This window comes from Callorhinus ursinus, unplaced genomic scaffold (genome assembly GCF_003265705.2).
Source record: "Callorhinus ursinus isolate GAN/ISIS: 27379988/994484 unplaced genomic scaffold, GSC_fseal_2.0 scaffold75, whole genome shotgun sequence".
Lineage (NCBI taxonomy): Eukaryota > Metazoa > Chordata > Mammalia > Carnivora > Otariidae > Callorhinus > Callorhinus ursinus.
Window position 1 is genome coordinate 4200547 of NW_027397137.1, and position 102212 is coordinate 4302758.

Below are 102212 nucleotides of genomic sequence, written 5' to 3' on the forward strand. Positions count from 1 at the left end.
AGGGCGGCGGGGGCGCGCTCGGAGCCGCGGCCGCCAGGGTGCGGGGTGGGGCCGGCTGGCCGGGAGCGGCGCCGGGAGCGGGGCCGGGGTTGGGGGGCGGGGGCACGGGGTCGCCTGGAGCCCCATGGAGGCGGACCTCGGGTGGGGGTGGGGTCCCGGGGAGGCTGCCCTCCTGCCCGAGGGCAGGGTGCCCCGGTTCCTGGAATTACTTTAGCGCAGATGTGCGGCCTATAGTGACCGGCCGGGGGGTGGGGTGGGGGGAGTAGATGCCTGGAGGTGCGGGGCAGGGGCTGGCCGCTCGCTGGCATCTCACATTCCTGCAGAAGAAATCGTGAGTCACTTGACAGGAATTAGGAAAAGTTGAGTGTGCTTTGCTTCGTCCCGGCGGCCGTGGAAATGCTCAGTTGTGCCTGTGGTGCCGAGGCTTGGCCAGTTGGGCTGGGCCGGGCCATGTGCTGACTGGCCTGCCGGGGCGGGGGTCCCGAGCGGGGTTCGGGGAGGACGGCCCGGGCAGCCAGCTGGGGTGTAGTCGGCAAACGCAAGGGCAGCGCACTTGGATTCTAAGAAGTAGTTTTCCGTAAGACCTTCTGGTTTGTTTGTTTTTTCCTTAGGAAGTTAGTACCTCCCACATTAGGGTAAATGACAGCCTTAGCTTTAGTTGGGCGTGAGTTTATACTTTTTTCTGACAGATTCTGAAAAAAGAAATACTTACTGTGTTTATATAATACAACATAGTTGATACATTATATAATGCTTCAGGTGGTGTATTCGGAATATTCGAAGGGAGAATTCGAGGCGAAATGGAAACGTTTGCCAGTACGGTTGTCGGTGATGCACTCAAATGCACTTGTGCGCACGGTGATCTGGAAGGTGGCCGACTGACTCAGGTCTGCCTTTCGTTTCCGTAGTGTACTGAGCGTGGAGAGCGACACGTGGATCGTGAAGGTAGAATGAGTGAATCCACATAATAGGAGTTAACGCAGCACTTTCGTAGGCAGAAGAAATAGAGGATGCTTCTTCGTACGCTGGAGACTTAAAAGTGGGAATTAGAATTGGTGAAATATGTGGATGAAACAGGACTTGAAAGATTGACCTTCAGTGCTGAGGATTTAAGTGTCTACAGGTTGGGGGGTTAAATGATAAAGGGGTGCAAACACATTTTGTTGGCTTCTTGTCCACTGGTTTACATACGTTTACAGTTCTGTGTCAGTGTATTACAACTTTAGAGAGGTACTACGTATGAATGAAAGGTACTGGTGTGAACAGCAACATTCTAAGCTGTAACTTTCAGTTTTGCAAATTGTTAAAGTATTTGAAGCTGTTCGGGAGAAAGCCTGAAACGGCTGGAGTGATGTAAATCCTATGCCTCTGGGGAGCTTTTTGTGGTTCACCTGGCCTCTGGGCTCCTCATCAAAACAGAGCGAGAGAGGGAACACAAGCAGGGGGAGTGGGAGAGGGAGAAGCAGGCTTCCCGCTGAGCAGGGAGCCTGATGGAGGGCTCGATCCCAGGACCCTGGGATCATGCCCTGAGCCGACGCTCAACGACTGAGCCACCCAGGTGCCCTTCACCAAAATGTTTTAGAGAAAATAGGATGGAGGAGAGAGCGCATATATTATATTGAAATACAGTTACCAAAATACTGAACCAAAGTGATGCTCAAGCTGCTTACTTGCCCTTTGTTAGATCAGTTAGTAACAGGTCAAGTTTGGGCTTTAGTGATTCCTTTTGGAGCAGTGACCAGCATAATTGACAGTTTGAAATTTCTGTAGTAACTCTAGTGCTTTGTGAAAATATCTGTAGTTTCTCTTGGTGAAAAAGTCACAGGTACTGCTGAGACTCCAGGATTTCATGTCTTCCTTCATGATTGAATGAGTGCTAAATTTCAGCTAGAGATTATTGCAAATAAAGATGTGTTTTTTCTCATTCAGCTTCACGGAGGCTGGGGTCAGAATCTGTGCACTAGGAGCCCGTGTACTCTCCACCATCCATTAGTAGGCATGTGTACGTGCCCTTGTTTTCCTTCCTCAGGTGGCTGTCATGGTGGCTAAGGGGGTGAGGGAATAAAAAAGTGCAGACGAGGGAACTCACATATATATATTATAGCGGTCTGGGGTCATTGTCAGGGCTGAGGGAGCTGTAGCAGCCAACTGGGGAGTGCCATCTTATGCCACAGTCTTATGCCACAACCGGATCAGTTACTATTTTGTCCTGGACGTGGAAATACAGTAGAAAAAGTTCAGTCTGGAAATTGTTAGAATCAACATTTAAGAGCCGGGAAGCCTAGTCACTTGGTCAAGGCCTGGCTGCAGAGCCTGTCAAATGAGGCTACACCTGCCATACCACCAGCCATCCTTTGTTTTGGGGTGTCAGCCCCGCCGCTTTAGTTACTGTTTCTGGAAAGTTCATTCACAGAAGGCTGTGTGATACCACAGCAAACGTGTTGTCTGACAAGGTAGTTTGGAAACCCGTGGCTTGGAAGTGCTGTGGTTCTGAGGGGACCTGGGGGCAGGGTGGGGGTAGTGAGGGAGGTGGCGAGGGGACAGAGCGGCTTCTTCATTCTATCTCGATTCCTTAGGGAATCTAGGATTCCTTAGGGAAAAGTTTCTACAATGTTTTCAAAATCTTCAACTGACCTACCAGGTTGCAAGACTAAGGGTTTATGAGTAAAATTTCGGATTCATTTTCTTGTCTTGAGTCTTCCTTTAAATGATCGGACACAGTCAGCCCGCTACCAGGTGCTGTCTCCTGATGTCACAGGTGGCCGAGCCGCTCGGCGCGGATTGTTCATGCTCCTATCTGGGGAGACCATTTAGCTTGAGGGGATCCCCACCACCCAAAAGGCATGTGCTATTCTGTGCAGTCTCTAGCTGAATGCAGCCGTCCATGTGCTGGTGAGGCTGTGGGGCACATTCCCTGGAAATGCTTTTATCGTTTGCCATCTGTGACTGACACGTACAGAATGATTAGCTTGTTTCGTCAGGTCTCAAGGTGGCCGGGAGCAGGCTGACTTCAAGTCCAGGGGTTGAGGGTTACCGAGGAATAAGGAAAATAGGAATCTAGTTGTATCCCAGGGACCACTAGTGCTGGGCTTTGGGGCCCACAGAACTGGTTTGAACTCTGGCAGAAGTCTGGCCTTCCTGGTTCAGCTGGACTGTTGCTCTCTACCGTCTACTTGCTCTGCACGCTGTTGATTACAAGTTCTCTCCTCCCTGCAGCTTGGGGCCCAGCACTACCCGCCTCACCCTCTTCCTGTTTCCCAGGGTCCACCCCAGACAGAGTGACTGAGCTCTTTCCCTCCACCCACCTTCCAGGCGCTGACCCCTGGGCTAGGTGCTGCCCTCAGGGAGGGCTGGGCTCCTGCCTTCCACACGACCACCCTTTTGCAGCAGGGTCTACGGTAGGGTTGGGTCACTTAGAAGGGACTATGGATTGGGAGTACTGTGATGCAGGTTCCAGCCAGAATCGTCTGATCGGACTTTTGTAAAAATAATGCTTAATGAGAGCTTGGTAAGCTCTCAGTATATGTTGTTTCATGTTGTCTGAGATATTTTATCAAGGTTTATAATTTTTTGCATTAAAAAGTTTAGGAATTTAACTTTGCATTCTTTTAAATTGTGTGTTTGTGTGTACCCCCCCTCCCTCCCAGGATGTACTTTAGCAGAATTCTTTGCAGCATAAACGCAAACACTTCTGTGATTCTGTAGGGCAGGGGTTCTCAACTGTGAGACTGTTGACATTTGGGGCCAGATAGTTCTGTGTTGTGGAGGCCATCCTGTGTATTGTGGGATGTCAGCAGCATTCCTGGTCGCTATCCACCAGATGCCACTGGGACCCCCACTTCCAGTTGTGACAACCAAAAATGTCTTCAGATATTGCCAAATGTCCCCTGGGGGACAAAAGTCACCCCTGGTTGAGAACTGATCTAAAACAGCATTTCCCAAAATGTACTGTGTGGAACCTGAGTTTAATGGGATATGCATCCATATTTACATATTAGTTATTTTGTGTTGTATTTTTAGTCAGTGTTATTATGTATGTTTCCATGTACTTATATAACGCACATGTTTCTCATTTAAAAAAAATGTATCAAAGATCACGAATTTTGTGATTTTTTTTTTTTCTGTATCGCTTTACGGCTGTGTCTGATGTTGCAGAGCCTTTTGAGCATTTAGGTTTTGATATTCCCTATGTTTTTTTCATCATTCTCTGGCCTACCAAGCTTAGTGCTAGTCAGATCACAGGGGCTGTGGGCAGAGGGATAGTGCTCCTGGGTCCATTTCTATGGTGCTCTGTCCCTGAGCACACAGTGCCCTGGGAAGAAAGATTGTCCGTGTGAAAGGGCTCTTGCTTTGAAGAGTTGGGGTTCTTATTTTTTCCTAAAACCATTCTTTAACTCTCAACAAGTCCATCGTGAAAGTTTTGAGTGTCAGTTTTTAGTAATGCCGATAATAGTCACCGTCTGAAAAGCAAGGGTGTGATGTAATTTTAAATTCTACCAGCAGTCTACTAAGACCATCCAGCTCAGAATTTACTAAAACAGATGCTCATACCATTAAATCACCTTTGTTATTGGAATTTTGCTGTGACTTTAATGGATATTTGGACCTTTGGCTTGGAAATGCTTTTTTTTTTTTTTTAAATACAGAGTTTGTCTTAACAGGATTTAGTATCTGATTTTATTTGAATATTAAACTTCAAGAGGCACCTCCTCAAACCTTGTTTGAAAAATAGAGTGATTTCTTGACGAATGTTTGCCTCAGTATGAGTTGTTGACTGAACACGTCCCGGGGATGGGGGCTGTGAAGCCAGGATGGAAGCCGGCCGACAGGTGGCTTGAGCTTCTGAGCCGTAGGCACTGAAGACTTCCCGCACTCAAAATGAAAACTCCTTGGGCCGCAGTGACAGTTTCCTGAAAGGTATCTGGGAAAAGATCCCTCTCTCTCTCTCTCTCTTTTTTAATATGGAATTTTGACAATTTTCTTGGATTCCTTGATATCTTTCTTAGCTTTCTTAATAAACAGGTTTTGTTTGAAAAAGGGTCTTCGGTTAAATGTTTTTGGGAAATACCGGTAACCAAAACGAAAAAACAGAAAGAGGGAGAGTTGTAGTTTGCCAGTGTCTCAACGACTGTTGCTGCTGTCAGTAGTCCAGTTCTGGCTGTGTAACCGGCTCTCAGAGAGACAATAAACCTGAATTCCCCTAGAATTTCTGGCATTTCTCTGTCAGTGGAATTGATCGTTCATTAGTTAAATAAAGCAGCCTTTGAGAGCAGCTGTGAAGTTGCCCCGCTGGGAAAGCAAACCCTTTGCTAAGTCTGGCAGCCAGGGAGGGATGGAGCATCGGGCTTGTTTGTAGATTCGCTGAAAAATGTAGATTCGTAAACGACTTGATGTCACCAAAACTGAGTTAGCAAATTCTAGATGGGTTAAAAATAGTGTAGTTCAATTTTTAAAGTATCACATGTCTCTTTGGACAGCTATGCCTTTAGGCCAGGGGTTGGCAAAGGATCCCGCTGAGGGCTCTTCTTGTTTGGCCCTGGGGCCATACGTTCTACATTTGAAAGGGTCATAAAAGCAGGAAAGAAGAATATGTAATGAAGACAGTTATGTGGGCTGCAAAGCCTAAAGTTTACTGTCTGGCCCTTTACAGAAAAAGTTTGCTGACTTCCACTCAGTTCTCACCTGAAACACTGGAAGTCAGTCTGGGTCGAAATGGATAAAATTGCGTACGTCTGTTGGGGAAATACGAATAAGAAAAGGGAAGAAGTAGGGTGATTTCCCTTGGTGGACTGCACCCTGCTGGGACCGGTCTGTGATATCATCAGTGTAAAAACATGGCCTATGTAAATAGCTCCTAAACCAGAATTAAGAATCACGAAGGTCTCCATGTGACTACGTGCTGGAAGCTAAATCTAGAAGTCGGCTGTAGTGACTAGTTCCTGTTGCTTCTGTGCTCAATTGTTCTTCTCTTCTTGGCATCTGAACACTGGGAAACCTTCCTTTGCTGGTGAAGTCAGTATATAGGGTCGAATTCTCATGGGTGCCACCGCCCGGCCCAGAGCAGTCTGGGACCCTCGATGCTGCTGGGAAAGCAAGGAGGGTTCCATGGTCAGGGGCCTCGCCTCTGGGCAGCAGTCCCAGCATTGGCCGGGCTCTGGGCTCAGGAGCGCTGGGTGTGAGGGCCAGTGGGCCCCGCGGGCTTAGGAGCACGGAGCCGGGGACCCGGGAGCGGCCGGCCGGGCTCCTGAGGGGCTGGGCTGGGGTGGTCTTTAGTTTGTCAGAGCTTCTTTTTTCTTTCTAGAATTTCTGCCCCCCACCCCCTTTTTGTTTGCTTGTTTTCAAATCTCTTTCTGCATTTCTTTTGTAAAAGGTATAAAAAAGGGGACTAATAATCTTCAGCTCTTTTATGACCGCTGTTTTCTCCTGGATGGTCAGAATAATGTGAAGTTAACTGGCCTGAGGATGCACTTTACCTATTGTTTATTTAAGTGTTTCTCTGTTTCAATTTTAATGCCAGTCCAGTATATTCTAAGAATGTAACCTGTACCTATTTTAAATTTTAAAAATCTCTCTATCATTATGTCTGTTCTTTTCCCTGTTTTTTAAAAAAATTATTGTATGTGAATTGACCTCCAAGTGGATAATTTAGTTAATTGGATGTTCATGGAGTAGAAAACATTATCCCAGTATCTCTGCCCTCAAAGCTTAAAAGAATGTTTTTCTAATGTAATTTTTTCATGTAATAAATAATACTGAAAATGATTGTAGTGCAAATAAAACATTTAAATATTTTCTCTTTTTAGTTCTTGATAGGGCATCATTAAAGTTATCTGAAATCTGTCTAGACTAGTCAGAATAATCAGATGTTCAGAATAATTGTTATAATATGTGTTACTGTGTCTGATGTGGTTCCTCATTAAAAGGAGGCATCCTATACTGTACTGTGAGTATACAGAACACTGAATGTGTCTGTGTGTACAGTTTATACAGGTCACATGGCATTAATTGGGAATGAAGCATTACAGCTAAGAGAAACCCACAGATATAAAGTTTAACCTTTAAGTGCCCCAAAATTCATTTTAAGGGGTTAAAAAATGTTGTAAAATGATCCTAGATGTGTTTGCCTTTCCAGACTTGTGTATGCACATGACTTGTATATGAGCCTATGAGGACAAAATGTCACAGTCCCTACTGCTAAGGAGGACAAATTCAGGTGTGGAAGTACAGTGAACGTAAGTTTACACCTCACGGGCGCAGAGAGGAGTGCTGGAGACCTGGACTGGGATGTTGGCGCTGGTGTTGGTTTGAGGTAGTGTGAGAGCAAGCGATAGAAGAGCAAAGGTAGGCTGTGGAGTTCCCGAAGTACTAGAGGGAAACAGAGCAAAGAAGACTTCACTTCAACAAAAGGGTGTGTGAAGAAGAGAGAAGAGGGGCGCCTGGCTGGCGGCCCAGTTGGTGGAGCATGTGACTCTTGATCTCCGAGTCGTAAGTTCGAGCCCCATGTTGGGTGTAGGGATTACTTAAAAATAAAAACTTAGAAAAGGAGAAGAAGAAAACAAGGAGGTTTACTTGGTGTATTAAAAGCAAACAACTGGGACGCCTGGGTGGCTCAGTTGGTTAAGCGACTGCCTTCGGCTCAGGTCATGATCCTGGGGTCCCGGGATCGAGTCCCGCGTCGGGCTCCCTGCTTGGCGGGGAGTCTGCTTCTCCCTCTGACCCTCCCCCCTCTCATGTGTGCGCGCTCTCTCTCTCTCTGTCATTCTCTCTCTCTCAAATAAATAAATAAAATCTTTAAAAAAAATATTAAAAAAAATAAAAGCAAACAACTAATATAAGATGGCATGAATAAGCCCCAAAATATCGGTAACTACAGTTAACATAAAAGGGTTTAAATCTCCCAGGTGATAATAACTCCAGATTTAGGAGAAAAGTGAAATCTAGTTAAATGCTGTATATAAGTGATACATCTAGAACACAAGGAGGTAGGAAACTAAGGGATGGGAATCACTATCAGTCCTAACAAAAAGAAAGCAGGTCTAGTAACATTAGGCTGGACACAGCTAGACTCAAGTTACAGAGCACTAGGGGAATACGTCATATTACTCAAAGGTGTGATTAATAATCATAAACTAATGTAACAGTAAAACTTCCCAAAATAGAAGTTGACAGTTGTATATGTAAAAGGGAGGACTCTAACGTGACTCTTTGCGAGCTGCAAACCAGGTATACCCAAAAGAAGAAAGGATGTGGATGGGGAGTTCTTAGCCTTCCCCTGTTGACATTTGGGGCCAGACCATTCTTTGTCAGGAAGCCATCCTATGCGCTGCAGGTTACTGAATAGTACCCCTGGTCTCTGCTCACTAGATACCAGTAGCTACCCGGCTCCCTACTTGCGATGGCCAGAAATGTTTCTGTTTCTAGACATTGCCAGATGTCCTCGGGGAGCCAGATTGCCTCCAGTTGAGAGCCACCCATAGAGAGGATTTAAATAATGTGGCCAATAGATATGTATAGGAATTTGCACTCAACAAACATAAAGTATAGATTCTCTTCGTTTACATGGAACATTTAACAAAACTGGCCACATACAGGCCACAAAGAAAAACCCCAAGTTTCAAAAAGTAAGTCCCTATGGGCCAGGTTCTCAGACCATAATACACCCTAGTTAGAACCTAAGACTGAAAGGGTAGCTAAGAATTACTCCCTGAAAATGTTGGGACCCCCTTCATTGTATCTCTTAGATTAAAGAAGAGATCAAAAACTATTTTCAGACTGTATAAATAAATGGCAGAGGGCTACATACCACAATCATAGGGTCAGGCAGAAACAGCTATCAGGAGAAAGAAAATGCATTCAGCTTTCAACTCAAGAAACCAGGAAGATAAGTCAAAGAAAATAGAAGCAAATCTATTTCTGCTTTTTGCAAATCTGATTAAGAAGACATGAGAGCACAATATTTACAAAAGGGATATGACTGCACACGTGAAGATTTTTAAATAGGAATACGCCATGTACAATTTGATGGCAACAAATTTGAAGAGTTGTGGATGGTTTATGAGGAAGACCTAAAATGACCAGAATTGACCTTGGAGGTGGAAAACCTGTACAGACCAGCAACTTTAGATGAAATTGAGAAAGCAGTCAAAGATTTATCTGTTTAAAAAGACACTAGGAACCATTGTGTTAGGTCAGACTTTGTGTTTGTATAAATTGTAGTGACCATTAACTAAATAAAAATTTGTATGTCATTATGTTACATGGTCAAGGTTTTCAGGGTAAAGAAAAGATACACAAGTATGAAATCAAAGTAGTTAGGTAAATACCCTGTAATCCCAAATTTGCATTGTAGGTATTAGTGTTAATTCGTTTTGAAAGAATTTTAATGAGAAAACATTTCCTGTGTCCCCTGAAAAGCCTAGAAACAGTGGCCAGCCAGTAGCAGTGAGCACCTGTGGCACCTAGATTGTGGTCTCTACATGTCATTTCCCACTGAAAGGAATCAGAGTTTGGATAAATGGCAAAGTCAGAGTTTGGTGCAGAAAATGAACAAGATGAGCGTGGAGTAGCTTGTTTTACCTGAAAGCAAGGAAGCTATTGAGAATTAGTAGGGTGTGTTAAAGGCTCTAGCAGGGAACTAAAGGGGCTTGCATTGGCCAAAGATGGGATAATTTGGAACATCAAAAAATATATACATTTATATAAAACCTTATCTATTTTTTAAATGTTCAAACCCACAAGATATAATGTACTAAAAACAGCCTCACTGATCACTATTGGAGAATGCTGGGGAACCAGCACATTATTCTGAAAATTGATAACCAGAGGGAAAGAAGCAAGCCTTAAGGAGCCCCATCACTGGGGCTGCAGTGTAGGGGATGGACTTCAGGATGGGGTGGGGTTTGGGAAGAGTGGCCATGGGAAGTCAGGAAATGGAGATGTGAGGGGGCTGCTTCACCCCCTCATCAGTGGGGTGATTGTTTCTGTAAACTTGTTGAATCAAAGTTAGATGACTCTTCTCCAAAGTGAAATGCTGGAAAATAATCTTCACAGTTGCAGTTAGAGTCTTTGTCACCCAGCATTTTAACCCTTATATGCTTATGAGTAGTATCAAGAATCCTTCACATGCCATCAATATACGTTTGCTACATCGTATATTTCTTACAGGTGTTGATGAGGCATGAACAATGAGTTCTTTTCTTTTCAGTAATTTGTGTTATGGTATTTTGGAGATGCCTGACTTCTAAACCTTGACTGTGGGAGGTGCCACTTAAGCACCACGCTGTCACTGTCTTTTGACTCTCGTTAATGCGGAGCAGTTAGGCGTGTGGGCAGCCTCAAGCGTTAACATCCTTGCTCTGGTTGAAAGTCATTCCTGTTTGCCCATGGATCACTGCCTTCATCCAAGCTCAGTGTTTCCCATTTTGAATGACACCATAATTCATAGATTGGATTCATGAAATTAACATGTAGGCATCAAAGTTGTTACCACATACCGTACTGATTTCCCTGTAAGTTCTACACTTATGTTAGAATCAAGGTTATTGTATTCTCAGAGATAATGCATCAAAGATACAACAGGGCCTCAAAGCCAGACAGACCTCACAAAGGTGTTTAACCTCTGAGGACCCTGTTACCAATTATCGACCAGAGTGTTCTGGTTAACTACTAGTGTGAATCCAATCGCCCCATAAAACAACCATTTCATTATGCTCAAGGCTGCATGGGTCAGGAACTTGGGAAGGGATATAGTGGAAGTGGCCCATCTTTGCTCCACAGTGTTTGGGTCCTGAGCTAGGAAGACTCAGGCTGGCGGTGGATTGATGGCTGAGGGCTGGAGTCTTGGGGAGGACTTTTCTCAAATCATTTCCACTGCCTTCTCGTTCCAAGTGAGTCACTAAGATCAGCCGAGATTCAAGAGCAGGGGACAAAGACCGCCCATCTCAACGGGAAGAGTCAGTGAATTAGGGGATATGTTTTAAAAGTGCCTCACATAGTTCTTGACATACGGAGTAGACATTTAGGTGATATTTCTTCTCTCATTTTCCCCTCTCTACCCTTCGTACAAAACAAAGAGTGAGCCTCTTAGAACAAATTTTCCATGCATCCGTGCATTAGCATGGGCTACATAAATAGGATTATAACACAGATTTGAGACAGTGTTCTTCCAAATCTGTAGAGATTTTATCTTTTGAGTGCTTCTGCCTTCGCCAGCTCAGTCGTCAAGAGTCACCGTGCCCATATAGCTGACCGAGAGAGCGCGTGGTTGGCAGGTACAGTGTGCTTGGAGAGTAGCGCCAAAACCCAGTTTCACCAGCACTTTGCAGGAATAGATCAAGTTCAGAGAATTTTTGTAAAAGCCTCAAAATTGCAAAGTTTTGTGCATTTTTGGTACTTCAGGCGCTGGCAAGTCTAATGTCTTATTTCTTCTGTTCCATTGGCCTGTTTATTTGTTCTCGTGCCATTACCCATGTTTGGTTGTTACTGTGGCCTCGTAGGATATTTTGGAAGTTGGTATTTCTTAAGCCTTTCAAGAGTAATTGAGCTATTCATGGACCTTTATTCTCCCATATGCATTTTAGAATAGGCCGCTTGAGTTTCTCAAAAACGATAGGAATCTTGATTGGGATTGCAGTGCCATGACTTACAAATAATGACATGTGCCAAGAACAACGGTAGGCTGTCCGTGAACTAGCAGAAGGAGAGGCAGCCCAGGAAGGTTGGCGGGGACGAGGTTAGTCTGCACAAACTGGGGGCATTTCTTATCCAGCAGTCCAGCAGAAAGTACAGTAGCGAGAAAACCCCTAAGATATTTAGGAATACATCTGACCAGGAATACAGTGGGCCTCCACGGAGACCATCAGACTTCATAGGGGATGCGGGAGGGGGCCCCATGCTCTTAGATGGGGTGACCTGGTACTAGAGAGATGTCTCCCATCCAAGTACTAACCAGGCCCGACCCTGCTTAGTAGAGAGATGTCTCATTTCCCGAGATGAATCCACAAATACATTTCTGACGTTGTTGTAAAGTCTCGTCTGGACAGCAGGGACCTTGTTTTGTTTGCATCTCCATGCCCAGCATTTAGAACACAGAGACGACCTGCGGTAAATATTGGTGGATTGAACGGATGCACAGCAAATGTGTGCCCTCCCTTTCCACTGGACAGTTGCTGGGAGCCCTTTCCAGGCCGCTCTTGGATGTAACCATCCTGTTAATGACTGATGACGGGTGACTATAATGACTTCACCATTCCCCTGTGGATGACATATAGGTTCTGTTCCCATTTTTTATTAAGGTGGCTAAAAAACATTGTTAGCATCCAGCTTTTCTTGCTGTGAGTTTTTAATGCCCTTTGAAGTGAGGCTTTTGAGCATAGGAAAGATGATTTGAGATTATTTTATTTTACTTTAGTTTTAGATTTTATATATTTATTTGAGAGAGAGAGAGCAAGCAGGGGCAGGGGGAGAAGCAGACTCCCCACTGAGTGGAGAGCCCAGTGCGGGGCTCGATCCCAGACCCTGAGATCATGACCTGAGCCGAAGGCAGCCGCTCAACTGACTGAGCCACCCAGGCGCCCTTGAGATTATTTTAAATCGACATTTTTCAGGCCACAAAGTTATGGGCCTGTTCTTTTCTTACAGTTTTATGTGGACTTTACAAATTTTATTATTCTCTGTGTAACTTGGTAAATTTTAACCTTCACTTTAAGGTAACCTTTGATTAACTCAAGATGATCAGACTGTATCATTTTTTAAAAATTTTTATTTTTTAAAAGATATTTATTTGACAGAGAGAGAACAAGCAAGGGGAGCAGCAGAGGGAGAAGCAGGCTCCCCGCTGAGCAAGGAGCCCAATGTGGGGCTCGATCCCAGGACCTTGGGATCATGACCCGAGCCAAAGGCAGACGCTTAACTGACTGAGCCACCAGGCGCCCCAGACTGTATCATTTTTAGTTATTAGACCCATTTGCAACTTAAATTCCCTTACACGTCCTAAGCCATAGTTTTAATACTTTTTTAAAAAGAGATGTATTTATTTTGGAGAGAGAGAAGCACAAGCGGGGGTGGGGAAGGGACAGCAGAGGGGGGAGAGAGAGAGAGAGAATCTCAGCAGACTCCCCACTGAGTGTGGAGCCCCACATGGGGCTCAGTCTCACGGCCCTGAGATCATGACCTGAGCTGAATCCAAGAGTTGGATGCTGAACCGACTGAGCCACCAGAGGCCCTCCTAGTTTTTATTCTTAAGTGTATTAAATTTAATTGTCATTTCAAACACCTGGAATATCTGACCAAACAAGTAAAACCTTTCCAGTTAGATCTAATAATTTAAAATTACATACGTAATGAATCTCAAGTTCTTTCCAAACCTGTCTACCAGGAAGTGTGCTTTGCAGAGTTAAGAACTTGGTTTTGCTCACTGCTGTATTCCCAGTACCTAAAAGAGTGCCTAGCAATCGATAAACTTGCATAGATGAAGAATGTTTACAGTCTGTAAATTTCTCTCTTATACCTTTTCACTAAAATAAAAAAATATCATGTCTAAAATCAGAAGCTTAATTATACATTTTATTTATTTTTTAAAGATTTATTTATTTATTTGAGAGGGAGAGAGAGAGAATGGGGGGAGCAGTAGAGGGAGAGAATCTTCAAACAGACTCTCCGCTGAGCGGGGAGCCCAATGTGGGGTTTGATCCCAGGACCCTGAGATCATGACCTGAGCCAAAACCAAGAGTCAGATAATGAACCAACTGAGCCATCCAGGTGCCCTAATTATACATTTTAAATTTAGAGTCAAGGCTAAAATGTAAGATTAATTTGCTAAATTTTCTTAAATAGTACAGACACTTTAAAGGTCAAATACATAGTTTATTCTGAAGCTTAACATAAAAATACTAAAATCTAAATCTTCCCCAGGGCTTAATGCCACCCCTAAGGCAATCATTAAATCCTCTAAGACAGGTGCGCCTGGGTTGCTCGGTTGGTTAAGTGTCTGCCTTTGGCTCAGGTCATGATCCTGGGGTCCGGGGATCGAGCCCCCACGTCGGGTTCCCTGCTCAGCCAGGAGCCTGCTTCTCCCTCTCCCTCTGCTGCTCTCCCTGCTTGTGCGTGCACTCTCTCTCTCAAATAAATAAATCAAATCTTTTAAAAAAAAAATAAACCGCCTCAGAGAAGCAAGAGTTTCCTTGTGGGGGACCCACATTGGCTGGGGGGGTCGTGGCGGGGATGATGAGAGACAGGCCCTGCCCTGTTAGGGCCTCTGCCTGCCCTCTGCCCCCCATGCAAGGTTTCCCAGCCCATGGGAGCCTTCCTTGATTCATCCACCTGCTCTGAGCACAAGAGACTTCACCAGTCAGTGGGATTCAACCAGTCCGTTAATACTGTTCTTTTCTGAAAAACTAAACTTCTTCTTCCCATCTGCCTGGACAGGAATGCATAAAAACATTAAAATGCCTGCCTATTGGATTTGGGCCACATTTCGTATTTTGATCTGCCTTTAAGGTCACAACACCTACATTATAGTCTTAGGTTGATTTTGACAAGAGTGTTAACATTTTTTTAATGGCAAATTGTACATGTGGTCAAATTGCTCTTCAGACTAGTCACACGGTTCCTGAGTCTCAGGACTCCTTCAGGGTTCCAGGTTTCACTTCATCTCTGCCAGCTAAGTGTGAGACTCTTTGTTTTATTTTATTTTAATTTATTTTTAGATTTTATTCATTTATTTGACAGAGAGAGTGAGACACAGCGAGAGAGGAAACACAAGCAGGGGGAGTGGGAGAGGGAGAAGCAGGCCTCCCGCGGAGCAGGGAGCCCGATGTGGGGCTCAATCCCAGGACCCAGGGATCGTGACCTGAGCCGAAGGCAGACGCCCAACGACTGAGCCACCCAGGTGCCTGAGACTCTTGTTTAAATTTAATATTTAAAATTTTATATTTCTTTGATTACTGGTGAGTTTTAATATTTCTGTACGTGAAGATGAGAAAACTGTGTTTTCTTCATCTGTATTAGTCTGGCTAGAACTCTTGAAAAGGTGCCAAAGTGACAACTTCAGTACATGATGTACCCTTTTTTTATTGGATGCAACTTGTAGAAATAAAACAGACAAAAACTACATCCAACCCTTCAACACCACGGTATTATAAGTACGTTGGGTTGACAATTCTTCGAGTTAGATTTTAGAGCTCCGTGTGATGTTAAAAAGTTAAGTTAGCCCTGTTGTTTGAGTTTGAACACAATGGGAACTTATTTTTCTGTGTAATGGAGGGGAGAAATAGGGATTAATTGATTCCAAATCTCAAATTAGCCTTGGTTTTTACATGATGCCTAACAAAACAGTTTTTGATAAAGATGAGCTTGCTGACCGTTCATCCTTGGATTGGATGCTTTTAGTTTATTTCCCAGTTAATGCTAGATTTCCCTTAGGTGCTCAGACTGTGGCTCGTGCCTGGCTTGGCTGGCAGCCTGAAGGGCTTGCATCTGAACAGGTGGATGGAGGCATCCTCCTGAGCCCAAGAAGTCGTGCAGGGTGAACCCAGTGAATGCTGCTGGGAGCTGTTTGCCTGCCTGCTTGCAGGTAGCAGTCAGCGCTCCTACCTAGAAGTGGTGGAGCATTGTGTTGGGGAGTGGAATTTGGAGAGGGGCTCCTCAAGTTAGGAGCAACACATTTGCAGATGGCCCCTCCATGGGCTGGTGCCGCCTGTGGGGCTTTGCCGCCCCTTTCAGCCTCACGAGCCAACGGCGCCACCTGCTGGCACTTTCCTCCAGCTCTTTGGTGTCCTGTCCTGTAGGAATGTTGGTCACCTTCCTACTCTGCCCCTGTTTTTACACAACAGCATGTGTTAGTTATAGAGTTACCTCCACCCCCCCCCCGGCCCTTTTTAAAAAATTCCTTGCATGGTATTCTATTGTAGAGGAAGCACATGTTTTCAAAGCATTTGGCACAAATGTCAAATTTTCCATTTATGATGGTTGTAGTAATTATGTGGCTTTAACCAGTTTTATTGAGAGAAGGACTGCAAATCCATATTTTTTGGGGGGGCGCCTGGGTGGCTCAGTTGATTAAGTGTCTGCTTTCGGCTCAGGTCATGATCCCAGGGTCCTGGGATGGAGCCCCACATCTGGCTCCCCCTGCTCAGCGGGGGGCCTGCTTCTCCCTCTGCCCCTGCCGCTCCTTCTGCTTGTGTGCTCCCCCTGTCAAATAAATAGAATCTTAAAAAAAAAAAAATCTGTATGTTTTTGAACAAAATTCTGAATTTTCCCCAATATTTATTAACATTTTGAGACAAAAAGTTTGAAAGAGTAGAACGGAGATCCCCTGCCACATAGATTCCAACAGTTGTTGACTCTGGCCACACTTTGTTTAGCTGTGTCTGTGTGCCTATTGACCATTTGAAGTAAGTTCTGGGTATTGCAACCACACCCCAAAACATCGCAGCCCTTGCTCCTCAAAACAGAGGTGTTCTGTACAAGTGAGTAGCACTGCCGTGTGGGTAGCAACCCTCAGTCTCTCAAACCGCTCCCGTCCACTCCATGTGGCACCCCTAGAGCCCCTACGCCTCTTGCAGCTTGTAATGTGCTCATTTGGTTGTTCCTTCTTTACTCTCTTTGAACCCAGAAGAGACCCTCATCTTTTTTTATAACCCTGGAAGTGTTAAACTTTAAAAAACTTCTTGCTTTGAATTTCAGTCTTATAGAGACGTTGCAAAAATTATACAAAGATTTCCCATATACCTTCCCCAGAGTTAACATTTTACCAAATATATGCCCCCCCATTTCACCATGTGTGTGCGCGCGCGTGTGCACATGCATATCCACGTATGTGTGCATGTGGACTTGAGAGTAAGTTACAGACATGACGCCCCTCTTAGGCTAAATACTTCAGTATGCATTTCAAAGCGAGGATACTGTCTTAATTAACCATAGCACAGTTATCAAAATTAGGAAGGTAACTGATAAAATACTCTTATCCACTCTGACTTTATGTAAATTTTGCCAGTTGTCTCACTAATGAGCTTTAAAGCAAAGAGGAAATAACATTTTTGGGGCTCAGGACCCAGTTCAGGATCACACATATTTACCTGTCACTTCCCTTTCTGGAGAGGTCCATCAGCCTCTCTCCTGTAGACACTTTGGAAGCTTGCTGGCCAGTTACTTCGTAGATTGCCCCTCAATTTTGGTTTGTGAGCATAGCCTCAGGATTGGGCAGGACTGCTCGGAAGTTTTATCTGTCCTTTCCGGGAGGGCTGTGATGTTCTTTATCTCATTACCGATTATGTGAATTTTCACCATTTGGTTAGGATGTTTTCTGCCAGGTCACTTCATTGTGAAGCTACTGTTTTCCCTTGTAATTAGTAGTATCTTGTGGCAGGTATTGGGAGACCATGTGCATTTCCAATTTCTCACACTTAGTATTGGCCTCCATGATGGTTCTTTCATGAAGGAGCGATTACTGTCCCCGGTCCTCGTTGCCAGTGATCGAATTGCATCTGCCTCTATACATTGGTTGGAACTCTACTATAATTTAGAGCTTTCCCTTTCCCCCAATATTTATTCATGTATGTATGTATATCAATATGGACTAATGATTCCTTTTTTGCTTTTATTTTCAGTCACCCAGTGCTTATCACGACGGGTACGCGCCCTAATGTCCATCCCTGTTTCCCCCATCCCCTCCCCGACGTCCCTCTGATGACCATTGGTTTGTTCTCTATAGTTAAGAGTCTGTTTCTTGGTTTGCCTCCCTCTCTCTTCTTGTCTTTGCTTGTTTGTGTCTCAGGTTTCACATATGAGTGAAATCATTAGGTATTTGTCTTTTTCTGACTGTTATTTCACTTAGCATAATACTCTCTAGCTCCATCCACGTTGTTGCAAATGGCAAGATTTCATTCTTTTTTATGGCTGAGTAATAGTCCATCACACACACGCACGCACGCGCGTGCGCACACACCACCTCTTCTTTACCCATTCATCAGCCAATGCACACGTGGGCTGCTTCCATATCTTGGCTGTTGTAGATAATGCTGCTGTAAACAGAGGGGTACATGTATCCCTTCAAATTAGTGGGTTTTTAAAAATTTTTTGTTTTACTTTTTTTTTAATTTAACTTCAATTAATACATAGTGTATTATTAGTTTCAGAGGTAGAGTTTACTGATTCATCAGTTGTATATAACACCCAGTGCTCATCACATCACGTGCCCTCCTTAATGCCCATCCCCCACTTACCCCATCCCCCTCCCCCTTCCCCTCCAGCAACCCTCAGTTTGTTTCCTATGATTAAGAGTGTCTTATGGTTTGTCTCCCTCTCTGATTTCATCTTGTTTTATTTTCCCCTCCCTTCCTCTATGCTCCTCTGTTTTGTTTCTTAAATTCCACATGAGTGACATTGTATGATAATTGTCTTTCTCTGACTTATTTCGCTTAGCATAATGCCCTCTAGTTCCATCCACATAGTTGCCGATGCAAGATTTCATATTTTTGTTGGCTGAGTAGTATTTCCTTGTGTCTATGAACCACATCTTCTTTATCCAGTTGTGTTGATGGACATCTGGGCTCTTTCCATAGTGTGCCTATTGTGGACATTGCTGCTATAAACATTGGGGTGCAGGTGCCCCTTTGGATCACTACATTTGTATCTTTGGGGTAAATACCGACCAATTGCTGGGTCATAAGGTAGCTCTATTTTCAATTTTTTGAGGACCCTCCATACTGTTTTCCAGAGTTGCCGCACCAGCTTGCATTCCCACCAACAGTGTGAGAGGGTTCCCCTTTCTCCACATCCCCGCCAACATCTGTTGTTTCTTGACTTGTTTTAGCCATTCTGACTGGTGTGAAGCGGTATCTCATTGTGGTTTTGATTTGGATTTCCCTGATGCCAAATGATGTGGAGCATTTTTTCATGTGTCTGTTGGCCATTTGTATGTCTTCTTTGGAGAAATGTCTGTTCATGTCTTCTGCCCAATTCTTGACTGGATTATTTGTTTTGGGTGTTGAGTTTGATAAGTTCTTTATAGATTTTGGAAACTAGCCTTTTATCTGATAAGACATTTGTAGATATCTTCTCCCATTCTGTAGGTTGTCTTTTGGTTTTGTTGACTGTTTCCTTTTGCTGTGCAAAAGCTTTTTATCTTGATTAAGTCCCAATAGTTCATTTTTGCTTTTGTTTCCCTTGCCTTTGAAGGCGTGAGGGGGGGTGGGGAAGATGGGGTAACTGGGTGATGGACGTAGGGGAGGGTATATGTTGTAATGAGCACTGGATATCATATAAGACTGATGATTCACAGACCTGCACCCCGGAAATAAATAATACATTATATGTTAATTAATTGAATTTAAATTAAAAAAAGTTGTGGCTGTGGCTGAGGTCAAAGAGGTTGCTGCCTGTGTTCTCTAGGATATTGATGGTTTCCTATCTCACATTTAGGTCTTTCATCCATTTTGAGTTTATTTTTGTGTATGGTGTAAGGAAATGGTCCAGTTTCATTCTTCTGCATGTGGCTGTCCAATTTTCCCAATACCATTTATTGAAGAGACTGTCTTCTTTCCATTGGATGTTCTTTTCTGCTTTGTCAAAAATTAGTTGACCATAGAGGTGAGGGTCCATTTCTGGGTTTTCTATTCTGTTCCATTGATCTATGTGTCTGTATTTTGTGCCAGTACCATACTGTCTTGATGATTACAGCTTTGTAATAGAGCTTGAAGTCTGGAATTGTGATGCCACCAGCATTGGTTTTCTTTTTCAATGTTCCTTTGACTATTCAGGGTCTTTTTGGTTCCATACAAATTTTAGGATTATTTGGTTCCAGCTCTGAAAATGTTGATGGTAGTTTGATAGGGATTGCATTGAATGTATAGATTGCTCTGGGTAGCATAGACTTTTAACAGTATTTCTCCTTCCAATCCATGAGCATGGAACATTTTTCTTTTCTTTTTTTTTTTTAAAGATTTTATTTATTTATTTATTTATTTAAATTTATTTTTATTTTTTTAAAGATTTTATTTATTTGAGAGAGAGAGAATGAGAGATAGAGAGCACGAGAGGGAAGAGGGTCAGAGGGAGAAGCAGACTCCCTGCCAAGTAGGGAGCCCGATGTGGGACTCAATCCTGGAACTCCAGGATCGTGACCTGAGCCGAAGGCAGTCGCTTAACCAACTGAGCCACCCAGGCGCCCTAAAGATTTTATTTATTTAACAGAGAGAGACACAGCAAGAGAGGGAACACAAGCAGGGGGAGTGGGAGAGGGAGAAGCAGGCCTCCCGCGGAGCAGGAAACCCGATGCAGGGCTCGATCCCAGAACCCTGGGATCACGACCCGAGCCGAAGGCAGACATTTAACCGACTGAGCCGCCCAGGCGCCCCGAGCATGGAACGTTTTTCCATCTCCTTCTGTCTTCCTCAACTTCTTTCATAAGTGTTTTATAGTTTTCAGAGTAGAGATCCTTCCTTTACCTTTTTGGTTAGGTTTATTCCTAGGGATCTTACGGTTTTTGTTGCAATTATAGATGGGATTGATAATTTCTCTTTCTTCTGTCTCATTGTTAGTGTATCTATAGTGTATAGAAATGCACCTGATTTCTGTGCATTGAGTCAGTATCCTGCCCTTTGCTGAATTCCTCTGAGTTCTAGCAGTTTTGTGGTGGAGTCTTTTGGGTTTTCCACATAGAGTATCATGTTATCTGCAAAGAGTGAGAGTTTGACTTCTTTTCTGATTCAGATGTTGAACTACACTTGCAGCCCAGGAATAAATCCCACTTGGTCTTGGTGAATAATCCTTTTAATGTACTGTTGGATCCTATTAGTTAGTATTTTGGTGAGAATTTTTGCATCCATGTTTATCAGGGATATTGGTCTGTAATTCTCCTTTTTGGTGGGTTCTTTGTCTGGTTTTGGGGTAGGCAACGCTGGCCTCATAGTATGAGTTTGGAAGTTTTCTTTCCATTTCTGTTTTTTTGAAAGAGCTTCAGAAGAATAGGTATTAATTCTTCTTTAAATGTTCGGTAGAATTCCCTTGGGAAGCCATCTGGCCCTGGGTCTTCTGCTTAGATGATCTGTCCACTGCTGTGAGTGGGGTGCTGAAGTCCCCTTATTATTGTATTATTATCAATGTGTTTCTTTAATTTTGTTATTAATTGGTTTATATAATTGGCTGCTCCCATGTTAGGGGCATAAATATTTACAATTGTTAGATCTTCTTGTTGGATAGACCCTTTTATTATGATGTAATATCCTTCCTCATCTCTTATTAGTCTTTGGTTTAAAATCTCATTTCTCTCATATAAGGATTGCTACCCCAGCTTTCTTTTGATGTCCATTAGCATGATAAATGGTTTTCCACCCCCTCACTTTCAATCTGGAGGCATCTTTGCAGACAGCATATCAATGGGTCTTTTTTTTTTTTTTTTTTTATCCAAACTGATATCCTGTGTCCTTTGATTGGAGCATTTAGTCCACTTACATTCAGAGTAATTATTGAAAGATATGAACTTATTGCCATTGTATTACCTGTGAAGTCACTGTTTCTGTATATAGTCTCTGTTCCTTTCTGGTCTTTGTTACTTTTGGGCTCTCTCTTTGCTCAAAGGATCCCCTTTAATATTTCTTGCAGATCTGGTTTAGTGATCACAAATTCTTTTAGTTTCTGTTTGTCCTGGAAGCTCTCTATCTCTCCTTTTTTTTTTTTTTTATTAAAGATTTTATTTATTTATTCATGAGAGACAGAGAGAGAGAGAGAGAGAGAGAGAGAGAGGCAGAGAGAGAAGCAGGCTCCCAAGGAGCAGGCAGCCCGATGTGGGACTCAATCCCAGGACCCTGAGATCATGACATTAGTCGAAGGCAGATGCTTAACCATCTGAGCCACACAGGCGCCCTCTATCTCTCCTTCTATTCTGAATGTCATCCTAGCTGGATAAAGTATTCTTGGCTGCATATTTTTCTCATTTATCACCCTAAATATATCATGCCAGTCCTTCTGTCCTGCCAGGTCTCTGTGGACCGGTCTGCTGCCAACCTTATGTTTCTAGCCATGTAGGTTAAGGACCTCTTGTCCTGAGCTGCTTTCAGGATTTTCTCTTTATCTCTGAAATTTGCAAGCTTCACTATTATGGCAAGCTTCACTATTATATGTGGAGGTGTTGACTTGTTTTTATTGATTTTTGAGGGGGGAGGTGGTTCTCTGTGCCTCCTGGATTTGAATGTGTGTTTCCTTTGCCAGATTAGGGAAGTTCTCAGCTATAATTTGTTCAAATAATCTTTCTGCCCCATCTTTCTTTCCTCTTCCTCTGGGACCCCAATTATTCTACTGTTGTTTCACTTTATGGAATCACTGATCTTTCAAAACCTTCCCTTGTGATCCAGTAGTTGTTTATCTTTTTCTCAGCTTCCTTATTCTCCATCATTTTGTCTTCTATATCATTAACTCTTTTCTGCCTCATTTATCCTAGCAGAGCCTCCATTTTTTATTGCATCTCAGTAAAAGCCTTTTTTATTTTTACCTGATTAGATTTTAGTTCTTTTATTTCTCCAAAGAGATTCTCTAGTGCCTTCTTTGCTTTTTTCAAGCCCAGCTGGTATCTTTATAATTGTTATTCTGAATTCTAGCTCTGATATTTTACTAATATCCATATTGACTAAATCCTTGGCAGTGAGTACTGCCTCTTGTTCTCTCTTTTGGGGTGAGTTCTTTGGTCTTGTCATTATGTCCAGAAATGAATAGATGAAAGAGAGAGAAAATACAGAAATAGCAACTATGACAGCAGAAAAATACACACTAAACAAATCAGAAGAGAACAGAAACAAACGAAAAAAAGAATCAAACAAGGAGTTAAACAGAACAATAAACTAGATCCCAAAATAGGAAAGGAAACCTTATATATATACAAAAATAAAATTGAATACAATGAAAGGAAGCCAGAAATGAAAAATACATATGGAATGTAAATGTAAAAATGAAAATCAAAAAGACCTAAAAAAAAGAATTGATAATATAAGAAAATAGCTAAAAAGAAAATAAAATATAAAACTGAAAGACTAAAGAAACATAAGAAAAAAACCACGAATGCTATATACTGTTTTCTCCAAGAGTTGGAGTCTTGCAGTTCGGTATGATCGGTAAACTTGGTATTAGCCTGAAGTTCTGCTGATCTGGGAGAGGGGCCTGTTACACTGATTGTCAGGTGTCTTTGCTCTGGCAGAGTTGTACCCCGCTTACAGGAGGCCTGGCTCGTATAAGCAGCTCCAGAGCCATGTGGGTGAAAATGGTGGCACCCCGAACTCCAGCCCTGGAGCTGAAATTCACACCCCCCACTCTTCACGAGCCCCCACAGAAAAGCAGTCAATCATTCTCCTGTGTTTACCCAGCCTGTGACCGAGAGTTTTTATCTCAGGTACACGACCCGTCTGGAGTCTCCAAACTGCACACTCCTGTGGTGCGCACCCACACCACTCCTCTTGGGGCAGGAAGGGGGTGTCTCACCCTGGTTCTGCTGCTTGCTGGGTCCCTGCTTGGAAAGTGGTTACCCGACCCTGCAGCGGTTCTCAGTTTATGGCAACACTGAGCAGAAAGCTGGCGCCTGGGCTCGCTGATCGCACTCGATTTCTGCTTCGATGCCTGGGAACTCTGCCACCCTTGGGCACGCCCATTCTTTTTGTGACCCCAGGGACCCTGAGACCACGCCGTCCCACCTGGAATTCCGCCCTGCTTGGCCCCGTGAGTGCCTTTCAGGCAGATTTCTAAAAGTTATGATTTTGTGTTCCACTGCTTACACTTTCCCATAGCTGCTTACAGAGGCTCCTTCCTCCTGCAGTTTATCTTCCAACATATCGCCTTGGATTCATGTCTCTGCACTTCCTACCTTGCAAAAAGTGGTCGCTTTCCTATTCGTAAAATTGCAGCAATTCTTTTCTCAGATCTCCGGTTGATTTTGCAGGTGTTCAGAATGATTTGATGACTATCTAGCTGAATTCCAGGGACAAGACAAAATTAGGGTCCCCTACTCCCCTACCCCTCCATCTTGACTACTCTTGAATTAGTGTTTTTGTAAAATACCAGTGGTGCGTTTGCTGGATCGTAGGGTAGCTCTGTTTTTAACTGTTTGAGGAACCTCCATACTGTTCTCCAGAGTGGCTGCACCAGCTTGCATTCCCACTAGCAGTGCACGAGGGTTTCTCTGCATCCTCGCCAACATCTGTCGTTTCTTGTGTTGTTGATTTTAGCCATTGTGACAGGTGTGAGGTGGTATCTCATTGTGGTTTTGATTTGCATTTCCCTGATGATGAGTGTGTCTGTTGGCCATCTGGATGTCTTTGGAGAAATGTCTATTCATGTCTCCCCAGTTTTTAATTGGAGTGTTTGGTTTTGGGTGTTGAGTTTTATAAGTTCTTTAACTATTTTAGATAATAACCCTTTTTCAGTTATGTCATTTGCAAGTATCTTCTCCCATTCCGTAGGTTGTCTTTTGGTTTTGTTGATTGTTTCTTTTGCTGTGAAGAAGCTTTTTTTTTTTTTTTTGATGGAATCCCAGTAGTTTAATTTTGCTTTTGTTTCCCTTGCCTCAGGAGACACATCTAGAAACACAGAAATTACTGTGTGCTCTCTTCTAGGGTTTTTATGGTTTCAGGTTTCACATTTAGGTCTTTAACCCATTTTGAATTTATTTTTGTGTATGGTGTAAGAAAGTGGTCCAATTTCATTCTTTTGCATGTAGCTGACCAGTTTTCCCAACACCATTTGTTGAAGAGACTGTCTTTTTTCCATGGGATGTTTTCTCCTGCTTGGTTGAAGATTAATTGACCATAGAGTTGTGGGTTCTTTTCTGGGTTTTCTGTTCTGTTCTGTTGAGCTATGTGTCTATTTTTGTGCCAGTACCATGCTGTCTTGACGACTACAGCTTTGTAAGGAGCTTGAAGTCTGGAATTGTGATGCCTCCAGCTTTGCTTTTCTTTTTCAAGAATGCTTTGGCAATTCTTGGGGCGCCTGGGTGGCTCAGTTGTTAAGCGTCTGCCTTCGGCTCAGGTCATGATCCCAGGGTTCTGGGATCGAGCCCCGCATCGGTCTCCCTGCTCAGCGGGAAGCTTGCTTCTCCCTCTCCCACTCCCCCTGCTTGTGTTCCTTCTCTCGCTGTGTCTCTCTCTGTCAAATAAATAAATACGATCTTAAAAAAAAAAAAAAAGAACACTTTGGTGATTCTTTTGTGGTTCCATACAAATTTTAGGCTTGTTTTTTCTAGTTCTGTGAAAAATGCTATTGGAATTTAATAGGGATTGCACTAAATGTGTAGATTGCTTTGGGTAGTATGGACATTTTTTAAAAAGATTTTATTTATTTGACACAGAGAGAGCACAAGCAGGGGAAGTGGCAGGCAGAGGGAGAGGGAGAAGCAGGCTCCCTGCTGAGCAGGGAGCCCGATGTGGGGCTCGATCCCAGGTCCCTGGGCATCATGACCTGAACTGAAGGCAGTTGCTTAACTGACTGAGCCACCGAGGCGCCTCTGGTAGCATAGGCATTTTAACAATATTTGTTCTTCCAATCCATGAGCATGGAATGTTTTTCCATGTCTTTGTGTCATCTTCAGTTTCTTTCATCAGTGTTTTATAGTTTTAAGAGTACAGGTCTTTCATCTCTTCGGTTAGGTTTATTCCTAGATATTTTATTGGACTCAACAGATTCTTGTTTTACTCCCGACTACTATCATGTGTCATTCCTCACATTGTCCCGCTTTTGGCCAGTGAGAGCTTCTATAAGCTGGTTTGTCTGTCCTTTTGTCATTTCCCCCGTAATTGTTTTGAGCACAGATTTCAGGCTCATCTTATACTTTCCCTGCTCCAGCCCTGGAATCGAATCAGCCACTTCTCTAAGGAGCCCTAATTCTTTGTATTGGGGAATGCTATTTATCGACTAAGATCTGGATACTGACTCTTTGCTACTGGGTGTCCCTGCTTCTCAACCCTCTCAGTGGACAGGACTGGGGAAGTGTGTGCACATGCTTCCCACGTGTATGTGAGTGTAGGTGAGGTGTGCCTCTATTTCCATATGTCTGTGTGTGTTCAACACATGAATTCATACGAACAACTCCATGTCCACTCCAGGAGAGCAAGGCTCATTTGAGCCCTTCAGTGTCTCTATGTGTTGCTCCCTTCTCTGCACTGACAGCCCTATATTTATTCACTGTATATTTATGTGTCTTCTCAAACTGGAACATCTTTTCCCAATCTTTTTTTTTTAGAGATTTATTTATTTGTCAGAGAGAGCGCCAAGCAGGGGAAGCAGCAGGCAGAGGGAGAAACAGACTCCCCGCTGAGCAGGGAGCCTGATGCAGGGCTCGATCCCAGGACCCTGGGATCATGACCCGAGCGGAAGGCAGACACCTCACTGACGGAGCCACCAGGCGTCCCCATCCTTCCCAATCTTAAAAATCTGCCTATCTGTCCTTTAACTAAACAAACAAAAAACCCAAGGAAGTATACTTTTAAAATCTGAGCCACTGGATTGTTGCAGAAAGCTCTTGGTAGGTGTTCTTGCTAAGAGTGTCTCGCGCATGAGGTCGTTTGTGACTTCGTGCCTAAATGAAGGGAAGCCTCTTCCTGTCACGTGAGGAAGAATGGTTTCAGAGTTGAACACGGCACAGCTGATGCGTGTGGGCAGGGATATGGGTGGACACGGTACCGCCTCATCTCCTATGGGCTTTGCTTTGTGGTTGAACATCACATCGATTCTAGAAGAGTGGGTTAGTGCAGGAGACTCGGGGCCTCTGGATCGGCCCCACTTCCTGTGCCCAAGTCCCTCTGGGCAATGCAGTGAGGGCCACATGGCCACCTGCACACGTGGCAGGGTTTATCCAGGAGAAGACCCTCCAGATGGAGCTCACGCGGGGCCCTGCTCATTTCTCTTCAGTTGCCGCTGTTTGGAATTAGCATAACTGCATTAAAGCCAGTGTAAGTTCTGACACCAATAAATGAGTAGATGCAGACTTCTTCTGACACGGGTATTTCTGGGCCGGCATGGTTTTGATCTAGAACTGGCCGCTGTAGAGTCAGATTCGGCATTGGGCCATATCCTGGAAGGTGTACATCAGTGGAGTTAACAGAGGCAGCTCAGGGCTTGGCTCACACGGCCGAGACAGCCAGGGGAGGGACGTGTCTTTTTTCCTTAGTTTAGCTATTCTTTAAATGGAAGTTTTATAAAATATTTTCTTTTCTGCTTTGAATAGTCTTGGACTTTCAGATGGCTGATGGAGGGAAACCTCCATTTCCACTGTGCAGGTCTGAGAAAATGAGCCCTTGGTCACCCAGAGTCAGGTCCTGCGTTGGCCCCATCACTTTCTGGGCGAGTCTCCTGGTCTGGCGTGCCTGCTCTGGAAGGCGGCGCTCGCACCCCCCTGCTGCATTTGTGTGGGGTTAGATAAAACATGTGGAAGCAGGCCCCTGCACAGATGCACTGGCCCGAGGTCTCCATGGCCGAGAAAGTAAAGCTGAGAAATCAGGGAGTTACTTTTCTATCTGCCTGTTCTGCAGATGTTCACTGAGAGAGGGTGGCTTTCCATTGACTGACAGGTGACACGGGGACTGGGGACTTGGATCCTCCCACAAAGTCTCTGCTCTTCTTCTGGTTCAGCAGTCACTGGCATCGCGAGCCAGTGGCTGCCCTGCTGTCTCCAGGCCGGGGTTGAATCAGGCGTAGCCCGGCCTCGGGAGTTTTCGTGCCAGCAGCCACGAAAGTGACGGTGACAGAGATTAGACGAGGTTGAGAGCACAGCCCATTGATGTGGGCACCGGGGCAGGCAGAGCTGGGGTGAGCTGGGCGTCCAGACCATGCGGTCAATGGTGAGCTCTGTACTTCGTGATCGGAGATGGTGCTGGTCGTCGGGGCCGCAGCAGGACAGGGTCCTTGGCCCTTAAGGAACGCGTAGCGTGGAGGGAAACCACGAGGTACCGCAGCACTGAGCACGGGCTGGATGTGAGGCCCCGGGAGAGATGCGCACGCCAGGTGCGGGCGAGCCGCTGGGCAGACTCTGGGGACAGCCATGTGGATGATGAGGCATATTCGCTAGCTGGCCAGGCCCAGAGGAGGCCAGAGTGTTCCAGCAGAACTGGCAGGCTGGGGGAGCGCCAGGCTGCGGGAGAGAATAGCGTGGTGCCCTCTGACTGTTGGCACAGCCTCCAGTTGGGGAGGGCTGGCCGGGGTGCTGCCGCCCACGGACTTGACCTGCAGGGGCGTTTTCACAGATTTGCCTTTCTGAAAGGTGGACAGTGGAGGGGAGGAGCGTAAGACTAGAGCTTCACATGAGCCCCTGCTGTGGTCAAGGTTGGGGGGGAGTGCTGTCTGGAGTCACTGCCCTGGGGTGGAGGGGAAGTAAGATGCTAGGAGGACGGCCAGCTTTTGGTCAAGGCAAAGACCTCTGGGAGGTGCTCAGTGACCGGTTTGTGTCCATCTCAGGATTGGGGGTGCCAGGGGCAGAGAGGGCAACCTAAGTAATGAGGCCACATGAGTTCACCTCCTGGCCTTGGGCTGGCCACGTCCTGTGCTTCTGTGCTGCCCACTCCGGTCATGCCCTTCCTCTCCCCAGCACACGGACACCCCCTGCAGGTCCCCATGGCCGTGGTCAGCTGTGGTGACGTGGCTGACGTCCCCTCCTCCATCCGCCTCCTCCACTGGTGTCAGCGGCACCACTTGGTTCTATTCTTGTCCTGCCGACTGCCGCTCCCCATTCTGCGCAGGGTGTCCCAGATTTCCCAACCTGCTGACTCTCGTGTGGTCCACCCCCTCTCTCTGGGATGGCCTCACCCAGGCTGGAGGCTCCACATACTGACTCAGTGTCCTGGAGCTGCTGGAACAAAGTCCCACAAACTGATGGACGAAACCTGCGACTCTGGTGGCCAGAACCTGAAATCAGCCTGGAATCTCTTTCAGCTCCTGGTGGCTCCAGATGTTCTTGGCTTGTGGCAACATCACCCCAGTCTTGGCTTCTGTCTTCACGTGGCGTTCCCCTCTGTATGTCTCAGATCTTCCTCTCCCCACTCTTAAGGGACACCAGTCATTGGATTTAGGGCCTCCCCTAAATCCAGGATAATCTCATCTTAAGACCCTTCACATAATTACCTGCGTAAAGACCCTTTTTCTAGAGAAGGTCCCATTTGCAAGGACGAGGGGCTGGGATTTGGCGATCTCCTGGAGGACACCGTTCAGCCCTCTCCTCGAACCAGCCACACCCTGATGGTCACCGAGTTTGCATTTCTGGCACAGTCTCATTTGTTTGGAATGTGTGTGAGAAGCATCTCAAACCTAAAATGCCCCGACTCTTGCTTTCTCCTCCCAGGCCACAGAACCCGCTCCTCTCCGTCTGCTCCATTTCAGGACATGCGGCTCTGCTCTGCCGGTTGCTCAGGTGGGAACCCCGCATGGCCCCCTGCCCGTCCGTGGCTGCACACCTGTCCTTGCGCCCCGGTCACAACCCCTTTCTGCTCAAACCCTCCCATGGTTCCCTGTGCCCCCAAGACAGGGGGCCCCGTGGCCCGTGAGAGTCTGTGGGACCCGGGCCTGCGCATCCTGCTCCCTTCCCTTACCCTTCTCCTTCACCAGTCTGCCCAGCCGCACCAGCTGTCCGTCTCACACACCACACGGTGGCTCCTTCTGGTCCTCCTGCCTCCGAATGTCTCCCGCAGGCACCTTTACTGACCCTCCCCCAGTCTTCTCTTTCCCTGCCTGGTTGTCCTCATCGCCTCCTGACACCCGTGTGCAAGGTGGCCTGTTGGTGCCTACCAGCTCCCCGACACCCTGCGTGCGCGCCGACGGGTTGCTGCCCGTCTCCACCGGAGCCCATGCTCCCCCAGGGCACAGGATGGTACTTGAGGCATGAGCACTTGCTGAAGGAAGAGGGTAACCTCATTTGCCCCTTGGCTTTTCACAAGGTCATGTTAGCCCCCACCTCATGCTGGCTCCCTGGGCAGGTGGGAGGCCCGGGACTCCTGAGACAGGCTGGCCAGCTGTGCGGTCTTGGCCCTGTTACTCAGACTCCTCAGGGGGGCGTGGCCCCCCCGGGAGGACCTGCCTTCAGGGAGGGTGCGTGCACTGAGTGGGTTAAGATATGAAGCCAGGCTTCTCGCTCCTTCCCCGACTTGCTAGTCTTGGACAGGATTTCTCCCACTGAACATGGTCTCCCAAAGCATCACTTCCCCTGGTGACCTTTAGTGGTGCAGCCAGTGCCAAACAAGTGACTGGTTCCTGTGCCACGTTGCAGGTGTTCATGGGGGGGGGGGGGCTCGGCATAGCCCCCACTCGAATTATTCTTACTTTGAAGCTTTGCCTTGTCATCAAGTAAATGAACCATTATTTCCATCTGCTCCTACATACAGATGTTAGGAGAGTGCCCTTTGTCATTCCTGCCTTCCATCCAGTCTCCCTGACCTCACAGTTGCCAGGTCTCTTCCCAGAAGGGCTGCCCCAGCACACAGCTGGGGGAGCTGCTGGCTCCCGCTCTGTCCCCACAGCCTGTCCTCAGTCTGTGCAGGGGCTGCCTGATGCACCCCTTCTGTGTGGCCTGGTCCCCTGGCCCTCGCTGCCCCAGGAGAGCAGAGTCTCGCCGACTCCCTGTAGTAGCCCCGGGCCCAGGACGGCGTCCTGCACGTGTAGACAGTTACTAGAGGGGATGCGTCCGGGTGGGCAGAAACTGTGAGAACAAGTCCAGGCCCGGAGCACACGGAAACTCGGGGCCGCCAAGTGAGCAGGATCAGGCTGAGGGGGTTGGCTCATAACGTGGTAAGAGTGCTTCTTTCCTCTCCGTGTGAAAATACGCATTTAAAAAGTATATGGGTGTTGGGGAATAAAGGACCAAGAATGCTCTGCAATTGTTAACTGACGCTTTTCTGCTCTTGTTTCCCCAGACGCCGTTTGCTTTTGACTCAAGACGATGTGATGTTTTATTATAAAACCCATTAACCATGATGGCTACACAGACGTTAAGCATAGACAGCTATCAAGATGGGCAACAAGTGAGCGCCTGAGCTTTATTCCACATTCTAAATACAGTCCGTGGGTCGGGCACTGAAACATGACCAGTGCTTTGTATATTTATCCTTCAGTTTCGTGAGGTTGCAGGCTCAGTTTCAAGGATATGATGCACCGATCATGCGCTGGTGCTAGAAAGGCTCGCTATAGTGTTATTCAAATCATTTCTCCCAGTGATGCCAAGTTGCTGGTAATTGTGACTCCCCTAAGTCACAGTTTATTGGGAATTTCCCTTTTTGATGTCCATGCTAGTGAGTGTTGCTGCTTTTAAAGAAAAGCTGGGTGTTGAGGAAAGCGGATGACCGGTTGCTGACCTGAGCAGGAACCACGGTGTTTCCCCTCCACAGGCGTGGGCGGCGGGGGGCCTGTCCCATTTGTCGGGGCAGCATCATTGCTGTGCTGTCAGCTCCTGTTGTGTGGCTGTGCCCGGACAGCCTCTAGCCTGCCCTCCCACTGTCCGTGGACTTGGTGTTCCTTGCAGCTGCGGTGAAGGTCTGGGTGTTTCGGGTTCTGTGCCCTGAAGGAACTGGGGAGGCAGGGAGTGGGAGAAGCTCAGCCGAGGCCTGGGCAGCCTCTCTTGGGACACCTGAGGTCTTGGGATGCTCTTTGTGTTCAGAATGGCGTCCAATCCCCCTCTTGACTGTGGAGCCCTGGAGCTCGTTTTGTTGAAGACCTTCCAGTCTTTGCTTCCTGCTTCCTGTAGTGAGGAAGGCCCAGAGGCCGCTTTTCTCCCTACTCGAAGGGAGCTGGGTCGTGACAAGACCAGGGGGACTGGCCCGAATGAGGTCACAGCCCTGCATCAGTGAGGTTGCAGGTGGCGCCTGGGACCTGAGGCTCCCTCCCTCTTCTGTTGTGTCTTTCCTTGGTGGCCAGTTCTGTGCATTCCTGCTTTGGTTCCTGTTGCACAGACTTTGTTTTTGTTGGCTTGTTGTTGTTGTTGTTGGCTTTTTAAAAATGTTGAAGTGTCTTAGCTTCTTAGGGGAATTGAGGCATGGGGGTGCTCTCTGCACCTGGAAGTCCTTGGATATTTCCAAGTGATTTTGTTTCTTAAAATGCAGAGCTAGTGTTGTCCCTCTCTCCACCTGCTGAGCCCTGCCTTGAGGACCCTGCATTGCCCTTGTCCTCACCTCTGCACCCTGCTTCTGGGCATCTCTGCCCTGCGGCCCTGGCCCTGGCTCTTCCCTTGGCTCTTGCCTCAAGGAGCAGCTTGGCCAGGGCCCTCTGGTCCTGCAGGTCTTTGCTTCCATTGCTTCCTGTGAAGACTCCCCGGCCTGCCCTGGTCCCTCCCCGCTTGCCACCTGCCTCCTGTCTTTCCTCCCTCCACTGGTCCCCCTGATCCCCTGCTGGCAGATCCTGCCGGGAGTCTCCTCCTCCAGCAGGTCTGTGCCTGGAGGTGGCTGAGGTGGCCATGTCCCGCGCAGTGCCAGGCACAGGGAGGGAAGGAGCCTTGCTTTTCCCTTGACGTGGAAAACTCTTGGCGAACATTATTTTAAACATTTCCTATCCTACAGTATAGATATGCCCAATTTCCTTGGCCATTTCTCCGACATTTAGGTTTCTCTTTCTTCCACAGTCATTGTTTTTTTTTTTTAAACCCGAAATAGGTGCCTGGGTGGCTCAGTCATTAAGCGTCTGCCTTCGGTTCAGGTCATGATCCCAGGGTCCTGGGATCGAGCCCCGCATCGGGCTCCCTGCTCTGTGGGAGGCCTGCTTCTCCCTCTCCCACTCCCCCTGCTTGTGTTCCCTCTCTTGCTGTGTCTCTGTCAAATAAATAAAATCTTAAAAAAAAAATAAAAACCTGAAATAAATCTTTTAAGGCTTTTTTATAATACTGTCAGATTTCCTACCAGAAAGTTGTGTTTGATTGGGCTTTAGTTAGTTGCTTTAGTGTTTGTTTTTTTAAGAAAGAGAGAGAGAGAGAGAGAGAGAGAGAGAGAAATGCTCTCCCGGGCCCACTGCACCATCTAAAGGCAGTGGCACAGAGGCATCCCTGCCCATCTGGACCATCGAGAGGCAAGTGCGGCGCCAGGGTCTCCCCTGCGACACAGCCCCCGGGGCCTGCGATAGCCCTGGCTGTCAGGTGCCAGGTTCATGGCAGCACTGGCTCTCCCCCACTGCGTGGGAATAAGCCCCTTCCCCGAGGGCCCCCAGCAGGCTGCTTCCTTGAGGACGGAGTCCTGGCAGCGAGGGGTGTTCCTGAGGAAGCTGAGGGGGCTGGCGATCTGCTCTCAGATAATTACAAGTTTCTTGCAGCATTTTGGGATTTCTTTCTGTAAACTGAATTCTTTATGCTTAAGGATTTAAATACTTTTCACCTAAGTTACAAACCAAATAGCTAGTTGAAAGCAACTTATAATATCTTTAAGGCTTCCTCTTAGGTTTTATACTATTTCTTTAAACACAGCCGGTCTTTGCCTTCTGAATACAGTGACTTTTCCTCAAAATTTGGATAGCTTATGTATTCCTGAAATTTAAGAGTAGATAGGGGAGAATTTAGAATATAGGGTCTGGGTTGTTTTTGTGACAAGATAAGAGTTTGAACCACTCGTGTGTACTTCTCTTGCTCAGCGTGAGCATCTAGAGCAGGCAGAGACAGTGGTAAGATTATTTATGTGCCACTTCCCTTCAGTGCTGTGTAGTAGCATGTTTTTGAAAATCATAAGCATTTCACGGATACCGGTCCTCACAGTTTTCAAGATGATTTGGAAATTTGACCTTTGTTTTAGCCGTTTTCAAAACATATTAAATTCAGAGGAGTTTTGTTGGTAGTATTTTTTATGTATTACTGCCAGTCTTCCAACTGTCTAGCAATTTACCACTCCTGTTGCATTTCTGTTTCTGTTTGAGAATAGAGTACTTAGTAGTAGTTTATTTTGTGTTTAGTAACCAGAATTCTCTCCTTTCACAGATGCAAGTAGTAACAGAGTTAAAAACGGAGCAAGATCCCAACTGCTCTGAACCTGATGTGGAAGGAGTGAGCCCCCCACCCGTGGGGTCCCAGACACCAATGGATGCGGACAAGCAGGCCATTTATAGGTAGCGATGAGATGTGACACATGTGGGTTTTAACAGGAATGGCAGGAATAGAGAACCTTGTTAAATGGAATGCCAGACCTATTAGCTAGGCAGAGTAGTAAGGTTTGATGGGATAACCACAGGGGTGAGAAGTTTGTCAAATTAAGATATTATTCCTCATACCTTAAGAAAAAGTTTTGGAATATAAATGGACATTTTAGTCAACCTTGCAAAAAGAAATCTTCAGGCCCAGGTAGTTTTACTGGAGAATCCAGTAAAGGAAGAGGGAATGCCTCCCAACACATCACTCTGATACTAAAGCCAGACAAAGACAATACAAAAAAAAAAGGTGTGCACCAGTGTGCCTCATGAACTTAAACATAAAAATCATTAATAAAATATTAAATCCAGTGACATATAAAAAGAACACACACTGACCAAGTGGAGTTTATCCCAAGAACTCAAACTAATTCGTTAGTCAAAAGATCAACCAGTGAGACGCACAACATGATCATACCAAGTGACACAGGAAAGCATTTGACAAAAATCAACAGGTAATTATGATTAAAAACTGTCAGCAAAGTGGTAATGGAGGGAAACTTTCCTAACCTGATGAAGGGCAACATTAAAAAATCTGTAGTTCTCATCGTATTTAATGGCCAAAGACCGTTTTCCTCTAAGACTGGGCATAAGGCAGAGTACACCCTGACTCCTTTTGTTCAGCACTGTAATGGAAGTCCTAGCCAGTGCAGTTAAGGCAAGAAAAAGAAAGAAAAGGCATACCAGATTAGAAAGGAAGAAACACAACTGGCTCTGTGTACAAACGACATGATTGTCTATATAGAAAATCCCAAAGACTCAACCAAAAAACTTCCAGAACTGGGTGAGTTTAAGAAGGTCACACATTACAAGGGCAACACACAGAAACCAATCCCATTTCTATTTGAGTAATACACAGTTGGAAGCTGAAAATTAAAAAAGACAATACCATTTACAAGAGCTCCAAAAAATTTAGGTATAAATCTAACAAAATGCAGAAACTTTATGCTGAAAAATTATAAAATGCTGATGCAAGCAATCAAAGAAAACCTAAATAAATGGGGACACATACCATGCTCATGGATTGGAAGACTCAACTTTGTAAAGATGTCCTTTCTCCTAAAATCGACTTGTAGATTTAGTATAATTCCAAATAAAGCCTTAGGACAGTTTTGTACATATAGACACGTTAATTCTAGATTTTATATGGAAGGCAAAATAACTAGACCAGCTGAAACAGTGTTGAAAAAGAATAAAGTTGGACTTTTGAGACATACTATGGCATTACGGTAATGAGAATGTGGTGAGGATGGTGAAGGGATAGGATTAGAATCACTTTTGTCCTGTACAAATACCTTATTTATTTGATCTTTGACAAAGGTGCAAACAATTCAGTGGAGTAGAGGTAGTCTTTCCAAAAAATGGTGTTGGAAGAATCAGACATTCATATGCTGAAAGAAGATCCTTGACCTAATCTCATGTTTTACACAGGAGTTTACTCAAGGGGCACCTGAATGGCTCCGTCAGTTAAGCATCTGCCATCGGCTCTGGTCATGATCCTGGGGTCCTGGGATCGAGCCCCATGTCGGGCTCCCTGCTCAGTGGAGAGCCTGCTTTTCCCTCCCTCTTGTGCGCGCTCTCTCTCTCAAATAAATAAATAAAATCTTAAAAAAAATAGTTTACTCAAAACAAAGTATAGATCTAAATGTAAATTTTAAAACTATAAAACTGGTCTCTCCATACCACGGAATATTACTTAGCCACAAAAAGGAATGAAGTAGTGATACGTGTTACAACATTGATGAGCCTGGAAAACACCGTGCTAAGTGAAAGAAGCTAGATGCCAAAGGCCATGTATTGTATAATTCTGTTTAGATGTCTAGAACCCTAGCAAATCTATGGAGACAGGAAGTCGGTAGTGGTGGCCTGGGGCTGGGGTTTGGGAGAAGATGGGCAGTGACAGCTGATGGCTGCAGGGTTTCTTTGGGGGATGACAAAGACGCTGTAAGAGTGACCTTGGGGATGGTGGCACCGCTCTGTGAACAGAGTAGAACCATTGCATTGTACACTTTGAAGGGGATAAACTGTAGTATGTGAACGATACCTCAACAAAGCTGTTATATAAACGAATGCAGACGTACGTACTAAAATATTCTCATGCAAATGTAGGACATACATTTAAAAATTTTTTTTCCCCCCAGGCATCCACTGTTTCCATTATTAGCTTTGTTGTTTGAAAAATGTGAACAATCTACGCAGGGCTCAGAAGGCACAACTTCTGCCAGTTTTGATGTAGATATTGAAAATTTTGTAAGGAAGCAAGAGAAGGAAGGAAAACCCTTCTTTTGTGAAGATCCGGAAACTGACAATTTAGTAAGTACAAGAAATGTTTTGTTTTTTTCCCCAAAATTAAAATCTGTTCAATAAGTTTTAAACTTCTAATTAGAACTTCAGAATGTAGTTCTGCTAAAGGGGAGAATCCGATAGTTTACGAAATAACTTCCTGTATGTGTGACCTGAATGTCCCCGTGTCTTCCAGCTTTCTGTAGTGACTTTTACTGTAGGGATCAAAGGAGCTCATCTGTGCCTGTGTCACAAGGGGACTGGGGGCTCAGTTCTCTCCTAAGTATCTGTGAAGTTCACTGGGGTTGGTGTGCTTATGTGCTGTGCCTGTCAGGCAGCATGCCTGTGCCCCAGTCCAGTTCTAGGCTTTTCCTTGATCACAGACACACACCCTTATGCTCTGTCTGGAGGCTGGCAGTAAGTGGTGGTGGGTGACAAGGCTGTATGCAGACTTGAGGAGGCCCTTGAACACAGAGCAGGGCAGTCTTAACAGGGGGCTCCCACACTCTTCAACTGCTTCCCCTGGCCTTTCAACCTCGTGTGGGTGCCCTCCTCCCAGGTCCGGCACCCCAAGGTCCAGGGTTCTCTGTGCTTGCTGAAGGAAATGCAGAATTTGTTAACATCACTGCTGCACCCCTCAGTGTTGGTGGAGCACTGTTAGCTCATGTCAGGGGACACGCTCCTTCCCTGGGCTTCCTTTAGAGCCTGCTAACCCCCAGCCCAAAATCTTAGTCAGGGCCCTGATCAGCAGAAAAGTGTCTCAGGAAACTTTTTCCTGAATAAATGTCCCGGATCTTTGTTGGTTTTTAATTTCTCATTATACATTCAACCCTTAGTGCCTAACGGATTTTACCAGGGCGCTGTCTGACCGGGAGTCAGCCTCCTCATCTTTGAACTGGGACCAACAGTGCCCGCCCTTTTGGGGTGAGAATCAGAAGCTCTCTCTACCTCTGAATCTCTGTCACACAGCCAGCAGTGCATGGCTGCGGGGACAGCCAGAGGGGACCCAGGTTCTCCTGACTGGTGTTCCAGCATAGGGTCTAGCAGAGCTTGGGGCGTGGTCACTCTTTATCGACTGCTTGGCTGGTTCATGCCACAAGTACATATGAATTACTGTCCCCAAGGTCACAGGGAAGGAGCTGAGCTTTGGGGTTGTGGATTCACAGGCAAGTGGTGCTTATTACAGATCATTGTCTACTGCTGTGGGGCAAGTTACTCTGAAATTTAGTGACTTAATAAAGTCACTGTAAAACTTTTAGAAAAATCTTTTTTTTTTTTTTTTTTTTTTGTACTTTTAGAAAAATCTTAAAAGGGCTAACCTAGTGCTAGGGAAAGAGTTCTTAGGCTTGACACCAAAAGCACAATCCCTAAAAGGCAGAGTTGATAAGTGGAGTTTTATCAAAATGAAGAGCCTCCTATGAGGGGGGTATGGATTCCTCCCCATTTACAGAGGAAGACATAAGAGCAGAGGGAGGGTAAGTACCTTGCTCTTTGTTGGAGCTGGTCCGCGGTGGGGCCGGGGTGAGGCTGGGCTGTCTCCTGGTGCTGTGACTCACTGAGGGCGGCACGGGGACATCTGTGCCCCACACACCAGATGCAGCGAAATGCCAGAGGTCTGCAGTGCTGGAATGACTTGTCGTTTTGCATGATTTCTGATGTCATCCCCCTCCTGTCATTGGCAGTGCAGTTGGTCAAGGCTCTATGGCGCTCAGGCGAATGAGAATTACAACTTACCGTGATGCTGCCGTTTTCTTGTCTGAAGATCTTCATTTTCTCTGCTTCTAGATGGTAAAAGCAATCCAGGTTTTGCGTATTCATCTTCTTGAGCTGGAAAAGGTTAACGAACTGTGCAAAGATTTCTGCAGTCGATACATTGCTTGTCTAAAAACGAAAATGAACAGTGAGACTCTCCTGAGCGGAGAACCTGGAAGCCCGTATTCCCCCGTCCAGTCCCAGGTATCTGTGTCGGGTCCTGCTCTGCTCCTTGGTGATGGTAAGGTCTGCAGGGGTGACGGGTACTGACTCCTGAGACCAACAGCCCTGTCGGAGTGCCTGGGCTGACGTAACGGCCATCCTCCAGCCAGAAGGACAGTCCCTCTGGGCTTCACGCAGTAAGTGGGGTGAGGCCTCAATCTGCATGTGCGGACCCTGGATCCCAGCTTTCTGGAGGATGGAGTACCATTCATTGCTTTCCTTTTTCTTTAAAACAGGGTTTTTATTATTTCTTAGAATTGTGGTAAAATACACATATCATAAAATGTACTGTCTTAACCATTCTTAAGTGTACAATTCAGTGGCATTAAGCATGTTCACACTGTTGTGCTACCATCATCACCATCTATCTCTGGAACTTTCCATCTTCTCAGACTGAAACACTATCCCCATGAAGTACTAGCTCCCCATTCTCCCCTCCCCAGCCTCTGGCTCCACCATTCTACTTTCTATGAATTTGATCAGTCTAGGTACCTCACGTGAGGGGGTCATACCGTATTTGTCCTTTTGTGCTTGGCTTACTTTGTGGACATAATGTCCTTGAGGCTCACCCATGTTGAAGCACTACTGTACTTGAGCCACACTGATGGTGATGTTCCATTGTGGTCACAGTTCACACTACCCTGATGGCTGATGGTGTTGACCATCTTTTCATGAGCTTGTTTGCCGTCTGTAGATCCTCTTTGGTAGAAGGTCTGCTCACGTCCTTTGCCCATTTTCTGATTGGATTTTTTTTTGAACTGTTGACTTTTGAGAGTCTTTTTTTTTTTTTTAAGATTTTATTTATTTATTTGACAGAGTGAGAGAGCACAAGCAGGGGGACAGTAGAGGGAGAAGCAGTCTCCCTGCCAAGTGGGGAGCCCGATGGAGGGCTCGATCCCAGGACCCTGGGATCATGACCGGAGCTGAAGGCAGATGCTCAATGACAGCCACCCAGGCGCCCCTAGATACTAATCTTTTATGGGCTGTATGGTTTGTAAATATTTTCTCCCAAGTCTGTAGCTTATCTCTTCATCCTCTTAACAGGGTCTTTTGCATAGCAAACATTTTAAATTTTGATCAAGTCCCATTTATCAACTTTTCTTTGATGAGTTGTGCTTTTGGTGTTAAATCTAAGAACTCTGCCCAGCCCTGGATCCCAAGGATTTTCTCTAGTTTTTTGTTTTGTTTTGTTTTCCTGAAAGTTTTATATTTCACATTTAAATCCATGGCTCATTTTGAGTTAACTTTTGTATAAAGTGTGAGGGTTTAGGTTGAGGTTCTTTGTTTTGCCTCTGGACGTCCTGTGCTCCAGCACCATTTGTTCAAATTCCTCCCCTGAATTGTCAACGGTGAGTGTATTTGTTGGTCTGTTTCTGTGTTCTCCGTTCTGTTCCCCCGATCTCTGCCTTTACACCAGCTAATCTTGTTACTGTAGCTATTGAATAAGTCTCAAATTTGGGTAGACTGTTTCCTCCCACTTTATTCTTCTTTTTCAAAGTTATTTTAGTTATTCTAGTTCCTTTCCATATAAGTTTTGGAATAATCTTGTCTATATCAACAAAAAAATGTTACTGAGATTTTGATAGGAATTGCATTAAGCCTGTGTATTGTTCTGAGGAGAATTGATGTCTTTCCTCTGTTGACTATTCCAGTCCACAGACCAGGTATGTCTCTCTGTCATTCCTTTCATTGGTGTTTTGTAGTTTTGTGATACAAGTCCTACATATGTGTTTTTAAAATTACACCTAGGTGTGTGTGTGTGTGGGGTTTTTTTTTTTTTTTTTGGCAATTACAAATGGTATTATATTTTTAACTTTAGTGTCCCTGCTAGTATTTAGAGATACAGTTGATTTTGTATGTTTATCTTTCATCTTGCAACCTTGCTGAACTCATTTATTAGTTCTAGGAGGTCCTTTTCACAGATTCCTCAGGATGTTCTCCTTATTCAGTTATGTCATCTACAGATAGGAACAGTTCTGTTCCTTCCTTCCTGATCTGTTTGCTTTTTATTTCCTTGTCTTACCTTATTGTGTTGGCTAGAACATCTGGTACTATCTTGAATACAATTGGTGAGAGTGGACATCCTGCCTTGTTCCCAATCTTAGGGGAAAACATTCTGCCTTTCACTGTTAGTTATAGTTTTAGTGGCAGGTTTTTTCTAGATGCTCTTCATCAAGTTGAGGAAGTTCCCCTCCATTTCTGTTTCTCTAAGAGTTTCTATCATACTGAATTTGTCACATGCTTTCCCTGGGTGAATTGATACGATTATGTGATTTTTCTTCTTTCTTCTGTTAACATGGTAGTAGATTACATTACTTGATTTTTCGAATACTGAATAAGCCTTGCATTCCTGGAATAAACTCCACATGGTCATGGCACAGAATTCTTTTTATATGGGTTCCTGAATTCTGTTTGCTAATATGTTGTTAAGCGTTTGTATGTCTGTATTGGGGGATATTGGTCTGTAGTTTCTTTTTTGTTACAGTCTTTGTCTAGGTTTGGTACCAGGATAGTACAGCTTTGTAAAATGAAGACTCCTTTCCTGTTTTCTGGAAGTGATTATATAGATTTGGTGTTAATTCTTTACATGTTTGATAGAATTCTCCAGCGACACTAGCTGGAGCTGGAGATTTCTTTTTTGAGTGTCCAAGGTATGAATTCGGTGTCCTTCATGGTTGTAGGGCTGTTCAGATGACCTGTTTCACGCTAGCTTCAGAGGCCCGCGTGCCGAGCGGACTGTGGCACTCCTCCTCTCCTGCTGACGTGTGTAGGGTCTGCAGTGCCCTCGGTTTCCTTCCTGATGTTGGTAATTTGTCACGTCTCTGTTGTAGAGGTTTGTCAGTGTACTGATCTTTGCAAGGAACCAGCTCTTTTTTCATTGATCTCTGTTTTTCTATTTTCAGTTTCATTGATTTCTGCTTTGATCTTTATTATTTCCTCCCTTCTGCTTGCTTTGGTTTCCTTTTGTTCCTCTTTTTTAGGTTCTTGATGGTGGGAGCTTGGATTATTGATTTGGATGAATTAATATTCTAACCAAGTTAATGTGGCAGACTTTGTATGTACCTACCAGAGCTTTATACATACATTCAGATTGATGTGGCAGCCTGCAGAGTAATCGTCTTTGGGCAGTACCCACTGATGCTGTTGAACTGCTCAAATGCCTGGGTGTCTGCTGGGCGCCAGACCCTGTGCCTGGGTGCCAGCATGGAGCTCTCTCCCTGGCCGGCCACCAACCCAGCCATCTTGGTGAATGGACGGGTGGAATCTTGATGTGGTGTTTATGGTTATTTCTGCGGAACCTGCTGCAGGCCAGGCCCAGATCTAGCACTCCACAATCATGAAAACCAGGGGGCTCGCCTCTTTTATGATGATTAATGTGATGACAAGAGGAAAGATAATCTTTTGGAAGCCAGATTGAAACCAGTATCTCAATACTGATGATCATAGTTGATACTGGGTCAGTCTTGGATCTCTTGGTTTGCAGATATGTAAGGTGGGTTTTCTGGTGTTTTCCCATAGCCCCTCACTTTGTATTTCTGACTTACAGCAGATTCCAAGTGCCATCTCAGGCACTCTCAGCCCCCAAGGAATCGTGGTTCCAGCATCTGCGCTGCAACAGGGGAACGTAACCATGGCGACAGTGGCAGGTAAGCCCAATGAAAAAAGGATGCTCTTTCCTTGAGCTTTTGTGGAGAAGTCCTTTATATTAGAACAGAGAAGTGCATAAATATAATTTCTAATTAATGCCAGTTCCTGAAATAGGAGTGGCAAAATCTAGAGCATTTAGAATTGAATGCCTGTTTCTTGTTTTAATTCCCAGTAACAAATAGTTGACGCAAATTGTGTTTCCCTGCCAAAAAATTTTGGGAAGAAAGGTTTTATATAGGAGTTGACAATATATAGCAAAAACCAATTGTAATTTGTAGATAACATAGTTGTTAATTGCACTCTTGGCAGCACCTGGAAAAGCTTCGGTTGTGTCATTAATGTTTGACAGACAAATAAAAATTCATTCTTAGTATTACTTGTATAGTAAAAACCATCACGGGAGGGGTACTGATTCTGTGGTTCCCTGGTGCATCTCAAACATCGCAAATATAAAGTTGTCATGAAAATGGAATGGGGCATGTGAGGAGGAGAGAAATTTACAACGAAAACCCTCCTGTGATAGTGTCAGGGGAAACCTCCCCAGGAAGATGAAAGCATGTTTGATCAATATATACTATGATAAAAAATAGTTCACACCAATTGCCAGGTCTTTTAATACTGCTAATTGTGGGGAAAGTAGGAAACAGAGGTGGACAAAAAGGGAATTTGCAGAATCCAAATAAGCCCTTGTGCCCTGTGCGGTGGGACACCTTACCACCCGCTTTGCACTGTGCCCCCTGACCGTGCCCGCCCCCCTGACACACTGCCCTGTCCCCCCCACTGCCTGTCCCCTCACTCTCACACTGCCCTGCTCTGTTGAACTGTGCCCACCCCCTGCACGCTGCCGTACCTCCTGCACAGTGGCCCGCACACCCCTTACAGTACCATGCCCTCCCCTGCGCGCCTCCCCCCGCACAGAGCCGGACCTCACTATAGATGCTGGAACACTACTTGTCCAGGGAAGTTGTTTAATAATTTATAGTGACAAGTCAGCCAGCAAAGTACTGATCATTTGAAACAATTTAAAAACCACATCAAACTAAAGGTTTTATTCCTTTCATACGTATATTGAGTATATTGAGAATATGGTTTTAAATCGTTGTGACTTAAAGAGTATTTTAATTTTTTCCTTCTTGAGGTGGCACAGTGTATCAGCCTGTCACAGTTGTCACTCCTCAAGGCCAAGTAGTGACACAAGCATTGTCGCCCGGCACCATCAGGATCCAGAACTCCCAGGTGCGTGTGCCATTCCCGTGGGAGGGTCTGGGGGTGCGTCACGCAGGCGTGGGGCACGGTAGGCCCAGGCTGGATCTGTTCCCTCTGCCTGAAGATCATTTGTCTCGAGCTGGCTTCCCGGTAGCAGTCTCCAGTTAATCTCAGTGTCCATGTTTTGTCTCCTGTTTACTCTTTGTCTCCCTCGGTGTAAAAAAGTTGCAAAGTTCAGAAAGTCTAAGGCAGCAGGAAAAAAGTCATCCATGACCCCTTCCCCTCAGCAACCACTGTCGTCCAATTGAACACTGGATTGTGTGGTTGTCTCTGGATCAGGAGACTCGAGGCAGTGTGGACACGCTCTTCCCGCCGCCATGCAGGTTGACAGCAGACCCAGCAGGCAGGTCTTGCAGCCCATGGCAAGGCCCTTCTGTGCCCCCGCTGGGCCAGAGCGCCACTCCGGGCTGGTCCTCAGGCTGACTGGGGCCCTTCCTTAACATCCTCCCACAGCCTGGTGCGAAAGCTGAGCAAGAGCTGCCCCTTCCCCACTCCCAGTTGCCCAGGGGAGGCCCTGCCCCAAGGAGGCTGGTGTATTCCTCCTGCCCTCCCTTGGCCTCTCGCTTCCCCCAGGCACCCCAGCTCCGAGAGTGCAGGAGGCCGCTTCACGGGCAGAAGCAGCACATGGATGTGCTGTTCTGTGCTGTGCTGAGGTCACACTGCTCTCTCTGTGTCTATGTGGTGAGACGGGGTCGACTTGGTGGTCGGCCAGGCCACTGTCGATCACGGAGAAGCACGCACGCACACACATGCACACACACCCTTGTTTTCCACTGCCAGGCCACTGTCAATTACGGAGACGCATGCACACACACACTCACCCTTGTTTTCCACATTGAGCTAGGTTTAAGTCCGAAAGATAATGTTTCTGTTGTCAGCTCGTAGTTAGGAATACAGATTCTTTATGTTAGTTGTCTTTAGCCCGCACAGGTGTTTCCCACAACCTCACGGACGGCTTGGAGGCCGAGCCCCGGAGATGTTGTGTCTCCCTCAAGCAAACAGCAGAGGCGAGAGGGTGTGTGGGGGGGCACGGGCTGGCACCGCCAGTCCAGGACTTACTGCCTCTCACTGCATGGACAGAGTCGAGCTAGGGCAGGGGGCCTTGTCATCTGGGCACATGGGGTCTCACCAGGCCCAGCAATGGGTGGAGGAGGGACTGGACTCCACCAGCATTGTCCCTAGATTCTCCAGCCAGCCTGCTTTTCCTGGAGCTTCCTATTTACCACGGATGTGAGCATGAGGTGGTGTCTGGTTGGCAGAGCTCTTCCTGGTACCACATGGAACTGCTTTTAGAGTGAGGTGTCTTCCTTATGTAGTAGAGGTTTATTTGCCCTGTTGCTTAAGAAGAAAGTTTTCCGGGGTGCCTGGTGGCTCAGTCAGTTAAGTGTCTGACTCTTGATTTCGGCTCAGGTCACTCACGGTCTCAGGGTCGTGAGATTGAGCCCTGCATTGGGCTCTGTGCTCAGCTGGGAGTCTGCTTGGGATTCTCTCTCCTTCTCCCTCTGCCCGTCCCTGCTGCATGCTCACTCTCTCTCCCCACCCCTTTGCTCTCAAATAAATAAATCAATCTTTAAGGGAAAAAAGAAAGTTTTCTACTTCACTGCATTTTCTTATAGACGGAAAGGACTAGTTTAACTAGCAAACACATAGAGTTTGTATTTCAGCATAACCCCTTCTGACACAGAACATGCCTGTGACCCTCCCCAGCCTTGTCAGGCAGACAGGTGAACACAGCTCCCTCCTTGCAGCCTGTGGGCTGTCTCTGCTCTGGTGCTCAGTCCACTGTGCGCCTGTCCCCTCCCCGTCATTCTCCTGCCGAGTCCGGCTTCTAGGGCAGCAGGGACAGGAAGCCAAAGACACGAGCTGCCCCGGGTTTCCAACAGAAGAGTAAACAGATTGAGGGCTCTGGGTGCAGGTGTTCTTTGAATAAAACCTGTACGTGGTACGTGTGATTTTAATTGTAACTGTTTGGGCTGCTCTGGGCTCTTTTCTTCCCTTTTTCTTTGGGGGGGGGGATTGGTTCTTACTGGGCTTCAGGTAATTGGGAAGAGTAACTTCACCAGTGACATTGTCTATTTTTGTGTCAGAAACTGTCAGGGTTGGTTTGATCGAGAAAACTGCTTGCTGTTCTGGCTCCTGTGGTCACTCTGGCCAGTGTCATTCATGGCAGCACTGTGGTGGCGGTCACTCCCATGCCGTCCCCCACCTCCCCGTCCTGCCCCGTCGTCTGGCTGCGTTGTGGGTGCAGCTGAGGCGGATGGTAACATTGCCACTCTCCCCCAGAAGAGAATTGGCCACCGTGGGCCACATTCCGACCTACGGCCCGTCAGGAGGAGGCAGGATTTGGCCTCTTCCTAGGGCATCTCTATGGAAAGGTGTTTTTACTTCTAAAAACATATTTTTGAGGAGAGAGAAGTAGCCAGGGGGATTTCACGGATTTCCTCCCGCTCTAGCTCCTCCCCCTTTCCCGGGAGAGTCTTATTTGTACAGTTGTTATTTATATATTTTAGGTTTTTGCTGTTACTTGGCCTGTGACAAGGTTTTTTGCCTCCGTTTTACTCTTATTTTGCTTTTTTATATCAGGTGGTTGTGTGTCCAGCTCAGTGTGCAGGATGCTGAGAGGCTTGGAGCCAAGCACCGCTTTTCCCACCCTGTTCCCTCCTCTCCCCTCGGGCAGCTGCTTTTTGATCCTGCTGATTTCCTACCGTTTCTCACTAAAAATCCTCCCTCTTAACTCACCCCTGAAGCTCCTGGTTTGGGCTCTCTGTCATGGTTGGGGCCTGTGCTCCGTCCGTGCACCCCCTCGGCGGTGGCTCTTCCCCGCCCTGCCCGTGCTTCTCCACACAGCTCGGCCAACCTGTTGTCAGTATGAACATCACCTGGTCTCTGCGGAGCTGAGTGTGTACCTGTGATCCCAGGGCTTCTCTGGTTCAGATGTGTCTGGCCGAGCTCGCAAGTGCTTCACTGTTGCCCCGGGCTCGGCTGTCCCGGTGCCACGGCTAACACCTACCTGCCAGAAGGCACATCGGGACCGCGGGCCCCCAGAAGCTCTCCACCTCCCTTCTCCGGGGCTCTTCTCTATCCAGGCTGGGCACAGGGTATGTTCTCAAACTTTCTTTTGACATCGCCTTGAGGAGTCCCTTCTCCTAGAGCCTACATCCTCTACTTTCTTGGCTTTACTCCCCACTTTGGAAACTTCCAGAGAAAATGTGCATGGGAAGTACATTCTGTTGAGACATTGCAAACCTGAAGATGACTTTATTTTGGTCTCGTACTTGATGCAGGCTGTTTCCCAGGACAGTTTCTGGAAGAAATCGTCAACAGGGCCCGGGAGCATGGCGTCGGGGGCTCTAGCCACCTTGGGAAGAGGTCAGCGCTCGCTGCTTTCCGGGCTGCTGTTTTCTTCTCTCAGCCACGTCTCTTCTCCGAGCTGTTGCTGAGCCCTGGGAAAACCTCATGTCCTGGAATCTGAGACCTCTCCTTGACGTCTCTGAGATAGCCCTACCCCCACCCCAAGCACATTAGACCTTCTGAACTGAATCTCTGCATTTTTGTGTCATTTTTTATTTGTATTCTCATTATCTGGTTTCTGAGAGATCTTTTATCTTCCAACCCATCCATGCAGGTTGACCTCTTCAGCACAGTTTGGATTTCTTTTTTTTTTTTTAAGATTTTATTTATTTATTTGACAGAGAGAGACACAGCGAGAGAGGAAACACGAGCAAGGGGAGTGGGAGAGGGAGAAGCAGGCTTCCCGCAGAGCAGGGAGCCCGATGTGGGGCTCGATCCCAGGACCCTGGCATCATGACCTGAGCCGAAGGCAGACGCTTAACCGACTGAGCCACCCAGGCGCTCCTCAGTTTGGATTTCTTAGACTCTTCCATTCCCTCTGTGCTTTCTCTTGAGGTAGCTCCTGTTTGTGCTTCATGGGTGGTTGAAGCCTTCTCTCTGTTCCCTCTGCATCTCAGCTCTGGTGTCTGCTGTTTGTGATGGAGGCCTTTGGATGTTTGGGGACAGTTGGCTGTCCTCGGACCTGTCAGCATGAGCTGCCGGAAAGCCATTGGGTGCGTGGCAGGTACGGGCCACGGCAAGCCAGCTTCTCCATGGGCTGGCCTCTGGAGTGTTTCCTCTATTCAGTGTCTCCAGAGAAGGACTCTCAGACTTCTTGCCTGGGGCATAGGCCTGGTTGCAAGGGCGGAAGTGGGCTGGGGTCTCCCATTTTGCGTGTAGACTTTCCTTACCCCACTTTTTGGCCTTGCCCCTCACTCCCACTGTCCAGCTTGCTCAGTGTGCCCCAGTCTCCTGCAGGGCAGGGGGCAGATCAGTCATCTGCAGAGAATGATGGGGAGGGTGTGTGTGGGGGTCTCACTGCTTCTTAAACAGACTTCCAGCCAGTTTCCCAGGCTTTTACCCGCCCGCCGCTTGTCCAGGCCCCGGCGGTGCTGGAGCTCAGCAGGGCAGTGGCTGTTCCGTGCAGAGGCCATGGCTTTCCTCATGCAGCCCTGTTGGCCCTCGGGCCCCTTGGTAGCATCTGTGAGGTCGAGTCACACAGCTAACTGTCACTTCGCCCACTTTTTGAGCCCACATTTGCTTTAACCCTGCACGAGAAAAGCAACACTGGGCATATGTCAAATTTCATGAAGAACATCATATATATATTAATTGAGACAAATAAGGCAGATGAGCTAAATTTTGGCCCTGGTGCTTTGGAGCTAGTATTGAAAGTTCATTGCCTGTTCTTTTTTCTGTACACACAAACATGACCATAGAGGGGGTGCTTAATACCATTTGCTTTCAGTCCTTTAACAAAGACATACATTTCAAAAAACACTTATGCCCTTAATAATAATCTTGGCTTTTAAGAAATGTTAGCTACAGCTAGTGTCTTACTGTTCCCTGTAAGTCATAAGTTGTGTCTGTTTCGATGTTGTTGAGGCTTTTAGAGAACATATCTGAAATGATGTCACGCCAGAGGAAGTACAGATAATACAGTGACCTCTCCACAGTCACGTCCCAAATCCTTAAAAGGGTGTCTGTGGATACATTACACTGAAGGTGATGTTCTTGCCTTTATAAAGTCAGATTCCTACGTAAGTTCTGAATTCACGCATGCACAACAGCCGAGGTGCCCCTGGCGGGTCTGTGCTGAGGCCCTGGGAGCTGTGGTGGTTTTCTTCCTGGCCCGTGTCCTCAGCGCTGGTGACACCATCTGCCCAGGGAAGCTGGGTGTGAGGTGCAGCGCCTGGGGCCTGTGGGGCTGAGGCCTGCTCTTAGAGACATCAAATCTTTCTCACGTTTGTGGGAAAGACAGTCCCCTAAGAAGTGTTATGAGTGTCCTTTCCTGTGGAAAGGGAATGGGCAGAATGTGTCCATGCTGTCCTCAAGGGGCAAGGGAGGCCGTGTCTGTGGTGGCTCCGGAGGCTTCTGGGCCAGAGGCGGGTGCCTTGGCCCCTTTGCCCTGTGAGCCCCATGTCTGCACTGTGTGCGCGTCTGTGTTTTTCCCCTCTGTTCAGCCCACGTGGCCGCCTCTCGTCAGCGGCCCTTCTGCCTTCCTGCCCGTTCTTGCTGATTGCTTGGAATCTCTAGGCTAGGAGAGCGGGTGTTGTCACGTCCATGACTAGAGGGTGCGAGGTGAACACGAGTGGTGGGCGAGAAGGCCGTGGGCCTCACATGTCTGCAGGGCAGTGGCCCCAAGGCCCTCTGGGCTCCTGTCTCACCTGCCGGACGAGGGGGCCACTGCCTGCGAGACAGCGGTGTCAATAGTGAGAATGCAGAGGGAGCGCCCCGACGGGTGAGCCCATGGGGCCCAGCACACACATCTCTGCTGCCATATGTCATTTCTCCATAAGACCTTTGGTTATCTTCATCTGAAGTCGTAAACTACTTGCCTATGTCATAATTTCCTGTGCCTTCTAATGTTATTTTTCAATTGTTTAAAAGCTTCAGTTACAGTTAAACCAAGATCTAAGCATCTTGCATCAAGATGATGGCTCATCTAAGAATAAAAGGGGCGTTCTGCCGAAGCACGCTACCAATGTGATGAGATCTTGGCTCTTTCAGCACATAGGGGTAAGAACGCAAGTGATTCCACAGTCAACAGTGCCCTGAGATGCTTGCTTGCTGGCTTCCTTTCCTGGAAAAAATGTACTGTCTGCTCCGGGGGCCTGGTGTTGAGTGTCGGTGCCATGTTGACTGTCTCAATGTTAGGGTGGAATGTGGGACAGAGGAGGGTGACCACACTCTGGAGGTCCCTGCCTCAGGGACTTAACCAGGAGGGCCCCGCTGCTGACAAGAGAGTACCTTCCGCTCATGCTAATCATCCACGTGCCACGGAGGGTGACCCAGTGAGGTGAGGTTCGAGAAGTGGGCAGAGAGAAGAGGAATTCGGGCAAAACCTGGGGAGATAGTGACGTTTTAGATAGTAGATTTGAGAGGAAGATGTGGTAAGGTCGAATATCGAGCTGTGGACAGAGGGGTCAGCACATGAGCTTGTTGACCTTGAGCCGGCGTTTGGCCCGCAGACAGCACCGGCCCACGCACATAGTGTCTGCACACCTGTTCACGCACCTGGGTCATGGCCACACCCTCCCTGTGAAGATGCCCGTCTTAGGGAGCACACACTTGCTCGTCCATTTACTGCGCAAGACTTGCTTATTACCCAGCTGAGACCCTCAGTCCTCCTGCCGCTGAACTTGGGGGAGGCACGTGACCCAGAGCAGCTTTCAGGGGTGACAGCCCAGGCTAGTTTGTGGCCAGGGTCAGGACTGACCACGTTGGCTTGCAGGGGAGCGTGTGGTGAGACAGAGGCAGGAAAGTGGCTACTGTCTGCTGCGTACGGCCCTGTCCAGGTGGACGAGGAGTCCGCAGGGGTGTGTGGGCACAGACGCAGAGGCCTTTGGGTGTCCGGAGGGTCGGAAGGTCAGGAGGTCCAGCGGGGTCTAGCGGGGAGCTGCCCGGCGGCCTCGGGAACGAGCTTTGCGGCCGGAGCTTTCCGCCTGCTATTCCCGACTTCTGTGCTGCGTCAGCCGGCTCTGCCCCTTTGCCTCCCTGCCCCTGGCCCCCACTCGTGTCTCTGGTTGCTGACCGCTCCCTCCGCAGGCCGCCTTGCTCACCTGCATCCCAGTGCCCCGTGGCTGTCAGCGGGGCGTCCTTGTGCCCTTTCTCCGCACGCACCCTTGGGGAGGCCCGCTGCCTGGGCCCGAGGCCTGCGTGTGCTCCTGGCGCCGGTCCCCGTCCTCGGCCTGACTCTGAGCCCCGGGGCCGCTGCCAGTCTCCGTCATCCCGTCTCCTGGGCTTTTAGCCCTTGTCACTGCCGACCGGCACCCCCTTTTCTCTAACTGGCGCCAGGCTCCTTCCCCGAGAGACAGCAGTCCTAGGTAGCTGCCGACTCCAGGCTTGGAACCAGCACGTGATGTCGCTGAACAGGACCCCTCTCCCTTTCCTGGCCGGCCCTCCTGGAGCGCTAGGACCCCCAGCTTCTCTCCTCTTCTGCCCTCTGCCGAGCCATCCCCGCGTGCAGGACACAGCAGCATGGGTCTGGGGAGAACAGTGCTGGCTCTGAGCGGTGCGGCCGCTTCCGGAAAGTTGTCCTGAAAGGGAAAGGCGTTACGGACACCATGGTTCAGCGCTGTTCATTCTAGTGGTGGGAAGACTTGGTGTGTTTGCTGGGACATTACACAGCTGGTTCCCATGGTACACGGGCCCGGGGCGCTCGGCAGACCCGGGCAGGGGGTGGCAGGTGAGAGAGCAGGCTCCCCCACTGCTGTCCCCCGGGATGGCCCCACCGCGTGCGTGTCCATGCTATAGGAGCACAGACCAGTGTAGGATGGCCACCGTCCTCCCAGTGTCCTTTCGTGTCTTCATAGTGCCTAAAACAGTAAACCCTGCTTGTAGGTTGAAGTAAAATGTTCCTTATTTTTTTTTTTTCCCTATGAGGCATTTTCTGCCTCCTTTGGCCCTTGTTTCTTTGAAACACAGCCCTCTCCTGCAGCCTTCCTAACACAGGAGGACAGTTCCTGCCGCACGGTGGGGTTTTTCCTGGTTAGTGCACTGGGTTTCCTGTCCCCTTTTATTTTATGAGCTTTTAAACGGCAGGCACGGTATTCACATTTCTGTAATCTCTACCTCGGGGCCATATGCGCTGGCGTCACCCCGAGTCGCTGTCTGTCCGAAGGAACAGACGCCACTGGGGAGACCGGCATGGCACGACACCGCGGTCACCGGGGTGACCATAGTGTGCAGCGACTGTCCCATTCACTGAGTGTTACTTATGGTATCTCCTGCGCGCCCCCCACCCCCCAGTGTTCTCTGGGGTCCCGGGCAGTCCAAGATAAGGGATTTCGTTGCACATGGCTTTTAGAGTCATTGTCTTACCGGTTTCTACACGTGGACAGTAATCAGCCATGGAGAAATCGCTTATTACTATAGATAGAAGTGATTTCCTTTGGTCCTTCTGTCAATTTTGATATGTAATTTCTGGCTTAATTCTGTTTTTTTTAAGTGGAATGTTTTCATCATAAAAGAAAAGAGCAATATAATAGGCATTCCCACCCCAGCCCTGGGCTCGGCTCTTCACAGACCGCACACACGGACCTAGCACGGGTCCTGAAAAGCCATGCGTGCACCCCCGTGTCCCTTTCCTCTCTCAGTGCCTGTGACAGAAGCATGTCGCCCCATGTGTCGGGCTGGAAGCAGCCTGCCCTGCCCCTTCCCTGCGTCCCCCTTGTTACCCAGCTGGAGGATGGGGAGTGTGTACACCCTCTGGCCTTGGCTTCCTCATCTGTAGGACAGAGTGACTGTGAGGATCAGTGATTTACTGTAGGACGTGCAGCGTGACACCCGTGCAGTGTCCCCAGTGTATGGCTCATAACTTGGCCTCAGTGAAGTTGTCCCTAAATGACAGATCAGCAGAGTGCAGCTCCGTGGCGGGCAGCGGCACCCCTTTGAGCCTTCTCACTCGGCCTAACCACGCCTTCGCCTGCGCTTCACCTGCCGCGTTCTTGAGCGGCGCGGAGAAAGACTTCCTTCCGTTTGGGGCATCTCTAAAAAGAAATCATAAGACAAGAGGTTTTGGCAGAAAGCATTATTGCTACTAACGAGTTTTTTACTGATGATTATTTGTATGTTTCTGTTCTACCTAGATAAGCTTGAGTGCCTTTTTCAGTTCATGCTAAACCTTCTTTTTATTTTTAGCATCCCTACCCGACAGAAGATGAGAAAAAACAGATTGCTGCTCAGACAAATTTGACTCTACTCCAAGTTAACAATTGGTAAGATGTGCCTGCTCTCTGAAATTGTGCCGTCGGCATGATAGAGCCCTCGAAAACACGCTAATAAGTAGTGGGATTCGGTTGAAAGTTATCTGAGTCCTTTTAACTAGCAACACTGTGGTATCAGAGTACTGGATAATTGGTGGCAGGACATTTGAGAATAAATCAGCACACACTTCCAACTTAAACATTTAATGCTCACTATAGACTTTTCATCTACATCCTGCTTTGTCCAGTTAGAAATGTGTTTCTCTGGGTGGCTCAGTTGGTTATGCGTCCAACTCTTGATTTTGGCTCAGGTCATGATCCTTGGGGTCACGAGATCGAGCCCCGCGTCAGGCTCTGCACTGGGCATAGAGTCTGCTTGGGATTCTCTCTCTCCCTCCCTCTGCCTCTGCCCCTCCCCACACTGCTTGTACCTGCACACACACTCTCTCTCAAAAAAAAAAAGTGTTTCTCCATTGTGTTACTATCACACCTAAGTCCCCACGTTCATTCAGAAACATGATGTTTTTGTAGATGAGCTTCTCTGGGTGGGGCATGGTGGCGATGAGGCATCTCGACCTCTGGTGCCCCCCCCACCCTACGGCTCCCCCACCTTTGGAAACCTTGTGTCACTTTGGTCAACTCTGAGGGGGGAGGCAGCCCTTCAGCAGGAGTCGGGGTCCTAAGAGGGAAATGCCTGCGGCAGTGTCGACTTTATTAAATGAAATATCCTGTTGTAATTTCGGCATCACATACTACTGTGGACGCCGGGACCCCGAGCACGTGCGTTCGCCTGAGATCACAGCTGTTCACCATGACGAAGGGCATTAATGTCGAGGGGTGCACTTCCACTTGTGTGTCAGTCATCTGTCTCATTGGTACTCACTCACTCGACGTGGGAAACAGGTTCGGCTTATAAAATGGGCCTCCGTAAAAGAAAGCACAAATTCTACCACTTGTAAACGCTGCTACTTTTTTAACTGTTAGAATTTAAACTTGAGCAAGGTCAGGTAAGTTCCCATATAAGTGACAACATCTCCCAACATACGCAGTCGTATATGCAGGAGGTATGCTTTGGGTTGCACTAAATATTTGTGATCTTGCATTTGGGCCATTGTTTTGGGTGCCGATAAAATAGGCCGTGCTCTTTGAATTATTTCCTGTTAAGTCTTTTAAATAGGGTTAGCAAAAACAAAGGTTTCACCTGTGTTGCTGCGACATTTGCGATGGCCCTAGTACACTCGGTTTCCTCACGTTCCTCGTGTGACACTTCCAGTCTGGGTTTAGCCCTAAGGATGGTCGATTGACTGATTGGGGGTGGACGTTAGGGTCACTTCTTTGGACATTCTGAATGCTTTTGTTACTGCTCAGCTTTCTTGCTTTTCTTCATCTATTAACTTCCTTGAGCTCCCTACCTTGTGGCTCTATTAAGTTAACAGAATTGTCTGATCTGGAAGGTTTGACGTCAGCTTTTAATTTTTACATTAATAGCAGTTTACTAGCATGACTTGCATAAAATTTCTAGAAACTTTTCATATTTGTAGCTGCTACTACTTTTTGTGACTTTCCTTCTATGTTTACAAAAATCACATGTTGGCCTGAGCTTGAACACCCCATTAGCTTGCACCCCACCACCTAGCAGTGTTGAACGCGGAGGCTGAAGAGGCACATGCTGAGCAGCAGCGGGCTTCCCTTCCCAGGCAGTGGTGGGGTCAGTGCCGAGCTGGGGGCTGCCAGGGCTCCCCGGTGACTTCCAGTACCCGCCTTGCTTGTGCTCCTGGGACCAGATCATTGCCTGGAGCTCTGTGGCTTCAGTCCCCTCGTTTCCATTGGAGAATGTATCCTCTTGCACTTGAAGATGCTTCTGAATGCTAGGATTTCATTTTATTTTTTAAACTTTATTTAAGTCATCTCTGCACCCAATGTCGGGCTTGCTCTCGGTGGAGACGAGTGGCATGCTCCACCTGGGCCGGCCAGGTGCCCCGTGAGTGTTGGGATGCTAATGTTAAGTGGCCTGGGAGCAGGTGCATCCCAGTTCTGCTCTGCATGGAGAGTGGGGCATGGGGGTCACACCGCCAGGACCAGCCTAGAGCCCGAGTCTCCCGAGGAGCTTGTGTTTCTCTTACACCCTGAACATGGCTCCTTGCTCTCATCAGGGCCCAGCTTGCGGGGGTGAGCAGGCTCGGCTCCAGCGAGAGGTGAAACCTCTCCTCCCTCGTAGTCCTAGAGGAGGAAGCAGAATTGCCCCTAGGCATGGCAGGTGCAGCCGTGACCATATCCGAGTGTGCGGTCCGAACAGCCGCAGACTTCTGGCTGGCGGGGGCGGTGGACCGGAGCTCCGCTGCCCTCCCAGGTGCAAGGGCACCGGCTGGGTGCTGGGAGGGTGAGGGCTGAAGGAGGCAGGCTTTCCGTGCACATACTTAACGTCCATGAAGCGTGTTCCCGCGTGCGACCGCGTGTGACCGCCGCTCTGCTGGTGCGGGGTCAGGTCCCCATCGCAGCTGCCCATCCCTGCCCAGGCTGCCTGGGGCCACTGTCGCAGCGCCGGCACAGCTCAGGGGTTTAGGACAGCGGCCCCTCCGTAACTAGCCCATCACCTGGGGTGGTTTCGAGGGCCGCAGCTCAGGCCCCAGAGCCGCACGCGCGGAGGTGACCACGAGTGGCATCAGGCACCATCCGCACCCCGAGGGCCGGGAGGGACGGGACTGCGGGGTTGTGTGGGGTCGCTGTTTGCTGGGTGAGGGGGCGAGACGCCCAGGGCGGTGGGGGCCGTGCTCAGCGGGAGGGCTAGAGGAGGGCCGGCCTGGTGACCCGGGCCCCTGTGTCGCCCTCAATGCCCAGGTTCATCAATGCCAGAAGACGGATTCTTCAGCCCATGTTGGATTCTAGTTGTTCAGAAACTCCAAAAACTAAGAAGAAAACTGCTCAGAACAGACCGGTCCAGAGGTTTTGGCCTGACTCCATCGCCTCCGGAACTGCACAGCCGCCACCCAGCGAGCTGGCCATGTCGGAAGGTGGGCTGCCTGGGTGCTTGCGGGGGGCGGGGGGGGACGGGCGAGGAGGGCAGCGGGGTGGGGGGGCGGGGCGGCCTTGGCTGCCTGGGATGCTGTGAGCCCTGGGACGCGGGCACAGCTCCAGTGTTTTGCATGTGATGTTATGTGCAGAGCCCCGTGACAGAGTCGCACACGCAGTGCCTGCATCTCAGCGGCCCAGTGTCCGCGATGTGTTCTCTCCCATTTTCCCCTTGCTGTGTGTCTTCTCCCTCAGACTTCAGTGCGCAGGAAGGAGCAGTCCCATCCTCACCACCTGGCGTTTGGCCTTGATTTGTTTACCCGCAGTGAGCCCCTGCCGGCCCGGTCCTGCTCTTGCTAGTCCCGCTGACCGGGCCTCTCTCGGCAGTATGCTGCTACGAAGTCAGGGAACTTGGGGGCCTCTATTTCTTCAGATATATGTTCTGTCACCCCTCCCCCACCCCTTCAGGGACCCCTGTTGCCCATTTGGTGCGCTTTCCCGGGTTTGAGATTCTGTTTCTTGTTTCTGCCATTTTGATGGTTTCTGTGTCTGTCTTTGGGCTTCCTTAAGCTCTTCTTCTGTGGCTCACCAGCCACCGGTCCCACCGCGGGTGTGTGCAGGGTGGACATTGTCGTGCTCATCTCCAGAAGTTCCGGGAGAGTCTTTGCTACCTTTCCTGGCGCCGCCTCATAGAAAACAGTCACAGTAACTGTTTTGATGTCCTTCTCTGCGGGCTCTAATATCTGGCCGTCCTGCACTGGTTTCTGACGGAGCTTGCTCCTCACTGTGGGTTGTCTCCCTGCCTGTGTGCGGGCCTGGTAATCTTGACTGGATGCCAGGCGCCGTGACTGTCACCTTGCTGGGGGCTGGTGCTTTTGCACCGAGGCAAGTCCTCCTGAGCTCTCTTTGAGCAGTGACTTACTTGGGACGCTCTGACCCTCTTGTGCCTTGCTTTTGTGATTAGTCCTTGTAAGGTGACCCAGGCAGGGGTGCTCAGTCTCAGGCTGACTGCTCAAACCAAGGCAAGACTAGATTGCCCCCGGCCCCCATGCAGCCAGCTCTCAGAGGCCTGGACAGTGTCCTCGAATCTTCTCAGGTGGTTCTCTCCCAGGGCGTGATTGTTTCCTGTATGTGTGTGGGGGGGCCTGTCCTCCCCCGAATGCACCCGGGCGGCTTTCCACAGCCCTGCTGGCCGGAGGGCTGGGGCGGGCCTCTCACGGTGGGCTGTCAGCCATGCTTGATTTTGTTTCTTGAGTTGTGGTGTGTGCATTTAAAGCTGGGGCTTCAGCCTTTGGGTTTTGATATGCAGTGGTCTTCTATTTATATTTAAATAATTTATGTTTTCAGTTTTCTCTTTTAATCCAAGAATTAGTTACAAAGGTGTTAGTTCTCTCTTCCTCTCCCCCCCACCCTTGGAAAAGACAATGCTGTATTTTGAGGAAGAAGTGCAGGCAGAACTATCCAGTGAAGAGTGAGTTTTTCCTCCATCCTGGCTCCTGTCTTCTCCAGAAACCATCCTCATGACCAGTCTCCCGTCTGTGCTCCCACTGCATATGTGACATGATACACTGTGCACAGACCAGAGTGAATGAATGAATCTCTTTAAAAGTGTTTCCCAGGTTGTGGTGTATGACACAGTCCTCTCCTGCCATCACCTATCACTACTTCTGCAGGCCTTTACAGATGAGCGCACGAGGCCCCCCCCCGCCCCCCGTGTGTGTGCGGCATGCTCCTGTAGCTTCTGTCCCTCGCTGTCAGGCACACCTTATAAGCTTATAACCCGCATGTTATGAGGTTCCTGGTCTCTTTTGTTCTCCGTGCGGCACCTCTTTTCTGCCCTGTGTGTCTATGTTCTTTATAGTCCTGACCCCTGAGGCCTTCTGTAGACCAAGAGCTTTTAGAGTGTATTAGCTAAGGAAGGGCGGAGGCTGATTCTAGAGACCGTTTCCTAATCCCTGTGGAACGTCCCAGAAACATATATAGGGGTCTTAATACGAGGTCAGATAAGCAAACAGTGCCCCGCCGAGTAACAAAGTGTCTTCCTGCGTGGGTGCTAATTTTAACCTTCTGCCCCAGGAGCCGTTGTGACGATCACCACGCCTGTGAGCATGAACGTGGACAGCCTCCAGTCTCTGTCCTCAGATGGCGCCACGCTGGCAGTGCAGCAGGTCATGATGGCGGAACAGAGCGAGGACGAGTCTGTGGACAGCACGGGGGACAGTGGGGCTGCACTCGCCCCCACCCACATCAGTGGCCTGGTGCTGGAGAACAGCGACTCCCTGCAGTAGGGGGCCAGCGTGGCCCAGAACCATGGGGCGGGCTGGCCTGACTTTTTATAGTTTGCACAGCAAACATTTTACACAGTTTTATTTCTAATATGTTTTATATGTAGATAGAGAAGAGTGCACTTTTGTATTTCATAGTATGCTTCAAGAGCACCTTTGCTGGTGCAGCGACTTCTTTCAAGTGTGTGCGTGCGTGTGTGTGCGAGTTTTTAAGGAAATTCTTTAAAGGTTTAACGCTAAAAATGTGATGAATGACGAACACCCCTGTGAGCCCCTAATTAGATTAAGGAATAGTGTTGCCATTTTCTAAAAAATTATGCAGTTTTAATTTAGTTCTGTGGTTGAAGCAGGTCTCAGTGGGCTGATTTCTTTGTGTGGCCCATGGATTTGAAAGAAGCTTCTGCATCTTAAAGCTGCCGGCGCGAGGCAGACACCGCACAACAATAAAGTAGGCGTGACTCCGTGGTGGGCGTGCGGCGGTCTGAATATGCTTAGGTTCTCGCACATTCCGTGAGCCTGTTTCATTTGCTATAGATAAAAAGAAATTCCTATTTTTACCTTGCTGGAATTATTGGATAAAAAAGCTATTTTTATAAATTCGTTATGAATTGGATTATGACTATGCTGAGGATAAAATTTCTAGAGAAGAAACAATACATGCTTATTATTTCGATTTGGAATGTTCTGAACCGACCAAATTTAGTGAACCTGCCCCAAGTTAGCTAGCATTCCATGGTTCTCTGCCATCCCAGGGTAGTGATTTATATTTACTACTATGAAAGAAACAACTGTTGAATGAAATTTTGATACCTGCAAATTTTAGTTAATATGTTAATGCTCAGACTGCATCTTACACTCGATCTGAACATAGATCTAAAGGTATTGCTAAATAGGACTAGGTAAGTCAGGTGAAGTGGTGGCCAGTAATTGGTTAACAGCTCTTACCACCTGTATTTCTGTCTGATTTAAATCTGACTACAGTTAAATGGTTACTCTGCCACTTAGCTGTGTGTTGTTTTAGGATGTTTTAGTCAGCCATATGTTTGCGTAGAATGTTTATTACAAACTAATATAAAATGTCCTCCACCCCACTGGCTCAGAGTGAGGGCCAGTAGCCCACGCTCAGCTCCGTTTCATAATCAACATCGCCCCGAAGTGACATGGTGACCCGGACTGGGGTGACAGCATGACTCTCCCACCACTGGTCCTGGTGTCCGTTTTTTCTCCTTGTCCCTTGTTGCTTTGGAATTTCCAGAGCCCTTCCCCTCTGACTTGATCACATGAGATTTGGAATAATCTTAGGACTTCTGTTTTCCTGGTGACGGGAAGACAAGACAAACCAAAAGAGTAGACTGGGTTTTGTTTCCTTTGTTTTCATGTATTTGCAAGTAGGGCTCTTTCTCAGAGTGAAAACAAGCTACCTTGTTTCATCAAGTCTTTACGTGGTCTTACATGGGATGCCCACAGTTCACGTTTCTAAAGGATAGTTTCATGTTTGGGAAAGTCGTCCGTTCTTGAGGTTCACTAGCAGTAGCTGGCTACAGACCAGGGTGACACTGAAGGATATTTTGAGCGAGGGCAGACTTCGTTCTGCAACTGGTATTTCCCCCCAAAATTTATGGATTAAAGTTAATCACAGAAGAGTGTTATTTCCTAGATAACTTAGAAGGCAGTTAGAAATACATGGAAATTTCTCTTAAAATATTTCAGGAGCTTTAGAAGAAAAATTTGACTATCAGCTCTTGGCGAGAGAATCACATTTTTAAGCAGCAATTACATTCCTTATTTATAAACAATTTGTAATATTTTCAGTAAATCTGCCCCAGTTTAAAAGATCATTTTAACTTGACCTAAAGTCTGACATTGTTGGACTTCTTGAAGTTAGGACCTGTGGAGGCCAGCCTGCCGGCTTCTTCCATCCCCAGTCCCTCCTAGCTGCCCCTGCTCTTTGGCCGAGTGCAGACGTTCTCCCAGTGTGGACTCCCAGCCGGTCACCATCTCCCTCCCTGCCCGGGGATCGCGAGGGCTACACAGACCTCATCGGTCTGGAGACGGGGAGCTGCACAGTGTCCCCTCCCCCCCCCGCCCCCCCGCTGCTGGCCTGAGACTCGGCCTTCCATGCCCAGTGACGCCACGTGCTCCCTCGGGCTGAGGCCGGTTTTCTTAGGCTCTCAGTTCTCACTGGCTTCAGAGCACCAGGATGGGCCACTCAGAGGGCGGGGCGTCCGGGCCAGCCCGAGGTTCCTTCAGACGGCCCGGGGACCACAGGTGCTCGCACGCAGCGCGGCACGGCAAGCTGTTTCAGTTCAGGGATCCGCCGCCCAGCGTCTTTGTGGTCTGTCTGCCTTTTATAAAAACCCCCCCATTTCCAGCCCTCGGGCATTCCAGAGAATCTTTGCAAAGGGGACTGCATCAAACGTTCAGTTTCTGTGAGCAGATTCGGTCCTGACTCTCCACAAAAAGGATGCTTTGGATGCGTCCTGAGACCCAGACAAAACATGCTGTCCCCCCTGTTGTGCTGTTGAGCAGGTAGCCGATGGCCGACTGCGCCTGCAGTGTCCTGACTGCAGCTAGTCCAGTAAGTTCAGTGTTTGTCCCGGATGCAGAGTAAGGGGTTGGGGGGGGCAGCCAGCGGCGCCGGCTCGCACCCAGACCGCAGGAGCGGGGCTGCGAACACCCCGCACCCCCGGGGCACAGGGGCCTTTTCCGCACGGCCCGTCATGGGCCGGGCCGGTCCTTCCCTGTGGGAGCCAGCGTCAGGGTGCGCTCCTTCTAGACAGACTCGAACATACCTGGACGGGGGGAGAAGGCCTGTCTCTGGCAGTTAGTGACAGAAATAACTCCGCAATCTGCCTTCGTTTTAGTTCTGTTTGGTCTATGAACTGACAATCTTTAAAATGTGAATACTGTAACAGTATGTTTTCTTGAATTGTTGTCTTTAAAAGGGATTTTTGTGAAGCGATTGATTTATCAAAGCAAAAAAATTAAAAATAGAAACATGCTTTATGGATGTTTTATTTTCTAAAGCAGAGGTCACCACAAGCTGCTTTTCCATTTTAGGTAAAACATTCAAATCGTTGACAGGTTTTGCTGGTGATGTGGGGCTCGTAGTGAGCCCTGCACTTTGTTTAAGAATTAGGCTTGTACTGCGCTGGACATTCAGGTCCATTTGCATTTTCAGGACTCTTTCCTTAAATTACTTTCTTCAATTAGTCATTGGTATTCCGGGGGAAAAAATTGGGAAGTTTCTGTTTGTTTTTTATTGTAGTTTATCATAAACCTAATTATTTTGATAGTAATGAGAAAATGATTCATCAGTGAGGTATTGCCTTCCACGGTGCATGTTGTAAAGTGACACCCAAGGTCCTTCTGGACTTGTTGAAGAGCTGCATTAAAACAATTTCAGAGAGTTTTTTCTTTGTAGTCCAGTGTGTTTTAACTCCCTCCAAACTGTTTATCCTTAGAGGCCAAAGTAAGCAGACTTAAGTATTTTGTAAAAAAGTACATCTGAAATTGTAAATCTCGCAGGCGATGAGGAGAGCCGGCTCCAAAGTATATTGTTTCAGGAAATGTTCTGTTTGGAGGGAAAATGGAGCCTCTGTGTCGTCTCTCCAGCTCCTCTAGGTCAGAATTTTAACCAGGTGAGACCTTGGCCCAGTCTTTGACCCCTTTAGGCTTCAAGTGCTTTGTTCATAAAAGGAAGAAATTGGTTTATAAGGTTTATTCTAGCTCAAAAATAATATTTATAACTAATGCAATTCTACTCATCTATCTAGAGAGATAAGTAAATAAGTAGTGATTTAGCAAATCCTGAGAATAAGAAATATATTTAGATTAATGTTTTGTATTTTGTTCTGTTATGCAGAGGTCAGCAATAATGTATGTTATGTTTAACCCCTATGCTGTGCTTATAGGCACTCTGGGACGAAATTCTTAGCACAAATGATTTTTGCCCTTTTACAATGAGATCTTCTTGTCTTCACTAAGATCTAAGATCTCTGTACCATTTTTAAACTAAAATTTGCAAAGCTGCAGAACTGTGACATCTAAGCCCACGTGACGAGGAGATAAATGGTGGTCTCGAAAGCGGGCCTGCGGCTAGCTTGCCAACAGTCCACCGTCCCCAGCGCCCGGGCCCCGGGCCAGCCTCCTCCCAGCAGCAGCTCTTCCACCCCTCCCACAGTCAGTCTGTGAAGAGCTACTTTGTGTGGCTTAATTGAATAATTTAGTATTTTATGTACAGATAGTATTTAGAAGGCATTATCTTGCACAGATGTTTCCGTTTCTTATGTCATTTAAGTGAACCCAAAACTTCAGCCTGCAAACTCAGTGATGGCTTTAATATGGATGAGGAATTCTCTTATTGCAGTGGTTTGAAAAGGAACATTTTAAGGATGTTGATGGCTTCAATTGCTTAGGCATTTTTTTAGAAAATGGCTTGTGGGGGAAAATTAGGTATATTTTAAAATATGTTGCTTTCTGTTATCTCTGTTTTCTCTAGTATTAGCACAGCAGTCCTGTCAGAAATAGTAGTGAAGCCCATAAGCATCTACACTGCGTGTTAGTGTAGACGGGAGATCTGAAGCCCAGAGTTTGGTTAGAGCAGAACAGTGGAGTTGAGCCAGAGAAGCCGAGAAAGGCGTGTTCCTGGGAGTGGAAGAGGTGTGTGTGTGTGGAGGACGGTTGGGTTGGGCTGCCAGGAGGTAATCGGGGCTTCTAGCAGAGCAGGGTCAGAGAAGTGGGGTGAGGCAGATGCCAGGGGTCACGGGGAGGTGACTGTGGATCAGCAGATGATGAGGGAGCTTGTCTTTGTTACCTTGTGGAAGACCTTTTAAGACCCCAAACACAAAAACAATAGGATAAAACATGAGTGGATTTGGCCAGATCCAAAGGAAACTTTTCTGATCAGCGAAGGACACTGTGGACTGTGAACGGCTGATGATCTGAGAGGAGTGTTTTTCTGTTTTAGCATCTACCATTGATGAGGAGTTACTATTTAGGTTTAAGGGAAGAGTCCTGCAGATCAAAAAGAAAAAGACTAGAAATCGAGAGAAAAATGGCAGAGGATATGAACCTGCAGTCACTGAAGGGCGCATCTGAGCGGCCAGCAAGCCTATGGAGGAGTGCTTAGCCGCACCATAAGCCGGGCTCCGGAAGTGAAAACCGCTTTCTCTCTCAGGCCAAAGCGGGGAAGGTGTTTCTGAGTCTGTGTAGAAATGGGAGCCTCCATCCTGGGGTAGGAGCATCACTGGGACCCCTGCCATGGGGTCCTTCTCACGGGCCTCCAGGGACTCTAGGAAACGGAAGCGTGGTGTGTGCTGGCCCCCACCATCCTGGCCAGGGAATTGTGACCGCTTCCTGTGTGGACCGCTGCGGAGATGCCCCCAGCAGTGTTGTTCGTGGCCGCAGGGCATCCGGAAGCACCGTGGGGGTCCGTGCCCAGGGGAAGGGGAAGGCCCGTGTGGTGGGGTGCACCTGCTGGAGGCGGGCGCCCCCTACTAGGTGAATCTGACGAGCGGTGTTCTTAGGTCTGGTTCAGAGGACTGCTCCTTCTCTTGACAAGGGGGGGTGGTGGTGTTATCTTTGTTGTGCGGCTCCTAACTCGTGATGGAATGCCGGTTTATCGGATAGAACAGGAGAGACCAAGGTAGATAGTCCTCGTGCCCGGGAATGGGCACACCCCTTCCGACAGGCCATTAGCGTGTGTGAGTGAATCTTTTGAACCGACGTGCTGGGTTTAGGTCTCGCCGTTGCTTTTTCACCTTCAGATTCCTCCAGCCAGACCCCCGTCCTGTGTTTCTGCCCTGCCTTCAGCTTGCGGCAGGCCCTGCACACCTGAGGCGGTCTCCCTGCTCCCACCCCGCCCCCAGCAGAAGACCCCGGCAAGGCGGGAGGTGGTGGGCAGGGGCTGTCCCGATTCAGCCTCAGTGGTGGGCAGGTCCTGGGGGCTTCCGGGGTCAGCCTCCTCAGCGGCCCTGCCCGCTCGTGCCTCTGCCGGCAAACTCTGCCTTCCGGAGTGGTAGGACGTGGGCCTGGGATCAGGGCTGTATCCTGGGGCCAAAAGGCTCGCTGGGCCTCTCCAGGAGTGGCAGTCTTTATGGGTTCCTCCCCTTGTGGATTAAGGCTCTTCATGTGAGGGAACAGTTGGGGTGGTGGCCGGGGGTCATGCCTACCCACCCTGAGGGGGTCTCTCCAGTCCCCTAGCCTGCTCCCCACGCCTCCTCGCCAGCCCCCGTGTGAGGGGGCGCCGTATCCCTGGATGGCTGGCTGTCTTCTTTGCCCTCCCTGAGCCGGTCTGCGTCCCCTCCTGCCCTGGAGGGGTTTGTCCCTCTGGAGGTCAGTCATCTGGTGGCTTGGCCGCTGCAGCTCTGAGCCAGAGAAGAGTTAGGGTTTTGTGGGTTATCCACTGTCCTTATTGTCAGGTGTATACTCCCGTGGCTTCTCCATCAGAGGGGGAAGCAGGGCTGCAGCATGATTAACAAGACCCCCAGACAGGTTGGCCAGGAAAAAGCGGCAGCCTTAGGTCTGCCACACCTTCCGTCAGGTGAGAAGTGCGCAGAACGTGCCTACCCGAGGGTACTCTGAGGCCACGTGCCTGGCCCAAGGCATGCGTCCCAAGGCGGATGCCGGGGACGGAGGGAGGGTGCTCGTAGCGGGTCGGGCATCACGAGCTCTCTGCACCGGAGGGCCACAAGGTAAAAGTGGGAATCAGGAAGGAGAAATGGGACTTGGAAATCACTTTTACTTAGAATTTGAGAGGTGGTTTCATGGTCTTCTGCTTCCCCTTGAGCGTTCTCAAACCCCTGCGATCCTGATTGTGTGTGTGGGAATGTTTGTGTTCTGGGCGTGGCAGGCTCTTGTGGCCACAGCAGCGCTTCCGGCCCCGCGTGCTCTTCTAGGACTTTGTCCATCAAGCAAATCCCATCTCTGGAACCTGGCGAGGTTTAGGTAGCGCCTGGCCGGCCGTCCTGGCACCTCCTGGCACTGTGCCGGAGAGGCTCTGACCCGCTGCACGGCGCTTCCTCTGTGCTCTCCCATCCCCCACCCCCATCCGCCGTGTCCCCCGGTCCCCTCCTGTCTCCTCCGTGGCCCTTGACAGTTTCTCAGGCTCTGCACACAGACTTCATTGGTCCTCGCCTCTCTTTGAACTTGTAAACTTTGAGTGAAGCAAATACGCGCTCAAAACAGATGCAACTTTTGATGTGCGTCAGTACGGCAAAAACAGTCGGCATGAATCTGTTAGGATACATTTACAGAAATTCCGGGGCGGCCAGCCTGCAGACGCCCTGCCCACCACACCCCGCCGGGGCAAGTGATCCCCTGGCACAGCACACGCGGGCGCCCCCCCCAGCCTGGCCAGCCCCGGGCGGACACACCGGGCAGCCAGAGCCTGCCCCCCGTTTGAAGGCCAGCTTTCAGGGCCCCCAGTGGGAACCAGGCTGGGGCAGAGCCACCTCTGCACACAACCTGTCCCTGTTGTCGTGAGCACCGCCTCCCTTGAAGCCCGGCTGCCGGTCTGTGTGCCTCACCCCTGCCCAGGCAGCAGGCCCGGCCTCGCTGTCCCTGCCCCGCCCCTGGCTGTGCTGGCAAAGGGTTCAGAGGAATGGGCGGCGCCACTCTGACGAGTCCTGCCGGCCTGGGCAGCTCCTCTGTTCTCAGGACTTCGTGGCCTCTGCTGTCAGAGCGGCACCCCGACATGGTCGCCAAGACCTGTGGAAACCATGGGCTCACCCCGTCCAGAGCGCTCGCACACACGCGTCTGTGGGCGGGAATTGCCACACGGAGCTTGCAAACCAACGAGCTGGCCTCTGGGAGGATGCTGCTCTGGCCAGGCAGCCCGCGGCCAGGCAGAAGGGCTCCTCCGGGAGCCGAGCGCCGCGCCAGGACTGCGGGGGGCCTCAGCACAGGGCGGCTCTGCCCCAGCTCTGAGGGTGGCCCTGCTGCTGCCGGGCCCTCGGGCGGCACGCTCCTGCCCCAGGGCCCTCGGCCTGGAGGGCAGCCCCCACAGCTCTCCAGCCTCCACTGTCACCTTTCAGTGGGCACCAGCCCTCCCAGGCTCAGGGGATGTGGCCGCTTTGCCTCCCTGCTCTCTCCAACTCTCTTCCTGTTTTATTCTGGTTTTCACTGTAGTAAACAGAACATAAAGTATGGCATCTTAACTACGTTTTTAAGCATACAGTTCTGTGGTAGTAAGTCCATTCACCCTACCGTGCAGCCCATCCCCACCATCCATCTCCAGAACTTCCCATCTTCCCAAACTGAAGCTCTGTCCTCATCAAACACAGTCCGCACGCCCCTCCCCTCCCCGTTCTCCATCTTGTGTCCATGGGTCTGATCCTTCGAGATGCCTCTGCAAGTGGAAGCATACCGTATTTGCCCTTCTGTGACTGGTTTCTTTCGCAGAGCGTGATGTCCTTAGGTTCATCCTTGTAGCATGTGTCAGAATGTCCTTCCTCCCCAGGGCTGGGTAATATTCCGCATGTACAGAGTGCGCTCGTTTGCTTCTTGTTTGACCCCTCCCACCAGAAGGGAAGGTCTGGTGTCCAGGCGTTTGTAATTCAGGGCCTGGACTGGTGGCTGGTGTCTAGGGACGGTGTCTGCGGGATGCAAGAGTCTGTGTGCCAGCTGGCAAGCTGCCATGCCCAGAGGCTGTGCCGATTTCCGCTCAGGAGCCGGCTGAGGCCCATGCGATTTCCTGCTGCTGACCCTCACTAACCTGGCAGATGAAGAAGAATCTGGCCCGTGGCCTGTGTCTCTGAGTCCAGGAGTAGGCAGGTTGGCCGGCCGGCCTCCTGAGGGGTGAAGTGTGACTGACAGTACTTTAAGCCAGGGCGACAAAGCCCAGAAAGAGCTATTCAGGGGCCAGAGTCTTTCCAGCACTCGTCAGACCATATGGAGGACAGCTGGTTCCTCATCCCGCAGCTTGAGCTCCAGGCAGAGCATGTTCCTCCTGGAATCCAGCGTGCACTCAGCTGTGACAGAGAATGGGGGAAGGGACTGAGAATACAGCCGTCCCTAGGTGGCCGTGGAGGAAATGTCCCCACTCAGCGCTTCTTGCTGCAGGAGACTCGGTCTGTGGCTCCTTCGGCAAAAAGGAAACTGCCGGGAAGGCCAGACTCCAGTGGTCCTGAAGCCGGAGAACCAGGCTGAGGCCGGCGGCTGAGCCGCCGCTGCTCACACCGGGAATGGGGCAGATGCCACGCCACAGCCCCCACCCCCTGGCCCAGATCCCACAGGGGGCTCCATGTCCTCCGTCCTGGTGGCGTGGGCCGGCGCGTCTGATCCGCCGGGCTTGTCTGCTGCCTGCCTCCGAGCTACAGAGATGTCTGGAGAGTGATGGGTGCTTCCGGGTCTGCAGCGTGGAAGGTGGGCTTTGTCTCCCGCCAGGACATGTCAGGAGCTTAGGTGATCCACAACCCACAAGAGCGCTCACCTTCGGGGCATGGCCACGAGTGACCCACGTTCCCCAGCCCAACTCAGCAGGAGGAGGGGGCACGCCAGCCACATGGGATGGTCACATGGACCCAAGGAGCTCCGTTGCCTTGCCCTCTGGGACACTCGTGTCCTGAGCCAGCTCTGTCACTTGTGGGGGTTCCCTCAGGAAAGGGCAGGGTGTGTCCCCACCCATCTTTGATTTTTCTTTTTCCTTAGGACTGGCACCCCCACCACTGGCATTTCAAGCTGAGCCTGTGGCCAGCTGACTAAAGACCCCAAAGTCCAGCTTCCCTCGCAGCCAGGTGTGGCCCTGCCCCAAGTTCAGGCCCGTGGGCCGAGCAGGCCACCTGTGCTGATGACTGCTGGCCGTGTCCAGAGCAAGGGGCTTCCCGCCACAGCCCAGGCCCGGGATGCCAGGTAGGAGCCTCCGTCTCAGAGACAAGGTGGTAATGACTAAGGGACTGCGCTTTATAAGGGGTGCGTCCAGGGCACCAGGCTGCTCTCTGCCGGAGGATGCGGGCATGGGAGGGAGGTGCGCCTCCAACAGGCGGCTTGTCGCCCAAGGCCTCCCGCTCCGGAGGGGCGGTGTCTGGGGGTGACGGTGAGGGGACAGCCAGGGACATGCTGGAGGCGGCTCCTGAGCCCCATGCCTGCTGCTTCCACCGCAGCCCCACCGAGCCAGGAAGCTGAGAGAGCCCCCCTCCCCCAGGACAGCCCCATGTGGCCACCGGCGCTGCCCACCGGGTCTCGGCTGGGCTGGCACAGAGGAATGAGGAGCAGACCGCGGGGGGCTGCCGGCTTCTGCCACCAGCACGAGCAGCAGGGGCAGGCGGGCTCCTGACAAGGCTGAAGACTGGGGTGTGCCCAGGGGAGGGGAGCCTCTGAGCTCCACATGGAGCATCGCTGTCCTACAGTCTACTCCGTGGTATCCAGGGAGCAGGCTATGAAAGTGCTGGAGACTGTCCAGTATCAAGCATTGTTGCGGGAAAGTAACCTGACCCGTCGGGAGTCCTGTAATGACAGCATCAGATATGGGCCACCAGACACGACTGTCTTCTCTATCCGGTCACTGTTCACAAAAGCCTAATACAGGGACTACAGAGTTTCAGAAATGTACCCAAGATACTTTCCTTTTCATCCAGAAACTAGCTTTTACTGGCTTCGTGTGTAAAAAGGTTTTTTTTTAAATCACCATTATACACAGATCCAGGGCAAACAGTTCTAGGCGGCTTACGATGAACATGAGCAGGCCCCAGACCCACCCCATGGCACTTGAGAGACAGCGGCTTCGGTCCCCCTAGCTGCAGCCCGTGCCCCTTGCATGTATGGTTCCAAACCCTTGCTCACCCTACCTGTTGTTACCTAGTAATGTCCTTCTGCAGGGAGTGAGGACCCTCCTGCCCACGTGCCCCTTCCCACCAGTGCAGACACACTTCCTGTGGTTTATAATAACGTTTGTGTAGATCGGGACGCAGTGTTTATAGGGTTTTAATTAAGCAGTCCTTCCTCCCAGCTTAGCTGTGTTAAGCTCGATGACTGGATTCCTCCTTCAGCTGACCCTCGAACCACACAGCTTTGGACTGCGTGGATCCACTTGTCCGTGGACTTTTTCTCCATAGTCTAGTCTGTGCATGTATTTTCTCTTCCTGATGTCTTAATATTCTTTCCTCTAGCTTAGTTTATTGTAAGAATACAGTATAAATGTAACATATAAAGTCTGTGTTAACTACATTATCAGCAAGGCTTCTGGTCGGTGGTAGGCTATTAGCAGTTAAGTATCTTTTTAAAGATTCTGAGAGTGAGAGAGAGCACAAGCGGGCAGGGGGTAGGGGCAGAGGGAGCAGCAGACTCCCCACTGGGCAGGGAGCCTGATGTGGGACTCGATCCCAGGGCCCTGGGATTATGACCTGAGCCTAAGGCAGACATTTAACCAGCTGAGCTTCCCAGGCGCCCCAGCAGTTAAGTTTCTGAGGAACAAAAAGCTGATTTTTTACTGCAGGAGGAGGGGGGTTGGCACCCCTAACCCCTGTGCTGTTCAAGGGTCAACGGTCTAGCCTTCATTCAAATTGCCTTTAGGCATTCAAATTTGCCTAAAGCAACCCCTACTTTCTAGGAGGCTTGTGACTCAAATGTTTGTAGGCCTCTGATGTTCCCTCCCCCTCAAAGCATCCCCTGGAGCCCTCTGTCCTGCTGCAGTCCATGGCTAACTAGCCCTCTGTCAGGGGACCTGCCTTCCCTACCATTCTGGGGTGCCCTTGAGGACCTGGGGAGCACCTCTTCCAGTCCCTGGGTAGAAATATCTGTATCCCCATCTTGCTGTTAAGGGAGGGCTTGGCCTATATTCCTTCCCATTCCAGACGTTTTTAGGCTCCGCTCCCTTGTCTCCCAGCCTCCACAAGCTAGACATCAAATCAGATGCTTTTCTCATTCCCAGTACTTTCTAGGTGAGCTGGGTTTCCCCACCCACCTCTGGAAGCTGCTTTTGGATCCTGTCCCTAGTGAGCTAACATTTCACAGTGAGGTTCCCTGTGTGAGTACCCCCATCCGTTGTGCTGGGTACTGGATGGACCCTCTCAACCTACAAAACCATGTCTCTCAGTCTGGGAAGGTTCTTGAATCATTTCGCTGGTGATTTCTTTCCCTGCTTTCTCTTCTCTTTCTGCAACTATTTCTAGTCAAATATTGGAATTCAAGAAGCTCAAAGAATTCCAAGTACAAGAAACATGAAGAAAAAAATACATCAAGATACATCATGATTTCCAAAATAATACTAAAAATGAACAAAGCTGGAGGGCTCACAGTTCCTGACTTCAAAACTTACTACAAAGCTATAGTCATCAAAAACAGTGTGGTACTGGCCTAGAGACAGATCTGTTGACCAATGAGTAGAATTCAGAGTCCAGAAAAAAACACTTCGACCTTGGACAATTGATTTTCACCAAGAGTGCCAGGACCATTCAACGGGGGATAATCGCTCTTTAACAAATAGACATCCACATACCAAAAAAAAAGGTTGGATCCCTACCTCACACCATGTATAAAAATTAAAACGGGTTAATGAACCAAATATAACAGCTAAAACTATAAAAGTCTTAGAAGAAAACCGGTGTAAAATTTCATGACTTTGGATTTGGTAATAGGTTCATATATACAAGGCAAAGGTATAACAAAAGAAAAAAATAAACTGAACTTCATTAAAGTTTAAAATGTTGTACACTAAAAGTCATTATCAAGAAAGGGAAAAGATACCCCACAGAAGGGGAGAAAATATTTGCAAATCACGTATCTGATAAGGATCTAGTATCCAGAGTATATAAAGAACTCCTACAGCTAGACAACAAAAGACAACCCGATTTGAGAATGGGTAAGGAACTTGGACAGGCATTTCTGCAAAGATACACAAATGACCAAAAAGCACATAAAAAGATGCTCAGCATCATTAGTCATTAGGGAAATGCAAATCAAAACCATGAGATGCCACTTCATACCATCGTGGTTATAAAGCAAATACACAGAAACCCCCCAAAACTAGGGAATAACAAATGTGGACAAGGACGTGGAGAAACTGGAATCTTTGTGCGTGGCTGGTGGGGATGTAAGCCAGGGGCAGCCGCTGGGGAACAGTCCCTCAAAAAAAATCACATGTGGGGCGCCTGGGTGGCTCAGTTGGTTAAGCGACTGCCTTCGGCTCAGGTCATGATCCTGGAGTCCCGGGATCGAGTCCCACATCGGGCTCCCAGCTCGGCGGGGAGTCTGCTTCTCCCTCAGACCCTCTTCCCTCTCGTGCTCTCTATCTCTCATTCTCTCTCTCTCTCTCAAATAAATAAAATCTTTAAAAAAAAAAAAAATCACATGTGGAATTATCACGTGACCAGCAATTTCAGGCCCGGGTATAGAACCAAAAGAATTCAAAACAGATCTTCAAACAAATACTTATACACAAAGGTTCATGGCAGCACAGTTCCTAACAGGTGAGAGGCAGAAACAACCCAAACGTCCGTCCCTCGTGGGTGAAGGGATAAACACAACATCCATCTGCGCAAGGGAACATGATTCAGCCGTAAAACGAGTGAAGAACCGACCCTTGCTACAGTGTGGGCGAACTCCAGAAACATCGTGCTGAGTGAAATGAGCCAGACACAGAAAGCCAGACTGTAGGACTCCATTTATATGATGGATCCCAAACAGATACACCCACGCAGACACAAGGCAGAGTGGTGGTGGCTGGGAGAGGGAGAGGAGGTGATAACACGCACTGGGACCTGGCTACATGACCCCGAGAACATCACATTTTTAAACTGTTGATGTAAGGTTATGGGAATTTTACCTCCATCAAAAAAACCCCAAACACTCGAGTCGCTCTGACCGACCCAGCCCCAAGCAGGCACTGACCCACGCTTCCCCAGCCCCTTTCTGCTGCTCCTGGTTCTGGATTCTTCCCCAGAAGAGGCACCTGCAGCTGCTTTCACCCACCCGGCTCCTATCCTCACATGGATTCCTCCACCTGGCTGAGCTCTACTTAATAAGACTGTTGTGTTGAAACGTTTTAGAAGAAAGTTAAAGAAAAACACATCTACTCTAATACACCATAAATAGACTCATTTAGGTAGCCAGGTGCTAATAAAGGGAAAACAAACATCCCTGCTGGCCCCAGGCTAAGCATCCTGTTAGAGCAGTGCCCAGTGTCAGGCAGCTGCAAGTCACGTCCGTGTGCTCAGACAAAAGCAAGAGAGGATGGACACCAGCCGGCGGCGTGGGGGCTGTCAGAGCTGTGCCGTGGCCCCGGCAGGTCCTGACTTGGTCTTCTGCTCTCGCTCGCGAGCAGCCACGAAGTTCAGCAAGTCGATGGCAGTGACGACCCCGAACACCATCTGCCTCTTACTGGACCTGCCGTTGCTGTGGTCTGAGGAACAAGGCAGTAGGTGTAAAAAGGCACCTGTGTGTGCATGCGACGAGAGGCCGCCCTGCCCACACCCGGGCCCTGCTGGCGGCTGAGCTCCTGAGGCCCCGCCCTGAAGCCACCCGAGGGTCTCCCCAGCAGCACCCAGGCCGACCCACAGCAACGGCCATCTTCTGACACGAGCCGTGTGGGCGAAGCTGCAGAGTAGGGTCCTGGCTTCTCCACACCAGGTCTGCCGGGCCAGATGTCCCAGTCTCACTACTCAGCCAATCTGTGGCCCCCCTTGGTGCCTGCGCTTGAGTTTGGGCGTGAAGTTCCAACACTGCCCACAGCCATGAACTACGGCAGCTCATAGCTCTGGCCTGTCTTCAAGCCCGGGCCTCTCCCGCGGTGGCTGCCATCCTGTGCCACCAGTGGGCAGAGAGGGTTTTGGGGATGGTTAATTTTGTGTGTCTGCTTCACTAAGTCACGGGGTGTACAAATACTCGGTCAAGCATTATTCTGGCTGGCTGGCTGAGACCAGATATTTGATCGGGTACACTGAGGACAGCAGACGGCCCTCCCTGGCCTGGCAAGCCGTGCCTAATCAGCCGAAGGCCTGAATAGAACAAAAAGGCTGATGCTCCCTGAGTGAGAGAAAATTGTTCCTGTCTTTGGACTCAAACGGAAACGCTGGCTCTTCTCGGGTCTTGAGTCTGTGCGCTCAGCCTGCAGCTCCTGGGACCTGCCGACCTAGTCACGTGAGCCAATTCCTGATACTGAATCTTTCCAGACGTCCACTCATCCTCCTGGTTTCCCTGGAGAGCAGTGACCGACACACGGACGGCCAGCAGAGCAGAGGAGCAGGAGGGAAAGGCCCAGGTCCCATCTCTTTCCCCAGCACCGCTCCTGTGGCCGGCTGTCCCCGGCGCCTTTGAGGGCGGAGGTCACAGAGGGTGGGGGTGGGGAAGGCATGGGGGGGCGGGCACCCAGCTGGCCTACTCAGAGCACCTCAGGAAAAAACAAGGAACCCAGAAGAGATCAGCCCCGTGCATGCAGGGATGTACAGGCAAAGGGGCAGCTTTGGAGAAGCCTGTCCAGGGCTGCCTCTGTGCACGCGCCCCTGCAGGAGAGGGCGGTCTGTAGCTGCCTCTGTAACCTGCCCTACACACCCCTCCAGGAGAAACTCATCCACGGCCGAGGCGTGCAAACTTTCTGTAAAGGGCCACGCGGTCCGTTAGACCACTCGGCTCTGCCAACACAGCAGAAGTGCTATGGAGTGTGACTCGAAGAAAACTATTCCTGGACCCTGAACCTGGAACTCCTTATCCTTTTCTTTTCTCTCTCTTTTTTTTTTTTTTGTAGATGCTCAAATACGAGTAAATGTGAAACTAGGAGGAAGAACCCTCCCACTCAAGCTTGGGGGTCCAGGACTCTGGACACCCTCCTTTGCCCTCGGAGGCTGCGATTCTAACCGCAGAGCCGTTTCCGGGGAGGGGCAGGGCGTACATACCTGCAGGCCCCCCCACCACGCCCGATAAGGCCAGGTCCTGCGCTGTGGAGCCAAGGACGGGAGAGGGGTTAGACTCGGGGCCGCCCAGGCGCCAAGACCAGCCCTCTGTCGGGAGGGTGGGCAGACTCCAGGCCCCTCCCGATTCTCATTTCCCCAGGCCGCCGCCTCCCGGGGACTGAACTGGTGTCCCCTGGCCTGAAAGTGGCTGTGTACGTGGCAGTTCGAAAGCCCCGTGGCCTCCCCGGCAGTGGGCACCCAGGCAGAGGGGTCCCTCGGATCCACAGTCCAAGGCCGGTGGGGGCTTAAGGTCAGCACCACCGACTCCCTAGATGCCTGAGGGACAAGGACCTCCCTGCCTCACACAGCTCATGGCAGGAAGGCACATGGAACCTGGGGCTGCGCCTTGGCAGCCAGCGGCCTGCAGGGCTCCCGCTCCCCGGCCCCAACCCAGCCAGGCCTGCAGCGGGCCCTACTCACACTGGATCTGCTCGTGGACCACCAGGGCGAAGTGGTCCATCTCCAGGATGTGCGAGAGCTTGCCCAGTGGGTCCGTCAGGCGGATCTGAAAGAGAAGCGGTGGTTAGCGCCCATGGGGGCGGCCCAGCCAGGCTTCAACCTGGCCAGAGCCTGAGGACTGCTGCTCCCATGGCCACTGCCCGCCAGGCCCGCCAGGGAAGGGAGCAAAGCCCAGGGAAGGCCGGCTACTGTTCCAGAAGGTCCCCCCGTAGCCTTTGGCTGAATCAGAAACTGAACACAGGATGCAGAGGACAACACAATGTGCGTAAGACACTAAGATGAGCCATCAGTCCCTGAAGAGACACAGGACATTCTGTATATATCACTACACAAGAGAGCCTGTTAAAAGAGCTTCCCACGGTCTGATCCCAGTTCAGTCTGGACGTTCTAGAAAAGGCAAAGTAATAAGATCAAGGACAAAGAGGTGGAGTGGGGGTGGTTTACGCACAGTATTATTCTATGGGATGCTGGACTGGATGCATTTGTCACAACCCGTCGGCCTGTAGAAGACAAAGACGGAATCCCCACCTCAACTAGCCCTTTACTTACTAACAGTGGACCGTTGGTCACCGTCGCAACAAACTGACACCAACGCAAGACTCAGGAAACCATGTGGAGAAGGGAAGAATGTGGGAACTCACTCTGTACCATCTGCTCAAGACAGGTGATGAGAACTGACAGTAAGAAAAAAGACACTCGGTCCGTCCGCCTTTCAAAGATAAATATGAGTAGACTTGCCTGCACGCAGCTTCATGGGAAGAAGCGTGTTTCTGACACGATGGGAAAGGGAATTTGGGGAATACAAAATGGACAGAAGATCCAGGAAGAAAAATCAGGACGGGGGGATTGGAAGACCAGTCATGGCACAGAGACCCTGGTCCTCACGGGGGCGGGGCGGGGGGACAAGGCCAGACCACGGTGGCCCCCGTCTCTAGGCCCATCACCCCGCTCAGTCCGTAGTTCACCACCAGCTGACCCGGCATCCAGGTCTAGGTGGGCCCACCCCCTTGGGAAGGGCTGCCCGGACCCTCTTCCCCCAACATGGCCAACACCCAGCTCACGCCTCAGGAAAGACCCGAAATGGGGTTTCTCATCCCAACCACCTAGGAGCTGGGAAGTGACAGTGACCACATGTCCAGAGAGCAGATGTTTGCTATCAACAAAAGGCCTAAATGGCCTCCGTTTTTACATTCGTTTAGAAGTCAGTGTGAGGAGGCTGTTCCATGGATTGGGCCTCCCTGGCCCTCGGGCGGGGTGGGGCGTTGTCCAACTTGTCCATCCCTAGCACTCCACAGACACCTTCCCTTCCCTGGAAGATGACATTCGCATGATCGAAGGCAACCGCTCTACCAGTTGAACTCACTTGAGGCCATAATTCCCTCTGAAAGATCTTTCCAGTTTTAAATGGCCCAGAGGGAGAGGTGAGCCCCGCGAGGGGGACGACCGATCCGGAAAGCAGAGTGAGCCCACCCCCGTGAGGCTGGAGGCGCAAGGCTCACGGCCTGGGGCTCTGTGGTGGGATCTTCTTTCCACCTGGTCGCACCGCAAGGCTCTCAGAAGGGGAGTTACGGACAGGGCGCCAGCCGCCCAGCCCCAAGGGTCACTGGGTGTTAACCATGCTCTTGGGTCGCCTGTTTAGTATCCCAGGAAAGCCCTTGATGGACCTGGAGAGTCCTCTGTCCCCATGGCTTCCACAGCCATCAGTTCCCTGGGGCTCCTCATCAGATGCGAGCTGGACAAACCCCAAGGTGACTTCCAAAGCGCAGTTAGCCCCACCAGAGCCTAGCCGGGCGCCCTTCCTATTTGGCTCCAGTAATGGGGGTGATCTCCCCGTGAGAAGACACGGCTCAAGGGGCCGGGTGGAGAGGGTCAGCAGTACCCTACACCGTAGCCACACCGGGTGTGGGCTGAACCGCACACAGCAGTGCCCCGAGTGTGCACTCGGCGGCTCAGACGCTGGATGTGGCCAGAAAGACCACAGGGGTCAGGAGGAGCCAGGTGGTTGGGGCAGCGGGAAAGGCCAGCACAGGGCAGCGCCGTGTGCCCGGGAGACGGGTCCCACCCAGGCTTTACCCTGTGGCCCCCGCGTTTTCAAGACAGGATGCGGTCCATGGAAGCCTCGGATGCCTGGTGAAGGAAGACCTCCTGCTACCATCTGCACCAGCCCCTTGGCGCCCAGAGCGGAGCGGAGCAGGCACACTGGGGCCCCTTCATGTTTTGCTTCTGCCGGCCCTGCCCAGCGTCTCGGTGGCAGGACACTGAAGTCCCCACACGGAGACCCTGAGAAAGCAGTAAAGCTAATAGGGCCCGGCCCGGGGCTTGGCCATGCTCTGAAGGTAAAGGCGTGCCGGAAGGTCTGATCTGGCCCGAGGGAGGGAATAAAACAGACTTGCGCGGCAGGGGGCGGCCCCCAGCTCTGCCAGCCTGAAAACACACACACAAAACCAAAGCACCATCAGAGCGGAGACCCCCCCCCCGCCAGAGGAGCCACGCCGGCCCACGGAAGGCCCACGGAAGGCCACAGCGTGGGTGCAGTCACTCCCCGAGGGAACGGCCAGGCGCCCACAGAATCAACCCCAAAAGGCCCGAGATGCAATGGAGCAGGAAGGGGACAGACCGTGTGCACGGCCCACTGCGGACGGATGGCAAAACGGGATGCGGTGGGAAAGCCGCCGGACACGTCGTGGCACGTGCGGTGTCTGTATGCGCGAGTCTGGGGCCCAGGAAGCGCAGGGCCTCTCCGCGGTGCCGGGGGTCAGGGAGGAGTGCGGGAAGCCTTCGGGGTGACCGGGGATGGGGTCATGTCACACCGTGAGATGGGACGTGTGGAACGTGCTCACTGCGTGGCCGTTACACCTCCAGGGACGGGAGGGAAGAAACAGCTGGTGGCAACGGGGCCCGTGGACAGCTCGCCAGTGCTCAGCCGGGCTGCCAGCCCCTCACAGGTGACACGGGGGCCGGGCAGCACCCCGGAACTCACGCCCGGGAGGCACACCCGTGTGCCAGGGGCTCGGGGGCCAGGGGCTGGGGGGCGGCGAGGAGGGCCGTTTGAGCAGAGGCCCGCGGGAGGGGCAAGCCGGGAAGGCCCCGGAACGCCCGCCATGTGGGGGCAGCGGGGGTGCTCGTGGCTGGAGGAAGCAGGACAGGTGGGCTCGGAGGAGCGGGGACGGGGACGGCGGCGGCTTGGTGGGGGAGGGGCTCTGCAGGGCCCTGGGAGAGGCGGCGGAAATGGAAGAAATCCTCGGATTCTGGCGAGCCTGCAGCCATGAGTGGCAGGGGAGGAGCCGCACACTCATCCCTGGCTTTGGGCTCGGCCCCCCTCGCCCCTGGCCTCTCCCGTGCGACACAGCCAACAGCCCACCTGCCCCCTCGCCGCCACGTGGAGGCCAGAGCGCGCGTGCAACCAGCCCCGAACGTCTCCAGAAGGTTCTGGTTCTCACTAGATAACTGGGCCCGCCAGGTATGCCTCACAAGCGTGCCCAGGAAAGGCGTGGGCCCGGCTTGCTCCTGAGCCCGTGTGGCCACACTGTGCCGCCCCGCGGTCAGCGGCGCTCGTACCTGCTGGAACTGCTTATAGAGGACCTTCCGAACTTGGTCTGACGGCTGAAGCTTCCCGGCGAGCAGGGATGACAGCATGTTCCCCAGGGTCACCATCCCCAGGATCACCCTGGGAAGCAGGGGTCAGGGGTCAGGGGTCAGGGCGGGCACCCCTTCCCTCCCCGGGGCAGAATATGCCCACTGCCGCCCTCAGCGTCAGAGGGTGCCCTTCGGCCCAGTGGGCAAATCCTCTTAGAATTCAACCAGTACGTGCGGGGCCTACGTGTGGCAGGGACTCTGCAAACCAGTGGGTCCCCTGGATGCTTCCGTTCTGACCAGTGTCGGGGCCAACCAACTGGCCGCCTCGTGGGCCCTGGACTTTAGGGGCCAGCAGGGGGACAGTCTCGGGAGCCTGCGCACACGGGTCATCTGTGCGTGCCTGCGTGGCCGGCCAGGGCTGGCATGGCCACCACCGGCCCCGGTGCCATGGCGAGAGCGCGGCGCGGCGGGGGGGGACACTGACCCTGACTCGTCGACCACGGGCACCTGGTCGAAGCCCTTCTCACGCAGGATCTCGATGGTGTGCTCACAGGTGACCGTGGGCAGCACGGTCAGCGGAGCCGACAGGCTCAGCTCCTGCACTCTGAGGTGCCACCACCTGAGGGAGAGAGCAGGGCGGGCCGTGAACTGGGAGGCGGGGGGCAGGGACAGACACGGCCACCGTGAGGGTCATCACACCGGGAGACCGCGGGGACGGCCGGGCTGCTGTGCGCCGGAGCAAGGTGCCCTGCGGCCACGCGGGGGACTTCAGAGGGCGCTCCTCACCACGGCTTGGTCACCGTGAAGTCCTCCTCCTTCAGGAAGCCCTTCTGCAGCATCCACTTGTCACTCAGGAACTTGGACCTGCGGGTGTCAACAAGTCACCAGGGTCCGGACGAGGGTCTCACCACCCCTCTGCCCACAGGGAGGGGGACACGGTGGGCTCTCAGAGAAAGCCCAGCACCCCTCGCCGGATGCCATGGTCCAGCAGAGACCCCCCCCCCCGCCACCCCGCCGGCTCCGTGGCCGGGGCTGCAGGGCGAGGGGGCCAGGCCCAGTGGGCGGACCTGGGAGACCCCAGCAAGGACCTGACGCGGGCATTGGTCAAGCAGCGACCCGCGTCCGTGTCTGAAGGAGCGCAGGGCACAGGAGGTTCTGTCCCCGGGCCTGAGCCAGCAGGCCCCTCGCGGCTCCCGGGGCCACCTCCTCCCCACCCCCCTCCTGACAGGCACAGCCACGAAGGGGACACAACCCTCCCGAGGGGGAAGGACACCGGCCCCGCCACGGGGCTGCCGGCCCTCACGAGGCAGCACGAGTGCCCACACGGGGAGTCCGTTACCCGCCACCAGGCGGCCAGGACACTGTGTGAGGTGGCCTGCTCCATCCCTCCACCAACCAACTCCGGGACTCACCTGCGCCATCGCCCACGCCCACCCCACCTCACACCTTCACCTCACACCTCCTCTCACGCCCAGCCCAGCCCTCACGCCCCCCTTCAGACGTTCACACGCACAGACATGCACACACAACGGCAGGCCCGCCGAAGCCGTGGGGAGTCGGCATCCCACCGAGTGGGGCAGGTGGGCAGTGGGAACCCAGGCATGGATCACCCCACCCCCGGGGATACCGACATGGCGTGCCCACGAGGCGCAGCCGAACGCACCGCACGGAGCCCCCGCTCCCGTGCTATGGAGGGCACTGTGAGGGTTTGGGGGGGGAGGGTCTCTAGACCCCTGCCCCCCTGCAGCCTCCTGCAGAGCGACTGGGCCCAGAAGCAGAGCCATCGGCCCAGGGGCCGTCAGCTGGGCCGACGGTGTTCAGAGTCTGGACACAAAAGTGCACAAATGCTCAGCACCGTGAGGCCTGAAGCGGCCTTGGAGGCCACCGGTCGGACCTTCCACAGCAGAGCCTCAGGGGCCACGTGAGCCCGGTCAGGGATCTCCTCCGCCAGGGGCTGGCTGAAGCGTCGGGGCGAGTCGGGGAGGGCAGCAGGGAGGCGCCAGCAGGGCAGCTTCATTCCCATCCTCCCTCGGCCGACGCTTTAGGCCCAGACCCTGAGACGCGTCTAGCGGATCCCAGCTGGGGACAAGACAGGCTGAAAAGCCATGACCTCCTGAGCCGGGAAGGGGAGCCCACGGGGCCGGGAGGGCGGAGGCGGAGCCTGCAGGGGTCCCGCGGACCCCCACCCTTCCGCTGTCCGGGGTCAGGGGAGGCCCGGCGGCGGGCCACGAGAGCGCCCGGCGAAGGACGGGGCGGCGCGGCGCGTCTCACATGTAGTTGCGGACGGAGTCGGGCAGGATCACCACGCAGCGCTGGCCCTCCTGCAGCTCCTGGGCAGCCTTCACGGCCGCCGACACGGCGCTGCCCGCGCTGCCACCTGCGGAGGGGGTCAGTGAGCGCGCGGGGGCGCTGCCTCCGGCCGGGGGGGGGACCCCGCTTCTCCCGCACCCTGCCTTCCTCTCCCACCCCACCGGGCTCCACGGCAGTCCGGCTCGCATCGCTCGAGCCTCCCCCGAGAGAAGCCGGCGAGCCGTCGGCGGGGTTTCGCCGAGCGCACGCACGTCCGCCCTGCCCCGACGTCCCCGGGGACGGGAATCCGGCCGCTTCCCTTGGGGGCCTTGGGGCTGCGAGAGCAACTGGCTGGCAAGGAGTGCTGTCCCGCCTCCTCCCGCCCCCGAGGCCCGTGGGGCAGCCGCCCTCCAGCCTCGGACCCCAGTCGGTGAGCCCCCGCTCCGAGGTCAGTGCTCGGCTTGACGGAAAGCGCAAGGGTCCTGAGAGCTTTGGCCTCGCCCCCGAAACAGCCCTGCGCGGCCGACGGCAGCGCCGCGACCCTTCTCACCGGGGCGGGGGCGGGGGCGGGGGGGGGGGGGGGGGGGGGGGTGGGGGTGGCGGGAGGCAGACGCCCCGCTCACGCCTGGACCCCACTGCCCACGGCCGCGTCCCCTTCCTGTCAAGCTACTGGGGGCCTGCTGGGTCCCCAGGCCCCTCACCTCTCCCGCCCCTTCCCCTCTCGGTCCGTGGGCCACACCCCTGTTCCCGGCAAGACCGTCAAAAAACAAAGCACGTGCACCCGAGGGACCCGGGAACGTTGACCCCGAGCCCCGGGCGCGTGCTGGAACGGCCGCTGCCCCGCGGCCTCCTGCCCTCGCCCGCGAGCACGATGGCCCCCCGCGGGGCAGGTGGGCGGGCGGCCCCCCGCGGCCTCAGGACGAGGTGTCTCTTACGCATCCGGCCGGAAGGGGGCAGAGGGCGGGCCTGCGCCCCGCCGCCCCGCCGGCGCCCGCGCACCACTCACCGCACAGCAGACCCTCCTGCGCGATCAGCATGCGGGCAAAGGCGAAGGACTCCTCATCATTGCTCTTGAACCACTTGTCCACCACCTGCAGACAGGACCCACACCGAAGGTTCTGGAGGGGCTCGGGCCCTTGTGAGGTGGGGGCACGGCCCAGCGCCGTGCGTACGACCTCACAGATGCCCTTGCCTTGGTCCAGGCGGCCGTGACCCTCAACGGACGTGGCCCGGCCCCACGCGTGGGATGCGACTCTCACGGGTAAAAACCCGGAATTTTCTCCCTCTCCCTGGGCTGACACATTCCGCCTCTGGCATCTAAAACCGTCCTCCAGCCCCCACTGCACCATGGTATGTCCCCCCAAGGTCCACTCCAGACCCCTCCGATGGAAGCTCCCCCTAAAGAGCCTTGTCTGGGGTCCTTCTCATTGACCTCACTCACCTGCCCTAAGCCCCTGGAGCTCCCTCCCTCTGCGGGGGACTGGTGTGCACACAAAGCTGGATCTGTGCCACCGGCCACGTCCACGTCTTTGCCCAGCAAGGCCACGGCACACACTTGATAAGGTGCCGCCGGTTACCTAGTCTTGACCGCCAGGACCGCGCTTCACCCACCTGCCTGCGCCATGCTCACTCCTCCGCTCCCCCTCCGTAGAAAGCTGGTTCGGGGGCGCACGTCCGCGGAGGGCTGGAACCCCTCGCAGGGGAAGTGGCCTGGCTCTACCTACCGACCGGTCCAGCACCGTGGGGATGAAGTCGTAGCCGATCCCCTCCACCTCGTACACCGTCTGCTCCGTCTGGTTCAGCTCCTCGGGCTCTGCGAGGATGGAGCCCTCGGGATCCACCCCGATGATCTGCAGTGTGGGCGGCGTTAGGACTGGAGCTGGGCAGAAGTCTCATTCATCGAGGGGGCTGATCCTGCCCTTAGCAAGCTCCTGATAAAGGTCAGCCCCTGGGGCGTGTGCCTCATTCCCAGGCCTCAGGCCAAACTGGAAACCCAGGAACCCAGGCCCCAAGTTGGGGAGATTCCAAGGTAAACGTTCACCCGGGGGCACTCAGAGGGGACGGCATGTGGTGGTGGGGAGCCTCCCAGGGGAGAACCTGGTGAGCAGGGTGCCCCAGGAAAAGCCCTGACTGCCCCCATGGGGACAGCTGGAACCTGTGGGGGCAGAGGGCAGAGAAATGGACCACCAGCTGGGTGATTCTACAAGCCCCTCCCCAGGTCCAGGCTTAACTCCAAATCCAGATGCCTTCTCAGACGGGGCACATGTGGGACCCGAGCCTAAGAGCTTCGAGCTTCTGGAACAATCCTTGGAGGCCACCCAAGCCAACTGCCCCACCCCGAGAGCATTTGGGCGTGCCACTCCCAGACCAGTACAGACACACACATTGTCCTGGACATAAGGCTGTAAGCAAAAACGTCAGGAACTTTCAGCTCTACAGCACAGGCCACTCTGGGGGCCTGATGCCCGGGAGCTTGACGATTCCGCCCCCAAGTGCAGTTGAGGCCGCAGGGGAGAGAAGCACACACATCATGGCCTGCGTCTCTTGGGCAGGCCCGGTGCCCATGTGCCTCCACCGCCCGCCCGTCCGCAGTCCCTGGGTCACTCACTTTGCACCCTGGGCATTTCTCCTTTAGCTTCCTGGCGATGCCCGTGAGGGTGCCGCCTGTGCCTGCCGAAGCCACCAGCATGTCCAGCTTCCCTGGCGGGAGAAGCCGCGTCAGGGATCCTCAGGCCCTAACCCAGCCGCCCCCCGCCCCCTTTTACTTTAAGATTTTATTTATCTACTGGAAGGAGAGAGCGATCGAGCGTGCACACGTGCAAGAGCAGGGGAGGAACAGAGGAACAAACAGGTTCCACTGAGTGGGGAGCCTGATGTGGGGCTCGATCCCGGGACCTGAGCCGAAGGCAGACGCTTCACCAACTGGGCCACCCAGGCGCCCCCCCCACCCCACGCTTACTAACAAGTGAAAACATAACCAAAATGATGGCTGGTTATGGAAAAGTTCCAGAGAAACTACTCTTGTGTTTCCACATCCTTTCATTATAGTGCTAGATCTTAAAGAGCATTCACAGCAAGTGACGCAGGGGGCATTTCAATCTTGCTGACAGATACACGGCCACGGAAGTCTCGATCTGGCGTGTGTCCCTCCACGCCGTCTGGAGGCTGCCCCTAGGGTGTCAGGTTTGGGACGTGACTAAGGGAAGTGAATTATAAAGGAGACAGAAGAAATCCCTCAGGCTCGGCTCAAACATCACCCTGGCTCTCACCCTGCCGAGGGGCCAGCTCAGACAGCCTGAAGACAAGTCCACGCGGGCGTGCATGCCAAGGCAGAGGCTGGTTTTTGCCAAATGAGGTAATTCTCACACATAAAACCTGGGTGAGCCAATGCTTGGAGCTCGCTGCCCGGCTCCTGGGCTCCAGATTCCAAGCAGGAAGCCAATGGGGCCCATCGCCCGGCACCTTCTCCCTCAAGTCTCTTCGGGAAATAGCCCAGCAGCAGACACCACCACAAACCCCCCGGACCTTGGCTCTGAACGTGTAGAAAGGCTCCAAGGAAGCTCACGTCCGTACAGAAAGTAAACCAACCACAGGTGCCACCACCCGGTTCAGATTGGGGCTCGATGCCAAGTGCCCTTCCACAGCGTGAAGCCCAGGGACACATCCAGCACCAGCCTGGGACCCACGCACTCCCTGCACTCAGAAGCCCCTGCAGGTCTGGAGGACGCACTGCTGGACACACGAACAGGACTACCTATGTCTGGGTGTTGGAGGGGAGGCAAAGGCAAGGTCTGAAAAAGCAGACTAGAGAGAGAAAACCTCTCTAGGGAGATGCTCTGGAGAGGATGTCACAGAGAAGGGACATTTGAGCTGGGTTTTGAAGGATGAACAGGAGTTTACCAAGGAGAGGGTAAGTGACTCGTACACTCCCAGGCAAGCAGGGGGAGATGCCGTCGAGACAGACAGAGGGGTAGGACGGAAGTACACACCCTCACACTGCTGCAGGATCTCCTCGGCGGTGGTGTCGTAGTGAGCGAGGGGGTTGCTGGCATTGCGGTACTGCGTGGGAAGATGGTGAGGTCAGATACTCGGAAGGGGCAACAGCCACAGGGCAGGAGCGCACAGCTCAGCCAGAGAGGAGCCCGGCAGCGTGGGTGAGAGTGGCCAATGGCACGGGCAGTTTTAGGAACCTCAACAGGTACAAAGCAGTAAATCCAGCTCTCCAGAAGATGCGCTTTCTGAATTAACCCAGAAGTGAAGTGAGGCAGACAGTTTCTGGTAGAAAGGTTTTTGCGCATTTTCCACCGACAGAGCGCTTCCAGGGTCCAGGGCGCAGGCCCTTCCAGCCCAGGGCCGAACCCTCCGAAGCCCGCACGGGGAGCAGAGAGCCAGAGGCTTGCCTGCCGCAGCCAGCCACCCACCGCAGGGCCTGACCAGGCCGGAGACGCCGCTGCCCGCGGGCCCCTCTGCGGCCGCCACCCCGACAGAGGTCCTCACCCCCGAGTGCACGCCCGCCCCCCAGACCCCGGCCTCACCTGGTCCAGGATGTGAGAATTGGGGATCTCGTTTCGCAGCCTCCACGCCACCCCCACGTGCGACTCGGGGGAGTCAAATCTGGCGGTGGTGGGTGTCCTCACGATCTCCGCCCCCAGGGCCCGCAGCACGTCCACCTGCGGAGGAACAGGAGGCCTGCGTCTCCCCCGAGGCCTCGTGTGCAGTGGCGGCCCCGGGAGAGGACCCCTGCCCTCACCTTCTCGGTGCTCATCTTCTCCGGCATCACGATGACGCAGTGGTAACCCTTCACGGCGGCAGCCAGGGCCAGCCCGATCCCTGGGGACAGTGCGCGGGGTGAGAGGTGGCTGCGGCGCCCCCCCCCGGCCCCTCCCCACAGCCAGGAAGGCCCAGGGCGATGGCACCCCGGGTTCCAAAAGGGCCTGATGTCAGCCCTTCCTGCCTCGGAGTGAGGGAGTCAGGGCAGAGAACTCCAGAGGTAGAAAGGCAAAGGCGAGCGTGCCCACCCAGAAGCAACATGACGCCCGGCGCCTCCAGCGTGTCCTGGGCCCCCGCGCCCACCCTCACCCTGGACACGTGCACCAGGTGCTGAGCGCACAGCCAAGGGAGGAGGCCGGCCAGACAGGCCGCAAGCAGCTGCAGCTCGCCCCAGGCCAGGGGACCCTCCTGGCCTGTCCCAACAGCCACCTGTGTTCCCGGACGTCGGCTCAATGATGGTGTCCCCAGGCTTCAGCGTCCCAGCCCGCTCGGCGTCCTCAATCATCCGCAGGCTGATGCGGTCCTTCACACTCCCGCCCGCATTGAAGAACTCGCACTTGGCCACTGGGAGCCGAGGATGAATCACGAGAAGGCCCCTGCCCGCTAACCGATCCCTGCTGCCCGCCCCCCCTTACCCTGATACAGGCAGGATGTGGGAACAGACGCGGTCTTTGCTGGTTCTGCAAACCAGCCCCTCTCCGTTCCCACCTCCTGCCTGCGCCTGGAGGAGGGTGCTGGCTCACTGGGAGACTCCCACCTGCCCGTCCACCTGCTGTTGGCCCCACAGCCATTCTCAGTGAAGGAGAAAAAGGCACCCAGAGCCCCTGCTGGGTGCATGGGCCAGGAAAAGCCCCCGTTGGGGGAGCACAGTCCCAACAGAGACTTGGGGGACATGCGGCAGATGGCTGATGTGAGCCCCACGCCCCCCTTAAACAGGACATGGCTCTGCCCTGTCCGGCTGGGGCCTGCAAACGCTCCACGCCTGCCTCCCATCCTCCTCCTCACTGGGAGAAGCCCCTCGCCCGGGCACACGGGGCTCTCCCGAGTTCTCCCTGACCTGTCTCTGCTCTTCTTTCCTGTGGGAAGGCTCCCTCCCATCTCTTAAAAACACCTAGTGTTTGTAAAAGGCGGGGTGGATACGGCACCAGATGCGCATGGATGGGCCCGGGGCCGGCCTACGTAACATGGGCACAACCACCTCACGCCTAGTTTGTCCTGATTTCTGAAATTCGACCACAGACTTACCCCCTAGAGCCAGGCAGAGGCCCTGGCGGGACAGTGTGCAGCTGTGTGATGGGCGGGAGCTCCCGAACGCCTGACCGCTCGGCAGGCCTGCGCCCCGGGACCCTTCCAGGTCCCACACTTGAATTACTGAATGCCATCATTCTAACTAGCCCGTGCGAAGCCCGGCGTTGAAGCAGAGATCCGAGCCGACGAGCGTGCAGGCCCTGACCAGAGCGGCCAGCTCCGTCACCCCGGCACATCCCTGCTGGGCCGGATACGGTCTCGGACATCCTTTGCCAGCTCGTTTCCTGGCCCCTCTGCCCCACATCCCTGGGCCCACCGAGCCGCCGGGCCAAGCACCGGACAGAGGACGCCAGGTACTCACAGAGCTCACACTTCAGGCCAAACTTCTTCCCAATCTTGTTGATTCTCACCATGGGGGTGTCCCCAATTTTCTTCAGGATATCTGGCAAGATTTTGGGGGATTTTGCCCTAAAACAGAGGAGTCCATAATTATTCAGACTTGGCAGTCCAGCACATTGTTTTAATCACGAAGCAAATCAAAGAACTGGCTTTACTGGGATCTGGGTGATGGCACAAATCTACGGTCACAGGCACATCCACACACGCCACATGAGGACGCGTGGGAGCCGACGGAAGCGAACCCCGTCTGTGGCTCAGCTAAGGTCGGCTGTGCCAAGGTCGTGTCCAGGGCAGCAGGTGTCACGGGGCGGCTGGGCGCAGGGACGCAGGACCCCTCTGTGTGGTTTCTGCAATTTCTTGTGTTATTTCCAAATAAGAAGGTTGAAGTAACAGCACTAACTTCGACAGGTCCTGGTCCATCTGTTCAGAAAGTCTTTTCCGGGGACCCTCACTTCCTTCCCTCTCTCACCTTGACCCCCAGGATTCTTCCTTTTCTTTCCCTTGATGAACAAACCGGTGCCCACCCCAGAGCCCCCAGGCCCCCCAGGCTGCCTGTTTGCCCACCAGGCCGGGGACGGCGGCTGCCAAGGGTGCGGGCCGGACATCTGGCGTCGTTCAGAAAATGTTGGGCCCAGGTGGTGTGAAGCACCACGCTCCAAACAAAACCATCAAGACCTTGGGGGAGTCCCTGGGGTCCCTGGGGTCCAGGCCAGGGTGAATTCCCAGGCGGCCCTCCAGCTCAGTGTGGGTTTCCGTATCATGGACCCACAGTCTCCCTTCACACTCGAGTGACTGGCTCCTTCTCCCCATATTCTTCCGCCTGGTGACAGGTGACAGGCGGATGTGGACAGCCCGGCTCGCGTGCGTGCAAACCATGATAGACGCATTTCCTGAAGGGCCCCCACAAAGTTTCCCCCATCCTTACCCTCGGGGACTGATGCCAACTCCACACCCTCCTCCTGTCTGCGCCACAGATGGGCTCACCGAACATTCGCTTGGCAATATGCACCACTGACCCGAGTTCCGAGAAATGCAACCGCTTCCTACAGCCTTGGCTTTCTAATATACATTCCAGGGTTCTCAGACTTCAGCGAGCCCACTGCTCCAGGAACCTGGCCCCACACCCAGCCCCAGCAGGCCCAGCTTCCCAGGGGGTCCGGAGGCGCTAAGGAGAAGCATCCCACCCCAGGGGCCCAAACAGGCCTCCAGGCGGACAAGCTGGAACCCAACCTCCAACCGCAGCCTTCCAAGAGGCTCAGGGGGACACCCCGGGCAGGCCGGAGGCAAGCCCAGCAGAGAGGCACCTCACAGATGCTGGGCTGAAGGGAAAGCCTGGCTGGGGGCCAAGGGCTCCTGATCTCAGCCTTGGAGGAAGGCCAGGCCCCCAGGGAGAGGCTGGGGGTTGATTCATTAACTAGTCAAAGGGACAGAGCTAAACAGCTACCCCTGAATCCTCCTGGCCCAGCAGGGCCTGAGGAGGGCAAGGAGGTTGAGCCTCCCCACCCCCACCCGACTCTGGGCAGGAGAACTTGGGGGTCCTGACTCAGCACCAGGACTTGGGGGCAAGACCCCTCCCCCTCAGAAGCTTCATGGGAACCGGTACAGAACTGAGCAGGGACGAGCCTGGAGGCCCTCGGGAGGGCAACCCCACCGCATCTTTAAGTGGGTTGGTTAGGCCAGTATGTGAGGATAAGAGAGCATCCTTTCCACCCCAGGCTTTCCGACTTAGAGCTCAGGAGCCCTCAGGAACCCGGGTCTCTCTCTGCTACCCCCTGCCCCCCCCCCCCACAGCAACCACGCCCCAGCCTCACACGGCCCTTCTGCCCCCGCTCGGCTTTGCTTAGGAAGCGAGGGTTCATCCCGTCTGGCCAGCAGCCGAGGTGGCCTCCTCAGCTCCTGGCACTGGGACACATTTGATGTTTGCAGCTTCTGGATTTGTACATTTTTCAGTCCCTCTGAGGCCTGCAGCCCCCCGGCACCCCTCACTTCTGATGTTCAAACCAGGAATCACGAGCATTGGTACAGCAGTGTCTCCGGGAAAAAAATCAAACACCTGAGAGCACATTCTCTGCTTCTGGGAGATTATCCTAAGGACATAAGACAATCCTAAGGTTTAGCACACTCAAGTTTTATCACGAGACAGGGATTTTTGTCTTTTTTTTCCTTTCCCACAGACACATCTCCTGCATCTAGAACAGGGCACAGATATCGTGGGCTCTTGTTGAAGATGCAGTTTTCTATTATAGTCATTCACACAAGATCATTGCAAACATCTAAATACTCAATAGAGGGCTTAACAATTTTTTATCCAACAGTTGGGGCCCAACCACGAAAAGAGCCCATTGCAGGAAAATATTTCATGATCAGGAGTGTTCACCACCTAGAGCTAAGTAGAAAAAAATGCGGGCGTGTTCCTAATGGTTGGAAATCTGCAGGCTCTCCTCCCACACGAGGGTGTAGCCAGTGGAGGGGGCTAGAAATGTCACCTCCAAGGGTCGCTCCAAGTCTGTGACTGGGGCACATCCAGTTACTGACTCAGCATCAACTCTCACTCGGCACTGATCTAGGTGCTGGGCTACAGTGCAAACAAGCCTTGGCCTCTGTGAGCCTCAGGCCACTCATCCCTACGGTGCCCCCCGCCCCAGCTCACCACCCCTCCAGAGTGATTACGAGGGGGGACCACACCTCAGGTCTACACGGCTATGTGGCTTCCAGGACACAGACTCCTCCCTTCAAGGCAAGAGACAAACCAACTGGGAACTGTAAGCAGGTACTTACAAGGTAGTGTGGTGATGCGGAGAGTCCGTGACGGGCCTGCCCAGCTGCCAGGAGCACCTGCTTGGGGCATCAGGACGGATCCACAGGCGCTCCTTGGCTTCTTTGTCCCCAGGGGGCCCCTTCTCCAGGCTCCCTTTGCCCAGGTGTGCCCCTGAGAGGTGGGGGCACGCTGCAGACCCCGCGTCTGCCTGGGGTGTCTCGGAAGGCATTATGGGATCTGGCAAACGGAGGGGAGAGACTCAGTCGGTTCAGGCCGTTTCTAAACACCTGCTGCCGAGCCTGCTTCGCTGCCCCTGGACCAGGGGAATTCGGCTCACCTGGTCCCCCGGGGGGGGGCGGGGCTCCACCCAAACAGCTCAACAAGAACAAGCACCAACTGCAGCCCCAGCTGCTGAGCATGGCTTGGTGGCTCGTCAAGAGGTTAAACACAGAACCACCATGTGAGCCAGCCTCCCACTCCCAGGCATATACCCAGACAACTGGGAAGAGATGTTTGCACACCACGTTCGGGCTCACAACGGGCAACATGTGGAAACAAACCGAGTGTCCACCACAGATGAAGGGATGAGCAGAATGTGGCATATCCGCACAACGGAAATATCATTTGGCCATAAAAAAAAAATAAAGTTTAAAACTTTTTCTCAATATGGGGGCATGTGGGAAAAAAAGAAAGGCTCCTATGTGGAGGTGATGGGTATCTTACTTGACTGTGTTTGTCTCACAATGTATACATCAAACCCAAACACCAAGTTGTAAAAAGGGCTTCTGTCTCGAATGGCACACGTAGGCCAGGTTCCATTTAAAAAAAAAAAAAAATCGGGGCACCTGGGTGATGCAGTCAGTTGAGAGTCAGACTCCTGATTTCAGTTCAGGTGATGATCCCAGGATCATGGATCCACAGGGGGAGTCTGCTCGGGATGCTCCCTCTCCTCCATTCCCTCCCAACCCAGCCTGAGTGTGCACGCGCGTGCAGGCGCTCTCTCCTTCAATCTTAAAAACAAAATCAGGGGCGCCTGGGTGGCTCAGTCATTAGCGTCTGCCTTCAGCTCAGGTCATGATCCCAGGGTCCTGGGATCGAGCCCCGCATCGGGCTCCCTGCTGAGTGGGGAGTCTGCTTCTCCCTCTCCCTCTGCCCCTCTCTCTCTCGCGTGTGCAAACGCTAGCTAGCTCTCTCTCAAAAAAAAAAAATCAAGTTTTACACCTTAAACACAGCTGATCCTTGAACAATAGGGACAGGCAGATGGAAGGGAGGGAGGGAGGGAGGCGGGCTCACTCAGGGGTGAGGCTTCACCTGGCTGTAGTCCTGCCTCACTCCTTTGGGGAGACAACTAGCAGGCGCCACCCTCATCTTTGGAGAGACTGGGACTGAGCTCAGCCCCTCTTCTGCCACCTTCTCCCATTTCCCACACTGACCAGAAGACGGAGCCCAGCTAAGTATGCACTGGTCACCGAGAACTTCCCACAGCGCAAACTCTGCTGCACAAAGGAGGTACGTCCTGCTTGCAATCCCGTCAGACAAACAGGGTGTTAGGGGAAACTCAGGGAACCTGAGTAAGTATGGACTTCAGTGAAGAGTCCTGTTCACTGTCTCAAAGGTACCTACGAATGCAAGAGACTAACCAGGGAAACTGTTAGGAGGCAGGCGTATACGTGGGAACTCTCCATCCTGTCTTCTCAATTTTTTCTAAAATTAAACTGCTCTAAAAAAAAAAAAAAAGGCTAGGGCCGCCTGGGTGGCTCAGTTAAGTTCCTGCTTTCGGCTAGGGTCATGATCCCAGGGTCCTGGGGTCGAGCCCCATGTTGGGCTCTCTGCTTGGCCTGCTGCGCCCCCTGTATGCGCGCTCTCTCTCTGCCAAACAAATAAATAAAGTCTTAAAAAATAAAAAAGGCTCTGAATCCTGCGGGTTTGGAAAAGTACCCTGCCAGGAAGCTCGTGGTAGGGGATGTGGCTCAGGGTGGTCTCTGAACACAGCCACACAGCTCCTCTGAGAGGCAGGAGGACCCCAGATCCCAGCCATGCCCCTCCTCTGCTTCCCAAGAGCTTCAGTTTTGCAGTGAAAAGGTCGAGGGCCCTGGGGAACTGGGCTGAAGGTGCACAGGGCTCCTCCCGTGGAACTGTAAATCCAGGCTCCTGGGCCGCTCGCTTGCTCCCTTTCTCTTCTGGAGCTCGCCCGGCCAGCCCAGGCGGGTTATCAGCAAGGGCAGAGGAAGCCCCAGCTGGGTCCCTTTCCCCCAACTCAGGTGGCCTGATGCAGCCCAGCCCAGCGGCTCCCCACAGACCCCTAGGCCAGAGCCTGCCAACAGGGAGTTAGGAACCTTTGCACCCTTTGCAAGTCACACACCCCTTGGAAATTCTCCAGCCCCCACCCCCCCGAGGCTGGGGGCCTTCTGGGAGAAACCAGCCTTCCCAGCTGTCCTGCCCCGCGTCCTTAGAGCGGTGGTTCTTCCGAGCCTCGGGATCACCCACTTCCTTTATCGAGGTTCAGATCTTCCCTGAAGCCACTCAAGGATGTCCTCCCTCCTTTTGGAAAGACCTAAGCGGAACAGCGCCGGTTCTCCGTCGGGCGCCAGAGTAGCCCGTGGGCAGGTGATCTTCCATCTTGCAGAAGCCTCCGAGTCACAGACGTGGCTCCCCATCAGAGGCCGACGGCCCTGCAGCCCCCGGCCCGGCCACATCGCTCGCAGACGGGGTCCGGGGAAGACGCGGGCAGCCCCGCGCCTCCTTTCTGGCTACTCGCCTCGCCTGGCGAAACCTCCGGCCAGGTGAGGAGCTGCTGCGTACACAGGGGGAAGCCGAGCGAGTCTCCGCGGCCCCCAAAAGCCCTGGGCCGGACGCCCGCTCGCCCACCGGGTCCGAACCCGCGGGCTCCGCGCCCCGACGCACGTGCGTCCTGGGGAGGCGGGCTCACCTGGCGCCGCCCGGCTGGCTCCCGCCCCACCTTAAACCGCAAGACCCTCCTGGGGTCACAACGCCCCGAGGGCACGCTGTACTCTGCGGACACGCACCAGTCGGCCCAGTGTTGGGGGAGGGGGGCAGGTCAAGGGTGCAGAGGGAGTAAACTCCTCTCTTTAAAGTTGAGTTTTCAGGTGGGAGATCGAGACCCTACAGAGGATTTGGAGACCGCCCGGGAGGGGCACTTCGGGACAGTTTGGGATAAGCACGCCCAGGCAATCCTCGAGAAGCTAAAAGTTGTGCGTTCCCGCCCTCCAGTTCGGCCATCCGCCTCGCCTAGGGTTTGGGGAAGTGGGGGTCTTAGGGTATCCTCCCTCCACGCCCCCGAGTATGTGCCCGGGGCACGACCCCGCGTCCCCTCCCCCCATGGGCACCCACCTCACGTGCCGCCCACGCAACATCAATATTTACTCCCACCTCATACAACTGGCGGAAAGGAGCGATTTGCGAAAGAGCCCTTTCCCGTCAAAAAATTCCGCGAAAAATCAATGATCCCACCCCGGCTCCCGGCCCCCCACCCCGCCCGCTCCACAAAAACGGGAGCTGGGGGGCGGCCCGGGGCCACGTGGGCGCTGAACCCACGGCTTCAAGATCGCCTGGACGCGCGGGAGCGGGGAGGTTCCGGGGGCGCGGGACGCCGGCCCTGCTCCGCCGCGTGCAGGTGAAGATGATGCAACTCCGGCGGAGGGGTGGGGACGACCCAGGCCCCGCCGGGACCACAGCCCGAGCCCCCGGCCCAGAGGCGGGGCGGGTCTCGGCCTGGCCGGCGCTCACCTGGACGGAGACGCAGGAAAGCAGGGCGGGCTGGGCGCGTCCAGGCGCGAGGAGGTGCGGGCCCGACAGCTACTAACCGGAGCCGCAACCCTGAAGCTGCGGGGCCTGCGGGACCCGGCGGCCGACGGTGCGCGCAGGCGATTGGCCGAGAGGCGGGGGCGGAGGGCCGGCGCCCGGCCAATCCCGAGTGCGGAGCGCCCCGCCCGCCGCCGCGCTTGTCCCCGCCCCCTTCCCACCCACCGCACTCCACCCCCCATCCCCCGCCCCCACTGGCCAGCCGTGGGTACGGGCCCTCGCCCCCTCCCCCCGCGCTGCCCCGCCCGCATCCCCCTCCCCGCCCCCACTGCCCGGCCGCAGGTTCGGGACCCCGCCCCCTCCCCCGTGCTACTCCTCCCGCAACACCCTCCAGCCCCCAACTCCCCGCCCCCACTGCCCAACCGCGGGCCCTGTCCCGGGTTTCCACAACCCGTTGACGCAACCGCCGGCCAGGAGCCCCTCTACCCTCCTCTCTCCCCCGCGTTCCCCGGAACCCCCCCCGCCTCTGCCCGCCCCCTGGGGCCCCCCACCAGAACCGCAGACTCCTGGGGGTGCGGACGCTCGGTACTCGATGTCCCGGTTCCGTTTTATTTGGTTGACCACTTGCTCTGCGGGAGTGTAATGAACACTTGTTGATGAGTTTTACCACGTGCCCTCCGGGGCGGGGAAGGGCTTGTAAGGCCCTGAGGATGATCCTCCGCAAGTACCCCACCTGCTAGGTACCCCCACGCCTGCCCTGGTCCCCGCGGCCTCGGGTCAGGGGGGCACCCAGCGCGCACCAGGCACTCGGGCTCTGGATTCCCCGCGGCGGGGTTTCCGGGGCTTGATTTCTGCCCCGCATCGTGCAGGTGCCCACCAGACCCAGTGCTTGCCCAGGCCGGAGACCGCCCCACAACACTGGGAACGAACCGGAGCTCGCCAGAGACTTGCCAAAGTCACAAAAGCCGCTCAGAAACACGTGTTACACAGGCCCTCCCCAGCAAGGCTGCGGGCCAGGAGGGCGCCCTGGGGCCACCGGGGAGGCCACAGCCAACAAGATTTCAAACTTGTGTGCTCTTGACTTTTAAAGAGCCTGCCTCTTGAGGTTCTGGGGTGGATGCTTGAGTTTCCTCTGGCACCTGTAGGACTGACAGGGACGGTGCTACCAGGTGTGCACAGGGGTAGAAGCATTGTTAGCTTTGCCCAGCACCTCGAGGTCGCGCTTCATCCAGCAGTGACTTGGTGGGCTTTTGTCCCAGGCTCTGGAAATACAGGGAAAGTCAAACAAACAGGGCCTCTGCCCCTGGGGTGTTTCTATTCTAGGGGAGGGGGAGCAACTAGATGTCATTTTATAACAAAATTTCCACTAATGAGAATTAATGTGAAGAAGGATGAAGACGTGGATGAGGTCAGGTGGTCAGGAAGGCGCTCTGGACAGGTGACAGGTGACCCGAGGAGCCACATCTTGTTCTCAAGAAGGAATGTTCCGGGCTGAAAACAACCACTGCGCAAATGCCTGGGGGCAGGAGCAAGCTCAGGGGCTGGAGGAACCCCGGAGAGGTCAGCGTGGTCAGTGTGACAGTAGCAAGAACAGAGGTGGCCCCGGGGGGCGGGGGGCGGTGGGGAGGCCAGGATGGAGCCTTCAGCCTCCACGCTCCGGGGCCCTTGGAGGGTTTCAAACCAGGGAGTTTTATTTATTTATTTATTTAGGAGATTTTTATTTATTCATTTGAGAGCACACGCAGGAGCCAGGGAAGAGGGAGAAGCAGGCTCCCCGCTGAGCAGGGAGCCCGACGCGGGACTCGATCCAGGAGCCTGGGATCATGACCTGAGCCGAAGGCAGACGCTTAATCGACTGAGCCACCCAGGTGCCCCAAACAAAGAAATTTTAAACTATGCTCTGAATTTGTTTATTTTGGCATCATTTCTGACTGTCACTAAAGTGGCAAGAACAGAATAAGAATTCCCAGATACTCACTAGATCTCCCAATATTAAACTCTTATCCCTGGAATCTGTAAATATAACCTTATTTGGAAATAGGGTCTTTGACTACCTAATCAACATAGGAGGAGGTCGTACTGGACAAGGGTGGGGGGGAATGCTAAATCCAGTATGACCAGTGTCCTTGTGAGAAGAGAGAAGTTGTGACGACTGAGGCAGAGACGGAAGTCTTGCTGGCCCAGGACGAGGGACTCGGGCCACACCCCCACCCCCAACCCCTGAGCTGGGCGGGGCAGGAGGGACCCTCCCCTGGAGCTTACAGAGGGAGCTCAGCTCCGCCCGCACCTTTTGGACTTCTAGCTGTCTGAGTTTATAGTGATTTGTTACGGCGCCCAAGTACTAAAAAAACTTTTTAAAATTTTGACAAAATTTCAGACTGTCAGAAGAGTGGCAAGAAGAGTAAGAATTCCCAGATGCCCTTCATCCAGATTTTCCAAATGTTAAATTTTTTTTAAGATTTTATTTTATTTTTTTTTAAGACTTTATTTATTCATGAGAGACAGAGGAGGAGAGAGAGAGAGGGAGAGAGAGAGAGAAGCAGAGGGAGAAGCAGGCTCACCAAGGAGCAGGGAGCCCGATGCGGGACTCGATCCCAGGACCCTGGGATCATGACCTGAGCCGAAGGCAGACGCTTAACCATCTGAGCCACCCAGGCGCCCTTAAGATTTTATTTTTAAGTCATCTCTACGCCCAATGTGGGGCTTGAACTCATAACTCCGAGATCAAGAGTCTCGTGCTGCACTGACTGAGCCGGCCAGGTGCCTCCAAATGTTAAAATTTTATTGCCTTTTCTTCACGCTTGTGTCTCGGTCTGTCTCTATAATATGAATGTAAGTACGTGCCATCTATTTATGTCATCTAACCGGCTGGCTTTTTTGAATGGTTAAGATTAAGCTGCAGACGTGGCTTCCCTTTACCAACTATTTCAGTGTCTGTTTCTGAAAAACAAAGAATTTGTTTTCCATAACCACAAGATAGCGGCCAAAATCAAGAAATTAAGCTAAAACTGCTTTAGAGAAATTAAGTCTTCAAAAGACAACCAAACCGAAAATAAAAAGTTACCACCGTACAAACCCACGATCTAATCAACAGTCCGTTTGCCAGCACCTCGGGCGAGTCCCCAGGCGCGCCTCACTCAGTGGCCCGGCCCCCGTGGGTGCTCTTATATGAAGCCACCGGCGGTGGCCAGGACAGACGTCTGGTGGAATGTCCCTGATTCGTCTGATGTCTCCTTGTGACTGGCACGGGGATGGCCTCCTGGGGGAAGGCACGGGGGTGACGGGGGGTGTGTGTCTGCGTGGCCCCTCTCCGGCCACGGGGATTCTCCGCTGTGAAGGTGCAGGTTTTACACTTTATAACTACTAAGTAACCTTGGAGAGATGCTTTGGAAATACCCGGTTACCTTCTCAAACCCGCGCTGTCTGGGCTAAGCTTCCCTGGAGAGTCGGCCTGAATCCATTTCGATGACAGAGGTTGTCAAGGGGGGATTGTTCTAGCTCGTGGCCCCCTCTACCTTTGTTACTTGGCATTCCAACACAGCAGCTGGGCCTCGCCCCGTTCCCGCACCTACTCACTGATTCACACCAATGTGCATTCAGGTGCGTCCTTTATTTTTTTTAAAGATTTCATTTATTTATTTGACAGAGACAGAGAGAGCATGCGCGTACAAGTAGGCAGAGAGGCAGAGGGAGAGGGAGAAGCCGACCCCCGCGGAGCAGGGAGCCCTATATGAGGGACTCAATCCCAGGACCCTGAGATCATGACCGGAGCCGAAGGCAGATGCTTCACCGACCGGGCGCCCCAACACCCTGTTTTCTGTCACATGAGGTGTTTCAGGCCCGTCTGGACGCCCTGCCCCAGTCCTGGGATGGGGACATTTCTCCAATGGGCCCGAGTTCCTGTGCAGAGGTCCCAACCCCCACCCCTAAGAATGTAACTGTGTTTGTAGGTAGTTAATGAGGTGACAAAGTGAAAATGAGGCCATTAGGGTGACCGACCTTTGGCCAGGCTCCTCTGACCTGTTCTTCACTAGCCCCCGGCCCTGTCCCCCCGCCGCCCCCCTTGAGCCTGCCTCGCCAGGTTGCGCAAGAATCCTACTAAGCGAGTTCAGAGAGACACCCCCCTATTCAATCACCGTCATACGTGATCAAGTGCCTCACGTCCCCTGACCCCACGCTGCACAGAGAAGCCCCTGGCCCACCTCCCTGCCTTTAGCAAGAATGTGCCCAGCCCTGATGTGCCCCTGCTCCCTGGCTGTCTGCCCCCCAGCTGTCCTCATATTTGGCGCTGAGCCCACTCTCTCCCTGCGGCCACAGACCCACTGCAAGAGTCTTGAATAGTCTCCCTTCCGGGGACGCCTGGCCTGCTGGGCGGAACATGTGACTTTTGATCTCGGGGTCGTGCGTTCCAGCACCACACTGGGCATAGGGATCACTTAAAGAAAAAGAAAGTCTTCCTCACCGTTTCATCCAGCGTCACAATAATAGATTCCTTAACAAGAGGGGGGGCCCTGGCTTAAACAACACACATTTATTTCTCACGTTCTGGAGGCTGGAGGTCCAAGATAAGGCTCGGGCCTGGGGAGGGCTGCTTCCCAGGCTCGCACACACGGTGGGGGGTGGGCAGGGAACCAGCTCTCCAGTCTCTTCTTATGAGGTACCGAGCCTCCTAATACCTTCCCACCGGGGCTTAGGTCGTCAACATACACCGGGTTTGGGGGGTGTACGGGGGACCTGTACCCGGTCTGACTGGTGTCCCAAGCCGCAGGAGAGACACAGAAATGCGCGCACACAGGGAGGAGGCGCATCCACACGCCCAGGAGTGAGGCCTCCAGAGGAACCAGCCCTGCCCCCGCCTTGACCTCAGACTTCCTGAACTGGGAGAGAATAGGTGTGGGGGGGGGGGCGTCTGCTGCCACTGCACCCAGGTCCCTCAGGGCTGCAGAAGGGTGTGCAGCTCATGGAGGGGGCAGGTGATTGGGCTCCGAGGAAGGTGTGAGCCATTCTGGGGAGGCGCCACCGAGAGATTGGGGGGGTAGTCTTCTAGATACAGGACCGCGGGAGAGACCGTCCCCACGGGTGACAGAGAAGCCTCTCACCTCTGCCCATCCCCAGTCCCAGGTCTCAGGGCCAATCACTTCGGCCAACTTTTTTTTTTTCTTACAGTATTCATCTCCATAATTTGGATAAATATCCTGTATTTCTCTTCCTTGATTCATGAACCTCAGATAGTATCTGTTTTATTTTTTTTACATTATCTATTTTAAATAATAAAAACAAATGCTATTTATTGTCCCCATAACTTATTTGATACAGTTCAAATACCATACAATCACCCACTTCAAATGTACCGTTTGGTGACTTCTGGTGTATTCACAGCGCTGTGCAACCATCGCCACAGCCAGTTTTAGAACTTTCTCATCACCACAGAAAGAAGCCCTTATTGGCCATTTGTGCATTTTCTTTGGACAAATATCTATTCACATCCTTTGCCCACTTTTATTTATTTACTTTTAAGATTGTATTTATTTATCAGAGGGAGACACAGCGAGAGCAGGAACACAAGCAGGGGGAGCGGGAGAGGGAGAAGCAGGCTTCCCACGGAGCAGGGAGCCCGATGCGGGGCTCGATCCCAGGACCCCGGGATCATGACCTGAGCCGAAGGCAGACGCCTAACGACTGAGCCACCCAGGCGCCCCTTTTGCCCATTTTTAAATTGGCTTGTCTTCTGTTGTTGAGTTGTTAGCAGTTCTTTACATATTCTGTACTGGACCCTTGTCAGGGGTCAGGGTTTGCAAATATTTTCTTCCATTCTGTGGGTTGTCTTTTCACTTTCTTGATGGTGTGTTTTGATGCACAAAAGTGGATTGATTCATTAATTTTGATAAGCCCTAATTTATACATATTTTTCCTTTGGTTGCTTGTGCTTTCACATCATATCTAAAAAACCAGCGCCAAACCCAAGTCATTCAGATCTTCCCCAGGTTGTCTTCAAAGAGTTTCGTAATGTTAATTTTTAAAAATATTTATTAAGTTTATTTTTTTAAAGATTTTATTTATTTATTTGTCAGAGAGAGAGATGGAACACGAGCAGGGGGAGGAGCAGAGGGAGAGGGAGAAGCAGACTCCCTGCTGAGCAGAGATCCCGATGCGGGGCTCGATCCCAGGACCCCAGGATCATGACCTGAGCCGAAGGCAGATGCTTAACGACTGAGCCACCCAGGCGCCCCTCATGATTTTAATTCTTACGTTCAGGTTTCTGACCCATTTTGAATTAAATTTATGGTGTGAGGTAAGAATTCAACTTCCTTCCTTTGCATGTAGATAAGCAGCAGTCCCAACACCATTTGTTGAAGAGACTGTTCTTTCCCCGTCGACTGGTCTTGGCGCCCTTGTCAGAATCAGTTGACCAGAGGAGTAAATTTCTTTCTGGACCCTCAGTTTTGTCCTGCTGGTCTCTGTGTCTCCCCTAATGCCAGGCCCACACCACTTCTATTACTGTGACTTGTAGTAAGTTTGGAAATCAGGAACTACAAGTCTTCCCACTCTGTTCTTTGAGATTTTCTTGGCTATTTAGGGCCCTTTAAAATTCTGCATGAATTTTAGGATCAGCTTTTCTATTTCTGCAGAAAGGCCGTCAGAATTGTGATAGGGATTATGTCGGATCTGCAGACTGCCATCTGGGAGTACTGCCGTCTTAACAATGGGAAATATTCCAACTGGGGGCACAGGCTGGCTTTCCGTTCATTTGGGTCTTCCTTAATTTCTTTCAGCAATGTTTTGTACTTTTCAGTGTACAAGTCTTGCATTTCCTTGATTAAAGGTATTCCCAACTATGGTATTCCTTTGGGCGTGGGGATTAAGTCTTCGGGTCCATGAACATGGGATGTCTATTTCTTTAGGTCTCCCTTACTTCTTTCAACAATGTTTTGTCACGTTTCAGCGTGTGAGTTTCATACTCGCAACTTTTTACACTACTTGTGAGTGCTACGTTTTGTAAAACAGGCCTCGTGGGGCTCCTAGCGATCCCTCTCCTTGCGCTTCTGGGCATTCGCCCACGTTCTACCTTCTGTTACTGATGGTCTTGCTCCTAATAACCGTTACTGAGCACTCACTGCGTACATGCCAGGCACTGTTCAGGAACTGTACCTAGATCAACAAATGGACCCCTCATCGCAACTGGAGGAGACACACACTTCTTCATGTCACCTGACAGAGGAGAAAATGAGGCATATGGAGAGGTGGAGCGCCCTGCCCAATGTCTACAGCTAGTGGCGAGCGGAGCCAGGATTTGGACCCGGGATTCAGACTCCTGGTCTCTGCTTTTCCCCACTCCACTTCTTGCTCCTCCTGCAATGGCAAACAACCTAACCTTGGGATAGGTCAGGCTGAACCACGTGAAACTGCTGATGTTTGATCTTATGTGACCTACAAACACTGGCAATTTCATGTGTTTCAACTTGTTGGAAAAAAAAAAAAAAAGACCTGGGATTTGAAGCAGGTGCCTGAGTGTATTTGTCCTCCAGGTGCAGGTGCAGATGGTCGTGTCTAATGTGCTCCCCAAGGAGGCTCCAGCTGTGAGTGAGCCAAGTTCGTGCCCCTCGCCTTCTCAGTAAAAGAATGCAGTCTGTCCTGGGATGGGGGCCCCGTCTTGGGGGTGAGAGCTCTCACGCTCCCTCTAACAGCAAGCCCCAGGGGGATAAAGGTCCCCTCCCTCAGAGCCACACTGCGCACCCACGAGTCATCGGCCTGTGGGAAGCCACAGCCAGGGCCGGGGACCTCTCCTGACCGGCCGTGTGCACTTGCCATGGCTCTCTTTTCGGGCCTGTCCCGCTGCTCCTGGAACACGGGAAGGTGGCCAGCTGTGGGCCTCAGGGCTGGTGGGAAAGTTTCCATCACATGAGATGTGGAGCGAGAGGCCTTGAGCTTGGAAGAGGGAAGGTGATCCGGCCTTGGGCATGTTCTGAGGAATCTGGCGTGTGAGGAGAGCTGTTGGATCACAGCCTTGTTCTCACTCCGTCTCCTGCAAAGCTGCTGGGGACCCTCCCGGGACAGCGGGTCCGTCCGGGTGTCACGGGAGACGGGCCGAAGGGGAGGGAAGCCCCCGCTGCAGATGCTGTGTGGTCTCCCCTCTTCAACACCTTGTCGGGGCAGAGACCTCTGTCTGTGGAGCCAGGAGGAGCCCCGATGGGCAGCGACTGGGGGAGGGCAGCCTGGACGGGGGTGGGCCCCCTCCCCAGCCCACTCTGGGCCGCTGGGCTCTCCCCAGGGGGCTGAGCAGGGCACTGAGGGTGGGGATGACGGTATTGCATTTCCACGGGGACGCTCCCGCCCCGGAGCTCACCGTCCCTCCCTCCCCTGGGAGCAGAGTGGTGATGTCTGATCAGTGGGCGACCAGGCTGACCCTGACTTGTCTGTCGTCCCCCGTGACACAACACTGATCCGGGACTCCTGTGCGTGCTCTGCAGACCCCGGCTGTCCTTCAGGTGAGCTGTCCCCGGGTCACACCATGGATGCAGGTGGTGTTTTGTTCTTTGGGCCTTACAACTCAAATTCATGTTCTCCAGGCGACTTTAACAGATCGAGCTGTTGGAGCCCCACCTCCTCTCCAAAGCTGCTAAGGCGAACGCCCTTGGAGGCAAAGCCTATGGGCTCACATTCATTCCAAATACATGCTGGGCTCGAGGACGCAAAACAGACCACGGACAGAAGAGAATCCAGAGACGGACCCATCTACACGTGTGTGCAAAGGCACCCCTCACCTCAGCAGGGAAAGGTGGTTGTTTTTACAGTAAACAGTGCTGGAGCAGCTGGACATTCACACAGAACCGTGATTAATCTCACAGCACACACACAAAGTGACTGGCTAGGAGCCACAGACCCAACGTGAAAAAGGCGAGAGACGTATCGGCGGGGACCTGGGGGGCAGAGATCTCTCAAACAGGAGCGAGAAGGCACTGTCCGCAGACAAAAGGCAGACACGTTGGACCCGATTAAGTTAGAAGACACGTGTTCGTCCAAAGACACCCCTGAGCAAGGGAAAAGGCCAGCCACAGACCAGGACAAGTGTTTGTGGTGCACGTGGACAGAGGACGCATCGGCAGACAACGTGTAAGCAACTCCCAGAAACACCAGGAAAAGAGTACTCCATGTTTTAGCAAAGGGTAAAGACAGGAACAGCTGCCCCCCACGGAGGCATGAGCACCTGAGAATGCACCGGAGAGGCGGACTGGACCCC

The 102212-nt window shown here is 51.8% G+C and overlaps 2 protein-coding genes across 8 annotated transcripts; one reads left to right on the top strand and one right to left on the bottom strand.

Annotated features, from left to right (window-relative positions):
* Positions 1–281: 281 nt before the first annotated feature.
* On the top strand, positions 282–58920 carry PKNOX1 (PBX/knotted 1 homeobox 1). Of its 5 annotated transcripts, none has more exons than XM_025863419.2 (12): positions 282–359; positions 29306–29374; positions 30870–30977; positions 33902–34029; positions 36249–36420; positions 38176–38346; positions 41915–42011; positions 43151–43248; positions 49219–49347; positions 52471–52547; positions 55374–55546; positions 57621–58920. In XM_025863419.2, the coding sequence occupies exons 3-12, from the start codon at positions 30927–30929 to the stop codon at positions 57830–57832; spliced, it is 1308 nt and encodes a 435-aa protein (XP_025719204.1). In that variant the 5' UTR covers positions 282–359; positions 29306–29374; positions 30870–30926; the 3' UTR covers positions 57833–58920. The 5 variants fall into 5 exon arrangements, with proteins under 5 accessions (XP_025719204.1, XP_025719200.1, XP_025719202.1 ...); XM_025863415.2 differs by having other exon boundaries at positions 285–359; positions 41912–42011; XM_025863417.1 differs by having other exon boundaries at positions 308–331; positions 41912–42011.
* A 12490-nt stretch (positions 58921–71410) lies between these two features.
* On the bottom strand, positions 71411–93597 carry CBS (cystathionine beta-synthase). 3 transcript variants are annotated; one of them, XM_073887112.1, is made up of 17 exons: positions 93526–93597; positions 89233–89449; positions 86417–86523; positions 85237–85371; positions 84788–84867; positions 84573–84707; positions 84027–84096; positions 82646–82737; positions 81762–81887; positions 81044–81128; positions 80020–80125; positions 78535–78612; positions 78233–78367; positions 77731–77839; positions 74134–74218; positions 73657–73698; positions 71411–72167 (listed from the first exon to the last, which is right to left on the bottom strand). In XM_073887112.1, exons 2-17 carry the CDS (start codon positions 89439–89441, stop codon positions 72028–72030), a joined length of 1734 nt encoding a protein of 577 aa, XP_073743213.1. In that variant the 5' UTR covers positions 89442–89449; positions 93526–93597; the 3' UTR covers positions 71411–72027. The 3 variants fall into 3 exon arrangements, with proteins under 3 accessions (XP_073743213.1, XP_025719240.1, XP_025719241.1); XM_025863455.2 differs by lacking the exon at positions 93526–93597 and adding an exon at positions 92960–93109; XM_025863456.2 differs by lacking the exons at positions 73657–73698; positions 93526–93597 and adding an exon at positions 92960–93109.
* Positions 93598–102212: the final 8615 nt, after the last annotated feature.

What these genes read in the sequence shown, in the direction of transcription:
- PKNOX1 (XM_025863415.2), top strand. Translation starts at nt 30,927, where the DNA reads ATGATGGCTACACAGACGTTAAGCATAGACAGCTATCAAGATGGGCAA. An exon ending in ATTCCCCCGTCCAGTCCCAG is followed by an intron (nt 38,347 to 41,911) that starts GTATCTGTGTCG and finishes TCTGACTTACAG; the next exon opens with CAGATTCCAAGTGCCATCTC. An exon ending in GGCTCTTTCAGCACATAGGG is followed by an intron (nt 49,348 to 52,470) that starts GTAAGAACGCAA and finishes TTTTATTTTTAG; the next exon opens with CATCCCTACCCGACAGAAGA.
- CBS (XM_073887112.1), bottom strand. Translation starts at nt 89,441, where the DNA reads ATGCCTTCCGAGACACCCCAGGCAGACGCGGGGTCTGCAGCGTGCCCC. An exon ending in CCGCATCACCACACTACCTT is followed by an intron (nt 86,524 to 89,232) that starts GTAAGTACCTGC and finishes CCTCTGTTTTAG; the next exon opens with GGCAAAATCCCCCAAAATCT. An exon ending in GCAGGAGGGTCTGCTGTGCG is followed by an intron (nt 80,126 to 81,043) that starts GTGAGTGGTGCG and finishes CCCCCTCCGCAG; the next exon opens with GTGGCAGCGCGGGCAGCGCC.